General features: G+C 44.2%; 4 protein-coding genes and 1 long non-coding RNA gene across 7 annotated transcripts in view; 2 read left to right on the forward strand and 3 right to left on the reverse strand.

Annotated features, from left to right (window-relative positions):
- LOC137666813 (uncharacterized) overlaps positions 1–2,153 on the reverse strand; it is a 6,090-nt gene extending 3,937 nt beyond the window's left edge. Inside the window, exons 1-2 of one of the 2 annotated variants that reach the window (XR_011048702.1) lie at positions 1,040–2,153; positions 225–364 (exon numbers count right to left, since the gene is read on the reverse strand). This is a non-coding gene — a long non-coding RNA (uncharacterized lncRNA). Of the gene's footprint in view, positions 1–224 lie in introns of both variants that reach the window. The other variant, XR_011048701.1, reaches the window with a different exon arrangement.
- Positions 2,154–6,236: 4,083 nt separating this feature from the next.
- Positions 6,237–30,950, reverse strand: MOGAT1 (monoacylglycerol O-acyltransferase 1). Its single transcript, XM_068405967.1, has 6 exons — positions 30,752–30,950; positions 20,941–21,119; positions 20,315–20,516; positions 17,437–17,611; positions 13,761–13,960; positions 6,237–10,643 (listed from the first exon to the last, which is right to left on the reverse strand). Exons 1-6 carry the CDS (start codon positions 30,843–30,845, stop codon positions 10,489–10,491), a joined length of 1,005 nt encoding a protein of 334 aa, XP_068262068.1. The 5' UTR covers positions 30,846–30,950; the 3' UTR covers positions 6,237–10,488.
- Positions 30,951–32,069: 1,119 nt separating this feature from the next.
- Positions 32,070–73,577, forward strand: FARSB (phenylalanyl-tRNA synthetase subunit beta). 2 transcript variants are annotated; one of them, XR_011048647.1, is made up of 17 exons: positions 32,070–32,142; positions 33,363–33,418; positions 34,589–34,743; positions 35,276–35,348; positions 35,838–35,953; positions 36,405–36,555; positions 37,765–37,873; positions 40,227–40,297; positions 41,621–41,682; positions 41,769–41,820; positions 43,419–43,480; positions 43,910–44,117; positions 44,542–44,622; positions 47,566–47,658; positions 49,348–49,420; positions 49,828–49,945; positions 56,609–56,697. XR_011048647.1 is itself a non-coding variant. In XM_068406426.1 (17 exons), exons 1-17 carry the CDS (start codon positions 32,085–32,087, stop codon positions 73,034–73,036), a joined length of 1,770 nt encoding a protein of 589 aa, XP_068262527.1. In that variant the 5' UTR covers positions 32,070–32,084; the 3' UTR covers positions 73,037–73,577. The 2 variants fall into 2 exon arrangements, 1 of the variants encoding a protein (XP_068262527.1); XM_068406426.1 differs by lacking the exon at positions 49,348–49,420 and adding an exon at positions 72,885–73,577 and having other exon boundaries at positions 56,609–56,761.
- A 6,067-nt stretch (positions 73,578–79,644) lies between these two features.
- On the reverse strand, positions 79,645–111,737 carry SGPP2 (sphingosine-1-phosphate phosphatase 2). The gene is made up of 5 exons (XM_068407026.1): positions 111,525–111,737; positions 96,860–97,018; positions 87,674–87,853; positions 84,999–85,088; positions 79,645–80,190 (listed from the first exon to the last, which is right to left on the reverse strand). Exons 1-5 carry the CDS (start codon positions 111,735–111,737, stop codon positions 79,645–79,647), a joined length of 1,188 nt encoding a protein of 395 aa, XP_068263127.1.
- A 17,930-nt stretch (positions 111,738–129,667) lies between these two features.
- Positions 129,668–130,598, forward strand: RNF228 (ring finger protein 228). The gene has a single exon (XM_068407043.1). It carries the CDS (start codon positions 129,726–129,728, stop codon positions 130,557–130,559), a length of 834 nt encoding a protein of 277 aa, XP_068263144.1. The 5' UTR covers positions 129,668–129,725; the 3' UTR covers positions 130,560–130,598.
- Positions 130,599–143,620: the final 13,022 nt, after the last annotated feature.

The raw sequence follows: 143,620 nt of genomic DNA on the forward strand, positions 1-143,620 counted from the left end.
GAGAAGCCAGCAGAAGATCAATTTTCCCATTTGAATTTGGTTTTAAACGCACGAGGGAAGTTATTGCACCGTCAGTACCTATAAGTAGAATCCTCTTGAGCTGATTATCCATTGGCGCAAGTAACTTCTCCCAAGGTTACTACGAGTTTTTAAGACTGAATTAGGACTCTCTGAAGTGCTTCATTCCTATAGGGTTTGTGGCATAGCGCTGAAGTCCATCATACCTGAGGATTTTGCTTACTTCAGCAGTACACATTTTCTCAACGGTTCCTAAGACATCTGGAGTCGTATGGGACTATCTGGGCAATGAGAAAACTTCAAAGTGCTTTGCTCTGAAATGTCCAGTCTCCGAAGACAGCACTTCCTGAAAGGCAAAAAGGTCTTGAGAACACATTGCTGCAAGGGTTGCAAGGGGGCCCCGGGTCTGAAAGCCAAACAAACAAGAAACCCACATGGCCTACAAGGCAGACTGGATCAGCCTGTTTTCCTCGAGCCCTACAAATCTCAGATGACCTGCTCCTGACTCCCAGCTTCTGCCTCATGTAAAACTGAAATAAGCCTCACACGTAAGACCCAGGATAACATGGTCTCTACTGGGGGAGTGAAATCTTCTTAAGTTTTCCTGCTGACTTCAAGACCTTTCCCCTGGCACTGTATGTTTTCAGAGAAAGAGAAAATGCTACAGGCAAATGCATTTCAGCCTTCCCTGCTGCTCGCCTGATTCAAAGCAGATCTCAATTAGCTGCATCAGATATATTTAAGAGTTGCCATACACCAGTGAAAAGACATGTTGCTTTGGACTTACTTCTGTAGTGCTTCTCGGGATGGATGCCTTAGAGGTCACTGAGCAGAATCCAGAACCTGAGAACAGCGGCTGGGGGAAATTATTGACATATCTACATTTTAGTTCAGCTTAGGGATGCACGTCTGTACTGAATCTCCCAAGCATAGCAGTAAGAATTAGTTAAAGGTATGTTTGTGATGAGTAAACACTATAAAACTGAAGGAGTAAATTCCTAGGTGCAGCTTCACTTCTCACCTGAGAATAATTAACATAGGAAATGGAACCATTTCTTCCACAGTAGTTTGGATCCGGCGAGAGCTGTGTGCCCATACGGCCTTTTCAACACACCTGTAAGACATTCAGCATACCTTGACCCCTCAAAAAATGACAACAGCTATTTCGGCTTGGCTGTGGGTGCTTTCTCTTTCCCCCTCACTGTTTGCAGCTGAAATTTCAGCTTCGTTTTCTTTTCCCCAGCTTCCCACCGTGCTGTCCCCACCTCACAGAGGCTCTGCACCGCGATATACAGGACACGCTGCAATCCAAAGGCCAAAAGTTGCTAAAGCGCTTATGCAAGTTAATTACTGTGCCTGTTTAATCCCACGTAATGCAGATTAGCGCTGTCAGCTACTGTTCGAAGAGCAGCTGACGTAACCATCCGGCCCGTCAGCAGGGAAACCGCTCTCTTCAGAGTGGCACAGTCGCTTAAAGTGAGGAGATGCTGGCCAGCACCGGGAGCAGAGCCCGCTCGTGCTGTTCCCCGGTTGCTGTCAGGTTGTAGGAGGCGGACACAAAAGCAAGATATGACAAACATTCAAGAGAAAAAGTGCAGTGGATTGTCAGTTTTGACCCCGTGCCCCGCTTCTGCGTGTCCAGATGAAAAACGTACAAGTTTCAGAGAACAGTCCCACGAAAGACGCCCTTACGTCAAGACACGAGCCAGAGTGGAATCAAGCCACTAGCCACTATTTTCATATCAAACTAAAAAAACCTAACGCATGTTTCCATCAAAACGAATACTGATAGGCCAAAGAAAGCCGTCCAGTTTGAACAGCAAGTCATCGCTACGGGAAGGAGAAGGTGGAAAGGCGGAGGGCTTCCTGGGAACCTCAGCTTCTCACAGCTTGAGTCCAACCTAACTGGATTAATTTACAGTCGTTACCCAGGTAAAATACCATTTGGCATCAACATGTGTTGATAGGGCCCGCTTATTCCCCAAAAGACTGCAAATACAATGTGTTCAGATGGGTAATTCCAGAAATTAACGGCATGTAATATTTCAGGATTTCCAACAATGCTTTTCCTGTTCTGGAGGGGTAAATAATACCAGTTATCTTGATTTGTAAGTGGTAGCCAGGACTACAGCACTTCATACGACACCACTGGTAACCAAGCTACAGCAATAACGCCCATTTCCTCCACCCATGCATTATATGACAGGTAAGCAAATATTTTCCACCTCAGGAGATTTTATGGTCAAATTACAGACTTTTCTCTCACTGGTTCACAGGTGACAGAACTTTGATGGAGGTAATGATGACAGAATATGCGATAAGGCTGTCTACCGCTGGCTGAGAATCAAGGCACAGGATACGGAATTTCCACATTTTTAAAAGCCTTTCTTATTCCACATGACTTATAGATGCAGTAAAATTGACTCTTTATATTAAAAAGGACAATTAAATATAAATCACATCAGTATTTTTTACATGAGAAATCTAAGTCTTTTGTATTCTAATAAATGAGATTTTGCACGCAAAAGAATCACAGGATGAAAAGGTAAATGAGTGTCTAGAAATTTTTAACCTCACACTCAGCGTGCTTCAGCTGTTGGCTGCAGTGCCTGAGGACAGACAAAATTTTCTCTTAAACCTGCAGCCATCTACTTCAAGGTGAAGCTGGTTCCCTTAAAATCTGCCTGCTGGGACCCCCATGTGTGGCATCACAGGGATGCTCTCCCAGGATGATGCTCACAGGTGAGCACCCACCAGTCTTGGCGGCAGGCAGAGATGCTCCTGCCTGCATCTGCCTCTTCCTCGTGCCTCTGCCAGCTCCTGCCAGCCTGAGGTAAGATGCCAGGCTGAGATGTGGACACGCATCTTGTCCTACCAGCTCTGCTGAGGGCATGCTGACGCCCATCAGGGAGATGGGGCGGGTAGCAGAGCGGTGACGTCTCAGCCACCATGGCAAGACCTGCAGCAGCTCAGGTACGGGACACCCACCTCTCTCTGCCCGTCCTGACTTCACAAGAAGGGAAGGCAGGCAAACGTATCGGTCAACCATTAGCGAAGCCACTCAATTCACACAGCACTGGAACAGAAAGCTGCAAACAAGGAAGGCAAAAGCATCCCGCAGAGGCAATGTGGCAAGTACAGGCCAGCAGAGTTGGGCTTGGGAGAGGCTCAACAGGATGAACTCATCGAAAAATAAACGCTGCTAAAGCATAAACAAATTTCCAATTTGAGAATATTACATTTTTTTTTCATAGGGTCTTGTTTTGGTTTTGCTGAAGATCAAAAAATGATGATATATTTCAAATAGCTTCCAGAGCAGCAACAGTTATGTCATTTTTTCTTTGCCTGCCTTCCACCTCCCAGCCTCAGAAAAAAAATGTCAAGCTACAAAGGCATATATAGAGGGGAATTTTTCAGCAAAACACTGAACCAGAAGGAAAAAAAAGGTGAAAGAAGATGAGATAGTAGCAGGGAATTAAGGCATTTGAGCAGCAGCACCTCCCTCAGCACAGGAACACAAACACGCGAAGCCCCCAGCACTCGGGAGGCAAAGTCTGTGCATCCAGCTCCATCCAGCCTGAGCAAGCACCAGCCCCGCAGATCCCCCAAGCAGGAGCAGCGAGACAAATTTGCCTCCTGCGCTGGTCCCTTATCCCCCTGCCCTGGCTTCCTCATCCCGAGGTGAGGGGCACAGGGAGGCACTCGGCACCCACGCACCGCAGCCCGCACGCGTGCGGCGCGGCAGGGAACCTGCCTGGGCACCGCCGCGTCCCGCCATAGGAGTGTGGGCAAGTACGTGCCCACACCTTGGTACCCAGGGACAGAAACTCACGAGTATCCCACCCTCTCCTGTCCCTTGGCACTGGGGACTGGCCGTTGGCTGTTCTCAGCACCCCAGAATATTTACTTGTGCCTCTGGTGACCAGGTTAAAACCAAAATTCAGCACCATTTTGAAATTTTTTTCATTGATCTTAGAAAAGCCACAAAGCCGGGCTCTTAAGGAAAGCCTCACTTCCAGGTCTTAATTTTTACAGGCTCTGAGGAGTCACGCTTTATATCGGCCTGGATGCCCGCTGCAGGCTGTTAGAGGCACCGGCCTGCGAACCCCGAGCGTTCCTGGGGTGCTCCCCGCGACGAGACCGCGACCGCGGGACCACGGGCTCCGCGCTCTGACCGGCCGCCAGCGGCGGGGCGGCACCGCCAGCACACCCCGCGCAGCCGGAGGAGCCGCGGGCAGCGCGCCTGAGCCCCCGGCCGCCCCCGGAGGGGGCTGCCAGCCCCCGCAGCGCGCTGCCGGCCCCCCGCGCCCCCCGCCGCGCGCTGCCGGCCCCCCGCAGCTCCCCCGCAACCGGGCGCGGCGCGGCGGCGCCACCTGGCGGCGCGGCGGGGCCCGGCTCGCGGTGCCCGGCGGCGGGGGCTGCGGTGTCGCTTCCTTAGAGCCTTGGGCCTTCGTTTATCAAAACACGTTAATTTATGAGGCGGGGTGCGGGGCGAGACTCACCACGCGCCAGCCAGGAAGCCGAGCCCTGTCCTGCAGCCAAAGCCCGCCCGGCACCCACCTGCTCCGACACCGCGGCCGCCGGCGTCCCCGCAGGGTCCAGCCCCCGGGGTAGTGAGTAACGTCCGCACCTGAAACGTGTTTTTCCAGAGCGGAACAAGGTCACGCGTAAGTAACTACCGCTGGTAAGTGATGCTCTGCCAAAGCGAACAGGCACGGTGCAGCCCAGCCGGTCTCATCTTCTGCAAGAACTGCAGCGGTGCAGAGTGCGCAGGCTGCCCTGTTTTAACCGGACTCTTGTTTAAACAGGCCTCTACTGGGCAGCAGTAATTTGGGAAAAATCGTGAAAAAATGCTTGCTTAAGTAGAAAAATTAGGTTTCACTTTGTACATATGCAGCAAACAAATTTAGAGAAACAGCACAAATTTTAGCAACAAATAAAACACCTAGGTTCTGTTTTAATGTGGACTCTTTCTTCAATGCATTTTAAAGCACATATTCGTCCTTATTATTATGTCTAAGAATTAGTCCTAACCAATTTCCCCAGGAAAAACACTATAATTCATGTCTTTACAGGACAGTCTCTGCTCTACAGAGAATGCCAGTTTTCCAGTCAACAAACTGGACCACTGTTGATTCACATCAGCCAAGAAATGCTCACAGCCAACGTGCTGAGCTCTTCCTTGGTCTGTTAAATTCCATCACGGCCGTTCCAAAAGCAGCGGGGCTCCCTTCATGTCACTAGGAAATATAACTGAAAATAAACTGCATGAACAGAAGGTGTAACTTGGCCAACAGCTGTAATCGTTACTACTGTGCAAGACGGAAAAGAACCCGGGTTAGATGTTGGCCAAACCGAGCGTACAAAGGCAGTGAGTATTTCTCGATCACAGCAGGCTCTGAGGGAACCTTTTCCTCTTTGCACTGCAAAAGGCTCTTCCCGACCTGCACTATTTGTGAAACTTATTTGTGGGAGGCAACCATGAAGGGCAAGGGGCCTCACCTTCTTTTAGTTACTTTTTTAGATGGCTGTGTTTCTCCAGCACACAACTACATTAAGTAAACAAATTTCCTCCTTTTTCTCTTCTTCTCTTCCTTTTCTACAGCTCTATTCAGTCTGTTGAACTGAGAAAAGATGAGGGACTGCTGGGGTCTGCAATACAGGCAGTGCTCCAGCAGTTCAGCTGACATGAAATTGATATCAACCTTAAAAAACATCAGCTGAAACACTGACTACGTCCTTCAGGCCACCCGACTGCCTTCAGAGTCAGCTCCTTGGGTACAGACATCACTTACCTCTCACAAGCAGTTGTGATCAGGATTAGTGTTGCTGCAGCACTTCAAGAAGCATGACAGGTCAGTTGCTCTCCTCGTTTTTGTGTTTCTTGCTTTACAGGCATAACTTGCTTCTTTTTAGTGTATCAGCAAAATCAGGATGTGATGCTGATCCATTGATAAACCATGACACACCTCCCATATCCATACACGTGGGTATAATGAGACTACTTCAAAGCAACCTGAAGCCACTTCCCTTTTTATCCATTTTTCCCCTTTATAGTATACAGAGATCATTCCATAAAGTGGGATCATTCCATAAAGTATTAAAACAATAACAAAACCCAGTTAGCCTTTCCCAGGCTTGGGAATTCATACCTGTCAGTGCAGCTGGTAGGATAAACATTGCCATACATTGAAAAAAAAAACCAAAAAACCAACAGCTAAAATACATCAGTGTTTTAATGTGGCTGGTTTTCCGCTTCCCATCAGACAAACGCAACACTCTGTTTATGCCAAGCAGCTATTTAGTCGCCCAGTTCCTAGAGTTAAGCAGAGCCCCTGCAGGGTTTGCTCTTCCTTCTAGGGTACAGATACCAAGACTTTGACTCTTTGATGTGAGTTTAACTTAAAATTCAAACTTATCCTTAAACTTAAGCTGAATTCAACTCCAAAACCTGTTGTTTCACCCGTTCCTCAGAGGAGTTGCCCATCCTCCTGTGCTCCTGCTTCCCCACTGCATCCCCTTGGCACCGTGCTCCTGGTGTGAGCTGCTGCAGCCCAGCCCTTCCCTGCCATGGATCACCTCTTCCTCAGACCCCTTGGGACTGCCAGCAGGAGCCTGGCTTCAGGTGAGCCCTCAGGAGACTTTAGCGAGCAATCGCTCCATCTTCGCTGCCCCCCCCTCATTCCTCAGCATGTTATGACCACAGCCTTCTAGCTAGTCTCATAGGGCCTCCTGAGTTCAATCAGGCTCCAAAGGTCCCTCACCCAACGGCAGTTATGCGTATTTGAATTCCAGTCAGCACATGCACACTTTGGTACAAACCTTTATTATCTCACACCTCCTTACCACAGCTATCATTGAAACAACTGACGTTCATATTTTACAGGTACCATAAAAAGTTAAAAAGCTTAAAATACGCTTTGTAGTTCACAAAGTCAGAATTCTTGAGGATTGATGCGTAAAGACTTTCTGTAAACAGAATTTGGCAAAGAGATGTTCGCCCACAAGGGAACAGGCAGGCACTGTCAGCCTGAGCACACTGCAGAGGCAGCGTTTGCATGGCATAGAGGTGGAGGAGCTATCTTGTTGATAGATGACTAGCATCCCTGGGATTACCAGTGTCATTAAAAGGCACAAAGAGAAACGCACCACAAAGCAGGTCCCAGTAATTGTGGACATCCCACCAGCAATCTGAGCACCACCTGATCCTTCTAATCACGGTTTGGGCAGAGGGAGTGTCACCATTCCCTACTACCTGCCTGCTCTTGCTTTGTGAAACATGAACTTCAACTGAGGACTGTGTGGATACTGACTCTACCAAGCACGGGCAGCCTCCTCGTGGCTGCAGCAACGGTAGGATTGATGCCTACACTAGCCACAACGGGTCTACCTCTTCCAGGGCTCTGGTCTTTAAGCTCAGTATGGCAGGGCTGTTTTACAAACCCACACACTAAGGCAGAGGTAAATATTTTAGATGACCCAGAGCCTATCAGGTTTAGAGACTGCTATTCTATTTTAAAATAGTCCGAGATACACTAGACAATTTGTTACTAAAAGGTAGTTTGGACGGACCATCATAAGCAATATGCAACATTTATTGAGCAACAATATATATTTAAATAGCTTGGAGATCTTGTTTTCTTTTTTTCTCTGTCTTCCTGTGTTGCAAAGCAATGAAAATGTCAGTAGTCACAGTGACGTAATCTTTACTTGTTCTAACTGTGCCAGTTACAGACGGTATTCAGGGCCCACAAACAATTTTCTCATGGAATTCAGAGGTCAGCCTGTTCGGAGGGTACCCTCTGGACCAGGTATTGCCTCAAAATCAGTAGCCGCATATTCTCTGGAAGTTTTGGCTGATTTGATCAACAACAATCCATTGTTACTTCCCATCCTCAACCAACGCTAATGCTTTTAAATTTACATCCTGAGCTTCTCTATCATTAAGGTAAACAGCAGACTGAGAATGAGAGGAAATATCTCATTAGAGCAGATGATGTAGGAGAGAACAGTCTGACATAGACTCCAAATTCTTCTTTCATGAATACATCAGCACTACTCATAAGAGCAGGCAGCAAACTAACAAATCCAAAGGAAATTTCTCACAGCTGGCTAAGCAAAATGACTACTTGGGGCTCATCAACTACTACAGTCCTCAGGACCCTAGAGATCTCTTCCCAGGTATCAAACCTGCCATGTTTGACCTCCCTAGATGCCCTTCCAAGAGCTAAAGCAGTCCTGATCTTAAGCTTGCGTTAAACACGTACAGTCACAGTGCTTCCTCTTCTCAGACCCTGCTCCTAAAACGCATTTCTGCTGAACGATAAGCTGCCACTCAATATTTTGTACACATAGAGCATCCTTCAGAGATCTTAACCCAGGGAAAGATGGACAGAGAGCGAGGAAGTAAGATGTCTACACCACAGTGATCATCAAGCAGCAGAAGTGTGGGAAGGAAGGGCAAGCATATGTGGTGCCAAGAAAGCTCAAGAAGAGCAGAGGTGAATTGCAGGCACATGGACAGCAGTCTGTCAGGGAAGAGGGGGCTGCTACTTCAGGCATCGCGGATTCTAGCCCTGGCTCACAGAAAGACATCTGTCGTCCTAGAGAAAGCGAGAGCAGGATTCACCGGCTCAGTGCTGGTCACCTCTGAATGAGAGGCACTAGAAGGCACAGTTCTCCTAAGAAAACCAACCTGTTGCTGGAGGTTTTTCTGGAGCACGTCAGACCAACATACATCCACTCTGTCTGGCAAATACTGACTCAGCTTTGGTTCATTAGGAGTCCACTCCATAGGAGCAGAGATACTTCCTCTTTTCTTTAAAGACCTTCATCTTGCTAAGATCTTTTCTTTCCAGAGTTTTAACTTTTTCCCCAAAGTCCCAACTTCTTCTAAGGAGACTCCAGCCCAGCAAGCACACAATGTGTCCACTGCCTTTGTGGAGCCAATGCTGCTATTCCTGGAGCACACCAGTCCTGAACTGACCCAGCTGCAGAGGCCCCAGGCTGACTAACAAACCCGTTCATGTCCTGTCAGAGCACCTAACTGATGTAATATTCAGGCATCAAAACTGCTTAAAGCAAACCAAACACTTCAATAAAACCAGATCTGCAAAGTCCATGTGCAGACAGAAAGCATTTACAAATACAAGGATTTATCTCACAGAAAATTCAGTAGTATACTATAATTCTCTTCACACACCATCATCTCCAAGACTAGGCATTTCAACTGAAAAGAGTTGGCTAAGAGCTCTCTTCTCTTCTCTTCTCTTCTCTTCTCTTCTCTTCTCTTCTCTTCTCTTCTCTTCTCTTCTCTTCTCTTCTCTTCTCTTCTCTTCTCTTCTCTTCTCTTCTCTTCTCTCTTAAATGGATATCCACATTTAGGATAAACCTTCTCTCAAATTAGGCACCTGGTTTGTATACAAAGCATCCTCTTAACCTGCTGCACCCTAGAGCTGTGCTCACACTGCCTTGGCCAGTACAGCTGTGTCACACTGCGGCACAGCTTTCCACATACTTCCCCACATCTATCAGTGGGGAAGAAAAAGGCACATATCAAGTACACTTTCCTTGGTGAAGTTTCAGAACTAGACTGAATAAACTGGGCTCCCGTTCCTTCTGTGGAAGTTCTTGGCATATAATAATTTTTAATTTGCACAAGATGTAAAGTTCACACGATTGCCCCACTCACTTCCTCGGTACACTTCTGTCCGGTGCCCGCCATCTCCCTCTGAGGCTGGAACTACCAAACAAAGCTGCTTCATCTTCCAAACTGACAATCCAAAGCACAGGTTGTCCAAAAAAAGTCACATCATTCAGTGCTTCCCACTGCCCAGCATATACATGCACACAGAAAACTTAACACACTGTTCTCCTCCAAAGGGTTTGCTCTGCTCTGTGACCTGGACAAACCACTTTTGCCGATATCCTATTCAGGGCAGAAAGCTCCTATTTATTCTTGAATTCACATGTTAATAGCTTATAGTAGCCATCTGCTGAAAACATACACCTTCACTTCTATGGAAGAGCAGCAGGGTTTTCTGATATTCAGAGAACAACCCGATGTCATGTTTGATAGATGCCAGTAAGTCTCTCAACTTCTAATGACAGACTTCTCGGTTTTTACTTTTCCTGCTCGTGATCTCCTGCTGGGGCAATTTCCTCTGCTCAAGCTATGGTTAGGTACCGTGGTGGCAAGAACATCCATGTGGAGTCTCTCACTAGCATTTCTGGTACAGATGAACCTAAAAGGACAACTCAAAACAGTACTGGCTTCAAGGTTCACACCCTAAGGATTTTTTTTTTCCTCCCAAGAGTAAGATAAAAATCAATAAATCATCTAATAATCCCCTCTTAAAATTATTCCTTACACAAGGATAATTACAGATTGCAAAATACAGATTGCAAGAAAGACATCTTTCCGCACACACTGTTTTTTCCGTGAGATTTGGAATTACAAATTGTAATTTGCTACTCAAAGATGAGAGATTTATGCTCAGGGATCCCATAATTTCTTTTGTGTTCTTCAAATAATTTTCTTAGTTTCTGTAGGTACAATGCATGTAGCTGTTCAATCTCTTCAGTGGTGGGGTTCAAGTTCTGTTTTACAGGGATGGGGCTTCCCACTGTAAATCAAACACAACAGCAGCATTAGCTTAATTGAAGTCTCTTTTTAAGTAGAACTGCTCTCCCTCCTGTAACAGCTTCACCACAGCTCCCAACAAGGTCGCAGAATCACAGCACAATTCTCTTGCCCTGGGGCCTGATCCTACCTTTCACAAACCTCAGCCCTGGGTCTGGTTCTCTGCTTCCTTTTGCTCAAGTTCTGATAAAATGAATTTAAAACCCCCATCATTTCAGTTTGGCAGCAAAAGAGCAAATGAGGAGGGGAATTAAGCTCTAACTTGAAGGAGCAGTTTACACTTCAACATACAATCCCACAGGCTACGTGCTGTCTTGCCATCAGGGTAGTATGGCACAAGTTCAAAGTAGCATTTAAAAAACGTACCTTCTCACCATCTTCTGTTTTGAATACTAAAGGTATGGCATGTGAGGGACGTGCCTAAGAGGACAGTGGTGCCCTCAGCCATGCAGCCACATGAACAAGACTGAAGGAAATACAGGTATCTTCTGATTTATTCAAAACAGGTATCACTGCACCAGCGCCAGAAATGTTGTTGGCTACCTCAGCCTAGGGAGCGGTAGCATGTAAAACCCTCAAACCCTGTAAGGTGTCTCTGAACCACCCATTGCCCACAAATATTCCAACCAAAATGTTCTCCAGGCACTGCACAAAGCCTGCTACCTGCTCTGTCGGAGTGAGAGCAAGAGGGAGCATGGGAGGTAATTACACAGAAGTCCAGAGGGCAGCCTCCTCCTCCATAAAAAGCTATGGCTAAAAATCCTGCGATATGCTAAGAGAAGCTTCCCATAACCTCAGTCTTCCTCGTGTTGTTCAATCACTACAGATTTTGACAGCTGTTCTTGCACTGGAGGCACCGACAGCTTAATAGACCCGACCAAGATTACAGAGGAAGTCTGTAGAAAAGCAGAGTTAAAAGCACCCCCCAGGAGTGTACGGAGGTACTCGAATATCCCTTTCAACAGATGTTGCCACGTCAGATTGGATGGTGTTGACTAAAGGGAAGGGAAGTCTAGCCAGTACGACAAAGGGGCTGATTCTGCATTTTCCTGCTGCAGCGTCAGCTGCCAACAGCTTTTGGGCCCTACACGATGCTGAAATTCAGACTTCACGTGCCTAGGGGTGGGAACCCAGCCCTGCGTTGAGCAATACCTTGGCGGGGTGAAATCAATATACATCCAATACAGGATTTCCAGAAGCATGACTGGAAACACCAAACCACCTCCAAGCCCTTCTGCAGCAGTGTCCTCCTAAGAGTGGAGATTTCTTGTGAAACTGGAAACTACACTTGTCTCTCTAATTTTCTGTGCAGCTTTAAGCAACTTGCTTAACTTGATACTTTAGAGTTGATTCTATTTCTGAAAAGCAGTAATAATTTTCAGGAAAAACAAAAGTACTTCACTCATCAAACCCAAAACACTCAGACTTCATGGACCTTGGTTTTGCTGAATTGCATCTCCTTGCTTTAGGAACCACGGCTTCTGAACTAGGAGGAAACTCGCCGATACCCGGCCACGTTGTCAACAAGGCTAACTGGCTCGGGTGGAGCTCAACGTGACTCTGCAGCTTTCAGGGGCTGAGCTAACACTTTCAAAGCCGTGTTGAGCCATACTGAGACCCCCCCCCCCACAAGAATGCAGGGACATGGTGATAGTTTTTAAACATGAGGAAACAGAGACACCAAAGGTAAGGGATTTCTTGAGATCATACAACAAATTCTATCGCAAGACTCTGGTCTTGCTGATTTGAAGGACTCCTGTGCTTTATCCATGGACCACCTCTGTCCTTGCAATAACTATTACAATGATGAAGATTTGCCTCAAAGTAAAAGACATTCAGAACAGCCTCGATGTCATCAGCCCAAGGAAAAACTGCAGAAAATACATTGTTCTCATTCCAATGCTTTGAAAACTTTTTGGCTTTAAACTAGGTGACATTTTTACCCTGCCTGTGCACAATGTGGGCTTTAAAAATTAAATCTTTTCTAAAACATTTAGCTACATGCTCTGGTAAGATACAGAGCTGCATGAAGTTTAACATAAAAAGAGCTACACTTTTGTCTTAAACATACTAAAATCAAATCATCCCTCCATTAATGGGAGGGCCTTCTTAAACGTCCCTTGTGGAATACCAGAAAAGCTCAATTTACTTTTCTGTAGAAATAGGCTTCATTAGTTCACTCAGCTCAGAACTTAAAAATGATTTATCCAAAACACACAGACAGACAGCTATTCCCTCCACATGATGCGCCGCACAACTCTTTTTAAAGGTGTGGTTGTCAATAGCACTAGTTAAAGCCATTAAAAATCAAAAGACATTCAGTCCTACACTCCAGTGACAGTAGACAACCAGGGATGAAAGCTTTTGGAGAAAAAACTCTCTTCCAAACTGCCTGTCGACATGGTATGCATGCTCTCAATTAAACATGAATGGATCTTTCCACAGAAAAAAAAAAACCACAAAAACAAAAGGGAAGGAACCACCCTAGGGAGCTGCAATGCCATCTAAGCAGCAGCCTGCTAAGGGCTGCGGCAGAGCTGCCGCAAGGCACCCTCTCCCTTCCCTCCTCTGTCTCTCCCCTGTCCTGATAAGCACCGCGTCAGGACTGCACCAGCTCCTTCCCCTAACCTTGCTCTGGAGCACCGCTGCAGTGGCCATGCACCAGCTGAACCACCCAACTGCTGCTTCTGTGCAGGGCTAAGAAATGAAGGTGCTGGGCATCTTACAAAATCACTGCAGCATCCAGAATCCGCAGCAAGAGCTGCAGAGCTGTGGCAGCCCTCTGGTATGGACTGGACAACCCCTTGGGTTTCCTTGAGGATTGCTGAGGGTAGAAGCCTGTGAATAACTGTGAATTAAGAATAAGATTTGGCCTGGGACAGAAAGGGGAAAGGAAGAAAAGAATCCCCTCTTTTAATTGGCGGAGGAAAGGAATTAAAAAAAAGAAAAGGAAATATTTATTTTAAACCTCACATACTTGGCTTTAGATGCACAGTAACCAATTGTTTCTGTTAGAACAGATTTATAAATTCACACAGATATTAGTAACACACGTTTTTAAACATTCGCAAAAGCATTAGAAAAGGCACAGGGAACTTACCAACAGTATGAATAGGTTGCCTGTAAGGTACTAAGCCAAAACTGTATTGAAATACTCCTCTAGCATGAAACAGCGGTAAAGCAAAGCCCATTATCTTTTGCAACTTCTCCTGTACATTTCTGAGCCATGAACCTTTGGGGTTTGCAACTTGCTTGAATAGTTCATTTTCACCAAAGGAAAACACTGGGACCAGATGAGCCCTGTAAAACAATGAACATACTGAGAATCCCACGTCAGCCTGCACCTGCACTGCAGTTCACATCAGCAGCGTGGAAACGGTATCACAACAACCAGCACAGAAAGCTTTGGCAGCTCTAGACTTCATCAGCAACAGGCATTCAACTCTCCTGATATGCAGCTGCTTTGGGTTTTTTGGGTTTAAAAAAAAAAAAAAGTGGTGATTGGTATATAACTAGCAACTAGCTTCTGGGCAGTATTTAGCTGCTTGCTACTCATGACAACTTTTTATGACTGTTCATAATCATAAAAAATAATAATTATATATATCATAATTATGATTATCATCCATCACTATTTCAGCAAGTCCACCCTTGTTCCACTGTATTTTCTCCTTTGGCAAGCAAAGAAGCCTCATAGCTAACCTTATAATGCTCCCAGCTGGGTGGCGTCAAAACCAGATCTCGGCCTTCCTCTGCCTTTTGACCGGAGTAACGCACGCACTTCATTTCAGCACAAAAACGTGATAAAAACCAGACATCCTTACAGACAGGAGTGCAGCGCCAAGTTCCTCTGCTGTCCAATTCCCAGTGAAATCCTGCTTCCTCCAGACTTCTTCGAAAACACTAGCCTTAACCCATTATTACCAGAGGTCAAATCCTACCCACAGAAATTATACTAACTCACTTTGGCTCCTGCACAGCCTAATGAATTCTCATTTAGTTGATGAACTGGCTTAGGAGCAAGGGCACTGACTAGCTCCTGGACAAACTACTTAGGCTGATGGAATCAGTGCAGTTGTCTCCAACAGGCAAAAACACCACTATATTTAAAACTTTGACTGCAGCATGCTTTTTGATTAATGCTTAGTTTCATTATAGTATCCTACACAGTTTAAAGAAAAAAGAGCAGGGTAATCCTAAGCAGTCTCTGAAGGATACAGAGGTATTTTATTTGCTTTAAGTCTTCGCTTCTATATCTTAGCTCCATTCAGCCCATACTATCTTTGAGAAAAACCTTACTGTAAAATAACAGCATTGCTATAATATTGTTGGGATCAATTACTGCAGAGCTCTGAACACCTGAGGAGGATTCACTGAGGACAGAGCTAGCTGGAAAGTACTGTGGACAATCAAAACCCACCTGTATGGGAAAAACAACTGCTTCTACAGCTTGTCAAGCCTGAGGACCTCCAAAGACTGTCATTGCCACTCACTGTTCTGACTGGTGTCTGCTCAGAGGTCCTTTCTCAAACAGAACATATATCACTCAGCCACCTGTAAAGGAAGTATCAGAAAGCCTGGTACATACTGTGGCTGTGTAAATACGCCACTTTTTACTACAACACTAAGACAAACAGGAACATCTTGTGGTGCAATAAGCACCCTGAGACTGTGGGATTTGTTTTAACCTGGTAAAGACTTTTGCAAGATGCTCTGTAGGAGGTTGAGACAGAGAAATAAGTAACTTACAATTGTGAAACTAAAGATAAGTTAGCTGATTCATCATTTGTTTCATGTCTTTAGGATTTCTTCATATCAGATATCTCTACTACCTCAGACCAAAATGTCTCTTCCAAAGCACAGAGGACTTTTGCTGACATACTCAGAGCACATTTGTCAAGTTCCTAGCCAAGGAAGCACAGCTTCTCTGTGCTGGCAGTACAGGAGCCAGGGCCAGAGAGCACAGGTCTCTGCATTGTCCCTTCCTCTCTCGGTATTTGATGCTGCAGATCAAAAGCACCAGAAAAATATGCAGGCACTGTTGGCAGGTGGTCCTTCTCATCCACCTCTCGCAAGCCTCCCTCGCCCTTTTATTTCCACATGAGTTGGAAGCTTGTTTCACTGGATGCAAAGTCTTTGGACAAGAGCTCAGGACTGCCGACAGTGCTGCAAGAGCTGTAACGGCTAGAGTCATACTGCCCTAATGTCCCACAGCCCCACTGTACAAAAATGAAGTCAGGATTCCTACACTTCATGTAGAAGCAGTTTTTCTTGCCGGTGCTCAGACCCAGAATGACTTGTAGCCTCGTGGTTAAGGTGACCATGTGTGAGGTGTAGGTTTCAAGTCACTTGGGCAGAGACAGGCATTACCACCCTACTGGAGGGCTCTAGACGACTAAGCCTCTTTCTTAAAGAGGAGGGCCATCATTTGAAACAAAGGACTTCATAAGGAAGGAGGGGGCCATTCCTGTGTTTTGTGAGTGTCCCGATCTTGTTGTTGTGTGTTGCGGATGCTTTTGAAATCAAGGCCACAAGAGGCACAGGTGTATCTAGTTTCCCAATCCAAATCAGTGTAGACGAAAGATAAACACCAACCTTTGCGATCTGACAGATCAGACATTTATGGACACGCTCAAAAAAAAAAGCACTTAAATATTATTCTAAACTTTATGGTTAAAAAAATAAAAGCTACTGATAACGTTTAGGATACCACTGGACTAAAGACTCATTTAGGCACTGAAGTCCTAATTTAAATGCACAAGTGTTGTTTCTGGGTACAAATTAGACTAAAATGTTACTTTATCGGAGAACAGGTCCTTTATGAGACTCCTAGTGATATGTATAAGAAACCCTCTTAGAATTTTGGCATAGAATAGTTTCCAGGAAAAATGGACCTTAGCATTCTGTGTGAAAACAGAGAGCTCTCCTTCTCAGAGACCACCTTTTTTCCAGTTAATAGCTTAAAAAACTGTTACAGATTTCTCAAGATTAGTATTTTTTTCTCATTGCTTCGCATGTCAATATATAATCCTGGGAACTGTTCAGAAAGCTTAGCAGGAACAAGTCACTGGTTTCAATATTTCTAGTATACAAGACATCTAGACCATTCCAGCACAAACACAATAGCTTATACTGTGTACATCACTCAGCAGGTATTAATAACATCTCTGTTTAGTTACACACTGGTGGCTGTTTGGTAGTAAAAAGCAAGGTAGTTTTTCTTGAGATTTTCACCAAAAATTCCCAGAAACTTACTTTTGCAAATAACAATCTTCAAAAGAAAGTCTTTAGAATAAAGGTGAAAACAAATCTTCCTAGACCACAATTTTCAGTGATGTAATAAAACAGGGCCTAGCTTTCTAATATTTTTTTGTTGTTTCCTTAAAATGATAAGAAAATTCTATCTTAATATAACTTCCATTTACAGAACAGAAAACAGAATGTCTGCTTCACTCAGCAGTAACAGCCAAGATTTACTAATATTGTTTCATAATTCTTACTCTTTGCTAGTGCAAAAAACAACTGAAACAAAACACCCAGATATGCTAATAACACCTACTGCTTACAAATTATGAAAGTCAAAGGGAGTTTTCAACATTCCCAGATTGGATCTAGGTGGACAGACTGGCTCCTATGCCAGACATCTGCACATTCTTAGACAAGTAACTCTTTCAAATTCTAATTATATGATTTTACTGTATATAATATAAACTATATTTAAGAATCAATCTGTATTCAAAGCATACCTACTGCAGCAGCCCAGGTGAGACACCTACCCGTGTTTCAAGGCCATTTTAATAAAGCCCTTCCTTTTGAGGATGTTCAAAGTTAAACTTCCAGGATGTGCATCCAGAGCTTCCTCTGCTCCTCCGATCACAATGACAGATGCGTGGCCACCTCCTTCATTATTCAGCACGTATGAGACACTCTCCTTGGATGCGGAAACCATTCCTTCAGGAGCAAATATTTTAAGAGTGATCACTGGATCTTCGTGTACAAGTACAGTGGAATTTAAGAAATATTTTTAAAAATCTAAATTATGTTTGAAAATGATTACAGCACAGGGCAGGGTTCAAAGATTTGCGTTCAGTCCCCTTGCTCTGCAACAGATTTGGTCTTAGGTAAGTCCTTTGATTTCACACTGATAAGCTACATGCTGTTTGCCTATCACAGGAGTTTTGAGATCTTCAGGGAAGAGTGTGCTCTTCTGCCAACTTAACTCCCCCTCAGAGAGATTCTGTGCCTAAGAACAGAAGAGTCGAATGGCAGCGGATACTCTTGAGAGGCAGCAGCTAAAGCCATACAGAAGGTACATATAAACACAGGCACAGAGGGTTTAACAGAATGAATAGAGAACTTGTGAACTCAAACACGGATCTACAGTGACAAGCTGATCCCCTTCGTTCTTTTCAAAGCTATAAAGCAGCAGCTCCATCCAAGGCAATGGCACGACAGCGTAGAAGAAGCAGAAAAGCCTCACTTGTACCATACCCAAAGACTGCATCAGCTCACTCTCTGGTAACCAGGGCCTGGCACCCAACAATCTATTTAGGCTAAAATAGCAGAATATATGAAGCTTTCCTGGTACTCCTAATACTTCTAATCAAAGGCACACTGCTGTACAAGCCTTTAACATCGACTTAGACCTTGCTCTGAACTCGGCACTTTGGAAAATCCCCTTTCTAACAGATATGCACCTGACCCCACCAGAGTTCCTTAGGGCCCTAAGTTTTACTTCAAAGGCTCATAGTGGTACCATTTACCCAAAAGCCACATTTAGTTACATTATGTTGAAGTAATATAGTCTAAATGACAAGCTAGAGATCAAGTCTAGTTTGTCGTGTTGTTTTTTTTTGGGGGGGGGGGGGGGAATGGTTTTTTTTTTTTGTTTGGGATTGGTTTTTTTGTTTGTTTTTTAACATGGCTAGCATCAAAGCATGCTCTTTTGGATGCCAAGCAAATACTTGATCTCCTTTTACCCACTTTCTTTTTTCCCCATGAGGGACATTAAAACATGGATTATAAAAATCTCACCAGAAAGGCAAGATGATTGTGATGTAGTTTTGAGAGTTGGCCACCAAAAGAAATAGCTTGCTACTGGAGCAAGTTCAGACCTCAGTAAAAAGCTACTTCCATTTGCCATATATGTCTTCACAGTCACTGTTACTCTGAAAAATGCAGCTGACCTGAGACTCACAAATAATTTGAGTGATGCTCATTCACCCGTCAGTATGCATTTTCTCTGGAAGAGAAGCAAGAGCCACTGTCTTTGCCCAGGACAAATTTATCTCCCTGCTGAAGCAGAGATGTCAGCCTGCATGCAGGGCACTGTTCCCCACCCACTCACACAACAGCTCGGTAATGCTGCAACTGCTCTTCCTGATGATGAAAACTCCAGTGTGACAAGCAGCAAAAGACTGGGAGACGAAACAATGTGCTAGGAGCATGGCTCTCAGTTCATGGAAGATTTTTACAAGTGTTTTATGATTTGACTGATAGCCTGTATTATACTGAAGGTCCCCTCTAGTTTATCAGCTACATACCTGTGAAAAACAAGCTACAATGCTGACTATTCTTTAGCATGCTTTTCACTCAAGTTATTTCTCATCTAGCAGGTAAACATTTGTTTCTATGGGTCAAGATGCCAAAAACACGTAAAGCTGACTTACAGGCTAGGCAATGTTCAAAACTGTCGTCTTCCACCACTGACAATCCCTTAACTTTGCAAGACCAAAAAAATCCCCTCAGAAATAACATTTGCATGGAAGGGCATTCTCTGGCATGTTGAAGTATACACGGATATGCAATTCTGATATTAATCTGAACAACATCCTAGCATGTTTCTATGAATGGAGCAGTTGAATAGCTTATCTGAAATCACAGTGTCTGTGTTGCAGTCGGAAACACGAGCTAGATCTCTGTCTCCCAAACCTAGTCTTCTGCACCAGACCGTACTTATTCAAATGCTCTAGTTTAATGAATTTAAATAAAAGAACTCCTGTATTAAACCGCTGTGGGGGAACACTAGTCCTGACTTCATTATACATTCTTCTGTTCCCCAAACTCTATTGCTTATTTTTATCTTTTATTACTGCAGTACCAGTCATGAATATCACACTCCTTTATGACACGTGCTGCTCAGAACAGAGAAAAAAAGTTCCTGTCTTTAGAGTTTACATCTCCATTAAAATGACACAAATTTATAATATGGGACCGGAGTCAGAAGTACATAATGAACTTCCGACTAGAAAGATATTTGTAATGAGTAGGACTTTATGCCTTTCAGGTAAAACATTTATCCTCAATTTGTTTACAAGTGTCTGTACAATGACTAAATAATGTTATAAATTAATATGTCCTTCTCTTCTTGTAAATAACTGGTACACAGTACTGCTGTCTTATAGTTCAAGCGAAAAACAGCAATTTTTTCAGAAAGAAAAAAATCTCAGTGATATAGTTTAACGAAATTATTAATAAAACCTTTCAAATTGTTTTGCAACAACAGTTCACCATAAAACAGAGGTTTAATTTAGCACCAATGTTGATCGTTCTGAAGTGAAATTACTTACCATTTATAGGTACAGGAATAGACCCTACATTTGAAGCAGCAGCTGTTATATGGAGCAACAGCTGAGACATTCTGCTTTTACCTACCAGCACTCATTATGTATTCCCTGAAGAAGGGACAGCCGAACCAGATGGGCATGATATGAAGATATGGAGTAAGCCCAGGAAATAAATTCGTGAAACTTCGACCGGTGCAAAAGTTTCCAAAGGCTCCAGCTACCAGGACCCCATGAGGGTGAAAGCCAAGTAAGTAGTTGTGATTTGGACTCAGATCTGAAGTTTTTACAAGCTGAAAAATAGAGACAGGGAGGACATTATAATTTACCTCAGAAGGATTCTCAAAAACAAGTATGGACATTGTACACTGACAGGTCACAGAACCGATGACAATTCATTTCCCTCTGAGTACTTCCAACTACTGTCCCACTTTACAGATGAACAAAGTTTAAATACATGTGTCTCAAGATATCATGTCTAGCATTTACTGTGCTGAGGCACTATCTTGTGGCCCAACAGTCCAAGTAGAAAATCAGCCCCTGCCCCTTTTTGTCACTAAATCTTAGACTTCCCATGTTTTAAAAGAAGTTAGGTTCACCTTGGAATAAGTATTAGAATTTTACCACAGATGAGTCTTAGACGTTTGTCCACGCTCATGGCTATTCAAGCTGTCTCTGTTCTAATGTTTACAGTTCTGTGAGAAACCTTTTACTCACGTGAATGGGAAAGTATTCCCTAAAGTACTTCCAAACAGTCCAGCTTCTGACCCACTGGGACCGTCTGCCCCCTGTGCATGGCGTTTCCCAGTCGAGGTAGAGCCACAGCAGGTACAGAACAGCAAGGAACCAGAAGTTGCTCAGGATCAGGATCACGAATAATCCACAGCAACACTCTGCTACAATAGACAAAAAAAGGAAACCATAGCAAGCATTGATCATGCCTGTTTCCTTTTAAGATCTTGAATTCCCAGCCCTGAGAATTTTATTACAGATGCTATCAACATGCATACAAATTGAAGTTAGCTTATTCCACGTAGTGTGAATGTTGTTACACTGAGGGTGAAACACCTGCAAGGGTGTATCACCTCAGTCTGTATTTCTTACTCTACTGCACAACTGGACAAATAAGCCTAAGATGATGCTGGTTTACTTTAATTTTAAAAAAGCGTAAGCTGAGAACCAACACACTTGTCTTCTCCCCATGGTGAGGGTGAACACTAATGTTTGGCAGAGAGCATCTGGTTTAGCTAGGGCAGAATAAAAGGAGACAGCAAGAGCTAACAAAGATGTGATGCTCCAGTGAGTGAGAAGAGGAGAGCTAGGGAAGGAAAGAGGGCCACAGCAAGATCTCTTTTCTAACAGGAGTGGTGTCAGGCAATCATTTTCCTTTTCTGTTTCTTAATTTCTCTACCTATAAAATAGGCACGGTAGTTCTGCTCCCTGTGAAGAGTGCTCTGTGACTGGCCAAGGAGATGCATTAGGCAAGACCAAAACATTAAGAGGTTCCATTTCAGCCTCTAAACATGTCACTGTTAAGTGGAAACTCACCTTTGCTCTGGGAAAACAACAGCAATTTTAAGTCCTGATACTTTCAGACTCAGGTTAATAAGAATTGTAACATCCTACCACAATAACAATACATAGGAAGTATATTACACACAATTCAAAAAGCCAGAAAAAGTTGTTTGATTAAACAAAATATGTTACTTTGGGGCTCAACCCTGAAATAATTATTCATGGAAACTCCCTATGGAAACATTACCTTTGTAGGACTTGCAGAATTTTGCACTCTTGCAGACACTCAAGCAGCTATGGACAGAGTCAGCTGAAGCACAGTACAGCTGTACCTGCTGCTCCCTGCCCTGTAGTACACCCTGCAGCAGCCTGCACCCTCCGATGTCTTGTGAACAAAACACATCAGGATCAGAGTAATTCAGTAGATGCTGAATTCCAGGTTTGCAAGGGAGCCAGGGCTTTAAATTCATGTATTTATACAATGGCAAGCAAAACAGGGCCCAGTCCTCACTGGAAGTCTCAACAAGCAAAGTTGTATGAAACAGGTGTTTTTCTGTGATATTTTACAAAGCAGAGGTGGTACTTTGTATGTCCCACAATTGACTGGCTTTCATGAGGGCAATATCCTGTTATGTCCTAAAAGGAGTTATACCAGTGAAACATACTGAGCTAAATACATAAGTAGAGCGGAGTAAAAAAATAACAGAAGTATATCAGGCAATAATTTGACTAACACAATGTAAATACTACCAGAACTGAAAACTAATAAGCAGATGGACCGACAGTAAAAACCACTCATCCTAGTTAAGATCAGCTTCATTCAAGAGAGAGATTACTTGGGCATTGAAAACTCACAGCAGATTCCCTATACCAAGCAGGTTTTGAGCTGCTGAAATTCAGAGCTTAACTTGGCCTATTGGCACTCTTGTGTTTCCTCCAACCTGAATCGTTATTTTTTTCCAAACTTCTGCCAACTTGCCCTCATCCTCATTTAACTGTGCCTTCAGAGTAGAAATTGATATATTGTCATGGGGTAACTGAGAACGACTGCAGAATCCAGAAGCAGACAGAGCAACCAAAGCTGCTGGCTAGATTGAGTAGGAAAGAAAGGGATGAACATTCCCATTTCTGGCAGGGAATGAGCAGGAAAGTAAGGAATTGCATTTGCTCCGAGGAAGGGAGAAGGGAACAACCATAAACAAAACGAGAAGCAGGATCAAGTCTACTGTTTTGATGGATACTCCATTCTTCAGTACCATCAGTATCGAAGCTCATTGCTTCCTGCTTAAACAGGCAACCCTGGTCTTGCACAGAGAAGCACCTCAGTAAAAGCTCTAGAAAAATACCACAGCTAACTAAGGCCCACAGACCTCCAAAGCCGATGTGGAAAACTCCCAAAAGCTGCAACGACGAGTTCTAGGGAACATCGTTAATGCAGGATGAGTAACACAGCTGAAAGATGACACTCAATTCCACTGCTCCGGAGGGAGAACTCACTGGGAATCCCACACTAGCAACACTTCAAAATAGAGCACAGAAATACTTTGAGGAAAAGTCATTACCTATTCTTTGAAGAAGAGATCCCGAAACTATAGAAATTTCTAGGAATGCTAATCTGGACAGGATGCCCAGGTTCACAGCCTAAGTTTGAATAAGTATGAGAAGTTTTTTAATTGCCATAAATCAATTAATTTCAAGTTGTTACACAAAAATTGACAAGTATTTATATTTCCTACCCTTCCTTTCATAAGGACTTTTGGCTCAGTGCAGAATCACATGGCTTTTTACTATCAGTTTCCTGATAGTAAAATAGCTGAAAGATGCTTTGGATCAAAGTATCCTTGTTGTAAGAGCTAATTAAATCAGCAGCAGTAAGTGCCAGACAGCACTGTTTAATACCATGCAGATAAACATACACGAGATCAATGAGCTCACTGCTTTGCTCTAGCTAGAACACGTTCCTATGTGCATGTAAGGTATGGGGAGACAAGTGTGTCAGCACTCCTGAGTGGAGCTCAGCATCTTGTAGGAAGAAGCTAGTTTATAATTGCATTCGCAATGAGACACACAAAGTAAATTCCTTCTACCATACCTCCTTATTATTTCAATGCATTAACAGCCTGCAAGGTGAGTTAAACACTGATGACTCAAACCCAATCAGCCTATAAACACAAAACCAGTGTTTTCTCCTTCAGAGAAGGCTGAGAGTAAATAAATGGCAACCACTTTACCTACATTCATAAACAAATTCCAGGCAAAAGGTTAATAACTTGGAATTTGGCTCTTTTCTATATCATTACCTCCTTGGATGTAGTTCCAGTGTACACTGTAAGCATAATTTTTTGCTTAAACTTGGATTAAATCTTTGAAAGTATCTCCGTGGTGTATTGGAACAGTGGGGGAAAAGGGAAACAATACAGATTAAAAGACAAATCACTGCCATGGGACTCTGAACAGCTGGTTTGCCAGCCAGCACTGGCAAGACTTTACATTCCTTTTCCTCCATTTCCCCATTTACAACATGTGGATACTCATTGACTGCAGGAAATTGATGAAAAATATTCCATATAGTGTTAGCTGGCAGCCATCCTGCCCAATGATGTTTGAACACTTGATGCTTCCTTCATTAAACAGGCTCTAAGTTTGCAGCTGTGGGCACCAAATTCATAAAATAGTTAAATACCACAGAGATAGGAAGTAGGAAACCAGCACATTGGGTGGGGAAATACAGGTAATCCCAGCAACTGGAAGCTCTAAATGCATCTGCAGTTACTAAGGAGTCAAAAATGTTTCTGTAATATCTATTGTGAGGGCCACCAAATCTAAGATTGTCCACTAAAAGAAAAGCCTCCCATTACTCTCAGACCAGTCACAGACCATGCCCGGCCAGTGCAGGAGTATCCTAGGTGGCCAGGGCGCTCGTCTCAATCCAGACAGCACTACAGGCTCTCCGTAGTACCCCACAAAGCCACGCAAACCAGCTCGCACCAAGACCTCCAGACCACTCAACAACTCAGACAGGTCTGAACTATGAGCCAGCTCTTGCTGTTTCCCACATGCCCTTAGCAAAGCTTCCTCTAAACACATTGAGCTGCTATGTCTTAAATGAGCTGGAGACTTCCAGAGGTCAGTGATTTGAACCTCATCCCACAAAGGACGTGATAAACAGGACATCTTTATCCCACTGGCATTCTAGTGAGTACACAGGTAGAGATATGATTTTTAATATTGTACTTTTCTGGGCTTTATGAGTACACGTGCATACCAATACACAAAGCAAGGTGAAAAAATCATTCCTTACATTTATGGCCACAGCGGAAAAAAAATGAAAGATGGCATATTCTTCAACAACCATGCTGATACACTTACAACAGTGTAGTGAAGGTCCTTTGTCCGTTTATTGGTCACAACTGGGAGCCCCAGTCACAAGGATATTTGAGCATTCCTACCATGGGAGCTGTATTTCAACACTACTATGATAATAAACAGAAACCCTCAGATGCCAAGGTTTGGAGGCTGGTTTAAAGGCTTATTTACTCTGGAATTTGATTCCAGTTCCCAAGCAAGCAGACCTTCCACTGGCAAATACTGATAAACTAGAGATACAGAGCATTAGGCACTATTGACTTGTAGATAGAGTGGTCTGGATACAGTAAATCCCCAGGTTACTAATTACCAAATCCTGAGACAGCATGCCAAATTTAGTCTACTTATTTCCTGTTTCTTTTATTTCTTCTTAGGCATCCACTATCAGTTATGCTCACATACAGGTTGCCAAGCCACATCCTCTGCCCTGATGCAGCACAGCCGTTTTTTCTCTTCTTATTCTCGAGAGATACAAACAAATATACATGGATACATGGTTAAACCCCCTCCCTAAGATGCAGGTGACAGAGGTCGCATTCCTAGAAATACTAGTCAGCCGAGTATCAGTAAGTACCCTGTTATTCTCTGTCATCACACATCAGTTCCTGCCCATGGGCCAGCAACAAGCTTCAGGGACAGACAAATACAGACTGACAAAAACAAGCAGCAATACCAGCCAGCTTGCCAGGAAAGGCTCATAGAGCTTAGCTGAGTTTTCTTAGGTATCAAAAGAGAGTTTTTTAAAAAAGGCTTTGAGGAAGAATGAGACCATTTTAGTTAGCCTCCTACAGCTGATTAATTAAATCAGCACCAGATAACAAAACATCATGACATGTTTGGGGAAAAGGTGGTTTTTTGCTTTAGCACATTACACTGACACCTGCTTTCCCAACACTTAAGTCACTTATTACTCCAGAAGCAATATATCACTCTGTGGCAAACGTTTCATCATTTCTATTCTTTTGGGGAAGCCAGATCCACAACTCAAAACTGTCTCCAGCCAACTTCAATTAACAGAGCACTTCATCCTACATGCTACATGCACAGAAGTTTAACCACTAGAGAACAGGATGTACTTTAATATACACCAACGTCTTTAGCATATTATTTTGTGGCTTCATGCATATTAAAGTATACCTTTTATTATGTACTGATTTTGTATTATTAAGTATTTTGCAAATAAACACAGGGGTGCATGCACAACAGTCACCCCCTAGGTCCCCAGTAAGCCAGTGTGCCACTGCTGGACCTGGGAAGTGAGCCACAGAAGATGCACCATTCTCCCCTACCACCACCTTGTCTCAAAACAAAATCCTGGTATCCTTGTTATAGGGTTAAACTCTCTCTCATTTCTCTCTCTCATTGTCTGGACCAAGACACCACCTCTCCACCCAAGCTACCTAGTTCTGCATTTTATTTTGTTCATGCTCAAATCCTACTGTGCCTTTTCACATGAAATGCACAGAAGCTGGCAGATGATAAGCTCACCAACTGACCTTCTAGCTTTATTTTCTCCAAAATGCTGTTATTTGATTTGTGTACATCAGAGAGGAAGAAATACAAAAGGCTAGAGTACCTGCAAAGCAGCACTTAAACCAAACCTCATTGATTTTTCTGTGTTTAAATTGTTTTGCCTTTAAATGAACCCTTTGATCTACCTCCTGCCTAGGTAGTGATCACCTCCCGATACAACCTGAACCAAACTCTCAGATGTGCAGTAGTGAGGCACACAACCCACCCCTGCAGCACGCTTACGTACCAAGGGTAAATCGCTGCTCAATAACTGTGTGAGAAACAGCAAACCTACACCAGTTCCTAACAGGAGGATATCAGACATACTATTAACTGCAGCAAAATAAATTCAGTCAAAGTTCTTAAGAAAAATATTTCCAAGCTTAAAAAAAAATATTTCATGCTAAACACCAGGGACATCCATTGCATTCATCGATGGTGTCAATTTCTTTTGTGTATATGTACCGTGAAACCTACAATACAAATATGGGAGTGACCTGAGCTCTCTTCTCTCACCCCTAGTCGGTCCAGCAGCACTTACAGGCTTGGAGTTTTCATTTCTCCAGGTGACTTTCTGCCTGGGGTTGGGCTGGACAATGGCACAGAGACATCACAAGCAGGTATCAGCACACAGCTTCACAGGCAGACATGATATGGGTGCTGCACGAGCTTGGAACAGGGCCAGACCTGCCCCGCAACTGTTAGCCCCTGCCCTAGCTGAGGAACATCTAACAACAGTAATTACAGGCATAAAACTGCTCCTATCAAAATTGTCTGTTTCAGCTTTTTTTCCAAAGTAGGTACTCTGAAATTGCAAAACTCCATATATTGCCTGTTTCAGCAGTGAAACACTAACGACTTGAAACTATGCTTCAGCCTGAAGCTGTTCTGGATTTCTGCTTAATACAGCAAGAAACAGCATCATTTTAGTGTTTCCTGTTTTTCAGTTTTCATAGCTTTAGTTTAGTTCTAGACTCCAGGCTGATATCACATAGACAGCCCATTTAAAACACTCTTCTTTTTCATGGAACTTTACCTAATCTGTTTTAGCCTGCTGCACGTAGAGCACGTAAGATAGGAAACCATAATGCAGTTTCAGCTGGCACAGGGTGGGAAACTGTTAGGTGGGCACTTCTCATCTAATCCAGAAGCTCTCAGATACAGATCACAGTATTATTACAGATCACAGAACTTATTTTTGTTTCTGGTGTCATGCCCCTGGATAACTAACAGAAGAACCACTGCTACAATGAGAACTTGTGTTTTCTGCTTGAGGGCGAACTTTGGCAGCTTGCAGTACAGAGCAGGAAATCACAGGAATGTACACCCGGAATTTTAAAGAGGTTCCTTTTGTACGTAATGAAATTCTGTGCACATCTGTACAGCTATTTTGAGGCAGAGGCATGTCTATTCTGCTTATGCTCTGCAGCAGATGCAATGTATCTGTAGTGCAGACCCAGCCCAAGCCAGTACGCTGTGCGAAGAAGCAGAACTTTCTTGTTTGTACCGTGCTACTGCAGCTCTTTGTTCAGTACTTGTTGACTGATTTGCTCTTTCTACAAGCGGTGATGAGTTTCCGAGTCTTCAACAACTATTGCATATATGTATTTCAGGCCAACTTGTGAGTAGCCTTTAGTCACACAAGCAAGAAGGCATTTTCAATCAGCAATTCCATGGTCTCAGAAAACCATGTAGCATTACAACAAAGCAAGCCTGGAGTGCAAGTGGCAAAGACCAACACAATGTGCTTTTTACATTAAATTCAGCTACTCTTACGTGTCTCAGCCAGGAAGATAAAACCAATGCTTGATTTTCAGAGTCTTCCATCCAAGTCACATGATGGATTCTAAGTTGTAATAGACTCACGTTCCCCTTACAGCTTACTCCGTGTGCCAAATCATGTTCTCACATGTCACTTCCCAGATTTAAAGGATATCATTACCCAACTCAGCTTTTGTCATTCAGGGCACCAATTTTTACAGTTATCTTACTTTATCTGTTAGTCCTATCAGTCCATGGCACCTCACCACATACCTAGATGGACAACTTTAGGAACTAACCAGTACAGTATTTATTCACTGCTCTGAACAGAATCCCCATATCTATAATATGAATAATCAGTTATCATACGGTGTTACCTGTTCATGTTTTCACATGCAGAGATTTTTACATAAGAAAGACTGAATCTACAGGAGATCTTGCTTGGTATAAACTAGTTCCAGCCATATACCAACCCCCAAACAACACCTACCCCTCCAACCTATCCGGGGATGAATTCACACAGTATTTCACTTGTACTGCGGCATCCCCTGCACGATTTGAAAGTGTCACTTTTGTATTCAAGAGCTTACAAACAATGTTTCCACACTCTGCCTGCTCAGCAGACCAAAAAAAAGGCTGAAAAATCCCTACATAATAGCAATTCAGAATGTAGAAACCAATCCATTTTTCACTTTTTTAAGTCATTTAGGATTCAGCCATCTGAATTTTCCTGGAGCTAAGTGAAACTTTTTGGCCAGATCACTCCAACTGTCCTGTGACTGAAAGGGTATGCCTACAAAATGACAAGGTCACCTTGGTTAGCTCTAAAGATAAACAACCCCATGAAAGCACAAGCAGATGATTATTATTAGAATCAATTTGCCCACCAAAATTCAGGCATTCTTGCAAACAGATTTTTTCATGATCATGCACTCACTATATTCAACATAACCAGCCATAAGACCACCTCCTTGTTGACTTTCCTTGATGTTTATTCCCAGGCAGCACCAGCTGCAGAAGACAGCTGCCTACTTCTCCCACTGAAGCGCAGCAAGAGTGGATTTTCTGCAGCCCCATCACTTCTAGTAAGCACAAAAGGATGTGATTTTCTGCAGCGTTGTTACCAGCCAGGCTAGGAGAAAAAATTGTTTCCTTCCGCTGCCACTGAACTTCCACTGCCTTATCGTTAGACTGGAATAATGGGATATGCCAAGATCTCATTCAATAACAGAAAATTAAAAGCACTGGCTATTTACAATGTAGCCACAAACGTGAACTGTTTATAGTCCAATCACATACAATTTAGAGGTAACATAAACCAGCCAAATGCTAAGGATAAATCTGTGAAGGTGCTTCATACCCTCCACACGTCCCTGCATAACCAAATCATTTATGTGTGGGCTAACAACCTAAAAACAATTGTCTGAAACACATCAGACCACCATCTGATTGATACTACATTTGCAAGATATACAAGGAGGATACACACACATTCCTTTTCTTGTAAGCCCTAAAGCATAGCTGATTGTAAAGCATTCCAACATTTCGAGTAACACACAGGTAGTCAGTTGCTCTGTACCTCAGAACAGTTTTGTTCCACACAGACCATTCAATAACCACTTGCCAACTTACACAATCCATGGATCTGGTCCCAGAGAGTTAAAGCTTAGCTTACCTTATCAAGTGACTCATTTTATCAAGGTCAAGATAACTACCCATGAGAATAAGATTTGCTGCTGTGAATAGATGTTTAGTGATAGGAGTCTATTAAGAAAATTCACTACAGAGAAATAATCGGTGGAAAACGTTTACCAAGTAGAATTGTTAGGAACACTTTCTTAAAGCAAGTGAGGACATTTTGCATAAAGCTATGGAAGTGGCTGCATTTAAGCCAGTTCGCTGTTGATCCTTGCTAATTTTCATCACCTAGTTAAATAAGAATTTTATTGAACTACAGTATATAGTTATTTTACAAAATCAGTAATGAAAACAGCATTAGTCATATACCAGCCTTTATGCTCATGTTCAACAAAAGTTGTTAGTTGTCAGAAACCTAGTGGGTGTCTCAGTGAGGAGCCGCGGTCACTAGTTGTTTAAGATCATTTGGAAAAGAATCCATAGAAAGAAACAGACCGCCCCAAAAGGTAAAAAGCCATCCGCAGCCTGCAGGCAAGAGAAGGCCCAAGCCCGCAAGTGCGAGGCTCCTGCCCGCCCGGGGTTGGCCGGGGAGCCGCTCACGGCCCGGCCACCTCTCCTCCCACGCGGAACCACAGGGGGACACGGGCCGATGCCCACGAGTGACACCGGTTAAGGAAAAAGCCGATTCTTTCCCTTCTGTCTCTGGGGCAGGGGCAGGAAGGAGGAAGGCTGTTACCCAGCAGGAGAAAGGAGAAGATCCACTGCAGCACGGCGACTGTCTGGATCCTTCTCTTTAGGGGGATGTTGATGGGGGCAAACTCGACCTTCATGCTGACGGCGGGAGAGCAGCGCGGGGCCGCACGGACCCGCCGGCTCCAGCCCCAGCCCGCCGCCCACCGCGGCCCCGGCCTGCGGCGCAGGGACGCGCCCCCTCCCGCCGCCGGCGCTGCCCACGGCCGCGGCGCGGCCCCAGCAGGCGGGGACGGGGAGGCGGCCGCCCTGGCACAGCCCGCCCCGGACCGCGGGCACCTGCCTCCCCCGCGTCCCGCCCCGGCCGCAGGAAACCTGATCCTGAACCGGGAGCGGGCAGTGCCCGGGCGGGGCTGAGGGCCGGGCGCGTCTCGGAACGCCGCGACACACCCCTCCCCCAGGAACGTCCCGCAGCCCCGGCTGCGGCTCCGAGCCGCCGAACGCCACCCCCGGTTCGAACAAACGGCACCAGGCAACAGGGGCAGAGGCACCCGCGGCTTTATTAGGCCGAGCTACAACCCTCAGGCCCGAGGAGCCGAGCTACAACCCTCAGGCCCGAGGAGCCGAGCTGCGCGGCGGGAACTCTCCCCACACGGACGCGCCAGAGCTACACAGTCCGGGCAGTTCCTCCTCAGAGCGGCCGACGCCGCCTCTGCCCTATCCCCAGGCACCCCTGGCGCTTCAGACCCTTACAATTAAAGACCTTATGGAAGCTGACCGAGAACTTAAAATTCCTGTGGCGCTTGGGTTTAACTCGTTCGTTTCTAATTAAACCGGCACAGGCACAACCTCCTCCCGCCCCCGGCACTTCCCCCGGGGTGGCAGTGACAGGGATCGTCAAAAAAAAATCCAGCATGAAGAAAAAACACCCCAAAACTTGCAAAAGCGCCGTCCCGGCTGCAGCCATTTCCCCGCCGGGACAGCAGACGCGCCGCAGCTCGCCGTCCCCCGCGCGCTGGTGCCGCTGCAGCCGCGCGGCCCCTTACGCCGCTCGCACCGGCCGCCGCACGCCAAAGGACGCCGCTGACAGGGCGCGGGGGCTCCCGGCCAACGGGCTGATGTCACCGCCGTAGCTGCCGGCCGCGCTGCCCGTGCTCGGCGCGCTGCCTGCCGCCTCCTTGGGCGCAAGAGGCGGGCAGACCCGCTCCACGGGGGCCTGACCGGGCTGTCCCCGCACCATGGCGCCGCGGAGCGAGTGGGGCGGCGGGCGCGGGCCGGAGGAATGGCGGGTGGCCTTCAGGCAGTGCGGCGGAAGGCGGGCGCGGCGGGGGCCTGGCGGGCGGGCGCGCAGGCGCGGTGCGGGCGAGCCGGGTAGCGCCATGCCGACTGTCAGCGTGAAGCGGGACCTGCTCTTCCAGGCGCTGGGCAGGACCTACAGTGAGTGGCGCGGGCGGGCCGGGGGCTGCGGGGCCGCGCCTCGCCTCACGCTGCCTCCCGGGCGGCCGGCCGGGCCGGGGCGTGCTCGTGGGTTGCCGGCCGAGGCGGCGCGGTGCAGCCGCCCGCAGCGCGCCTGACTGAAGTGTCCCGGGGATCCTCCGGCTGTGGTTCAGGAGGCGTCCGCGGCCCGGCCGGGCGGCTCCCTCCGGTCGCCTCCCTCCGGCCACCGCAGCCGCTGGGCTGCGATCGGCCGCGGCGCTTTCCGCCGGCCCCGCCCCGGCCTGGCCCGGGCAAAGCCCCGAGGGGCGGCGGGGATGGGCAGTCCAGCCACAGCACCGCGTCGCTCACTGCTTATTCCGTGCCCACGGAGCTGAACTAACCGTGAAGGGAAGCCCAGGCTTCAGACCGACAGTGGTGTCTGTATGAGGGGTGATCCCCAGCCGACTGCTCCGCACAAGCCCGCGGCGTGCATTCGCCCTGGACCCGTCAGCCTTCTGCCCAGATAGGTGCTGTTTGAGTCCAAAGCACTCAGTCAGAACCGTGCATTTCCAAATCGCGGTTTCCACTTGGAGTTTCCCTGTCTGTTTTAGGAACTGATGAAATCAAAAAGGAGAGGGGAGAGGTGGGAGCAGGCAAAGCAAAGAATTAATGTCGCATTTTCATTCAGTCCTTCTTCCCCGGCTCTTTAGAAATGTGACTAAAGATCTGTTTGTTTGGCTGAAAGAGCCTTTAGGGACATGCAGCAGTTCAGCTAGCCCACACTGGAGCTGGTAAGCTCTTAAGACACATGGGTGAAAATCTCCATTTTCAGATCAGGTTGTGTTACTCACATATCATAACACAGTTGATGCAACCTCTGAATGACAAGCTGACTAAAGTAGCTGTTGGCAGAAGCTGGCCAATTACTCCCTCCTGCTTTCATTGTCTGTTCAGGCCCGAGTTACTCTGGCAAGCTTGGCTGAGGAGCTGGTAGCAAAGCTAGGCTCCAAGGCTCAGAACCCCTTGCCATGACTGTAAGAATAACGTGTCAATAAATGCAATATGTACTAAAGAAACTGCTACTCGGATTCAAATATAAGCAAAATTCTTTAAATTACTTATACCCTTTTTTGAAATAGCATTTGTTATCTTGTTTGAAAACATTTAAAACAAACACAAAAAAATTACTTTAAAAGTCTGAGGTCTGCTTATTAACCAAAATGCGCCTTGTTTCTTCACAGCTGATGAAGAATTTGATGAGCTTTGCTTTCAGTTTGGTTTGGAGCTTGATGAAATTGTAAGTAACATTTTTATTTGTTACTTTTTCTGTAGATGTAGTGTACTGACAGCATTTATATTTGGTAAGAGTTTGTACTGCATTATTTCCAGAATATTCCCTGGTACAGTTGGCCAATGCCCTCTAACATGTACCAAGAAAATGTCTAGGCAGGATTTGGAGGATACCATGCCCCAGGTACCCTCCAAAAGCAGTGTGGACAAGACTTGAAGGTCCCCTTGGACCTATACAATCTTTCAGCAGTACTGCAGCAGGCTTTTCATCCTGAAACATCCTCATACATCTCCATACCACAGGGCAGAATATGTAATACATACCTTTAGGTTCTTGTTGCAAAATACTGTTGTAATAGACTGTATTAACACAGGTGTTTTGAATCTGAAAAGAAAAACAGACATTCAACAAGTACCATCTTGGAAGCAAGAAGCCCCAAGATGGCATATTGCTCTACTTCGTGGAGGTCAGCAGGCTGTACCACTTGGTCTTCGGTCTCTGGCCCCATTTTATTTAGCAGCATAAATATGGCCACAGACCATGTATTGAACATATTTTAGAGTATCTGTTTGGCTTTGTTTTGTATGCATTCTTCTGTGCAATATCCACAGAAATGTATTTGTCCTGGATATTGTCACCCAAGTTGTAACTAATTTATATTCAAAGTTTTGATTTAGATTCTATACTTGTGAAAATTTGCTGGCTCTGTTAACTGTATCCATGTAAATCTTGTTCAAGTGCATCTATTTTGGTTTTGCTTTTTAGTTTGAATTAATTGATCTTTTAATGATGTTTATCAAAAGACATCTTAGTTATGCTTTATTTTAGAATAGACTTGATATGACAAGTCATTTGCCAATCTGTTGCCAAAATTAAGGTCCCAGTTCTGTACTGGGATCTGCTAGCCTGGAGACTCTTGCTTTTATAATATCTTTTTTTAAAATACAAATTCTAATAGTGAATTTTTCTTTTGGTATACTGCATTACAAGCTCTGAGAAATATTTAGATGTTATGTTATTTCTGGTATTTGGTGTGTCCATTTGCAGTATAAATCCAAATTATACCTTTAAACTTTTTTTAATTAACACAATTTTTCCTATTATATTATCTCACTATCATACTCCTGTCAACGTTACAATATTTCAGGTTAAAAACACATTTTTGCTTAATTTCAGACATCTGAGAAAGACATTATAAGTAAAGAAAAAGGTGAAGAAAAAGCAAAGGGTGCATCCGATACTGTTCTCTATAAAATTGATGTTCCTGCCAACCGTTATGATCTTCTTTGCCTTGAAGGGCTGGTCCGAGGACTGCAGGTCTTTAAAGAACGGTAATGCGGAGTTGTGAGATTTTTGTGTGGTTTATTATTTGTTAAATATGAGTCCATTTTGGGTCAATAAACAAACTTGCCACTTGCTTGGATTTTGAGTATGATCTCGTGTAGATCAGATTCATCAGATGTTACTCTGGAGAGGATCTATTATATATTTTTAAAAGACTGGACTAGAACATTACTGGGTTTTGGATCTGTTCTAAAAATGTTTCAACTGCTGTTCCATTTGAGACATCCTCTGTGAAGAACTCCTGCAGAGGAACTTAGTTGTGCTCCTCTGTAATAAATACCAATACAAATAATTTATTTCACACTTCTGCTATGACTTTATCTTCTAGAGTCCTTTCTAGTTCAGTGATCTGTTTACCATCCTGCAGAAAACAAGTTTTAAACAGTTAGCTAATTTACATGCCAAGAAAACTTTTTAAGAAAGTTTTCTACCTGTAATTGTTGCTACATTTCTAAAGTTTTCTGCATTTTGGGAACTTTCTGTTTTTCAATTACAGACTTATTTCTGGTTTTGTTCTAGGATAAATCTCCCTAGGTACGAAAAGATAATACCAGCTCAGGGTGAAGGTCAGAGGCTGATTATCACTGAAGAGGTAAAAGTGTTTACTGCACCTTTGTAAAGTTATTGAGAGTGTCTGAACGAGCACAATAGCTATGAACTATCAGTACCAATTTTGTAAGAGCAGTGAGACTGGAAATCTTATTTGTGGACCAAGAGCTAAAGAAATTTAAATATCTTTACTCATTGTGATTTATTCTTAAGGAAGGGGAGGGGGAGGAACAATAGACAAGTTATTTTGAGTGAACCTCATAGCAGATCAAATCAAAGTTTCAGATGCTTTCATGGCATTGACCTTCTGGGCCATTACGCAGTATATTGGAAACCTCCTTGCCTCTTACCAGGCCTGGAGTGGGTTTGTTTGGGGTTTTTTTCCATGAACTGATGTCTTTCCATGAATTTTTCTCTTGATTACTACTTTACAAAAGAGGATTTTTTGAAGAAAAGTGCACATTTAATCAGTTTTAGTTTTGTATATTCTGTGTACTTGAAATTTATAATGTGTTGCTGTTGTAAATTGCAGACTGTCCAAGTCCGTCCTCATGCTGTAGCTGCAGTCCTTCGTAATATAACTTTTACCAAGGAAAGTTATGATAGTTTCATTGACCTCCAAGAAAAACTACACCAAAATATTTGCAGGTTAGTGCTTAAATTTAAAGTAGTGTATAGTGTCTACGTGTATGATTTGATCACATGTTAAGGCTGCACATCCCGATTGTAAAGAGGCATTATATTTATATTCATGCTAAGGAAAATCTTTTATAGCAGCTCTCTTGATCCTTCTCATTTCCTTACCTGTTTCTGCCTGCTCTCAATATTTTTCAACATAAATAGCTGTTACAGCTCCTACAATAGTTGAGAAAGAAGCGTTTTGCAACAGTCCCATTGGATTTGCATTTGTCTGTTATGTGTGTTGTCAACATTCGTTAAAATGTTATTAGTGAAAATAATTTCTAGGCTTCTCAAAATTGCCCTTCTACTTTTTCAGTAAATTCTATGAATGCATAAGAATGTAGAGCATCATGAGATTATCTCAAGGGAACTCCAAATATTACTAGTAAAATCATTATTTTGCCTTCTTTCTTTCTAGGAGAAGAGCGTTAGTAGCAATAGGTACCCATGACTTGGACACCATCTCTGGTCCATTTACTTATACAGCTAAAGCACCTTCTGAAATTAAATTCAAGCCCTTGAATCAATCCCAGGAGTACACAGCTTCACAAATTATGGATCTGTATAGGGTAAGTGGGATTTTTCAGACTTGTTGCACTAAATGCAGGAAGTTAAATTTCCAAGGCTTAATGTCTCATATCCTTGTTATGAAGAGTTGTTCTTACAAATAAAACACAGTTATCTTCTGTAGCTTCATTCAGTGAGCATTCCACATTTTGCTTATTCATGGCAAATGTATGGTAATACTTTACTGTCCATGAAAGATATATCATGCTGTTTTGTGGCTAAGCAAAGCATAACTCTTAAAATAGTGAGTTTGATATTAACCCGCTGATTTATTAACACGAAGACTGCTTTTCATGATGCTCTTAATAATACTGTAAAAGGGTTGTATATCTATCTACACTGGTAATATACTCAATGTACCAAACTGAAAAAAGCTTGAGGTGAATAATATCAGATTTTTAAATGTTATTTTAATTTGGCCAGTTTACTTGGGGAAGATGTTGAATTATTTACCCAACTACGTATTAGGCAAGTGTAGCTGTGTAAAAGGCTCAAGTTAAGTCTGGCACTGCTTTTGGCCCAGCACCCTGATGAAACCAGGTAAAAGCTAGGAAAAGATTCTATCAGGTCTAATTTTGTGATGTTTACGTGGGCCACTGTAAATGTCAGCATTTTTAAATGATACTATTACCACCATCATTACAATATACAGCTCTGCTGGAGCACACATACTGGTCATAGAGAGAAATAAATTCTCAAAGATCTCCGACTAAAGACGAGTAAGAGAGCTAGGAAACAAGGGATATCAGAGAGACTGAAAGTATGTTTTTGGTGCAGCATATACTTATGGAAACAGATACAAATTTTGAATCAAATTTAAGCATAAATCTATCAATATTCAGCAATTTATAATTAAAAGTAATGTGGTGCTAATTTGTATCAGTTTTAAGGAAAGTTAATATAAACTAAGGATTTGTGCCCTTGGGTTTGGCAATGAAAGGTCTGCTGTGGTGAACAAGGGCATTGTTTGGACAGCATTTCTTTAAAGAAATATTTTTTAGCGTTTCTGAAGAAAACCAAAAATCTAGTTCTCTCATTTCAAAGTTTTCTTGCTTCTAGGAGCAAACAGCTTTTGCTAGTGAAGTACCTAGCTCTAAGCCCAGTCCTGCCCTCTTTCAAAATTCCCATTGATCTCTCAGCAAGGGATTGTGGCAGTATGGAAGTTCACAAGTGAGCTAATGTGAAATTTAGGTTGTGTTTTGTTTCTCCAGACTGACAGCCATCTTCGGCACTATTTACACCTAATTGAAAACAAGCCACTTTATCCTGTCATTTATGACAGCAATGGTGTTGTTCTGTCCATGCCACCAATCATCAATGGTAAGATTACTTATCCCAATTTATACTGTTGCTGTTTTGTGTGTGAGTTAGGGTGTCTAACAGAAACATTGATGTGTAATATTCATTACTCTTTTTCTTAAAATGGTTTCATTTATAATTTCATATAGTCATCTTTCCTTTTTTTAAATGCAGACAAATTTGCTCCCCCGAGTTGCTAGTGTTCCTCTTTTCTCATCAAGAGGATGTAGAAGTCCCACTGAAAACCTCTCCGTTTAGCATCTCATACCCTTCTAGATTTGTGTGGTATAAACTCAAGAAAGGTTCCTTGTGATAGGAACCTTTGTTAGAAGAGGATTTTGTTTGCATATATGGCCATTGTTCATCAGTCATTTAGCTAAAAGAAGGGTGTAAGAAATTGTTTTGTAAACTGATAACTATTTAACAGTCTGCTTTGTACCCTATATAAAGTGGTCACAGTGGGGATCTTTTTACCTAGGTCTGAAGCCCAGTGTATTTATCAGCAGCGTGAACCAGTTCTCGTGAATCCTTTTGCTGTCACTCCAGTGACTCCAGAAGACTTTCATGGGTTAAAAAGAATAGGTCTAGACTTTTTTGCTTTGTTTCTAAACATGGCTTTCCTCTAAATACAAAAGAAACTATGGGTGATCTCTGAGAACCATGTTTACTGAAACCAATTAATGACATGGCAAGAACTACTTTAACAAAGATATTTCAGTATACCTATATATTCGGTCAAGAATCAGTAACTGTTTCCCTGCAGTGACCAATAAAATCTGCAGTGATAATCTCTTTGGATACATTTTTCCTAATTGACCTTATCCATATCTTAAACAGCTAAGCAAATCTTCTTAAAAGGCAGCTCAAACTCTGTGACAGGGACTGGTAAGAACAACTGTTCTGAATTGAAGGTGCTGCCAACCACTGATCTTTCTTCGTTAGGCTCATTCCAACTCGGGAGCGTTCCACACAGAAACATTGCATGTTGTTTACGTTTTATCAATTAAAAAGGTTGAGCTAAGTTTAACACCTGTCTCTGTTTTAAAGAACAGTATTTGAGAGAAGTTTCCAGGTTAAAGGTACTTTCTAAACAGATAATGAAATGTAAATATCTGTATTGGGTTTTTTATTATCTATAAGCACTTAAGTGAAAGATTGTATTTGCTTTGAAGTGAGTCCAGAAGAGCTGAGTACATTCCATCTGCAAAGAGGTACAGTACAGCATCCTAGAGCAGGGAACATAATATCCCTCAGTCTTAAGATCTTTAGTGCACCTGACTTTCAGTCTAGCTGTGACCTAGTTTCACAGGTAGGAAGCTAAAACACAGAAGCTAAATGACTTGCTCAGGGTCAAACAAAGGAAGCAAGAATGCCCACATGTATCCAAGTGTTTGCTTCCCTTTGCCACCTGTGGGGCACGTCTGCATTAGTGAATGGTGCAAAGAAAGGCTAGGACAGAGGTTGGATTTGACACGATCCCATCCAATTCTAAGACTGTCTGTGTCCACGCTGCATGGTTACCAGCAATGAAATTCATTCAAGGTATGCACTGCACATCCATACGTAACAGGCAATACAGCACAAATTTCTCTACAGCTGCTCTAAATTGCTTGTGGCTCACTAACAGAACCCCACTTTTGTAGGGAATCAACTACCGGGGAAATCTGCATCCAATTTGCAAGAGAGAGACTTTAGATGATGCCCCTAAGTGTATTTTCAACCTTGCTTCTTCCAGATGAGAAACAGTTTTGAGTGCTTCATTGCACACCTTGTGACTTCAAGTACAGACACAAAGCAAATTCATGCCTGAAAGGAACCCATACTAGGACCTGAATCACTAATGTAGACAAACCCATAGCGTATCAGCAGTGTCGAGAGATTGTGGTTATTCACAGAAGTAGCTATGGATATTCATCAATCTAAATCACTTTTTAAAAACTATTTTATACATTCCTGTCCAAGGCTGCTTTTTTATGCACATCACACATCAAATGCACGTGTCACTAAAGCCAGGGAAGAGGAGGTGCTCTGGAGGTGCAGAACGGCTCTGCAGCCAGCAGATGGCCGCCCTTCTGCTAGTTTGCGTCTTCAGCTGGCTACTGGTACACCTCTAGACTTGTCTGGCTTTCGATGGAAAGCATAACCCAGTCAGTAACTCTGGTCTGTCTTTTCCCTCTTTTTGATTTATAAATTTTAAAATAAAAAGAGCTGCTATTCTGGTAAGAATTGTGAATGTTGGTGCAGTAGAAACAGTGGCTTTTTAAGCCACGGAAGTTGACAGTGATCTCTCTGAACACAAAAGGAGTCAGTATCAGTGTCATTGCAAGAAAAGGAATACCATTTCTTAACATCTTTTTGTCTTTGCATATTTTAGGAGATCATACAAAAATAAGCGTAAACACCAGAAATGTGTTTATTGAATGTACAGGCACAGATATTACAAAGGTAAATTAATCTTTCCTGTTTTTGATATGCTATAACATCATTGTTTTCCCTTTGGGTGATAGGAGTCCAATACAAAGACCTAAAATAGCCAGGCATTTATTTTATGGAGCAGACCTCCCACTTCAAAAGGGCAGGATAGGTTGTGGGACTACGCAGAAATCCTTCAAGACAGTTTCAGGCTTGCTCTGTATACAGTGTTTTGTTTTCATTGGATTTTGCTTTCACTGTGTCTTTATGTTGATACTAAGTGTTCAGTTTGTACAAAGAAGTGATTTAAGTAAGTTGGGGGGGATGTTGTTGTTGAACACTTTTTCTAAATCTGAAGGGCTTCGAAAAGAGTAAAATCACTAAGACTGCCTGTTTTGCTGGAATACTCTTTATAAAGAATCATTTTGTCTCCTACTTAAAATCTGGGCTGAGGGAAAGAAGTTGACACTTTTTCTGCTTATCTTTTTCAAGCAGGGATGCTGTGCAAGTAATTGTCAAATCAAAGTCTTTCCTTGTGCAAATTCTGTAACTAGAAGCTGAAGCATGAAAGCCTAGCAGTTATAATTGACTGTTCTTGAATATAGTTTGTGTATTCATTCATAGTTTCCCTAAAGTATGTGTTTTGATGCTTAAGAGCAAAAACGCTTTTAACTTGCCCTACTACACAATGATATGTTAACGACACAAATTTGCACGTTGGGGAGCGGCTTCTAAGCAAACTAATAAATAATGGCTTCTTGCTACTGCTTGCCTTGATAGTAAGAATAAAAATAGTGCTGTTCTGTTTCCAAAAAGGAAACTATACTGTGAGGCATCAAAAAAAACCCTTGTAGACTGAGAAGTGATCTGAATCTCATTACATTGTTATACTAATGTCTTAAAATATTAACTGTAAAACAAAAGATATTGCAGATGAGGTTATTTGATAATATATTTCTAAACAACGCATAGTCCTTCAGTCCCTACATTCTCACTTGGAACATCAGTGAAATTACTAATTAGACTAAAGGGTGGGAAGACCCAGTTCAGCTGGTAATAAAGACCTGGTGTATCTTCAGAACAGAGTTTAGCAAAGATAGAAAAATGCTTCAGAACCCTGAAAACCAAAGATTCCAAGTTTTTGCATAAATGTCTTTACAGCAGAAGAAAAACTTTTTTTTAAACTCAGTCTAGTATTCTAGACTGCTAGGATTTTGGTTGTTAAGTTATTAAATAGAATGGAATGAAGAGAGTGTAAGACAAGATTTTTTTCCCCCCATTTTTTGTTAAAATATTTTGTCTACTCAACACAAGTAGATGACAGATTCCAATGTGATTATTATCTTTATTTTGTAGGCAAAAATTGTTCTTGATATTATAGTCACGATGTTTAGTGAATATTGTGAGAAGCCATTCAGGTGAGTATAAATCTCCAGTCAGAGAGATACTACATTTGGGCCATGTGTTAAAGACATTTTTACTTGTGTTTTTCTGTCTCTCTCAGTGTTGAGGCAGCAGAAGTAGTTTATCCTAATGGGAAGACCCACATCTATCCGGTAAGCATAATGATATGGTATCTCAATGTCCTTGGGAAAAGGATTTTATTTACACAAAGTCTGTTAAGAGTGACATTGTTTTTTTTCTGCAGAGGCAGTATATACAGGTTCTGAAGTATAGTGTAAAAGCTCAGCTTGGCACTATCTGTATGTCAGTGAGTCAGGGCCTTCTCTAGCCCACGAAAAATAACTCCAGCTCCACCTTCCCCTTATCTGAGAAACTTATGCTGGAGCTCTACTAATTTAAGATAAGGCTAAAAATACAGTCTCACTGACATAGCCTGATACTCCAGAAAGAAGGGTAGGGTTTAAAGTTACGAGTGGTAACCACTATTGTCGTTTAGAGTTCATGTGATATGAACTTTCTCAGGAACAAGTAAAGATTGCAATCAAAGGATTTAATCTGTGTCTAAAAGCCTTTAAAACCTACGTGTTCCAAATCAGGAAAAAAGAATGCAGGAAGAGGTCCTTCAGGCTTAAGCCAGTGGACAACTGAAATTGGCCTCGGCATAATTTACTTATCAGATCTGGAAGCTTTATTGCCCTTCAGTTAAAATAACCTTGTAACACTGGATTTTTCAGTCTTTCACTTTATAGACTCCAACTGTATGAAGGTCTATAAGGCAGGATTCTGACTTCAAGTGCCCGTTTGCCTGCATTCAAAGTCCCTGGCAGACCTCTTTGCAGTAATGGAGTCTTACTTTTTTTGTTCTCCGGATAAGTATAAACAAAGCAATTCCTCCTGTTTCCTGAAATTAACTGTAGACAAACAGAGATCTGGTTGAGTTCATAAAATCAGATGAATCAAGCAAGTACAAACTGTTCAGAGGGAGAGAAACTTATTTTTACAGATGAATCAAGCAAGTACAAACTGTTCAGAGGGAGAGAAACTTATTTTTACTGAGAGCCTTTCTAGTGGTATTTTAGCTTTTTGTTTTAGCAATGTCAGCTCTAATCAACAGAGGAAAGACCTAGAATCCTGAAGAGATATCCAACAAAACAGAAATCTCTGCAGTAACCAAAGTAGCTTCCCTAGATAAAATAGAGCAAAAAATCCCCAAAGTTTTAGATGGTTTAGAAGCACCGAAGTAAATACATACAAAATAACTTAAATATGTTGCAAACTTTCTAAGTAAAATACTGGTGGATATTTCTGTACCAATATGGAAATAGAAATGTTTCTTTCCTTTTCCTCCTAAAAGTAATTTGATCTGTACTAGACTGTGAGATCTCATGCATGACCATTCACTGCTTTAGGGCTTTGACTTAGGATGAACTGGTGACTAGAACCTTTTGGAAACTCTATTACTTGCACATATCAGAAATTATCGGAAGTTTCAATAACAGGGATTTCACGCTGCATTCAACCTTCTAGCTTAACCAAGAACAGCTTTTGCATCACGTACTATAATATGTTTTCAAGAATCCCGTTATCTTAAAATACTAAGTTTAGCCTAATATTCTACGCTTGTCTTCTGTAAATATCATTTTAGTATCATAATTAGGAGAAGCTAGATTACTAAGATGTCAAAATTGAATCCTCTTAGTTAGAAATGGCAGGCATTGTGCATGCTGAAAAGCTTTGACTTTCTTTTTAGGAACTGGCTTACCGAAAAGAGAAGGTGAAACCTGAACTCATTAACAAGAAAATAGGAATCAGGTGTGTTATTGCAAATGAAAACATAGTTTTTACTCATGAACATTAATCAGGAAAAAGGTACTAGAAAACATTGATTATTGCATTGTTTTAAAAATATTTACACTATGTGATTTTTTTTTTAATTTTATCAAAAATTCAGGGGTTATCTTGGGTAACTAGATCAACTCTGTAAGACTTCTTCCCCTATTTTCAAGGAAAGTGAGTGATTCTTTATGGCCTCACACAAATGTTACGAAGTAAAGAAAAAAGACCGTCTCAAGAGTCAGAATCTGAGCTGGTTCTGGTTGAATGCTAAGTCTATGTACATTCCATAAAGCACTTGGAGATTCTTCAGGACATAAGGCAATGCAGCAGAAACATTGATTACTTTAAAAAGCCAGTCAATATAGTGCAAGATCCATACATTACTACTCTCTTGTTTTGTTTCAGTGAAACTCCGTCAAGTCTTGCAAAGCTGCTGACTAGGATGTGTTTGAAGTCACACGTCATAGGGAACGGGAACAATATAGAGGTTGAAATCCCTCCTACCAGAGCAGACGTTATCCATGCATGTGATATCGTAGAAGATGCAGCAATAGCTTATGGTTATAACAACATTCAGATGACTATTCCGAAAACGTACACCATAGCTAATCAAGTAAGATTGCCCCTTCAAATAAACGCTCTGTTGTCAGTAAATGACTAGTGCATGCCAGAAGGGCTTTGGGGGAAAACAGAACCTAGGAATTAAATATTTTGACATGCTTTGCCTTGAGAAGTATTTACCATGGATAGGATACAAAACAGATGCCCCGCTGATTTGAATAAGTCCAAGACCAGTGGTTGCTGGTACTTTAAAAAAGACAGGGTTTAAGTAGGGAGCCCGTATTGAATCTCTAATTGGGAGATTCATTTCCTCAGGCAAGCCTAAGGGCAGCTGGCTGACGCTTTCAAAAGTTTTAAGCACACAAGTATAGTACCTCCCTAGTGAATTCACCGTAATGTAACAGGCAGAATCACCTCGGGGAAGAACAGAAAAATGTTTTTATGTGGAAGTTGAAAACTTTTTTGTTTCGTTTTAGCTCCCCCTCAATAAGCTCACAGAACTTCTGAGACTGGACTTGGCAGCTGCTGGATTCACTGAAGCACTCACTTTTGCCCTGGTATATTATATTGCTTTCATATTTTTCTTAGTTGCGTGTTGGAACAGCGATGCAGCCAAAACTGCAGAGGATGGTCTGAGGATATGTTGTTGTATAAATGTACCAATATTATCTGCTACTGTTTTGGCAAGTGATTGTTTGCTAGTGCTTTGGAACTATAGTGTAATACTTTGTGAGTTTGTAGGTCAGAGAAACTGAATGAGTCACTGTGAATGTGGCATGTAGTTCTAAGTACAGAGGTGAAAATAGCTGCTGAAGTATTGTTTTTAGCTTGACTTGATAGGATGAAGTTGTAAGACAGCAAGTCTCTCTTGAGACTTTGATCACCAGATATGAAATTCATCATAGTTTGATAATCTGGAAATCAAACATAAAAATTTAGTACTTTCTGATAAATATTACTACAGTTTAGCGATTACCCTGTTTCTATACGTCTCTTTTTAGTATTGTCACTTGCCCGTGATTCCTTGCATTAAGTACCAAGCTGATATGTAGTCACTCAGTCAGCAAGGAGTTTATTTTAAGAATACCTGTAAAAAAGTTAAAATGCACACTAAGGGGACACAAATTCCTCTGTAGATTTCACCACAGGTGGGGTGTTTTGCACAAATAAAACTATAGTAATTGTTGTTACCACTGGTTGCAGGTATTAGTCATATTGTTACAGCTATACCAATAGTCTTTTACCAAGAATTAGGACTCTGCAGCAGCATGTGCCACTCCAGTACTAACAGCTGGCGTAATTTCTAATACTGAGATTTTGCAGCAGGATTGTTTTGTTGAAATAAAATGTTCGGTAAGAAACACCATCTTTGTCATGGCCACTTGTTCATACTCCTTTGCCATAGTTGTGAAATGGATCAGAGAATCTGATCAACTATTAAAAAAAAAAAAGTTAAGTACACCCCATGCCCTCCAAATGTATATGGTAACTGTCCATGCATGAAGATTGGCATAGTCAGCTATTGAAAATACACTATACATTTTAGAAAATCCTTTCTGTTGCAAGATGTGCTCAAAGCCTTTGCCTTAAAGTGCAATTTGTGGACATTTTAGCATGTGGGGAACTACCGTCACATATTCTATTAAAAACTCTGGGGAATTTCTCAATGTTTTCCCAAACTTAAAACTTACTAGATGGCCAGAATTACACATCCCTGAAAGTACACAACCTTTTAAGAGACTGTTATCTGATCACAGATTATTTTTTGACAACTTACTCGATGATTTTAAGATACACTGATGCAGGCTCCTAAAACACTTCCACATATTTGAAAAGTTAAGGTATTGCAAGCAAAGCTGGTAATCCAAATCAATTGAGTAAAATTTTAACACCTTCAGATTTCACCGCGCTTCAAAAGCAAAATTTGCACTAATTCTAAAGTCTGAAAAATATATTCCAGTTTTAGTATTTTGTTATTAACTCATTTAAGTAACCAGGACAATAACTAGTATTACTTTCTGCAGTGCTGCTGTTTGACAAAGATATTCAGACTACCTGTGGGAGTACCATGTTGGGGAAATAATATGTATATATAAGACGGGCAAGCTTTTAGAGATTTTCCTTATTTGTTAATAAATGTAATTCCATTTTTTCAGCACTGAATAGGTAATACGCTTAAAAACATTGAATATATTATATCACTACAACTGAGTACCTTTATGAACTGCAACAGCAGAATTTTGTAAGATCATGCAGTATATCATGTTATCGCATTACATATTTGTATTTCTGCTGTGGCGTGATGAAACCCACAGTCTGCTGTGTCACCAACACTTTATTAAAACACCAATGTGAGGCCTATGGCTATGACAAATATCATTCATGCTACAACATTCTGTAGCCCAGTGTTAGGTGACAAGCACTGCTTGTGTATTTGTGCATACAATCTGTTTCTTGGTTTAAGCCCCAAATTATACTCATATACAATAACATTGCTTTCTGTGAGGAGCTCCAGTTTAGCCAAAATGCATTTAGTTAAATCACAGTAACATACCATAGTTTAGATACACATCTGAAAACTGTTTAACGCAGTTTTCTTCTCCTAAGGTCAGCATTCATTTAAGTTTTTTTTTTATTCAATAATACACTTTTTCAGATGGTATCATCTGCTCATTTTCCTCACGTTTGGTCTATCAACACACTTTTCGGAGTGCTGCCAGTGCAAGGGGAACACTTCTGGGAGACTGCAGTATACTAGCAAATCCTCAATTACATGCCTAGTCTGCTATTGGTTTCTTTAATACATTAATAAAGCTATAAATTCTGGAAATCTGTAGTGTGGATCTTATCAGTAGCATCTGTTGCTGTATGTGCACAGACATTGTCTGAGCCTGATGAAGTGCATGTGTGTTGCTTTACTGACCAGCTTAAAAATACACCTTGAGAATAAGGGCTTTAAAAATACTGCAACTCAAAAAAATGAAAACAACAATAATGACCTACGATAATGCTATGCAGCTATGAAAATTGGAGGCTTGGCCATATGACCCGTTTTTCATAGACAGTACTTTAGTTTCTGTAAGTAGCCCCCAAGGGATTGTTTTCTTTGTGAGAAAGCTCGGGTACCATTCCCTTTACAAGTGCTATTTTCAGAATAAAATACTTTACCCACTGCAAGTCAGGGGGCAGAATCTGAGCCTCTTTTTTTGAAACGGATGACAGCAATCCATGACAGAAGGCTAAATAAACACTTGCCTTTTTTTTTTAAACTAGCTTTATTTTAGTTAGTAATTAACATTTGTAGATAAATCAGTTTGCGTACTTAGTCTCAAGACTGGGGCTTAATTTTTATTATGAGTGGGTGTTGCACATGACAAAATATATTACGGGGCCTCAGAGCAAGTGCTACAATTGCATTGTTCATTCTTGATATCAAATTTCATCATTGGCTTAATAGTTTAACTCCTTGACCTTGGTTTTTTTTTGTCTCTTCCTCTCAGTGTTCTCAAGAGGACATTGCGGATAAGCTTGGCATGGATATCTCTGCAACAAAAGCAGTGCGCATAGCAAACCCCAAAACTGCAGAATTTCAGGTGAGATAATTCAGGTCAAATTTTGAGAGCAACATTGTCACAGACTCTATACTTAAAGAGGAAAGAAAGGAACCGACAGGAAATAAAATTTATAAACTATAGAGCTACTTGTTCTGTATTAAAAAGGATGTGCGTATTTATGTGCTAAACTCGCTAGCAGTCATTTTCTGTTATTCCTTCACTGAAAAATACCTTATTCAGTGTGAAATACTATGAGCTTTTCAGTAATGGAAAATACCATGCTCTGTATGACAGCATGTGGCAAAATTGAGCTGTCTTATTACAGAAAATCCCAGATGACTGATCAGCTCCCGCATTTAGAAAAGCCATTCAATATAAATGGAACTACTAGACCTGGCAATCTCTAAACTTCCTGAGCTCTGGAAAGGAAATGGTTTTTTTTGAAAGTTAATAACCATTATTACTCTTTTTTTTAAAAAAAATTCTGTATTGGTGTTTAATTATTTTAATACCCATTTCTGGATCATTTGATCTTTGCTAGAGCAGAAAGTGAGAGCTCAACCACAGTATTCTCAACAATTCTGAAAATACCTAGAAGTGTACCCATAGGTTTTGTATTTCTTTTAGAGAGTGTTTTTTTAAAAAAGCTGCTTTCTTTAGTTTATGGGGAAGGTAAATTCAGAGGCTTTTTTTTTGTTTTCTAACCTAAGAAATACAAAGGTAAACACTCTTTCTAAAGGCTTAGAAAAGTTTCAGCAGTCTGTGGGTATTACTGTTTTGTGATTTGTGGGGTTTTTTTCCCCTCAAGATCTTCTTCAGTATGCCTGATTTCTCTGAGTGTCTAAAATACCTTTCTAGATCTTATCTCTAATACTAAAAAGTCTTCTGCTGCTCTGAGATTGAGGAACAGAATTTTAGGGTACCTTCATGTATTTTCTGTTGGTACCACAAATAAGCAGCCATGCAAGACACTGTTGTAACCTGTTCAGACTATTATCGCCTGTTGATATACATCATTTGGCACGGTGATTACAACTAAGCAATATAGGATGTACCACAAACAAACAATACTGAGCATGAACAAAAAGAGAAAAAGTAGCAGCCCCTCTAGCCAGGTACAATTTCAGATTCTTATTCTTCAAAGACTGCAGGCCTCTGCAGTAGCAATGCTGCTAAGCAGTTCTATTATTGGCTGAATATTCCTGGTGGCAAAAATATCCTCAGTCTTTTAAAATCTGTAGGCTTCCCTGGAAATTGGGAAGGATTACTCTTTGTGATGCACTATAAGCTTTCAGCTTTAGATATTAACTGTGATGGGATTCTCAGGATGGCTTTTCCCCCATCCCCTATCCTTTGCCAGCAAGACAAGGGCTGGATGGTGCAAGGGACCCTCTTCCAGCTGAGTGTGCAGCTGGAACTCTTCATTGTTTAGGAAAAGTAGGATAAATAGACAGAAATGCTGCGTGACCAATGATAAGAAGTAACTGTGGCTGAGCACGAGAACTTTTAACCTGCATTGAAGCAGCAGTCACTCCCATCCCTTTTCCGTTAGATTTACTGAATCAGACTCTTTCAGTTTGGGGGGGGGGGGGGGGCGGCGCGCAAAGGTGCACTTCTAATGAAGTATTTGAATGGAGAAATATGTATGAATGTATCTGTAAAAACAGTAATATGATAATATGATTGCCTCTTGCTTGGTTCTTTGCATGTGTTTTCTATGTATTTCAGGTTGTCCGCAACTGCAATCTGAATATATCCCTTTCTGTTACTGAGGTTCTGCCTGTATCGTTGGTTGATATCAGGAAGTATCAAGATAATACTTCAGATAATACTTCAGATAGCACTTAATATTTCAAAAATAACACTTAGTATTTAGTTTTTGCATAAGTGAGGTTAAATTTCTGGGATTTTTTTTGCACATCTTTCTATATTATTTTTCTACTCTGCGCTGCAGCTCAAGCATCTGTGAAATAATACCTGTTCTTAAACTCACATATATTCTCTTTCAGAAAATGCAGTATAAAGAATGTACATTTTCAAGTTAAGTAGTTCTAAAGCAAAGATGCTTAAACATAAGAGATAAGTGCAGTATTTGCACCTGACTGTTTTTAAACTCTTGTTACAAAACAAACAAAACAAAAATTAAGAAAACTAACATCAGCTATTTTGGAAGGTATTTCACTTGCAGCATCCATGTTTGTCCTGCAGGTGGCACGTACCACCCTCCTTCCTGGCCTACTGAAAACTATTGCTGCTAACCGAAAGATGCCCTTGCCTCTCAAACTCTTTGAGATTTCTGACATTGTAGTAAAAGATCCTAATACAGGTAAGAGAAGGTTCCTCAAAATCTTTGATAATGGAAATATGTTTACATACAAAATAAAGTAAGTATAGTAAGTAAATCTGTATTTCTTTGAAAATGTAATAGTCATTACATACTACATTGGGGGGTTTTATTTATGTGCACAGTGCAAGAGTTAAGAGATTGGCATAACAGGCTAGATTTTAGAGTGGGCGGAGATATGGTTCCATTTTAAATGCTCTCTCAAAAGTGCATGTATGTTGCAAATATTTTTAGGCATCTAAATATTCCTTAAAATCTGTCAAGGATACGGCAAGAATAAATGCAAGACAATTTTGCACCAAAAAAGAACCTGCTCTAAATTGCTTATGTTGATACACCCATTTTTACTTGCTCCTAATCTAGTGCTCCTTTGTATTCTTGTCAGGGATGTAACTCATGAGAGAAACTACCTGCTGGTATTGTTTTCAAGTGGCACAAACCTTGGAAAGTAGTAAATATTGAAGGCATGCTGCTGTTACAGTACTAGAGCCTGCTTAAACTGCTGCGGTCTCAAAGATGTGTAGTGCTGTACCAACTGAAAAGCAGCATGTCTTGACCGTGGGAATAGCAGGCTGTATTTGCAGACAGATTCTATTCTGGAGAGCTGTAATTTAGAGGGAAATTTTGGGGTCAGTGTGTCTCAACATTAATCCCTTTTCCATCTTTCCATCGTCTTTAAAGAGGATTGCTGATACTTGTTCTCCAGAATTATCTTCTGGAAAACTAACAACCAATATGAAGAATTAGATTGGTAGCACAGACACAGGGTAAAGAATGGAGCAAATCTGTGTATAAAAATGTATAAATAAATAAAAAGCTCGACAGTATAAAATTTCCCCTCTCACCTATAAAAAGATTTTCCTTATCTTTCCACTTCATCCAACTATGCTAAGAAAGTGTGGCTGCCTTTGAGTTGTTCTGTAGCCTTAATTGTTTTACGTGAAACAGCCAAAGCAGCTAGTTCACTCTTCAAAAGCTTCAGTGAAATCTTTCCTGTGGCCTCTTGGCACCGATTTCACTGCACAGAAACAAAATTTCAAATAATCTTTTCATCTGGAAAAATGTATCAAAGTAAAATGAACTGTAAAAATGGATTTTTAAATGTTAAAAATTTGTCTAAAATTTACAGATTAATTTCTTTCTATATGGTATATTAGGGGAAAAGGAGTGCACAAGCTGCATCTTCTGGGAGAAGGAGCATGTACTGAGTTACAACTCTGAAGTTTTGCCTCAGTGAAAAATGCTGACATTACTTTAGATTCAGTGGCAGAAATGGTTCTGTTGTTTTGTTATCTGGTTTCAGATTTTAGTGGTTGTGTTTAAGGTATCTGGGATCTGCAAAACAAAAGTTTATATAAGGCATAAACAAAAGGGCAAGTAAATTGCTTTGGTGATGAATTTAATTTGTAGATTACTTTTTTTTTTTAAGAAAAAAAAGCCTTGCCAAGCAAAATAAGCAGTCTTAGCAAACCACGTAGACTTTTTTTTATTAAATACAGACAGTTTGGTGGTACAACTCATTCCTTGTTGGGCATGCAGTTAGCTAGAATGCAAAAAACATAGTACAGATGGCAGAACAGCATCAGCATTCTTCAGAACCAAGAGTGGGGCTATTTATCTTGGACTAAGGAATGCATTTATTCTGGCTTTATAAAATTTGCAAGTTAAATTGTTACTTTTATTTTGTGTGTGTTAATTGCACCTCTTGAAAACTTTCATTTATGTGGACGGCTGCTTAACAGTTTTTATAAAGACTGATTTTGTAGTGTACTTCATTATGATGGGAATCATTGCAACAGATGAAAGGTAAAGCCTTCTGAGGCAGCAGCTTTGTACCCTTTGCTCTTGGGCAGCCCTCTCATGAGTTGAGCACTCGCAGACTGTGAACACTGCCTGAAATTGTTTTTAATGTTATGTTTAGAATAACTACTGTCTTTCCCAAATTTACTTCCAAAATTAAACTAACAAACAGTTTGGAAGGGGAGGGGAGAAAGAAATAACTGGTAACTCTGCAAACACTGAAAAATGTAGGGTTGTCCTCTCACATATGGAATGAGATTTCCTGCAGAAGGCTTATGTCATCAGACTGACTAATTGGATTTTATTATTTCATGATTTTGGCATGCAGAATTTCCAATTAATAATTTAAACAGTATGGGCCAAAAGAGTACTGACATTAACTGCATTTGAAATGGCATCTTCTAGTCATTCATGTGTGAACGAACATAGCTCTTCTAAACACACTGGTTTTTAATAAAATACCTTCTTACACGGAACTCGTGCTAACCAAGGTGAACTGAACATATTTCTCTTCAGACATATCTGGCAGAAAGGTTTGACGTACTAAATTAGCAAAACGTGCTAGATTTAGTATAACTAAATGGAACCAAATCTGAGCAGAAATGTTTCTTCTCAAGGCAGGAGGAAATGTGCTGATTTTGAGTACGTTACACAGCATTTGTGTGGTTAACTTGTAACACTAGGTAGTCACTTCTGGTAGGATAGTTACACTAGTTCAGCTTATAAATCATCATTGTACACCACCAGTCGTAACAGAGAATACCTTTTCTCTCCCTTACCACAACGAAAGAAATTAATCCATTAGAAAAAAATCACCTCTGGCCAGTGATCTTGGAGAATCTGGCAAGCTTATGGTAGCACACATTTAGCACAATTTACATCATTTGTGAGTATAGCTGCTACCATATTTTGAAGCATTTTTCCAACTGTCTGGAAGCGTTAGTTGTATGCAGAAAATAGTTCGGGATTTTTGTGAGGCTAAGAGACAAGTTTAAATGAGCAGGTGCCTCCTTTCAGTTCACCAAGTCATTTTTCTGAAGCATCTCTAATTTGGAAGGGTGTAGCATACAAGACTGCTTTATCTTCCTCTGCACTCTTGGCTCACATATTCCTAACCAGCTGCCCATCATTTGGATTGTTTTTCAGCAGCATCCCCAGGAAGTGCTTTGAAGTCTCAGAAATATATATATATGTGTAATTTAGGCTGACATACTTGGCAGGCTCCTTTAAAAAATAGAAATGTTTCATGGCATGACACAAGAGATCTCTTAAGTGAGTTATAAAGAACTGAAGCATTTCTAACAGCCACCAGCTTTTGCCTACAGTTCGTAATTCTTTTTTTTTCTTCCTATCGCCTGTAGTGAATGAACTTCTTGTGTTGTAATATAAACCTGTAAAGGGGTAAGTTTTATAACACAGCTTTTTTGAATGCTTGAAAATGCATCCTTTCCTTTAGCAAGGATTTATACAGTTGAAAACATGAGGTATAAGAAGTGTTGTGTATGTTTATTTCTGATGGTTTAGTTAAGAATAGTGATCTGAAGACACCATTGACTATTTGAATAACAAATAAAATTAAAATTCAGATAGTTGTCACAAATTCTGCTAGCATAATGACTCACAACAAAAAAGGAAATCATTCTACTGAATGTCTAGCCCAAAGAGTGTGCTGTCTTAGTGAAGGGAAAAAACATTTTCTTCTTTTCTGTTGCTCAATACAACATGAAAATAAATTATCCACCATTCATGACTGTATTACTGATTGGTATCTTAGTAGAGCTTAGTAGAGAAACAGAGATACATATTGTGGGACCGAACAGCCAGCATGCCCAGAAATCAGATGTTGCATTTATTGATGTTTTCTCTATAGCCTTTACTTTTCCGTGTTGCTGTTTTAACTCCAGGATTGGATTCTTCAGTATTTAACACTGCAAATTATTATAATGAGAGGAAAAAGTTCCTGAGTGACAAAAAGCAGACTTACTGCTACAGTAAGTTCAGCTTTCAGTGACTGATGAGAGAACTTGCAGCTGTATTGCCAAGTTGCTGCCCTAGAAGTTTTGAATGACTTTTGGCTCAAAAAGGCTGTGCTTTCATCTTTTGTGTAGGCTCTTGCTCCTGTACTTTGCAGTCCTTTTTAATCCATGTACTTCTAGTTGTTTAGTAAATGTTTTCCTGTTTAGTTTTTGACAGATTTTTTGGTACTGAATGGTTAGTTGGAGCAAATAAACAAGATGTAAATTTAATTTTAAAATACTCTGATTTCTTATGTGGTAGATATTAACAGTTCAGGAAACACTCAATGAGCACTAAAGTTTCTGCTTATATTTAAGCTCACTGTACATCAAGCACAGATATTGGCTATAGCGGGTCAGCCCAAAGGCTCATTTAGCCCAATAACCTGTCTGTAACGCTAGCTAGAAGTGGTTGTCAAGGGAAAGGCATGAGAGCAGGTACGCATATATAATACTTCCGGAGTGCTTCTCTGTTCTCTGACCACGAGTAGCTCAGGGACTTCCCAACTCAAATGTGGTTCTTTGTCTGTAGTATGAAGTAATAGATTTATCTCCTATGAACTTCCTCTGCCTCCTCAGAGCCACGTAAACTTCTAGCATCCACAAAGTCCTGCGGGGAAGGATCTATGCTGCCTGAAGAACTCACTCCTTTTCTTGTTTTGAGCTTGGCTCCTGTCGATTTTGTTGTCCTTTATTTCTCGTATTGAATGCAGCAGCAAGCAATTGATGCCAGTAGAAAAGAACCATCTCTTGAGATCTGAGGCACTCAGTTCTGATATTTAACGTCCAGAACTATGTGGAAGTACAATTCAGACCATAAGCGCAGCTATAACTCCCACGAAATCACTAACCATGTAGGGGTTTCTAACCACACTCTTTCTATGAGCAGGATGCATCCTGGGAACACTTTAAGTCCAGCTGAGATGTTTCATGACCAGAGGCCCTGATGTGCTCAGTGTGAACACAAGTTGACTGTGTAAAGAATGTAATTCACCCTGGCATGTACTAGATTACACATGCCTTTCTTTTGGGTAATTTCTGGAAAGAAATACAAAAGTCCTACGCATACAACTATGTCACATGGTGCTGCCCTACCTTAACCTGCAGACCAGACAGACTTGCTCTTTTTACTCATTCATTCTTCATTCCTTCACTACAGAAAAAGTTCTTGTTCCCTCTCCCCTCAAACATTACAAGTAATTATAGATTAGAAGGATTTTATTTTTTTAAAGGGTATGCAATTGCTGTTAGTAAATACATTTCCTCCCTATATCTAATCACCATTAAGTGAAAGAGAAAGATGAGAATGTCCATCTAGACGTGAGCAACTAGGAGACTACAGAAGCCAGAGGACTCTCTAGGAAGGGAAGAAATCTGTGCATGAAAATCTGGCTGTAACTTGTTGCAGTATCTGTCAACATTACAAAGCAGTGCAGTACAGAAGGACATCAGGTGATGACTCGCAGTCCATGCTATATGCATGTGAGCTGTCCTTTTGACTAGCTCTAGTCTGATGATATGTGCTGAATGCCCTTGAGTGGTTGAAGTTATTCAGGTGCCCTTCTGGAACACCTGTCCTGACTGAATTGAAGCTGGAAGGAGTCTGTTTTATATGCCATAGCATTGCTTTACAGTATGAACAGAAGCAAAGTAAGTGGGAATGATCAGGAGATTTCCTTCAGAACTACAGGTCTGGTCTAAACTGAAATGCAATGCATATAGTTAAGATGCTTTCAAAGCATATGAATGTCCAGAAGAAGAGGACAGTCACATAAAGAGCCCTTCCCTGTTTCAGCAGACTTTGCCCTTGTATGTGCCAGCTTGCACATGAACACATGCTTGCACTTTAACCTTGAGAACGTAAAGACCTGAAGGCAATAAACAAGTTCACTACATTAGCCAGTATTTTGAATTTCACTGCTGCTAACTGGTAGCTGTGACAATAGATTTGTTACTCTGTTCCTAGATTGTTCCTCTCAAAAAGTGAAAACATTGAAACCCACAATGACTAAAGCTTCAAAGTAGGCCACAGTAGTCCTAGATAGTGTATATTGCAATGGGGTAGCCTAAAGGTACAAGTATAACAACACACTACTACGTACTCATTTTGAAAGTTTAAAGAAAAACATATTTTGATGAAATCAATAACGTAAGATAACTTACAGCAGGGAGAAGGCAGGGTTTTGACTTAAAGAACTGTCCGAAGTGGGAGACACTCATGTCACAGTCTTGAGTTTGTGCAATTTAGCACATTTTTCATAGTCACTTGGTTGTGGAGATGACCAAGATGATCATGAAAAGCATCAGTTGTGATTTGGAAACCTGTGTGAACTTAGATCTTTTCATAGATCGCTATGCTAATGTTACTACTCATTTCAAGTTGTGGGCTAGCTATTTTGTACTGGTAGTTATGCTGCAGCCAAGTTCTATAAATATTTAGCTTTCCTACTAGCATCACAAGTTTCTTGATGCTTACAGAGTATTTGCATTTTGGCTAGTCTGTTTTTAATTTCTTTAACACTTAACTATATGCTTGGTCCCTGTCACTGCATAGCAGATACTTATAGGTAACAACCCCGTTTCCTGCCCAAGGCATAGGATACTTTAAATCTTTCTTTACATATCTAACTGTGGGAGTCCAGTGGGTTAAAGAAATCCCATTGTTTCCTCAGATTATATGACAGGTGTGTCAGAGAAGCCATTTTACATACTCATTTCTCCTTTCAGCCACAAGTGCCTCACAGTACAGCAGAAGAAAACTGATGCAAAAGGCAAGGTTGAAAGTGTGATAAAGTTTCCCAGATAACATAATTGTTTCCTTCTTCTTCAGATGTAGGTGCAAAAAACTACAGGCATTTCTGTGCAGTTTATTACAACAAGAGCCCAGGGTTTGAGATTATCCATGGTTTGCTGGACAGAGTCATGCAGCTTCTTGAAGTACCACCAAATGAAGAGAATGGCTACACAATCAAGGCAACTGAAGGTAAGGAAGACAGAGCTGCAGTGTACAGCAGAGATTGTTCCAGAGCTCAAATGTTCCCCTACAATCTGAGGTTGATTTTTGGTTGTTCTCAGCAGTAGGCACTAAGGATTGGTAGTATTATATATGCTATCATACTGCAGTATGATGAAATGATAATGAAAATGCATTAACTGCATTCACTGATTGTAAAATGGGATTGCTGTCTTTCTGTGAGCTATTCTGGGTAGTTTTATATAAATTAGGAGTTAACAGCTTTTCAAGGAGACTTATAGTAAAGCGTATGCCATGAGCTTCATAGACTATTTATAATGAGTTGATCTGCTGATTGCAAGCATAGGTAGGAATTCACGGAATTAATGAATATGTCAGATACCCACTGTATTCTTCTTTGCTAAGTTCCTGGAAAAGGCAACTTCTTACACCTGATCTTTTAGTTTATAGCTTTGTCTGTAGTTTTTATTAATATGTACCTTTTATTTATATATTCATATGAAGATACATGCCTTATATATCTTTTATTCAAAGACTTGCTGTCTTTGAGACTGCACCTGCTGCTTAGACAAGTAGTTGTATAACAGCCCTCTTCCTTCTCCATACAGGGTGAGCTGCACATGAATTAAAAATAACATCCTTAAGTGCAAAATCTCCTCCGTGTATGTGCATATGCATGTAAGAGAGAAAGCAAGCAGGCTGACCCCATTACTTCATTGAGAGAGCATAGGTTGATGCAAGAGAGCAAGCATCAGCAACTAATTTATTCTGCTCCTCAAAATAACAGTGTAGTAAATATAGTATAGAAAAGCAAGACTGCAGGGATAGCAGCTACAATTCTACTTATATGTCACGCTTTGGTGTTCAGAGATACAAGAGACTGACTCAGACTGATCCATCTTGAAGCAGTGCCTCCATTCTGCACTTACTGGAACAAGTGGCACTGACAGGGAGTCCCTGACAGCCTGACCGAGCTTGCCTATTCATAGAACTTTCATGAAAAATTGTTGGGCACCTCCCTGATTTGCAGTGCACTGCCAAGATGCCAAACATAGCACTTCAACTAAGTGGTCTCCTAGCACTTTAATGCACATTTGTGTCATATATATTGACATTGGGTTCTTCCTCCTGTTTTTTGACAAAGTACTGTTTTCCTCAGTATCATATCATTTAGGCAGACTTTCAGAGGGTTTATTAGAATATTGCAAATAGGATTCCCAGGTTGACCAGAGGAATGTTTAAACAGTTGTACTTCTTGTTCTAATTCTACCAAGAACAGAACAGGTAATAGCAAAGCTTCTTATTCAGAAGGGGGGTGTAGTGGGGGAGTTAGAAGAGCCTCTGGGAGTTGGGTACACAGCTGTCATTGAAGTCAAACCAAACTGTTAGATTCCTTTTCAAAACTCTTCTGTAGCTCATTTTTGAATAGACATATCAAGAGTTTGCTTTAGTGCTGAAAATATTTGCAAGTGTTTTATATTCTGTATTGTAGCATGTCAGTGATGTATGGCTGGCTTCAAGAAACTGGCAAAGAGACCTCAAAAAATAATCCTAACACAGTGAAGTTATTTCTAGATACTAGTGCTGTTTAGTATTCCTGATGCTGTGGGATTTGTAATGCCCATTCAAAATCCCTGCATTCCCATGACATTACTCCACAATGCATTTAGTGTAAAGGATGGATTATGCCTTGTCATATGCAATATATTAGAAGCAGTTTGTGGCTTTTGGCTACAGACAAAAAAAAAAGTGCCTATACCTTCTGTTTCACCAGTGATTCAGAAACTCTCCTGGGATGGTATGTAGATTCCTTGCAGTTCTCCTGACATTGGAATTTAACCTTGGTAACAATGCAGATGGCTCATACTCTAGTGCCATAGTGAATGCAGTGTCACTGCACCAACTTACTTAAAAGACCTTCACTGCAGAGATGGTTGGAAGTCAAAGTAGTTTGGGGGATTTTGTTTGGTTTTGTTTTTTTGTTGTTTGGATTTGTTTGGTTTTTTTTGGTTTTGGCTTGTTTTTTTTTTTTTTTTTTTTTTTAAACTTGCTTTGCAATCTGTCAATTAAGCATGTGCAAGAGAGAAGATATCAGCAGATGACTGAGTAAGGTCAATTGCTTAGTGAAAAAAAAAACCATCTTAAGAGACTGGAGGATACTGACAGTGCAAGTTACCTCAGAGGTTTTAAATCAGGACATGACACATGGCATGGATTTTTAGATGCACCTTTATGGAGCATGCTTTTTTATTGCTTGTGCCAAATTAAAATTTGTACAGGGAGAAATGGATTTATCCAATGACTCCAATTTAGAAAGAGCCTACATGCTTTTTCTGTATGTGATCTTAAGCAAAACTTGAGATTAGTAAGCAACACAGTGTGAAGATAGGGTTTTAGTCCTGTTGTTTTTATTCCTTGTGTAACTGATTAAAATAGTTCCAGTGATTACTGGAAAACAACACAGGGAAAAAATTGTTTTTTTGTAAATGAGCAACAAAAAAATAGATAGAAGTGTATTGTGCACATATTCCCTCTTTTCCAAATTCACTTTGAAAAATGAAATGCCTGTACTATAGTCCTGTTTGGTCCATATGTGCAAATCATGGTTATTTAAGCTCCTTCTGTTCTACCAACACCTAAGTGCCCTGTGATTTGACCTTAAGGTCAGAGCCTTTTTGCCTTTATAGCAACACCTGTGAAAAAAGTACAGATGCTAGAAAATATGGGTGAAATTGTGATGTTCCCCTGGCCTTTGCACTATGCTTTGGTGTAATTTGAGCTTGGTAATAAATAGAGAAGAGCTGTTTAGAGCAGCCTTAAGGAACAGAGGGGTCTGAGTGACTGAATTCAAAGATTTCAACGTACATTTGGCACTCAATGCTTTTCAGTTTCTTAAAGATACTAATGGAACCATTTTTTCTTATTACCACTGAATATATTAAATTACCAAGTTTTAAAGACAGAACTCTGAAATGCTACCCAATGTTTTAAAATGCACCACATGGACTTTTTGATACATCAGTGAATCTTATAATTACTGGCCTAGAAAAGCATTTTGTTTTTTTCTTTGTTTTATAGCATAGTCATCCATAATGAAACATAGATTGAAAAGAGTACGATTACTGCATCGGTCCTCAAATTTGTATGTGCTCCATAATAAAAATTTTTGCATAAAACTCTTGACATTTCAGCCAGTTCCATACCATTAATAAAAATGTAAAGATCAGTATGGATGTGTATGATTAGGATGTAAACAAAGTAAAATGAAACTTTTTTAACAATAAAAATATGGGTAGAAAGAGCAAACAAATTTGGTCATATATTGTAAGGTAATTTAATAAGAATTATTTATGTTTTAGTTCACTTTCATTGGTTTCGGTTCCCTTGAATTGAAAACTAGGGCATTCTGATAATTATATTGGAAGGTATTCTTAATTTCAAGTTTAAATCTCTGCAGGAATGGGTATGTTTTCTACAACATTTTGGTCATCTTGTGCTTCTGGATGACCATCTGAGATGGCTATTTTGTTCCAGAAATCAAGACCATGATTACAGGAGGTGATTGTTAATCATGGGATTTGGGTCCTAAAAAGAATAAAAGAGGGCTTAGTAAATACTGACAGTGGATTTTGTATCGCAGCCTTCAAAGGAGGGGTGCGAAGCCTAAGGTACAATTATCCTCACTAATAATGTAACATTTAGAGTGACTGTCCCTTATTGAAGGAAAGGGACCCTACTTTTGCAGTACCTTCTGAGAGTCTCTGTACTTTGCAAATGGAAGTTAATTGGGCACAAACTGTTTGAAAAGGGAAAATAATACCCACATTTTATGAAAGTGAAGCAATTTGACAGGTTCACAGAAAATGTTAGTGGTAAATCTGTGCATCGATACTGCTTCACTGTCTGCCCCACTACCTTCCACGACAAAACTGATACTTGATGAAATAGCATTCATTCATGTGAAAACAAACAATCCCTGAACAGCATGAGCTTGTGACATGAGCTACTTTTTTGTACATTATTGATTCTTGTAAATTTCAGCTAACTCTTGCTTTGTCTGTTTTTTGGTTGGTTTTGTTTTTGTTTTTAAAGTAAATGTTCATGCCATTGATTCTTTTAGGGTAATCAACTGCTTAGTAAAGCTGGGAAGTCAGCCCATTCGTGTTCAACATAAACGTGTACTTAATACATGCATAGTAAGTCTTGCTTCCTTCAGCAATTGACAGCTGTCTTTCAAAAAAAAAAAAATTGCACTCCCTTCTTTTTACTGCCCTTATTTAATTAAATAAAAGGTGTGGTAAAGTGTAGAAAATTTTAATTCCACAGTAAATCATAGTAATAGCTTCTCATTTAGTAAGGTTTAACTGTGAAATTAGAGGTGTAATAGTTACCTCCATAGCTAAGAACATCAATAAACATTTGCTTTTATAATAATAATAATTATACAACAAACAACTTTAAAAGAAGATTTAGACTGAACCTCAATTCACAAGACAAGGGAGGGAAATCTGGGACTAAGAAATTCTGAGTTACTAATTCTGCCAGAATTGAACCCTGGCATCTATCTCTGGTGATCAGTTTAAATTGGGAGACTAATATACACAGATGTTTAGTACCCATGTTGAACTTGGCATTATTAATACCTGTTTTATTTTAAGGAACTGTAGCTTGATTGCTCTTAAAGGCAATCCTGGCCTTTCAGTTGCCTCTCTTGGCAGCCATTGCATTGTTCATGAATGTCAATAATTTGTGTATCTACCTCAGAGCTAACTAAAGGAAATGTGCCAATTTTACTATGAAGCATCCAAATACCATTTGTGACATAGTAGAAGATACCAGTCAATTCTTAATCCATTTAATTGGCATTCAAAAATAGATACTTTATAGGTGCTATTGCATCCTTATAATTGTATTTATAGTCTTTCAAATTACAAATTTGGTAGATCATGAGATGTGTTTGACATCTGTTTTCAATAAAAAAATGTATCAGCTGGTAATTGACTGTATTCAAGTCCTCTAATTTCACATTTGCCAATTCCCAAATATATTTTTTTCTCACCCAGGATCAATCTGGATCATCCACCTTGGAATACTGGCACCACATTAGTATTTTTCTACTACTACAGAATGCCCAGTATTGTTACTATAAGTTAACAGCAGCAGGCAGGATATTTGCTTTGAGAATTGCACCATAATTCTGCTGCCTAAGACTCCTAGTATCTCAGAAACATCCTAGTCCTGGTAGATGTAACCAAATATATTATTCATTTTTTTCAGTGGACTGGATGACACATTATATTCAAGAACCCTTTTTTTTTTTCCCCAGATGAAAATAAATATTTATTAAAAACTAATACACTTCTGTCTCACATAAAAAGTTCAACCAGTCTTGTTAGCAGATGAAAGTACTTTACCTACAAAGTTTCCAATATTCTTAAAAATCTTTCTAATGCTGTCTTTATTGCTAGCAGTCATTAATCTTTCCTAATTTATTCAGTTTCCTTGACAAATTTTCATCCATTGTTATTAATCACGTTTTATGAAGTGCAATTTATTTATCTCATTTTTGTCTGTAAGTAGCTTTTCTGATTTTTGACCACTTTCACTTCAGCACTAAATAGGGATAGGGTTTTAGCCAAAAGTGTTCCCAGTTTTTGTTGTGGAACTAGTACTACTCATTTATCAAATAAATTGTTCTTGAAGTTCTCCCAGTCTTCCATTCCTATTTTTCTGTTTAGTTCCCCCCCACCCCTCTATAGTCAGCCTCATGAATTAGCAACACTAAGAGGTAAGGACAGGTTTTTTTTTAAATTGGGCTGATTTTAGTACTTTTAAAAGTACTACCCTAATTCTGCAAGGGGCTTTAGGAGTTCCAGCACTGATCATTACAGTGGCTTAATTATAAGGCATCTTACAAAACTGGATGTCTGTCACTAGTTCTTGTGGCTTTTCCAGTGTTGGACACTACTTTGATATCTAATGAATTTCTAATTAATTTCTCATCCTTTTCTCTGGAGCAGTTTTTCCTGGAGCATCAAAGGATCTTAGCTACATGAAGAACTACAGCTCTAACTACTCAAAATTAAATTAAATTCTCCAATAAAGTGAGTGTGTCTGCTCACTTAATGTCCCTTTAATTGTCTATTATCTCTGCTCTTTATTTCCTTCTTGTAAATAAAAGACTTCAGATTCATAGGAACTAAATCCCTACAAATTTAGGCCAAGTTTATTTCTGTCTTATCAAGTATCTTCCCACACTAGTGCTGATGCCTCAAACTTGGTTGTAACTGGATTAACACCCAAGGAGGTACCTAGCAAAGATATGAACCAGGAGTGTTGCTTGTATTATTTAATTAGCCAAAGTGGGAGTCTAGTGTTTGGAGTTTCTTCAGATGAGCCTGGTTTGTCAAAATTTGACAGCATGCTGTACCACTGGACATCTCAGAGGTGCCTTGCTGTTGCAAGTGATGCAGTTAGGCCAAGCAACACAAAGAATTTTTGGCAAAACCCATAGTTTGGTTCTGGAAATCAGTCTCATTTCATTAGTGTTGTGTTATACAATTGATTTTTACTATGAAAAAAGAGGCTATCAGAAGTGAGTTTGAGGAAGGGTTCTTCCATTCCTATGCTCATTTCAGCTCCTCTTCTGAACATTTTTGAATGCTTCTTCCCAATACCTTTCAAGTATAATCTGTTTGCACAACCCTTATCCCCAAAAAAGGTGTACTGGTTAGAAGTGCATTATTTTAGCACAGCATGGGATAATAAAAGGTTTGACAGGCTTAGACTTCTGTCTTAAACTTTCATCATCAAATCATGTTTGACACACTTCCCCCCCCCCCCCCCCATATGAAATAAAGTTCAGTAAGAGAAGAAAATATTTGTTTCTCAAATTCAGAAGATTATTTCAGAAGAGAAACTCCTTTGAACTGACTCATTAAGAAGTATGTTTCCTGTACTATAATAGTGGGAGGAAAAATCTATGGTAACTGCAAAAATGTTCAGGGGAGGGGTGTCAAGTCAACTTGTAAAGAGACACAAGCTATTTTCTCTTTTATCTTCCTCTTTTTGCAAGTACTAACTAAAGATTACAATGTTTTTCTTCCCATTGAATTTTATTCTCACAGATCAGGGATGCCTCAGACTTCTCATTTTCTGCCAGTTTTTGTCAACTCCGAGAACCATCTAAGTCGTTGGCATTTATGTTCCTGAGCTCAAGGTGTTTCTTCTCCCTGACATTAAGTCTTTGCTCTTCTGCTGTTCCTTTACTGGGAAGGCCTCTTCAGAGTTCAATTCTTCCCACCCCCTTCCAAAGGCAACTATCTTTTTCAATCATAAATCATAACAAGTCTAACATAAAAATCTTCCTTGCATCAGGAGTTTTAAATGTCTGGCACAGCTTACATTATATAACACAGAATTAGGTCATTTCCATTTTTTGTGTCTCCTCATATTTTGAAGTAGAAAATTATTTCTTAATCAAACTATATTTTCAATGTTGCAAAGCTTTCTCTAGAAAGGAGGTGATTCATCCAAGCCAGTAGCAGAAATAGCAGCAAATTGCAGATCTCCTTTCTCAGGGAATGGGAGCAGTGATCTAAACAGTGAGGGTGAGGGTGCAGGTCTGGTTGCACCAGCTTCTCTGGTCAAGTGCTACACTTCACTGGTGCCACAGCTTGATCCTTTGATTCTGTTTTCACCTCCTGCAGAGCCTGCTACAGCTAGAGGCCAACTAAGTGTCTGTATGCTTTCATTTTCACTACAATATCAATATTAATGCTAGCAATTGTGATCATGTTGAATTTATAGCTCATAGTTAAGCAGTTCTCTGATCTAGTTTGATTTTTGAACTGTGATATGGAGGTAGAGGGGCAGTGCTTCAAATTTAATCTTACATACATTTTCTAACATTTATTTATGCAATAAAATTTTAAACAGGAGTTTGCAAAATTTTGGCTCAAACTTCAAACTTTTGAATCAACATGAATGCAGGATCCTAAGATTAGTATTTCTGTTGCCCATGGTGGAAGAATTGACTTTACCTTTGCTTGCAGTGTATGTATTAGAAAGCAGTAGATAGCAAAGAAATGCTGAACCTAGTGCACCCTCAACCTAGTACATGTGCTGGGCACAGAACTGCCTTGTTTGGGTCCAGAGGCAGAATAGCCATATTTGCTGTAGACCCAGTATTGCTTCTGCTTCTGGGCTGGCTCACACTCGGCCCATTCAAGCATTGCTGTTCCTAGCAGTGCAGCCAATTGCTTCAGCCACAAGGCATTGGTTTGCAACAGAAATCTTAGCTGCTAAAACTAAGTGATTAACAGTTGCAGTGACTGCTGAGATTCATTGTTTAATTAGGTATTATTCCATGCTAGTTTGTCAAGTCATTTTCTAAAAGGCATGAAATGTGGTGGCCGTGAAAGCATAACATCAGGTGGCTGTTATCCATCTCAGCAAGTAATGTCAAGTCATTGGGAGGGGAGGACAGCTTGGTCTAGGACATGAAGTGAATAAACAACAGACTAAAGTAGACTTGCAGACTGACTGAGTGGTGGTTTTTGTTACCCTCTAATACTTGTATGAAAGCAGAGCCTAAAAGCTAGTATCTGCTGCCTTACTGTGCATACATGGAGTATGCTATACCCCCTACCATAAAGAATATGGTTTATTATTTCCTAGTTTCTGACAAATTCTGATGTTTGCAAGGATGAATTATTCCTTTAGATATTTAAAGAGGGGTAAAAACAGTCATGGAACAGAAAGAAATGAAGTGTTTTAATATTCAAAGCTTTGTGTTCTCTAACTCAAGTGAACTATCAAGATATCTTTAAAAAAAAAAAGCTTTATTTGGGATTAGGAATTCTGTAGTTTTATAAATAGCTGTGACGCAGTATCAGCTTAGGTTTGTGACTTTTAGACAGGATGAAGTATAACATTTCAGATAAATCTGATAAAACTGGCCTAAAAAAAAAAAAAAAAAAAAGATTAGCTATGTAATGGTAACTCTACAGTGCAGCTCAACTCCAGTATAGAATTGCCCTTTCTCACAACTGCCACACAAATGCAAATTTATTGAGCTTTATACACACATACTGATTTCTAGAAAAATACACCGAATTTGATAATTTCTTTTCAGGTTTCCTACTCAAGACAAGTTTTTCTGTACACATTATTTAAGCAGCCACCCAGGTACTCCAGCACTGAATACATGAAATTCTGTTACTCAGATCAGCAACCCAAAATATCTGCTTTCCTTAGCCTTAGCATCCACCCAAATATTACCTTTATTAGGAAAAGCAGGAACATAGTGATTTTACCCAAATAATCTTAAGTGTCTGACACTACTGTAATCCCAAGAATAACACAGGTGAATGAAGAGGGGCTCCAAACTTACTACATTCTTGAACCACTTTCTGATACCCAGCTACACCAAACATCCTCTGTTAAAGCTTCTGGGGCACTCTACAGCAAGATTCAAAAATAAATCTAGCCTAAAAGTCTTGTGTTGGTCTCTGTTCTCAGGGCACATGAAAGAAAGATTGCTAGCTACACCAGTCCCCAGTCCATCACTGCAACACACTTTTAACATGACTAACAACAGCTGGCTCTGGACCCAAACAGTATTACTATTATTTCCACACTGCTTACAGTAAGTTTGTATATGTAAAACAATATCATTGATCTCCAAATAGTCTTAAATATAGTCCAATACAGAATAGCATATATTCAGTTGTAGAGTTGTGTATGAGGGTTCTTGTAAGATAGAATTAGTTTTTCCTCACACCCTCCCTGAGATACAAGTTAATAAAAATGCAGCCATTGACTTAGTTGTAACATGAGATGATGATTAATTGACTGACCACTGCACATTTGTGGATGATTCCCCATATTCCCTGGCCTCACTGTCTGCACAAGGACTCATATTCAGCTCTGGTTTTGGATATCCAGTGTACCAGTTCAGATAAATAACTGACTGTCCCTTTACCCTCTTCTTCTATGCCCTGTATGCAGAGGCTTTTGAAAAAACATAGGAAAAAAACAGAATGAAAGATGTCCTTTAGATAGAGGACATATTCATTCATATCATACAGATATTTCTTCCATTGTCTTTTCAAGTGTTAATTATTTGGGGGGGGGGGGGGGGGGGGGGGGCGGCGAATAAATCTAAGGCACTTACCTTAAATTTGATTGCAGTTATTTTAATTTCCTGACATGTCATTACAGTTAGGTGTGATCTGGGGAGCGGAAGTTGTTCTGGGATGGCTTTAGTCAGGAGTTACAAACTAGGAAACTAAAGTTAATAAATATCCCACTGGTCCCAAAGTATGGTTTTTCTGGACATGGGAGTATATGAGGGAAGAATTGCTGACAACATGCAACTTAAAAGAGCAATTGGTCTCTCAGGATGTTCCAAAAATCATGCAAGATTTGATATGTCCGATTTTAAAAAAATAGCTGAAGGTAAATCATCCTATGACAAGATAGGATTTTGAGGTTGCTGTTGCTTTGCATAAGGTTCTGGGAGCCTGACTGCACTCTGTACATGGGCAAGAAAAGGTAGTTGCCTTTTAAAATATTGACTGGTCTGATAGTGTCCTGTAACTTTGCTTTTGAGCGTATCTGCCAAAAGAAGGAATTAGTCAAAAATGTGAAGAACCTGATCCTAAAAAGAAAAACAAGATCTAGCCTTACAAAACTAAATTCCATCCAATGTAGCACAGGTAAAATACTTCACCAGGTGAGTCAGGACGAGGTAGTGAAAGGGCAGCTGGAGTGACTAAGGGGATGGAGAACTAAGATGAAAGACTTCAGAGGCCAGATGAGCTCTGCTCTATTACCTTCTTAAGCTTCAGCTTCCGATGTTCCTTCAAATTATAGGAACAAACAAGTGAGTTTGAAGGCTTAGTGCAACTGTAGGCCTATAATACTACTTTATTTCTTTTTGAAAAGGAGGGAGAGTAAGGCAGAGAAAAGAAACTGTGCAAGGTGTTTGACAACAAAGAGTGCAGGGACCTCTGAGCAATTTGAGGGTCAATTAGCCAGAAAATGTGCTAAAGACTACATGCTCTATTGGATTATTGGCCAAAGAATTACCCCAAAGCAATCAAAGTGGCCCTGTTGTCTGACTACAGAGGGGCAATTACAGACTTCGAGGACATGCTACAGAAGCTTTAATTAAAGGTATTATTTCTACATCACTGAACATTGGAAATTAAATTCTTACTTGCAGCCACAAGAAGTAGCTTTTGTCTTTCACTTCCGTGTAGTATGTCAGTGTAGGACATGGCTGGCTTTGGCATCTCTTCTTTAGAAACACATATTGTATTTCACCCCACTCCTTCTTGTAACTAGCAATTATAGCATTGACATATTAAGAGGTGGATTTCCATTACTAGACCTTCTGGCTTCCTCTGGCATTGCACAGGTCTCTGTCAGCAAGGACCATACAATCTTTGACTAGATTTCAAGGTAAAGTTTATGAAGTACTGTTTGTGTGCAGAGCAGAAAGGATTAACTATATCAAGAGTGATAAATCTGTTACCTTAAAATGGATGGTATAGTAAACTACACTTTTTAAATGAATTTGGCTCTCAATGTACTTGATGGTACAACCAACCTACAAAAGCAGCCTTTCAATATAATTGCACCAGCAGCAAACACCGTACCTTCCTAGCACACCTACTGATAATGGTGCCTCCAGGTGTGCTTTGGTGACTGCTTGACTAGTGAAAGCTTTCTTCAGGATGACCATGCTCTTCACAACCATACCGTTCTTGATGATATTCCATACACAGACAGGACAAACTCTTTTGTCAGCTTTGAACTCCTGCTCAAAAGCTGCAGGTCACAGCTGCTAACTTCTCTGGGAAAGCACCCTTTGGACTCCTTTTGGCATCAAGACTTTATTGAAGCTTAAGAGCAGGGGGCTTCAGCTTCTGGTGCTATTTATTCAAACAAGATAACAGCACATGCTTTTTTTGCTGATTCCCCACACACGCAGGAAGCATAAGCACATGTCTTTCATACAGCCTTGACTCTCACTCTAAAGTTTTACATTTTGCTTCAAGAGTTGACATGATAATCCAGTCCGTAAACACAAGCTTTGCGAGAAATCTAAAACACCATTGCTATTTACTTGATAATACAAGAAACAAGTTAGTCAGGACAAAAAAATCCTTACCTTTGTTTCCTGGTTATTTGACAAATCGTCTGATTTGCTGTCCTGCTCTGTGGGTTGCTCAGGTCCTCCCACAACCCCTGGCTTATCCTCAACCCAGTGAAGTTCTCTAACTCAGGTCTGCCTTTTATAGTTGTGGTTGGTCCCTCAGTCAAAGCACTCCCCCCAGCTGCAAAATGCTCGTTTCTCTTTTCCCCCCTTCCTGCTCAGATTTTTCACATTTCTTCTGAGTTTTGTGTTTCTTTATGTGCTTCCCTTTCAATGGCTGAATTTTTTGATCTGAAATCTACTTTTGCTTCAGATTCTGGTGCCCTGGCAGAGATAATATGAACCAACAACACCCAGTCTCAGACACGAGCCAACCTCCTTCCCTTACCTCATGTGTGGTCAAAGGGAGAGTCACTAAGATGAGGAAGACCTTAGATCCCCCATCTGTGGGATGCAGTCTGGAGGCCCTTTTGGCAGGCAGGAATACACTTTGAAGGATTCTATAGTGTGGCCAATTATCATAATAATAGTGTCATTATTAACCAGAGTTTATAAACTCTCTGTAAACCTATTCCTCAGCTCATGTTTCTTTGGTGGAAGAGCCGAGTGTTAGCTGGACAGATGGGGACCCTAAAGCTTTTAACACGTTCTTTCATTTTTATTTGCTTATTTTCTGGTCTCTTCTTCCAGACACAGAACAATACCCTGCAAGTGCCATGTCTGCAAAGCACCGGGCACGCTAGGGAGTGCACTGGGAAGTAACCAACATTTCAGGGTTAGCTTAACTAGAAATGGAGAGGTGATGTGAAGGTCCTGCTTCCTGCACTTTGGGGAGCTAAATGTTCCCCCTTGGTATTAAGTTTATGTTTACCTCTTTACTGCAAGGAAGTGCAAAGTAAAATAACTAACATCATGGTCCAGCATCGGTTGCTGCATATGAGACAGAAAACGTGGCTGAACGCCTAATGCATAGCCTGGAGCAGCACATTCAGAGCCACACTGAATGTGTGGTTTCATGGTAAAGGCCAAATCAACAGCTTGTCCAACTCTCCTCCCCTCTCCAGGTGGAGAGCCCCATCTCCCTTTTGGTGGTGGTGATCCACTGATTCAGTTCACTTGTGTTAGGAAGATGTGCTGTAAGCTCATGGTAAGAAGGGATACGTTTTATGGTGTTCAGGTTCTAGCTAAGGTAACACATCACTCCATAGAATCATTGGATCACAGAATCACAGACTGGTTTGGGTTGGAAGGGACCTTAAAGATCATCTAGTTCCGGCCCCCCCTGCCATGGGCAGGGACACTTTCCACTAGACCAGGTTCTCATGGCATAACCATTAAGTCATTTCATAGTTTTCAGTATAATGTCATGAATTGCCAACAGTTTTCAAAATTTATTTATCACAAATGCATATTGTTTAGTTAAATCAAGGGAACTTCTACAAAGGTTTGGCTAAAGAATGCCTTTGACTTTGGTCCCTGTAGTGCCCCTCTTTCAGCAAAGCAGCTGCTGCTAACACTAATTACTTGAGCAGGCTTGCTGTTATGAAGTCCAGCTGAGGGGTATGTGATGTACACAAAGTCTTTAATAGTCATGGCTGCCCAGGACTGCCCCTTGCTATAGGGGCAGTTAAGTCTCATGATACAATTGGGACTAGATGTGCAAGAAGATAAAGTAACTTTCCCAAGGCTATGGACAAGGCAGCTCAGACAAACAGACAAGTCAGACTCACAGCTTTTTAACTAACCATATTGTCAAAGCTCCTTTTTCCCTATAATTTTGTAGTGGGGTACCATGCCAACATCATTTACTTACGCTTAGTTCTTGCTCTTGTGCCAGTTTAAGCTTACAGTCGAGTTTCTAAAAGAACGTCACTGTGTGCTGCTCACATCCATGGTACAATGCCGGCTTTATTCACAAATAGGAAAGCCTTTACCACTAACTACAAGGGTGCTTTATTTTTAGGTTATGTTTTCACCCACAGTCTGCAGGGTGATCTGTATATGTGGCATTTGTTTCTTTTCTAAATTTGTTTCGTCAAGTTTTATTTTAACACTTGATTTGAATAGCGCATCTTGGCAGTGGCAAGTGTCTGTTTGGCCAGAGTCACGTGCCATTAACATCCAGGGGCTAGATAATTTCACTTTTGTACATCCAGTGTGAGCAGTTGGTTTGTGCTCATAGCTAAGACTGGAACTGGATGATTTAAAAGATACTGGTTCAGAATATTTTTGCAAACAGCCTTTAGATAATGTTACTGTGATCATTCACTACTGCTGCCGGATTTCACAAGGCAGCCAAAATTGCAGTACTCATTTAAGTTAATTTGCACTTGCAGCATGTTAGACAATGAAGAGACCTAATTGCTGTTCTTACTCTTGCAGCTGCAAGTTATGACTACAGACCTCACAGGAGAGACTTCTTAAATGAACTATTTCCATTGGGGAATTAACAAAGAATGTATCTCTGGGCTTGACCACTAGTGATCAGTGTCATGAAAATGTTCCTGAGGTTTGAGGTTAATTTGGTCCTTTATTGCCTTATTTAAATAGCTCCTTGTAAATGCAGTAAAATGTCCTGGGCCGATCCTGAACCTTAAATAGCATTTGGAGCAACCAGAGAGTAGGTTGCCGTTAGAAAATTCTTGTGATTCCTTTGCAGGATGCAGAGGATGCTGAAGGGCTGAGTGCCGTGCGGGAGCAGGCAGGGAGCAGGACTGGAAGCAGCTCCTCAGCTGTTGTCTTCATATCGGTACAGAAGCAAGTAGAGCAGGGATGTTTCTCATCCTCACTGATGCAACCTCACGCATACCCAATAACCAGCTCTTCTTGTGGAAGATGCTGTGTTGGATTTTAGGCTATTGAGAAAAAGATGCACAGCAAGGGGTGAGGGCAGGAAAGCTGACCGGTCCCCAGTGCTGTCCCTGCCAACTGGTTTAACTTCTTAGTGGAAATCTAGTAAAGGGCCCTTCCCTCTCGACAAGGGCACTACCATTAAAAACACAGCGGAGGCAGCTTTGTATGGGAGCGTTGGTAGGGTTCATGCTCTCCCCTTTCCTCCTTTGAGTTCACAGCATCATCTGCAGTGCTACTCGCTGGAGGTCCCGCACACTGTGCCTTGCTTCCACACACTTGTTGTGAGACAGGTGGCTTCAGAAGGAGCAGCTTGCTGGTTTGGTTTTGTCTTTTGAAGGGCTATCAGGTGAAAATGCCACTCACCTCAAGACAGAGACAAATGCAAGCGTAGCTGCTATAGACAAGCTTGAATGTATTGCTGGTGTAGCCACCACGCGCAGGTAAGCCCCCAGGTAGGAAGGGCTTTTTCACTGAAAGTCTGCACAGCTCTTCCAAGTTCTTCATGGACAATTCAACTACTTTTATTTTTTTAAATCCCAAATAACATTTAAAACTTGGGACTTGGTTTGAGGTAAGAGGAAGATGATCTTCGACTTCCTTTGGATTACTCATTGTTACACAGTTTTACAGCGTATATGTAACTGCTTAAAAGCTCTTCTGCAGATGAGGAATGTAGGTTGTTTCTAATTATGTGACATGTAATCACGCATGACATGCCTCCTCACCCCTTAGATGACAGCAAGCTTTATTTCCTTAAACAGAGTAAGGTGGGAAACGTTCAAGTTTTAGAGCCTAAAGCCTGCAAAAGTTCTTCATTTCAGTATCCCTCTGACTTGACTGATCTGTCCTAATTTCTATTACAGGTGTATCTTAGTCAAAACAACTGGAGTGTGAAAAACGCCCATGCTTTGGGCTTCATGTTTTATTTTTAACTCAAAGTGTTTCCTCATTCTCTCTCAATCATGACAACTGTTAATACAAGAAAGTGAGAGCCCCTTCTTAGCATCTCAGCAGAGAGAAGGGTTTAATACTGAGAGCTTTGTTCTCTGTGTTAAATGCCTAGGACTTCTTTGGCCCAGAGAAATATTGATTTTTCTCTCACTTTCCTTCCAGGCTCTGCTTTCTTTCCTGGTCGCTGTGCTGAGATCTTTGCCAAAGGTCAAAGCATTGGGAAACTTGGAGTCCTACACCCCGATGTTATCACCAAGTTTGAGCTCACCATGCCCTGCTCTGCCCTAGAGATCAATATTGAACCCTTCATGTGAAGACGGGACTTTCATCCTCCTCCAGCCGTCCACTGTCACATGCAGCATCCTCTGCTCTCTTGTCTTTCTCTGCGGGGAACATCTGCTTATGCTTTTATATTCCAATAAACTAGAAAAACAGAGCCTGGCTCCCTGGGTAAATATGTTCCTTACAGTGCAATATGGCTAGCTTTGCAGGGTAAGGATGTGGCATCGCGGACTAGACCGTGCCCTCGATATTTTTAAAGGTTGTGGGGGGGTGAGGGCAGAGAAGGAAGTTGGGTAAAAGCCCAGTGTTTTACAAGAGAAATGTAATGGCGGAGCACATGATTAGTTTTCAAAATCAGAAATGTTCCACAGACACAGCTTCATACTGTAACTGATTATGGCTGCATAACAGGAATCTCATTCTTTTCTTATTGCATGAAATAAGATAATTGATTAGAGCAAATGTTGAGTGAATGTGAGCAGAACTAAGGAGTTGAGCTTTTATTCTGTACGGTTGTCATGTGCTCATCAATGGCTGGGGGGAGGAAAATAAACTTGTTTCATGAAAACCAGAGCTATTTTGTAAGCAAGATACGTATAATATCTGCTTCCCAACTCCAGACATAACTGTTGATCCTTTATCATCCTAAATTCAGAAAGGGGAGCGGGTGGAATTACATTTTTTCATGGTTGATGTAAGCCTAGTGGTTTTTGAAGCTCCAAACCAAATTGGGGAAATGCATTTAAGAGCATATGCCAGTGGACTTCTGCATGAAGAGCTGAAAAAAATATCAAAGCCTTTGCCCGACTGAGGCTGGCATATTTGTCTGCAGGAGTTAGTGTGGTCCCGCTGCACTCACATAGCCCCACCAGTGGCTTTCTGAGCCCCAGCTGCACAGCAGGGAGCACGCGGCTCCCGGACAGTTTTACTTTGCATGCAGTTTTGCCCCTGACAGACAATATATGAAAACCTCTCACAGGCCAAGCTTTTCCTCGCAGGCTTTCTGGCAGCAGCTATGCTACAGGCATGTTGTGCCTCTGCTCTCTGGGAGGCTGAGAAGCTCCACTCAGCATGGCAATGCCCGATACATCCCTCCTGGTGTAATGTCACGGAGTGGGTGGCCAGCTCAGTACGCTGAAGCACGCTCTTCACTGGCTTGCCAGTGAAGCTGGCTATCGCTCATTTGCAATATTATAACCATTGCTAATGTTGCAGGCCAACAATAGTGAGTATTTTGCATTAGGCCAATACTTTGTGGCTCGTTGTGAGAGCCAGATAGCCCCTGATCCCAGGAGGGGACCATCCGAGGGTGGACATCTGGGTGATGCTGGAGAAGGGTGTTACAATGACTGGCTCAACAAGAAGAGCTACACAATGGCGAGGTTAAGGTAAGCTCATAGCTTTATGAGCTGCGTGTCTGCGCAGTTCCCTGTCGCTGGACCCACGATGGCTTTTCAATGGCAGCCCTGTTGGTAATCTTAACAGGTGGGAGGGCAACAGGCAAGGCTTTTTGGTGCAAGTGTTAATCCAGTATGAAAAACGCACTACAGTTACCCATCTGGAAACCCTACAGTTCCCCTCAGATGGAAGTGTAGATTTTAATTATCTCTGCATGACAGACGTGAAATGAGAATATAGCTATTGCCATACGTTGCACGACTGACTCTGGTGCCCACGGAGAGTGAGAAAATTGCAGCTCACATTTTAAAGTCTCCCAAAGGATTAGCCAACTTGTCGTTTGCGGGATCTATCTCTCCGTGATGCCTACACAACTGTAACCAAGCAAGCTCACAGTGTGGGAAGCAATCTGTAACGCAGATGGTAAGTATTAAACCCCCCTGTTTATTAGTGTGTCATGCATGGGGATTAGGATGACAATAAGGCAGATTTGCATTTCAGCAGAGTACAGGCATATTTGCGTGCACTAAGTATATTTCTCTACACAAGATTTTTTTGACTCTTTGGGTGTCCCAATTCTGTGAATTTACGGTCCTTTGAGCGTAAAGACCAGATTAGGCTGGGACTAAGGGCTTGAGCTGCAGTGGTATGTGCTGCGAGGCTTTTAGGGATCACTTCGTCTCCTTTTTCACACCATTTGCCCGTGTGTCAGTAGCTTAGTGCTCCCCAAGCAGGGCATTAGCCCTGTCCCAGGGAAGTAGCATTACTTGCTAGAAGTAAAGGAAGAGAATCGAGAGAAAGGTTAAAAAGCCTCTGCAGAGCCACCGACCCCTCTCACAGCTAGACACGGTGCCAGCAGCCTTGCAGGGGCTGCTGTGGCTCTGAAATTCAAGCTTTGCTGTAGTGCTGTGGTCAGGATTAGCTGTGAATCCTGACGAGTGGGACACTTCACACGACACTAGCATATTTATTGCAGGGCTTTGTCTTCCGTAGCCCCAAACCAATTATCTGATATTTACAGCTTGCTTATAGCTGTATTCAATAGTCAATGTACCTAACACACAGCTTTGTGCTTGAGAGAGCCACCATGAGCATTACACTTTTGCTTTTGCCCTTTGGTGTAGCTATGGTCTCTGGCAAAGGAAACGTTGCTGACCGTGGTGACTTGTGAGCAATTTTTGAACATTCTTTGAGAGTTGAGTATTTCTTTAAGGCAGAGTTAGAAGTTGGATCTTTTCACTTGTGGTCCCCAATTATGAATTACTTTTGGCCTGCTCCTGCTGGCTGTGGGCACTGGGTCATCGCTCGGGATCTGAACACGAGCACAAAAGGCTGGAGAAGGGGTGACAGAGAGGTCAAAGCCCATTTTATGTGCTCTCTGGGCGAGTGCTGCATTCATTTCAGCCGGACACGAGTCCTGACTTTTGGGTTTGTCCTTGCTGTGCTTCAGTCCCGCGAAGGGGCTTTTCCAGCCAGCCGAACCCCTGAGGCAGCCTGGCTCCCGCTCCCAGCCACAGGGCTCTGCGTTTTCAGGTCACTGGTGCTATTGCCCCTGAGTGTTTACGTAAAGGCAATCCTTGGGACTGTTCCCATCTCCGGGCTGGTAGCGCGCTTGCTTGTAATTTAAATCATCCTCGGTTTGGCAGGTGAATATGGAATAGGCTGAGGAAAAGCAACGGGTGCTGCCAGGAGGCTGCCATGGGATCAACACGCGACACCTCTCACCGCCCGGCGACCTTGAAACCCAGCCCGGCGCGAGGGACGCGAGCGGGTGGCAGCGGGGCCGGCCATGGGCACGGCGGGGCGGTGAGGGGGGTCCCCGGCAGGCAGCGGGGAGTGATGCGCTCTGACAGGAGCAGGAGCCCAGGGGCAGCAAGTGAGGGTCGCATTTAAAGACCCCACCTGCTGCTGAGCCGCACTCCCACCCTGTTCAGAGCTGTACCCCTATTTCCTAACTTCTACTTGCAGCAGGTAATGGAAAGGTTAACACTGAAACTGAGACTATTTTCTTTTTTTCCATCCCCTAAATCAAATCACCTGTATCCAGAAAAGCAGCCTGCAAGCCTGCCTGCAGTTTCACCCAGAGGCTTGGAAGGATGAGGAGGCTGGGGTCATGACAAGTTACTGCAGGAAAATTAAACCAGGTAAATCCAGGTTTTTAATCCCTGCCGAGCGGTGCGGTAACATTTGGCCGCTGCCTCGAGTAGCGGATTCTGTGCTGGGTGACTGGCACACAGAGATGTTCTGCGACAGGAGGAAGCCTGGATCGGCACCGCACACCCAGAAAGTGGTTTGCAGAGCGAGCACGTCAGGAGGCGGGACAGAGGGCAACAAACGATGGGTGAGATGCCCGCTACACCCCTCTTGACAGCGTAACAAAGGACATTTAGAAAAAGATTGGCTTGGCACTGCCCCTCCAGCTGAAGAAGGATGCGGGACGCAGAGCTGGAGTGCTGCACTGGGACGTACAGGACAGTACTCAGAAGTCAACAGCCCAGGCTCCAAGGCTGATGGTCCATATCTGGAAGTTATCTCCTACCCCATTGACATCAAAGGCAGTGTTTTACTCTAAAAACCAAGCATGCCCACTCTAGAGGATTCAGCTGATGCCTTTGTGTTACTGAGCACAGGACATGACCAGCAAACCAGCCACAAAAACCTCATTTTCTGTCATCACACTGGAGATGCAGGGGCACCCGAATGGTGGGGATGAAGAGGTGGGGAGCATTTCCAAAGACAGCAAAGACCTGGCACTTCAGGTTAATGAAATATAGGAAGAGTGACGTGTCTTACCTTGTCAGAGGACTTGCCTCTCTGAGCCTGGCCCTGCAGGAACGGCTGCAGTCCCGTGAGTGCCCTGTGAGCACAGCCTCAGCCTGGAGCCCAGCTGGAAGCCTTGCCTGGTCCCGGCAGCCCAGAGATGCTGCAGCAATCAGGGCTCACCCCCATCAGCTGTGGGCACTTGTGGGTCCATGGGCACACCACTTCCAGGCAGGACGTGATGCTGAGGGGAAGACACAGCCCTACCCGGTTTCAAATACACATCCTTGACAACAAAACCTTGTTAGGCTCCTCAATGAACATGAAATATTCTGCGGTTTATGGAATGTCATGCTATAATTGCATATATTAATTTAAAATCAAATTTGGCTTCCAATTAACAGTTTAGTCTATTAGAGGTAAATATTGCAGGTGAAGGAGATTCCAGGTGCCCCAGCATCCCCCATCACTAACAACAGCAACTCACGCGTTTCCATTTGCAAAGGGCATAACAAATAGTTGTGAGTAAAGCAGTAGTCTTTTTTTTTAATGTGCTAAAAAAAAAAAGGAGGATGTTGCTGCCGAGCCCAGAGGAGCTGAAGCTCAAAGCTAGACTGAGCAGGAGAGGAGGGGACACAAGCAGGACAGCTTGGGAAGAGAGCTGGGTGGTTGCATTTGGGAAGCTTTTTAAACTGTGACTCATTCCCCTTATATCAATCATTTACAAGTAGCCAGAGGACACCAAATGAACAGAGAAACACCAAATTTTGCAAAATAGGTATATTTTAAAATTTGAACCAAGTACAGTTTGCATCTATTGCATGAATCACATGCAGGTAAATACTATAAAAGATAAAAATACCTGTGCCCATACTTTATAAATCCAAGCATTTATAATTTATAAAATTTTCAGAGCATAAAATAGCTGTGATTCAAAACAGAAATTTTACACATAAAACTGCATGAAAAGCACCTCCTTTACATTCTTCAGGTTAATTTTTCTTGCAGCCAGGAAGGCAAGCGCCGTGGTTAAAAAGCTGGCTTGTATGTACGTTCTGCCAGGAAAGGCACAGGGGCCATGCTTGAAGCTCCGCGGCCACAGCGTGTTACATTTTTCCAGCCAAGCAGACCACATTCACCGCTGTATTTCTCAACAGCTCATTGGTCCAACAGCAGATATATATTTTTTTAAACAAGCAGCCTGAGTCAGAGCGACAACCCTCCTATGAGCACTCCTCAGCTGCTATTCTACAAGCGTATACACGGTATTGCAAGACACACGGAAGACCAGCTGCAATGCTGCACAGCACCAGAAAACGATGGCATCTTATCATCGCCCCGCGTTGTAGTCACCCGAGTCACCGCTCGGCTCCTTCCACAACACGGTTTAAGGACACTACATGTCACCGAGCCCCTGCACGATAGGAAGGCTTTGTCCCATCTCCTAGACGCGGAAGCTACATCAGAGTTAAACAGTTTGAACACAAGCCTCAACACTGTGGTAACAACTCTGCTCAGCTGTATGTAGGCAAAGGATCTTTTAGTGGAGCCTTTCTTATTACTATTCAAGATGAATTTGTTATCAATCACTCAAATGTTTTGTGTTGGATTTTTCTTTCTTCTGTTTTACTTGTTTGGTTTTTTTTTAAAAGGATTGCAGTGGGTAAAACCATATCCACAGAACTAGCCAGGTCTGGCAGCGCTGCCAGAAGACACTATGACAAGCTACAAGTACAATAATCACCAGATTTCTTTAGGGAAATGCACAGCCGTACCCAAGTGTGGCCACCTGATCTCTGCTGACGCTGGTTGCTGAAGAAACCTGTCGTCTTGACCAGCAGGATGCTCCCACCAAAGCCCGACAGCAGGACGGTGCCAGCGCTTGAAGAGCCTCCACCTCCATCCACCTCCACATCATCTTCCCATCCTCAGCCAGTCTTCCTTTGCCCCCGGTCCCCAGAGGCAGCAGGGCTCAGAGCTCTGCACACCTGAAGGATGACACTTTCGGCTGGTTGTCCTTCCCTCACCCCACCAGCTACTCACTCCCCCCAGGCCCCAGATGCGAGCCCTTCCTTGGCTTGCTCTCCTGCTTCAGCAGGAGCAACCCCGCGGCCAGGCAGGCAGTTTTGCAGCCCATGGAGCCATGGGGCCGGTGTCCCACTGGCACAGCCACGCTTCCTAGTGCCCACAACCCCATGGCAAATGAGCTGCTGCTCCAGCAGGAGTTTTGGCTTTGTACTCTGTGCTTGTCATTTTTAGTCATCTGGGCAAGGGATCACTAATTATGGGACACAGTGCAGTCAGTGGTCTCTAGCCCAAAGTTATTTCTGTACAGCGATTCCCGTGACTCTTCCAAATCAGGTATTCTAGGCCAGTGCAGAAAGGCACAAAACACTTTTTGGTCAAGTTACCAGCCTTGAACGACTCACCGCATCTCTGACATGGTGGTGCCACGCATTACTTTGTAAGGAAGGTGCTGCACTCACATCAATCCCAACAGCTTGTGCAGCAGCGGCACAAGCACGGTAGCGCAGAAGCCAACTGAGGAGTACGTTACAAATTTATACGGCACTTCGACTTCCAGTCGTCTTCGGGCTTCCAGGTCGCCAACGGAAAACTTGTACCGATAACGCAGCACGCCAAGGACCACACTCTTCATGAGCTGGCGTGTCAGTAGAACAACAAAGATCCCTACGAAGAACCTGGCTAGCACGAACACCACTATTTTACCAGTCATGAGAGGAAATCCAAGCTGAAAATTTTCACTGGTGTAGGCTGGTGCAGCATATTGGTTATTTAACCAAAATCCCACAGTTGCTCCAGCTCCTGCTCCTAAGATGGTAGTGGTGTCTGCCCTGGTAGGGCTGTAATAGTCTAGTTTGGGGTAGTTGTAACATAAGACAAGAGGCACAACTATAGACAGCAGTGGACAGAAGGGACTGGTTAACAGCAAGTGATCTATCATGTCCCACGCAGGATACAAGAGCACGAGCAGCACAGCTGAAATCAGCGCTCCACCGATCACGTCCTGCAAAGAGATCACGTTTAAAAGCTTTGTGAGACCTGGAAGGCAAAACAGAAATTCTCAGGTGACCAGCATCTGCATTCACGAGCACGCAGCAGGAGAGGAACACCCTGAGTTCACAGCGATGGTTTGGTCCACACACAGCGACAACCCAAAGCCTGTGCTAAACAAAACATGACAATCTGTGAACGCAGCCTTAGCCTTGTCCTTGTGAATACATCTATTGACTCCCATTTTCCCCTGAACAAGTGAAGTCCTTCCCCTCACGTGCTTTCATGTTTTAAGGGGACTCTCCACCTGCGACCTCAGTGGAAAAGGCACAGGCACAACTGCATCTCAGGGACGACATCACGGTAAGATGCCGTCATACAAACCCTTCGTCTCCCATAGCCCCACAAGTCATTTCATCGTATCAGTAGGATTGTCGCTTCCTTTCTTTGCATGAATAGGAAGATGCTGTCTTTTGTCAGAGACAAGCACCCAGTGCAGGAACACAGGCTCTGGGGGAGTAAAGTACGGGGCTGCAGGACGTGGTGCGTGTGCCGTGATCCCTGATCCCGTGATCGCCCCGACCGTGGCGAGGGAGGCACCGCCGGGCAGGAATACAGCCTGGAGAAATCTGCTGCCCAAGCCTCTGAAATCCAGCTTGTCGTTGAGCGCCCCAGGCAAGCACTTAGTTAAAACCTAATTTATTAACAGGGGCAAATAAGGTGTTTTGAGAACTTTGTCAACCGCAAGGCTGGGAAGGGAGAAAAGAGGTAACCCCTAACAAAAGCTGTCTGTATGAGAGCAGCCAGATAAAAAGCAATATACCAAGTTTCCCTGGGCTGGTCTCCCCACGTCCCTCAAGAGGCAGCAGAATTTGTGCTCTGACCATGAAACGCCCTGCAAAAGCCAGAGTTAATCACAAGCAGAAATGTCCTCTTCTCAAGATCGTATCTTTTTCACCGAGTCACGACAGTTGACTACTACCATGCTTGGTCACAGTCTAAAATGAATTATTTATAAGAACTTCACTTATAATTAGGAAGGAATGAGGGGACTTTTTCACAACAGAAATATTTAATGACTTTCTAGTAAATGCATTACTCCAGTATGGCTGAACTTCAGCTGTTTACAACTTCCAGGCAACAGACTCACAGCACATTTGGTTTTAAGCAACTCCCAGAGCCATTTTGCATATTCCTAATACAAAAATTTACATTTATTAATTACATTTATTCCCTCATCCATGACATGAGGATAGCCATGGAAATACACAAAGTTCTTCACAGGTGTCTAATATGTAAAATACTATTAGGTGTCAACATTTCACAATAATCTACCTTTTGATACCCATTTTTAGATGATAACACAAGGGCATGTTTCGGCCCAACACTAAGTAACTGCATCAATACGAGAGAGCTGGGGGTTGCTCCCAGCACCAATGCTCAGAAATCCCATCACCACTGTGTACCTCCATCTCCCACACCACTATTTGTCCACCTCATATTAGAAGAAAAAGCCCTGACATCTCAACACCCACTCCGTGTGTGAGGAGTGAAACTCAAAAGCTGTTCACATGCTTTTCTGTTCCAGTTAAAGACTTTTAACCAAAACAAACATTAACACTCCCCTAACAAATGCTTTGCTCAGATTTACCCAGCACAGTAACATGGCTCATGCAGTTTTCAAATAGGACCCAGATAACCAGCTCTGCTCCCGACCGGGGGCTTATACCAGTGGTCTCCAACATGGGTGTGCAAGGCCACCCATCGGCTGCAGGAAGAAAATACTTTTTGCTCCACTAGTAAGTAAAATAAAAAAATATATATTTTAATAGTAGTGCTTATTTCATCCTTATCTCATCCTTTTTTTATATTTTTGTGTATGTTTTATAATGTATGTATCATTACAGTAGTACATGTATATAATTCATAAGTAAATATACACATATTGGGGGTGCATGCTCAAAAATTTTTAATGATAGGGTTTCACAATCAAAAAAGTTTGCAGACCAGTGGTTTACTGTGGTTTTCCCCCATCCACCAATATATGGGCTTCTTGTTTTGGAGACTCCTTACTAGAAGCTGCTGGAGAGCGTGGGACATACCCGGCCGTGGCCATCAGCAGCAACTGCCTTCGGTTCTGGTACACATGGGCAGAGGTTTGGTTTTCTGAACTCCCAGAAGAGGTGGGCGAGTTGAAGACCAACACTTTACAAAGACATTTAGCGATGCATAATTAATTATTTCCCCCCGCCTCCAGCCGGTTAAACTAAGGAGAAGATGGGAAGAGGAGGGATTGCTCTGATTTCTATGAGAAAAACTGCTTTTCTGGACTCTCTCCCTACTGTACACCCCAAAGCAGGACCTTAGCTTTTCCTGGCAGTAGAGATGCTGTTAGTGCTCCCAGGAAGCACATACTTGCCCGTCTCCCTGTGTAAACAGATTAGCCTCTCGCCAAACCTACAATTATAAAGGAATTTTTAAAAACAACCCCTAAAATGTTACAGGTTCTCTGCTTCAAAATGTGTCCAAATTTTCGCTTTGCCCTTTCCAGGTAACTCCAGATTCCCTCTTTGCCAGCTCCTCAGACTCCGTCATTGAAGACCCAAGAGGAAGGACCCTGCCTTTCCCCTGCTTCTCCACAAACGTGGGATATTCTCGTGTCGCGGTGGCAAAGGTGGGTTGTTGTAACTAAATCCTCTCTCAGCAGTGCAGGTGCGCTGCTTCCATCCCTCTCTCTGGGTAACAGCCCAGGCAATGGGTGTTTATTGCCTTTTCCCTAACCACAGTATTCACTCAGATATGGCTGATGATGCAGATAGCTGTCATACCAGCTCAGGGCACCTCCAGAAGGGCTCTAATTGTAACATGTCTTCTACTGACATGCGTGTGCTTTTTGAGGCCGCTCCTGATCCAAAAGCAACACCAGCAATGCTGAAATACAGACCGATTTTTAGAGCTGAGATTACAGAAGATGAACCCCTGCACCGGAGCTTCAGCTACAGCTGTATCAAACCACGGACCAACCACCTTGCCGCTCCTTCTCTGGTTCCTCAAATGGGAAAAAATCAGTTGTATTAATTTGGTGGATATATTTTACCTGTTCATTTGCTTTACTAAAAAATTATGATCACTTAATACATAATTATACCCTATTGGTATTCACTTTCTATTAAGATCTCAGTTAAAAATCCATCAGGCGGAGGCTGTTGGGCTGGTGGCTGGGCTGAGCGGCCGCTGTGCCTCGGCCCCGCAGCATCTCGGGTCCCCACGCAACTGGTGGGCGGGGCGGCAGTCGCTCTGGCAGCTCAGGGTGGGACCCGGCCCTTGAAGTGGGGCAAATGGCTCTGAACGGCACTTCTTCCCCGAGAAGAACTTGTCACTGCAGGTGGGATGGACAGCACCGCAGAGAGAGGGGTTGGATTTGGGCAGTTGTGATGGTCAGACGTTTCCCCAGCTCCGTCCCCATCCTTGGCACGCATGGGATGAAGACCCCGCCGAAGTACGTTTGCCCTTTTGCAAGGCAGCAGCGCTCACAGACTAAGGAGCTTTTTTTTTTTATTTTAAAGCCCTTTTTTATCTTGTCAAATGCACAAAGGAGTTTTTCTCCTTCACCCTAAAACCCATCTAAATTTAGAGGAGTCTTTCATTACAATGGACTAGCAAGGGAAGTATGTGAAGAATTTTTCCCGATTGACTTAAGGTCACTAGCCCAGAAAGGGTGTCTCCTGCTTCCATTTAAGATATTGTTTTGATCCACTAGGCCTGGAAGGGAAGGTCAAGCTATATTTTATAGATAACCTTAATCTCATAAGGGCTCCCTTTCTTACAGTCATCAAGCCTCCTCTATTACAACAAACATAATTATTACTTAGTAAAAAAATACAATTATTTATGCATTGATTATTTATGCATTGCTGTGATTTATGCATATGCAACCAACAAACAATGTATATCACATTCCCGTGGGGAAGTAGCTGGGAGTTTTTATCCACACTTGGGAAGCTGGACCACCCCTCTGACCATTATATGTGACAAAACAATAATGCTTCCTCTCATCAGAAAGGAACCAGCTACTGCCTAACCAAAGTCACACTGAAATCTGTTCTTCAAGCAGGGATGACATCTCTAAACAACTGTGCCCAACAAGTCTGTCACATAAAGTCACCAATAGTTTATGATTATTTTTGGATGAATTATTTGTGCATCTCAGTTCTTTGAGAATGCATTTGCTACCAGCTGGAAATGAGAAGCTTGCCATAATATTTTTTTAAGTGCCACGTCCCTGACGGGTCACACAAGACTTGCTGTTGCCCGTCCCCCAGCAGCAGAGCTCACTGGTCACGTTTTACCCTCCTCCCCTCACCCTGGCTGCCAGCGTGACTCACCGACCTGCTATTCCTTCCCTGGCACTCCCAGGCTAAACCAGCCCGGAATATTGCTCGCTGACAACAGTGATACTATTGCACAAAAGCCTCAGCTAAGGAGCACCGTCAGTTGCCCACGTGCATTCCTGGCAATTAAAATTTCAAAACAGAGAACTACCGTTCAGCTGCCACACCAACCTCACCCGGCTCCTCAACCCACGTGCGCTGCTGCTTCCCGACCAGCACAAATAATACCCCTGCAGACTGAAATAGCACTAGCCTGAGGGTTTCCTCACAGCCGCCGTTGAATGTACAGCCTGAAATTTAGTGGTGTGACTCCTGTAGTACTCCTGCAGTGGCACAGCCAAGGCAGGATGCACATCGCTTGAAGGGCGGGCGATGGGAATCGCTGTAGGTAAGCGGAGCTAGAGGCACGACGGGTGCGGGGCATCCTTACCAGAACAGTGTGCATCCCCGTGTAGAGCCTGCTCAGACACACCAACATCGAAAACACAAACGCTGCTGCCAGGCCTAGTTCGAATGGATACTGTGAAAAGGAGAAAAAAAAATAAAAATACATGGAGTTATCCACATCAGTATATATCTGAAATAAAACATCCAAGCAGCAGACTGACATAAGGATCTTGCGTTGGGAAGCAGCTCCTGAGCTGTACCTTCCCAAAGAGATTAACGTGTCCCAGACAAGCCCTCCCATCGGCCAACGTGCCATCCTGCTGCAAGGGCAGTTCCCTATCTGTGGTGCCCACTTTGGCGAAGTCTTAGCATGGAGAAACCTGGGAAACAGATGGTATTTGCAGAGTTTTTCCCAACATCCACCTGCAAAATCCATGTTAGTGCTAAAGACCTTAAGGAAAAAAGGCACAGTGTGTTGTAGGAGCGATGCCCAAGATGGAACTGCAGCTTCAGACCACCCGAGGGGAGCGTGGGAGCCGCAGAGCCCGACCAGGGCGTGATCAATAGTCCTCGACCAGCAGCGGGGAGGGGAAAATCAATGGCTGGGCTGAAACCGCAGCCCAGCTATTACAGCAGTCAGGACCGCTCTTCCCTGTGACGCTTAAGGTTTAATCATCTGCTTATGAAGCTAGTTTCGCTTAATTCCCTCTCTGAGTTGCCTACAAACAGGGACAGAAGTGTTGAAATAAGTCAACTTTTAAAAAGGAAAAAAACACCACACATTTGGTGAAGAATAAGCTTAACTTATTAGCCCTTAATCCACTCATTCAAATCCTGAAACCAAGTGAGCTGGTGGGCTCCTCTCAGTTCCATAAAGGATATTTTTTCTGAAAAAAAATAACCCTATCCAAAATATAAATAAATGAAATTAATTCACCCGATTTGACACAACGTCTCCATCTACTGCCGCGAGGCTGACGGCTGGCCAGGGTGGCCATAGGTCAGCGCAAAAATGCTGCTGTGGAAATTTTAAGCATAACTCGCTTCTGACCCCTTCCCCCAGCATACTCCAGCCCCCAAAACAAAGAACTCAGACTCAGCTGCAGATGTCACTCCCAGTTCATAAAACGCTATTTCTCCCTCCCTTCCCTGAGCCATCGGAGAATTTACGCCCACTTTATTCCCCCCTCTGCAGGCAGCCTGGGAGCTAGTCCAGATCAGTAATTGATGACTCGGGCAGCTTTAGAAGACAGCAGCATAATGTACTGGTAGATATTTCCTTCTTAATAGAGGCAATTAAATCATTTAATTATTTTATAGCAGCTTTATTGTTTCATGGCAGTTTCCAAGAAGTACAAGACAGCCCCTGAAGAGCTGCGTGTCCCACTGGCAGCTTATCGATCGAGGAGGAGAAAGTGCAGCTGACCACAACGTTTTGGCAGATCTGATGCATGGGACGGGTCTGGCCTTCCAGGGCTGACAAACATCCCAACTTATGGCTCCTCCTCCCCGTCCCCATCCCACTGCCAAGCGCTCCGACCAGTTACCGTACAATTACCAGGGAGCAGGAGGCTGGTGGCGCAGCTTTGGGCACCACTGACCTGCTCACCCATCCCTGGGCAGGAGCAAAGCCCACTGCTTCACAGCTGGGACCGGATCACTCTGGAAGTTAAATTAATTCAGAGATCTCAGTGTAATTCAGAGATCTAGATGATCTTTCGAGGTCCCTTCCAATCCCTAACATTCTGTGAATCTTTGTTTCTATGAGCCCCAGGACACAGCACCGTCCATCAAACAGGTGATAAAGGGACCTTTTGTCCCTGCTCACATGCTGGCACCATGGGGAGGACACCCAGGGACACTCTGACAGCGAGACCCCCCTGGCCATAATGCCAGCCTTCTTGGTTACATGGGTTTATCTTCAATATACACTTGAGAAGGCTGAGAAACACACTTAAATACAATACAGCCAGGAAGTTACTATTGCTAGAGTACAGGAAACACATGTTTGGATTCATAAAATGAAACTAAAATAATCATCGTGGAGAAACGAGTTTCCAGGAAATAAATCTTTTAGAAAGATAAAAGGCTGAAGGTTTGGTGAAAATAACTACGAGATGTCCCCAAGCAGCCTACAGCTCCAGTGCAGTGAAACTGCTGTTACTTCTCTGACAAACAGGCTCCCGAGTCGTGTTGTACGCTGTTAGTCTAACACAGGGCAGAGCCGGGGCATTTCCAAGGATGCTTTTCCTGCATCATACAAAAACCAGGCGACACAGAGCGCCTTTGGCTTCCCTGGGAGCCGGCGCTTCCCAACGTGCAGCGTTGGCTTGGCAGGTAAGGGGCGGGCACGGGGCGAGCACCGGGCATCTTCCGCAGCAGCACCGCGGCTCCCTCCGGTCACCCCGCGTGCGAAAGCACAGCGAGCCCACCCCACCCCGGCAGGGCAGCACAGCCCGCCCGCGGCTCCGAGCCGGGGTCGGGCTAAAGGAAGGAGATTTCTGCTAAACTTCTTGTGTCTATTATCAGCCAGCTACGGGTAACATCAGGGAAAAACACACGCCTGTGAAAAGAAATACAGAGCTCCTCCGGAAGGGGCAACAGTTTAGGATTTGCTAGTTGTCTGTAGCTTGCTGGAAGCAGACACATGCTTTTCTTTTGGGTTTTTTTTTTGTTTTTTTTTGTTTGTTTGTTTTGTTTTCTTTTTGTACCCCTTACCTTGTACTGGTTCACTGTTGCAATGAGAAAGGAGAAGGAGATGGCGGTAGCTGCCATGGCGTGGGTGGAAGGCATCCCGTACTCGGCATCCGTCCTCATTTCCAGCTTGACGACAGGTGGTGAGAGGGGCCGAGGCCACTTCAGGATGTCCTTGGAGACCTGGCCTATGTACATCACGATCTGGGGAGAGGAGAGGCCACAGGGCTGTCAGTCACCACGGGCAACCCCCACTCAGCCCACTCGAGAACCACCTCTATTTCTGTGTTTTTTCCTGCAAAATCCACCACCCCAAGCACAGGATTTATCCCCTGAATTATTAAAGGGGTTTCCATTATCCCCATCGGCAAAGGAAGCAGCGGTTTTGCTGCACCGTGTTGTAACCTGATCACAAGTGGGACCAAAAGGAGGGTTTGCTGAGGAGATGCAGCAATACGGGATGGTGCGAGATGGACAGCTGCCTCCCACCCCACGCTAGAGAAGTTTAAGTTTCCTTCCTACCCCTCACAACCCCTCTGCTGCAAAGCAAACAGGTATAAGAGAAATTTTTCTACCACCACCTTCCAATCACCGCCTTGCCCAGCCGCGTCCCTCCCGGCGCCAGGCAGCTCTCCGAGAGCAGCACCAGCTCCCCTGTTCCCAGCAGCTCCCGCTCCACCCACCACACGAGGTGCTGCAGGAGCCCACCACCATCACAGTTACCAAATAACAACCTTGGCATCCCTGGGGAGCCAGCAGAGAGAAAACTGGACAAGCAACGTGAAGTACCAGTTCTCCTGCCTAACTCCGCCACAACAAAGGGCTTTTGTGCCCTGCTTGGGGCACCTGAGGTTTAAGCAAGGGCTCCATTAATTAGCTACCTGAGCACTGCGATGCAATGATTTTTGGGGGAAGATGTTGTATTCCCAGGTCACTGCAAGCGTAGCACTGGGAAGCAGAGGCAAGAGGCAGAGCTGGCCAGCATCCCTGAGAGGTGCAGCCCATCCAGCAGCGCTCAGGACACCTACCGTGCTGACATCCTCTGCTCCCCAGCACCCCCTTCCCAAAGGCAAGGGGCTCTCAGCATCCACAGTGAGAAGGACGTGAACAAAAGTCACCGAGGCTGTCCCTGGAGAATGTATTTGCTTTCTATTGCCCCTATCCTTCCTTTGGATAGTGCAGACAGACACACGCAAAACACGCTGTACAAACCAAACCTTTTTTTTTTTAAATACAAAAATCAGGTTAACTGACATCTGCCATGAAAGCTCAGCTGCTGTGTGTGACGGCTGGCTGTTCTGCTTCTCACACTTCCACTAGCAAAGGAGGGGTCTTAAAATAACATCCTCCCCGTGCTGGTGTGAGCCATATGCCAGAACAGCAACACGATCATCCGCTGCCACAGTTGCCACCAGCCCCATTGCACCCCTCTCTCTCCCACCAGCCATTTAAAAAATGGTTCACATTAAAAGACAGACGTCAGGATTCGGGATTCACAGATCAGAACCAGGAAAAAGCCAAAAACGTGTCGTTCCTTCATCCCCCTCACTACAGAAAAGGGCATGCCGTGGGGAGTGCTAGGCTTACAGCCAGCACCGGAGCCCGGAAAAGTGACTGCTGGTGCCTTTGCATCCTTCATCCCACGAATCACATCGCTGCCTTGTTATCAGCCCAACCTGCAGCACGCCTGGCTGCTCCTGCTTCACGCTGATATACAGGGCATAGGGCAGCCGGCAAGCACCCTGCCCTGACTGCTCACAGCAAACAAAGGCTCCAGGAACAAGCATCCTAAAGGAACTACTGCATGAGTTTATTTGGGTAATGCCACCAGTTTCCATATGGATGCAGGCACGTCTTTGGAAGTTAATTAAATTCCAGGTTTGAAAGCAAAACTACTCTCTCCAACAGAAGATAAAACATTGAGGCTACCATTTGTGATACCATCTGACAGGCAAGGTAGGATGAGCCAGTTTATCAGCAGTCCTCTATAATAATGACTTCCACTTGTAGCAGTATTATTAGCAGTAGTACGTAAGAGCATTGCAGAAAGGGAAATGAGTCACCTTTGAAATGAAGGCTATGCTGGGACTCCTCTGACAGTGAAAAACAGGCTGAATGCTGGAGGTGCTACGGGTAAGCAAAAATACCAGGCATCCTCACAACATCTTCCTTCCAGATTAAATTCTGACCCTTATATTTTTTAAAACCACATATTGTATAGACATGTACAGTAATGAGAAGTGAGACAACCTCCATAAAATATCTAGGGGAGCCCAGAACACGTTCAGACTAGGCACTGCCCTCTGAAGCACCAACCTTTGCCTTCAGCTTATCTGGGTGCTGTGCACGTGGTTTTATGGAGGGCAATACCCCTGCAAGTGTACCAGGCACAAACTGGTAAGGGTGATACCCCGGGGTTCACCCAGCTCCACTTGCTTCACAAGGGCTGGGAAGACATAGGGAGGAAGGAGGGGCTACGCTCAAACCATACTCACCTAAGACTTAAATAAAACTCATTCCCAAAGTCTTCACATGGTCATGGAGAGAAGAGGGGACAGGCCCTTGAACACTGAGAGAGCAGACACCATATGCTGGCTTGGAGGTATGGCAAAGAAGAGAAACCTTGAAGCAAGTAATTTCTTCTTACTTTATTGTTCTGTTTGCTTTTTTCCTATGTTGCTGACATTTTTTGCCTACCTAGAGTGCTCTGTTATGGCTCTTGATGCTGCTGTTCTGCATTTGTCCCAACATCTGCGGTAGTTCCCTCTGGGGTGAGGGGCTGCTCCCCTCCCTGTGGGCATCAGAGTCCCATAAAGTGATTTGGCTCCTTGACACTTGCATAACTCCAGTATTGCTTCAGTAATTTAAGGAGTGGTTTTGCTCACGTGCATGTGTGGCCTAGCACTTCCAATGGCTTCCCCCCACTACTCTTGCTGTCTCTGTAGGCAGCTCTTCTGTTGCAGGAAGCAAGAGAGCTCCACATGGATTTACCACCACGGTGCAGACACATACGAAGGCACACAGACAAACACAGCCGAGCCAGCTCTCTGTGCAGAGGCACAGGACTGGTGCCTCAAGGTGCCGTTTCCCCTCTGGAACATTTCCCCAGCAGCTGCCCAGACCCTGAGTCTGGCAGGTTTTAGGAAGCAGGACCAGTGCTGCAGGTGTGCTGCATGTGGCACATCCTCCATCATCCCTCCTCTGCCACAACCTCTGCACAGGGATGGACACACTCAACCGTCCCACGGGCATGTGAAGGTCAGGAGGAGCAATTCTTTTTGCACTATGTAATATTTCAGCTAACAAAGGTGAACCAGAACATATTTATTTTCAGCTTCTGATTTTGCAGCGCTCGTATCTGCGCTATTGATCTACTAAAAGGACAAGATGAAATTCTAGAGAAGACATGGGGTCAAATAGCACTGTCAACTTCTTCCCTGAGACACACAGTGTGGCAGCCTGACTTTGAATCTGCTGTTTTGGCTCCAAAATAGAAATTCTATAACCTGGCTCTAGAAATCCTGGACTGCAATAGTATTTGTCATCTTCCCAGAAAGGAAATTTACAGTTTGAAAATTATGTTGCTTTTTTTTTTATCATAACCACTGGGACAGAGTGACAGGGCACATCGGGAACACTGGAAAGAGGGGAAAAAATAAGGATGCACTATTAATAAACTGGCATTTGCAGGAGATTAGTCAAGCAGAAGCAAAGACTATTCATGGTTGTCAAGGCAGACGTGACTTTGATTCACCAAACAGAATTTAAACCAAGCATCCAGTCTGCCCTGTCCACAGCTTCTGCTCTCAGCATCCCCTGACTAAGGCTTATGTGAGCAGATAAACACTGCAGCAGATAACAGCTGCGACTGTGCCCCTCGAGCATCACTTGGCTCACAGAGAAAGAGGAGCAGGGCGAGGAAGAGTATGTTCTCCTGGAGATACGCCTGCTGCCCCCAAGTCGATGACAAGAACTAAGGTTTGGCTTCAGGAAAACATACCACGAAAGCTGCTGAGCAGCACTGCTGGCCTTCTGCCCCAGCAGAAGCCCAGGTGGAGGAAGCCCCGCCAAGCAGAGGAGCCCCAGGCACCCCCAGCCCGGGGGCCCTAAGCCACTCCCTGACTGCATCCTGCTCCCCATCGCCTCCCCGAGCCACCTGGAAGCCAACAGGGACCACGAGGCTGGGCACCCCCCCTGGGGCACCCACACCTCACGAGAGGGGGTGGCTGGCTAGGAAAGCCCGAGGACCTGCCATCTCCAGAGTGGTTTTTGTTCTCCAGAAAACACATCAATCTTGTGTTAGCTGTGCAGGAACTTTACACAGTATTTGTCGAGGATTCGGTCAGGTGCAATGGGATGTTCAAGGTTGCACTGAGCTGGCGGGATGCTCAAACACTTATTTGAGTTGTCCCACCCATGACGTGAGCAGCACATCCACGAGGCCAGGCTCCAGCCCAGCACGAGCAGTGCCACGCTGAGGGGCGAGTGGCAGCACAGCATGCATGTCATGGCAAGGTGCAGCAGGGAACAGGAGGGAGGGGACAGCATAGACAGCTTCTTAAAAAAAAAAAATATATATATAGGAGGGAGGACTTTGGCTGTCTCAAGCCAGACTTCAGAAAAACAAAACCAGAACAAGACCAAGAGAGCCTCATGCCTCCAGAAGTATAACTGACCAACATCCTAGGACCTCCACTCTGTCTTTAAAAGAAGCCTTCAGCCAAAACTCTAAGATGTGGTGGGTTTAAATAAGATAAATTTGCAGGCACAGTCTCCTGGTAGCAGGAAAAACTACTGTCACATTGATCTGGTTTATCATCTAACACCTAAAACTGGGAAGCTGTTACCACTTGTAGTTGTAGTGAAATACAAAATGCTTCCGATTCAAACTTCACCTTAAATTATTCTGACTGAAATTCAGCAGTCTTGAACTGACATCAGATACACAGGGTTTACCTTAATTCAGTGTCTCAGTTATGAGAGCTTCACTGGCACTTTTTCTTCAAGGGTAGAGTGCAGCTACCAGCACGTACAAAATCCTCTTTCGATAAACACTTTATCATCTTACACATGGAATTTTCTTTTATGGACCATTTCTTTTTGTATTCTGGCATCTTGTAGTTACTTACACGCCTGAATATAGTCTTCCACGTTCTTACGCAGAGTAATACATTGTGCTTCAGAGTTTGACTTTTGAGTGACTGTGTTTGTCAGCTGTTCCAAGTTTGTTTTGATGAAATGTTGCAAAAGCACAAAAATGTTTTGGTGAATTGTTGCAAATGCACAAAAATGTTTGGGTGAAATGTTGCAAACGCACAAAACCTAACAAACAGAAGAATCACTAAACCCAAAGCTCGCTGCAAAGCGAGTTTTCAAAGCAGCATCCAGGGATGCAATCACAGCACAGCAATGGCATCGTGACTGCAGGTAAATTCCTGTGGGTTATTAAACTCCTGGTTACCCGACAGCCAGAGCTCAATTCCCAAGTAACCAACTGCCGACAGCCCTGGGAAGGCTGTTCCTCTGAAAAGCAAGGTGGGAAACTAAATTGCCACGGAGTCAGACCCAAGGACCTTCTCAGCCTGGCCGAGGATGCCGGTGCCCAGCACCGCTCGGGGGGCCTGGGGGACACCCGCAGCCTGCCTGACGCCTGCCCGGCACCACCAGTCACCCCAACTCTGCCTTCCTTCGGGGATGCTGCCGTCACTTGAGTCAGCAGCTTATCGCTCTCACACACCGGCAGCTTCCACACCTGCCCCGACGAAGTCCACGCTGGCCAGCTCTTATTTATATTGCACAAATTAAAGTTTTACAGGCTTAAAAGAGATGTGGGTACATTTTACATCCACGCACCCTGAAAAAAATAACAAAAAGTTTCCAAGCGTGCTGAATGGCAAGCAAAAACTGTTAACTATTTTTTTCCAGGCTGAAATTCCACACCAAAATAAAGCTTTCAACCCCGAAGGGATGCAGAGATTAAAAAAAACAAACTGAACTTTCACTTCTCGAGCCAAGATGTGCAGTAAATTTAAAGTACACTTGGGGGCTGGGTCATGTGAAGTTATTTTTCATCTCTGCACTTCCTGGTTGAAGTAGCAAGTCACAGGCATCAAAGCCTCGTCTGTGCAGAATCAAGAGCGTTTACTTCAAAGAGCTGAAGAAGGGACGCAAAGACACCGGGGTACCTTCAGCACTGACCCAGCATCTTGCTCGGTTTCAGGCAGTTATTTCCCTCGTCTATCTGTAAACGGAAAGGCAAAGCCTACATCAATACTGTGAATCTTTGAAGGAAAGGCACCATGGAAGAACAATGTGCTGTTTTAAGCTCCCAAAGCATCTGGATGTGGCTACAGCCAGGGTTTCCCAGAGCCATACAGCTAAACAGAAAAACATGAGCAGCCGGTTTTGGGGACCGAGGACTGGAGAAGACATCCCAGGGCACCAAGACCACTCCTCTGCTGCTGCTGAAATAAACTCTCTTCATAATTTTTCTTCCTGCCCTTCTCCCTCTCTAAAGCTATTTCACAACCTTTGGCTTCAACTTAGCTTATTTAAGACTGTCTTATGCACATTTCTTCTCATGACTATACTTTTATTTTAAGCAGCTCCTTCCTTCCCCTGGTGTTTACAGCCAGCTCCATTCTCTCCAGCTTCATTTTGTCAGGGACTTATCTAAGCTTTCAGACTCTGCTCAGAAAATAGCATGTTCCCTGATCATCCCTGGCCCTGCTCCAGTTCGAATGTATCTTTCTCAAATGTGGGTGACTGGCTCTGCGTAAGCTGTTACAGATAAGATGGCAGGAAGGCCTTGTAAACAGCATTAATACTGCTTTAATTTTTAAGGGAGGAAGCTGCCCTGATTCATCCTGGGACACCAACTCTGTCATTTCCAACTTGCAGCAGAAACTCACGGGTTTAAGTACCCAATAGCACAAAACAAAGCACCACACTTCTGTTTCTCCACTGCCCAAGGGCAAGCCCACTCCTCCCATACTGACCCCCTCATCACAACCATCCCTGCTGCCCATGTTCCACCAGCGTGTGTTCCCAGCATACCCATGTGCTTTGCACCAGGCTCAAAAAAGGCCAATGCTGGTCCACTGACTCTCTCCCTGCTGAACAGCTTCACTACAAGCTCTCCTCATCCCAAACGATGTTACAAGGGAACTACCACTTCCTTCTCCTTAGGACTTTCCATTCGATACCAACTCCCTTCCCCCCAGCTGGATAACAGCCTTCTGCAGACCGTGCCTGGGTGCTGTGCTTGCCCCTTAGTGCTCTTCCCAGCCTTCTACTGGCAGCTGTTGTCCGAGACTCTCGGGCTACCTGGAATTTTACTTTTATCTAACACGGCTGTTCTCAGCCCCACATCGTCACCCATGCAGAAGCATTTCTTTAAACTCTGAATGGCAGGTAGCCCGCAGATCAGCACTGCTGCTCCCCACCACATCACCAGACGGGCATCCGTCCTTCCAGTGCTACCACCAAAAACCTTCCCGTAAGTTAAAAGCACCGCTTTGTCCCATTGAGCACCTTGGCATCTCCCACGCAGCCAAGCCGATTCTGCTGTTGTGTACATGACCGAGGTGTCTAGGACAGACCGACACCCCTTATAGCACCATGAACGCCGATCCCTGTTCACAGCCCGCTTGCAGCCCATGAGCCACCCAGCTGAGCGCCGTGACAGTAACACATAGCCTGCACAGACATTTTTAGCCATTTCACAATTACATGTAATTAAAATGTTTTTAAAACTACAGATTGTCACAAGTCTCTGTATTTAAAACAGCATCTCCTTTTCCCCTTTTCCATATAAAATGCAACTCCACAACTCCCTCAGTAACTGGAAAAAAGATAATAATCATAATATCACATGCTTGAATACTCTAATTAAGTCAGCCTGGATCTGGCCAGTACTCAGATAGACTCCGTGCAAGACAAAGGCAAGGCAAGTCTGCAGAAAAGCATCTGAGGAGCTCTAAAGAGTCATTTTTTGAGAAATATGCAAAACCAGAAGGCAGTGACTACCAATTAGCATCTTCTGTGGCACATTTCCAGAAGCAGTAGGTGTACTCCTGGCCAAAACCCAGCTCTAATTATACAGTTCCCACCCACTTCTAAAGTTCATCTGCAAGTTATTTTTCATGTTCTCTTTATAAAATGTATTGACTGGGGTTACTGGCACAGAACAACCGATGCCTTCTGCCCAAGACCGGGTGCATTTGAAGGGTATAACCCAATTCAAATTGTTGTTATTATTTCTCATCATATTATTTGGATGAAAGACAGAATATTATTAACCAGAATTGACTAAGTCAAGGAGAAGCTTCACTGTAAAGAAACAAAGCTAGATATCACACCCAAGTTTTTACCAAGCTTCAATTTCTTAAATCAATGTAGATTGACAGCTAAAGCCCCAGGGCCTGTCATCTGCCAGAGATGCTTCCTGCCTCCCTCCTTTGTTCTACAATGGTCTTATTTGGGCAGCAAAGATCTGATCGATACCAAGATGAGCAATGGCAGCTGCAAAACAACCCAGGTTAAAGTGCATGGTTATCTACTGGCTTTCAGTGCCAGAATGGAAATATATAATTTTGTGAAGGCTGAAGTGATGCTGAAGACTGTTAATTTGAGAATGCTGTGGTATTAACAAAAATCAATGCTTTTAAGTCGTAACCTTCAACAGAGAATCTGATTTTTTTTTTCCCTTCAAGTGACTGCAGAAGCACCCTGTTTATTCAACTGACACCTGCGCATCCCCTTCCTATTTGATTTATACTGATTTCACCTGAGCCAGAACTACATGAACAGGTTATGCAGAAGAAATTGAGGTGAGAGAAAGATTTACTGAAGTAGAAAAATGATCCTTAAAATACCATGACACATCAGGAAGGAAGTGTGTTCCCAACCGTTCTGTGCAAACCCTATCAGGAGCTCAATCAGTTATTGAGCTGAAAAAAGTAAGTCAGTGCAAGACGTAACGGAGATGAACAGACACCCTGCGTCAGCTAATGCCTCTCACCTCCTCTCTCAAACATCGCAATGCCTCTGCTTCCTCAACACGTGAGTTACACACATAAATAACGTTGGCTTTTTTTTTGTTTGAAGGTATTTTGTTTGTTTGAAGGGTTATTCTTACTCTTAAATACTCATTTGCTACCATTACAGAATTAACAAGTGCAGGTTTAAATAAGTCACAGAAATACTTACAGACCAAATAATTACCATCCTTCTAGACACAGAGTGATCTATGTTCCAGTAGGTAAACGGAAGGAAAGTGATATAAAAAATCTCTTCTCCCAAAGCAGCTGAAAACTTGAACAAGTAGTAGTAGAAGTAGTTCTTCACAATATACTTCTGTGTGCAACCCTGAAAATGAAAGGATTTTAGAAAGTTTTAGTGAATTAGCAAATTATATAAAACACTTAAGACGTTTTAACTGTTACAGTTAAACAGCTGGGGTCCCAGCCCTTAAACCAAATAATTTGTTGGAACAAGCGTCAAGTAATGAAGTTCAATTTTTATATTAAAATGAAGACTATAGTGATAGCTACATTTCCTGCAGATCTATTCAAACTAATTAAGGGTAGCAGTCACATTGACAAAGATTTTCAAGAGATCGGATCAGTCTTTCCTCCAGAGAAATCAAGTATATTTAATAAAAGGGTACCGATGCGTTAATTTTGAAGTTTCTACATCTGTAGATAAAAAGAGCCACCATTGCTTTCACTGGAAACGTGTTTTGAGATAAAAAAAGTAAACTGCAATTACCGAACCATTTCATTTAAAACTTGCCTCATTACAGCAGGCAAAGTTTACCCTGCTAGTCCCTGCTGCTGCTGGCAGCAGCATCCCCTGCACCGCCCTCACTCCGGGCTCTTCCCACAGCAGGATGCTCATGGCACTGCACCACCATGAGTGCCGTGCCACTCGGACAGGGACAGCTCTTCTCTCTGCCCACTCGCAGCCTCGTTTCCCCCGGATCAGCTCATGCAGCTCTGAGAGCGGAGCCAGATCGCATGCACTGATCTGGGGGAAACGAGGCCGCGAGCGGGCAGAGAGAAGAGCTGTCCGTGTCACCACCAAATACTCGCTCCAGTATCTTCTAGGTAACAACCACCAGGTTGTCTCCTTGAATGTTACCAGCAGATATATTGCAAACAGTACCAGGTGACACTGCTTAGACCTTTATTTATTAATTTTATTAAGCTACAGACTTCACTGTTCTCTGGATTTGGCAGCTAGATGATTTGATTAGATGCACTCCACCTAATCTACTCTGCCCTGGTGAGGCCGCATCTGGAATACTGTGTCCAGTTCTGGGCCCCTCAGTTCAAGAAGGACAGGGAACTGCTAGAGAGAGTCCAGCGCAGAGCCACGAAGATGATTAAGGGCGTGGAACATCTCCCTTATGCGGAGAGGCTGAGGGAGCTGGGTCTCTTTAGCTTAGAGGAGACTGGGGGGTGACCTCATTAATGTTTATAAATATGTAAAGGGCAAGTGTCAAGAGGATGGAGCCAGGCTCTTCTCAGTGACATCCCTTGACAGGACAAGGGGCAATGGGTGCAAGCTGGAACACAGGAGGTTCCACATAAATATGAGGAAAAACTTCTTTACAGTGAGGGTAACTGAACACTGGAACAGGCTGCCCAGAGAGGTTGTGGAGTCTCCTTCTCTGGAGACATTCAAAACCCGCCTGGGCGTGTTCCTGTGTGATATGGTCTAGGTAATCCTGCTCCGGCAGGGGGATTGGACTAGATGATCTTTCGAGGTCCCTTCCAATCCCTAACATTCTGTGATTCTGTAATACATTTGTTTTCTCTCTTCTAAAAGGCTGCACCACAGCTGGGAAGCCACACAACAGCGTATATTGTTATGTCCATGACTTCGGTCACCTGTGGCAAGGTTTGCTGTTGCTGGCATTTGGGACTAGTACACCAGTATGAAGCCTCCCACCCTGTTACCAGCAGCAACATGCAACTGAAGCACGTTTTATACAAATACCCGTACACTTCAGAAAAAAGGAGATATACATGAAGAGGATTTTTGATTTGAGGGCAGGAGCAAGGGAGCCTATCTAGTCTCTCTCCACCTCCCCAAAAAGAAAAAAATATGGAAGTTGGCCGTGTAATATGAGATGAAAGAAATTCCTAAAGATGAGAGCTGAGAAGGGATCATGAAGGTTTCAGCACAGACACACTAAGATATAGGTTCAATATAAGCTCCTAAAACTCTTCTGAGAGGAAAACTATTATGCTTGAACTTGACTGTGTAACTAATCCAGAGACAAATTCTCATCCTATGTGCTAGTGAGAAAGTGTAAAAATCTTCTAAAGAGTCTCAACATGCAACTGTGACTCATTGTAAAAGCCATTAGAAGTTCCAGTCCCTTAATCTGCTTCCAGTATGGAGATGAGGCAAACTGCATGAAGACAACAAAAGCAAGATGGAAAGAAGCTGCAGCCATTCACCTATCACAGAAAAAAACCCCAACAACTTATTTAAATTGATTTTTGCATCAATAATCAGAAAAGATGAGTCAACGCTTTTGAAACACTGGGGTCACAGGAGCATTCCCCCATGTATTAGTAACAGAGGTCACAGATCAGTTACTGGCATCCCTCTAAGGTAATCCAGCAGTGCCGTGGCTGGCCGAAGGACAGAGCAATCAGGCTAAGTGTCTCGAGTCTCACACGCCACTTAGAAAACACCCCCAAAGCCATTAGCAACTCTGATGCTTCTGGCTGAGATCCTGAAACCCTATTTGGTCACACTTGCGTGGCCCCAAAGAAAGCTCTCTTCTGGCATCGCTAATTCCTCAATTAAGCAACAATCTCCAGTGTATTAGGAATTATGTGCTCATGCACCTTAGATCAAAAATGATCAGACATATCCCTAAGGTAAGTCTTTTATAATTGGAACCTTGTGGGATGCGGGTTAAAACTCCCTAATTCCAGTAATCTATTTTGTAAGGAAAAAAAATAATTTTTCAAGTTCTAAAAAAAATCTGGACTCAAAAAATATTTCCAGGCAGAAGGCAGGGCCAAGTCCTTTCATGAGATTTCTGAAGTCTTTTTCTTGCTTTCCTTTTTTATCAGAAATCACTCCCTACTTGTTTGTTTTTTTTGGTTGGTTGGTTTTCTAAACTTTTTTTTTTTAAACATTACACCAGCAGTTGTGGACAGCCCAACGTGTGAGGCAGGGGGCAAGCAGGTCACGCCTGTGACACACGATGGTAACAGCCACACGTTAGGCATGCCAGATATCACAGAATCGCTCCACCTGATTTTAGGCAGCGTATGGTAATAAAAAAGGCAATGTTTTCCATCACTGTGATCTTCAAGCATTGTAAGTACAGAAAGTCCACTCCGTGCACCTTCGCACCCTGGCCCGTGAGCGGTCCACATTCGGTTCCAGCAGTGCCCGTGCCCAGGAATTAGCTCACCTTTACTATTTAGATCCATTATTTCTGCAGAAAGCAAAGACTAGTGTGCTTTGTCAAGTGCCTTCCCTTCTCATTCTCATTCTAACCCCCGTGCAGGAAAAAGCCATTTCAATTATTTGCTTGAATATTTAGTGTCTCCTAACACTCTCAGAAGTTTATCCATTCTCTACTTTTAAGTAACTCTGATCTTTCGACTTGTTTATATTTAATGTACTGAAGTGACCTGATGCCTTCCACAACCTCTGAAGCACTTTCAGTGAGTCATCCCCTCCATCCCTCTCCATTCGCTCTCGATCAGAGAGGTTTCAATGGGCAGTAATTAAGGCTGCAGAGAAAGTCAGAATTTTAACAACATTTCAGAAGGAAGGTGTAATAAACCACGACATTCGCAGACACAGAAGACGGGTAATTTCACACAAAGGACTCTTACCATCAACTATAAAATATCTACTTTGAAAAAACTTAACTGCTCAAATTACAAGAGACTCACACATCCCATAAATTAACTACTTGCCTGAAGTACTGGCACAGAAAATGGCTATTGTAGGTCATCCTCATTCCGCAGTCTCCGCACACGGGTCATGGGTGGGTCGCCCACCCCAGGCGCCCACACCAGGGTCCGAGCGCAGCCCCCACAGCGCCCACCCAGCCTCCCCCGGCATGTGGGAGCACCCCCAAAGCCTCCCCACGGAGCAGCACAGCCCACAACACAGAGCACATCAAACCACCACTGTGGTGACTCCTGGGAGACACTCACACAATGACACAGCACACCAGGAATCCATACTCTTAGAAAGTACATACACAAAGAATGTTTAGCCTTTATAGCTGAAATAAAGGAACAGCAGCTGAGCCATTAATGTAATGGATTTAAAATGTATTTTTAGGCAGAGCTATACCCCCCCAAGACAAAAAAAAACCTGTGTAAAAAGATACCGCCCATTCCAGTTCCTGTAGGATCTCTCTCTTGTCAGAGCACTAAATAGGCACCAGCTTTTCCTGCCCTGTCTCTAGAGACAAGCTTTGCAGCATCAGACTTCTAAGTCTCAGAGCCCGACCCAGAGATACCATTAACTCACATTTTGTTCTCAGCTCTCAATTACTTTGGATCTTTTAGAAGACGTGCATGTTTAATTAACGTTTTTGAAGTCCCTTGCTTCCCTTGCAACAGAATTGCCTTGCAAAAGATCAGGAATTTCCCTCCCAAAGTCCCTACTCAATGCAGTGCAATACTTATCACTTAGGGATTTTTAATGCTGAAAAAAGGCACAAAATTTAGAGAAGCCACCAAAGACCAGGCACAAGAAAAAAAGCCAAAAATTCCCATCTATATGCTGCTGTACACAGAGACAATGGAAATCAGACAATTCAGTCTCATAGGTCAATACTGTGTGGAGCATAACCAGTGGGGAAAAAACCTTCTGTACTGCAGTGTTCTGCATAAGCAGTCAGTTTTAATGTCACCTTCTATATTTATTAACTGTACCCAGTTAATAAAAGAACCTATCAAGACACAACAAAAAAATCAGATGTTGGTGATCAGGTTTTGGAAAATAAGAAAAAGGAAAAACCACGATATCAAAGGCTTCAGCTCTCCCATCCATCTGCACAGCTAAATGTCAAACAACTTCAGAGTTTTCTGAAGCTCCAACATGCAGCTGAGAGCAGTAACATCTCCAGCACCTACGCATTCACCTTCCCTGGGAGCACCGACACTAGAAACTCACCACTCCAAGATGAAAGAAGAGGGTGGCCAGGAAAAGGGGGCTATGCCCCACTGGGAGATCCCGGTGTGGCCGCAAGCCCCTCGCAGGGAGGCATTGGAGGCACAGGACTGGTGTTAAGGTGATGGAGGTGGTGGCAAAGGAGGGATACAGACATAAGGAAGAAATGGCAGAGAGGTCAGAAAGACAGCAGAGAGGAGGGCAGTAGCACACAGCCCACACAACATGCACACAAGGAGCCTCAAGGCATGAAAAACTCACCTAACCAAACCCACATATATGTGCAGCTTCCTGCTCTGCTCAGGTGCTTTTAACCAAGTAAATCTTTTTTACCCTCTCCGGAATGTGACGCAGCCAGTTAACAAGAGTTGTCCAGCTTTACGTAGTGACCTTGTTGTTGGAGAGGCACCCAGAGCTAACTGAAACCTGAGAGATGTGGGGATGGAGACAGAGCTCACGAGAAAACCCTCCTTAAATGCTACAAGGTTCTGGCCAGCTCTGCTATTAGCAGGAAGGGCTTGTCGACTACGACACAAACAGGCAACGTCCAACTCGCAGCTGCTGTGCACGTGTTTACAGTGGTGTGCACTAATGGCATGAGGAGTAGGGACATGGCCTTGAATTGATGCAGAAGCAAGACAGTCTGTGCATGAGAAGTGACAACATGCGAGCTTCAAGCCAGACAATCGTAATGCTTTCAACAGCCAAAGAACAAGCAGGGAGTCTAAAAGTCAGGCAGGCTTCTGGCAGCATTTCAGTAGTTTCTTAATTCATTCAAAGCACAAAAAAGGCCATGATGTAAAGCTCTCAGCAAGGTACTTCAACAGAGCAGTGCTGCATGGCCAGCGGCACCGGGGATGCCTGGAAGCTGTCAGGCTGAAATGGGCCAGGCTTTGCAGGACCGAAGGCTGAGGCCAGTCAAGTGGGAAACAGTAAACGTGTCCAGTACTCCCACCAGCACTGCCATGCTGGGCACAGTCCTCGCCCAGTCAGTATCTCGCACCATTCGTCACATCTTACATCAGTACATCTTCATCCAAAGCTTCCTCTTCAGACTGGAAAGGATGGTCAGCTGAGACAGGCACTCACACCTGCACCATCAACATGGGCTCAGTGTGCCCAGCACACCACAGCCAGGAGGCGTCTAGGACACAGTTAAGACACCCCAGTTAATTCCTGAAGATTTCAATTTTTTTTAATCTTCAGACTATTTTCCCTTCCACTCTGATTAGTACTCAGAAGGCAGACTGAATTATAGGTTATATTTCTGTATATTGCTCTTGAAATAACATAATTAGGCCTCCTTCCTTCTGTTGAAAGAACACAGGTAGATGTAACAGAATCTGCCAAGTCATTTAAATACAAAATGGAATAAAACTAGAGTTGACAGAGCACTTGTTTAGGCAATTAATAGGAAGAATCAATGAATGAAAAAATTGATTATGTAATCTTCCTGAAAGAAAGCCTTCTTAATTATAAAAAGAGAAAAGAAAAGCCTGTAAGACTCCCAGAGACACAGGGGAACAGCTGCTAACAAGACTGAGATTGCTTGTGAAGGACTATGCCTGCAGTCAGCTGGAAGGACAGCCTCGTGTTTCCTGAAAGACAGCCTAACCGAAATCTAGCCCAGCTTGTCCACCAAGGACGGACCGTTTACACTCCCATCACTCTGACAGAAGTTTGAGTAACCTGTCCTTACCAGTGCTGGTGATGAAGGCTCCACTGCTTGCTCCAGGCAATCTTCAAGTGCTTTGCTCTCCTGCCACCTAGCCTGAAACTTTCATACTGGAATTTAAACCTATGACTATTTTCTTACCTACTGCGGGAAAGGAACAAATTGTTTCCTTCCTCTGAAGACTGACAGAGGCGAAGCTTGTTACAAGGGTTCAAGAAGGACATAACTGTCCTGTCTTCCACTGCTTAATCATCTGGTATTTCTTACAGAAGATATTTAGCGTTTTCCAGACACAGCACTTAACATGCCTGTCCTGAATTACAGTGCCCAAAGATCAGACACGACATAGTAATGCTGAAGGAATGGTCCTGCACAATTTCATTCATTTTGCAAGCTCTTCTCAGAATAGCATGCCACCATTGAACGATGCTCAACCTGTGATCTCCTCTAACCACTTTTTCCCCTCCATGAAAGCACTACCAAGTCTATTGTTTGCCATTCTGCAGTTGAGTATTTATTAGACCTGCTGTTCAATAGGTATCTGCACCCATTGAACAGAAGTCAATTTTAAACCGTATCCTCAGCTTGACAAGACTATTTGATTTCTGTTCTTGTCCTCCAGCCTACCTGCAGCTCCTCTTAAATTCATCTCACAGGCTGCATGCCTCACACCTAAATTTCCAGCTAGTTACTTCCACACGACTATGAAACCTATTCTGAAGGGCCTCTGTACTCATCACTTTCCATCAAAAGGTGCTCCTCACAGCACTCAAACTCATAGGCCATTCAACTTCATATATTCCTTTCTTAGCAGATGCCTGGAGAGCTGACATCCGTGATTCCTACCAGCTCATATGCTTTGCAGCTTGTGCTAATTGCTAACAAAAAGGCAAGATCATCTGATCTTCTCCACACAGTGGTCTCATGGTATCAGAATGATGTTTCAGCCCTTTTCTTCCAATATCACTCAGATAAATACAAAGAGGTCTACTTTCCACCACGGTTTTCAGACTTGTGAGCAAACACCTATATACACATCCCTGACACAGAGTGTAATGCCTTTGTCTTTATTTCCTTGCACACTCTTGATGGAAAGTTGTTCCTCTCATGGCCATTCCAGTTGCCCCAGTAACTCCTCAGACATCCAGTTCTTACGCTTTTGTTTTTAATCACTGATGAGTGTTAACAGCAGCCTCCTGCCAAGAAAGCTGCACAACACCAGCGTAAGTAGGGCTGCGTGCATCTGCTTCTTGATGAACACAATGAAGGTGTGCTTCAGCATCCTCCTACGTTCCAGGAAGAACTTGCTGATTTGTGCAACAGGGCAAGAGAGAGGCAGGAGAGGGAAGGGCAGAAGGAAAAGGCTCCCTTCCTCCCTGTTTTACAGTGGAAGAACAGGTTTGTTTAATTGCATTTTAATTTGCAAGAATTAGATTGCAATTTTGTGATGTGCACCATGGAGAGCCTATGCCTGAAAGTGTCTGAGGAAGTCACTTCAAGAGTTAGGTAGCTACAATGTCTGTGGACAGAGGGAGGAAAAAAACATAAGTTAAGAACAAGAGAAAGCAAATTACAGACAGTTCAGAAGGACAGGGACTCCAGCTTTGAAACACAGAACAAAAATTCCTCTGAAACTCAACTGTACTTCATATCTCCAAAGGTTGAGTGTTCCTAAAAGCGTTTTTGGATAGAAGGAGGATGCATCACACAACAACAGTTTTCAAACTGTGCAGCACTAGATGGCCAGCCTGCCCACACGTTAGCTCCCTGCAAGAATCACCACCTCTTATTTTTGACTTCCTGCCAAAACACGAGTCAGAGCGTTACTAGGACCTGCGTGGCTGCTAGATACCCAAGCTGCTCTCCAGAGATCCAGAGAAGGAGGAGTGGGAAGCCCCTCAATTCACTTCTCCCCCAGCACACCAAGTTTGAGGAGCTCCCAGCTGATGGGAGCTCCTCAACAGAAGCATGCGGGAATGGCCAAATGACCACAGAGAACCAGGACTTCACTGTTATGTTTATTTTCAGAGCAAAAAAGCTTGTTCTCTTCTTAAGACTTGGTTTTAGAAATGAACTACAGCCTGCAAATTTGACACAATAGATTAGTCGTGTATTTCCACCCAGCAGCATCATGAATCCAGTCAGCTTGCTTTTGCACACAGATCGGTTCCACTGCAGAGGTCTATTTTGAGAGGCACAGAGCAGAAAGGCTTCTGGAAGATAAATGGGCAGAGTAATACCACACCATTTTCAGACAACTAAATTATTATCTTTTTTAGTCTGTTATAATCAGGCACCATCACAGGGAGACGTGAGTGTTTCCCCAGCAGATAGTTCCAGGATCCAAGTCAAAGAACAGTTTTCTAAGGTAGCATTGAATAAGGCTTCAGGTTAAGTATCATTGCAAATATGCCAGTCCCAGGCAGATGTGCTCCTGGAAGGCAGAGACCATGGTAAACGCGAAGGGACACGGTGTTCAAATTGCAGCCGTGACTGCAGAGGCATGCTGGAGGGCACCTCAGCAGCCAGCCAGCCCCTGGGGATGAGCGCCATAGGTAAGGTGTTCTCAGCTCACTTGGTGCCTCGTTATTAGTCACAATTAGTGCAGGCTATGCCAATGTCAGCTCCGTTTGTGATGGGGAAGCACACAAGAAGAGCAACATGTAACCTGACGTTGCCAACAAGCACTGCTTCAAGGGTCTCTTCTGCTGCTTCAAGGCCAGGACCTCCTACACCGCTGAACAAGTGACTCTGTGGATGAAGCCCCCTGGCACCCCAGCACTGCTCGGCACAGCACGGCTGGCATGGCTCGGCGGGTGCTTGCAAGGTTTAACACCTCGGTCTGTGCCAGTTCACTGCTCACCCTGGCACCTCACAGCTACGGGTGACACTGGCACCACAGCTGCCCTGCCGTACATGCCCCCTTCTCCTCCCTAGACCCCTCTTACAGCGTTTTGCTTATTCTGTCCTCTGCTTTGTGCCATACATCCTGGTCCACGGGCCTTATATTTGTCAGGGAACAGGTTCCTCACTGCTAATGCCTATGAGCCCTTTCCTGTACAAACACTCTGTCTCGGCTCTCTTGTGGCACGACTGAGGTGTCTGACGTTGTCTTCTCCTGGAAAATGCAGTATCTCAACACTCTCCCTTTGCACAGAGAAACGTCAATAGGGAACACTGAAGGCAATACACCTAATTAAACTGCTTAGCATAAGCAGAGGTTATAGTTGCGTCAAGTCGAGCTAGCTGCAAAGGGGATAACAACAACCAGGTCTGCTGTTACAGAACAGCTACACAGCTTCACGCGTACCAGAACCAGAAGTTCAGGGAACTCATTAGCAGTAGTTTGCAACAGCAAGTTGTCTTCAAAAGGAAGGATTAACATAGGTGTTTTTTTATATCTAGTAATAAATATTCACAAATATAGCAACACAATAAAATAGTAATAAATTACAAAGTAACACCATGTTAAAGCATTCACGTACCTCTAAATCTAGACCAATAGTGGTTTACCTTGGAAAAATAAGTTACAGGTGCTAACTATACTGAACCAATAAGAAGCCCTATAAAGCAGGAACATGAGTGGCCATTTTAAATAAAAATCTCATGGTTTAGACAACACTACCTGTGCATTCTAGTCCTTGGATTTACTTGCCATAGCAGTCAACAGTCACCTGCCATTGCCCAGATGACCTATAAATATTCCCTGTAGAGCACAGACATGAGGTAGAATAAAAGAACTGGCTGTCCAAAGGAATTTTCCAGGGAGAATAGATTTTTCCTGGCTCCTTGCTCATTAAACCTATCCCTGTACTCCAGAGACCCAAAGGAGAAAAACAATAGCAGAGGAGCTTTTATTTTTCTGGCTGATATCTGAACTAATGGCTTAAGACATTCAGCAGAGTTATAAAACAGTGAGTGGCTCACCTCCAAGGACTGGCATTAATCCTCAGATCCTGACAGCTCATCACAAGGTCCAGCAGCCTCCAGAAGGATGACCCAGGCTGTGAGCTGGGAAGTGCTGAGTCACAAAGCACCTCACCATCAGTGTGAGGGCTGGGGCTCCTGGCACAGGCCCTCGCAGACCCCCTGCACACCACCCACCTCGCTTCAAAAGGACCATCACTCATAGGGCTGGCCAAAACTATCTGATGAAACTATCTCATTCACACAGGCTAACAAGTCCCTTATCAGCTGCTTTCCATGGGAACCTTGAAACAAAAATTGGACACGTGCAAGACAGGCAAGCTCCCTCGGCCGCCACACCAGGTAGGGGAGAGCTGAACACGAAGTACCAGAGCAGCGGGCACAACGCTGAGGAACATGAGCCTCGCCCTCAGCCCATCGAAATAAGAAACTGGATCTTACATTTCTCCAGCTGCAGCTCCAAACAGAGGAAAGTCCAAAAGTTCAGCTATATTCTACAGGAGAACAAAGCATTGGTACTCGAGACAGAAACACCTTGCTGCCAGCTCTCCTAACTGTGCTCGTGGGCTTTTCTCACAAAGGTTTGTCTCATCTGCTGAACCCACCTCAGCTACTGTCAACTTTCTGCTGCATAGTAAAGGGAAATAATGTGAAACTGAGTAAGCCAGTAATATGATTAAGAAAGGAAAAGCAAGGCGCTGAAGCTGATGCAAAAGTCTGATGCGAGGGAACACTACAGAAGAGAGACCTTGACTCAAGCTTTAGGGCAAGTCTGCTTCAAATTACCAGATATCCCATCATAGCAAAAGCAGTGATGGGATATCTGGCAACGGTTTCATCCATGTGTTGCCAATAATTAACTACATTTTTGGGGACTGCAATACATCTGAGACGGATGTGCAGTTTTTACCTACCTTCTCCATTTCTGTTACCACCACCTTGCTGTTATCCTGGTTATTAGCCTCCTCACCTAAGGCAGAAGCAAGAACTATACAATCACTAAACGTGATCAGGCAGTTTGTAAACATTACACCAGTCCGGAGCAGTTCTGACAGTTAAGGTATAACTAAAGAGTAAATACGAACTGTACTCTTTCAAAGTCAGGAAGACAGATCTCAAGAGGTGATAAAGCACCTGGGAAGAGTGGAGAAAAAATAAACAAATCTCTACAGACAACTTTGAATAAGAGATTTTTTTTTTTTCTTTGTGACCTTTAATTCTGGCTATCAATTTCAGGAGCAAAAGTCCATCAGGAGGTTACAGATAAGCAGAGCTCCACTTCTTAAATATACACAACATTTATTTGGCCGCTCACTAAAACACTGGACAAGTCTTCAGAAAGTTAGATAGTATTTTTAAGTGTGCAACATGAGGACTTTACACAGAGCATCAGGAAAAGTTATCTTCCAAGCAGTTTCAGAAATAAATTCCCTGCAAAACAAACTAATACTAGAGAGGAGTGTAGAAAACAAAGAAGTATCAGCTAGAGACAGGATAATTATACGAAGTTACTGTCTTGTCTTCCATAGTAATAAAACCCAAAAGTTCCCTCACCAAAAGCCCATGGGTTCAATATTAACTCCAAGCCAGGGCATAAATCCAGCCAGTGTGTTGGACTAGCACCATTTTGTATTATCCTCAGACACCTGAGTTTTCACTTGAAGTATTAAGAAGTGTTTCTAACTGATCTGGTAACCAAGGGAACATCACGAACATGGGCTAGGCAACTGATTCAGTATTTAAGAAACACACCCAGCCCTCGCTGTCACATCTAAGCTTTTCATTCCTTGTCTCGTCATCTCAGGGCAGCTCATGTGGGGCAGACGGGACTGAATTACAAAGGGTCAGCAATACAGCCAGTCATTGTGCTGCTGACCACTGTAATGAGGCCTTGCTGACTTCTTTTTTTAAACACATAAAATCTGTGGATTATACATAAAAGACAGCACTGATACATAGCAAGCAGCACTGCTTGCAACAAATGCATGCAGATAATTAAAAGCCTCCTTCTCCCAGATGAAGAGCTGTTCTGTCTCGTTACCCTCCTGAGGGATCCCCCCTTCTCTCCCTGAAGTATGACACCCATCCCTACCAGGTGTGTCCATCCTCACCCAAACCACCACCAGCTGGTATCCCTCAGCTCCCCTTCCCCAGAGTCCCTCCAGCTGGGCTACCTCAGCACACTATCCAGCCCACATCAGACACAGAGGCCTGAGAGCTGGCACCGAAGAAAGGTAGAATGTCCTGGAGAGGTGGAGCTGTGGCAGCCTCAGCATCTGGCCAACTGTTCACATCTTCTTCGCTCAAGCATGCAATTATATACTCCGTTTTCACAGGTAAAACCTACTGATTGTCCAAGAACTTATGCAGGAGATCCGGAAAACCTCTAAGACTACCGCATTGTTGCAGTAAAGACAAAGTAACATGAAAGTTACTACCTCACAGAAACCTGTCCTGATAATAGGGACTTTGAAACTCATAGGCTTCAGGAAGGGATGCTCAAGGCACAGAGCCATCCAAGGTCACCAGGTGTGAGATGCAAGTGCAGTGCTTAAGCACCTTTCTGCAAACACCTGGAGCTAAGAGCAAGAAAATACCACTGTCCATAGAGAGTTTATGGCTGAGGACTTTGCTATGTGTATTAGACTCCTAAACCCACTAGGCTCCTAAATCCACTTTACAGATACACCAGGGCAACCCCAGTTCATTTAGCAACAGAGCAGTATGGGTTTTGGCATAAGGAAGATCCAAATTCAAATTCACTTCCTGCATCTCCTGGCAGGCTGCAGAAGACTCTCTTTGTAAAAATGGATTTTCACAGGAGCAGAGAGAATCTTTGGATTTGAACCCAACTTTCACATGTTTCAGAAGTGAGTGTCCAAGTTATGTGGAAACAAACCCTTCTGCTTTTATCTCCAAGTCTCATGGAGTCTCACCCTGGACACAGTCACCCTGCAGTAAAGGCAGTTGTGTCTTTGTCAAACCCGAAACAATTGCTCCAGCTGAAGTGAACAGCTCTATTCGTGGAGCATGAACTTCGATAGGATTTTAGTATGAGCACTGTTACATTAACCATATCACTGTTCAAAAGCAAGTAGTGAAAACAAAACTTTTCGTTCATTATCTGCATAATTTTCTTAAAATAGTTTACTGCTGTTCGTTCAGAAGTGAACACACTGAAGGGCTACCCCAGTTTTCCTCATCTTCTAATTGAGAGTCAGGCTGATGAAGAATTTTGGATGCTTGAAGCAGCAACCCAAGCTCTAGATGTAGAACAGGGAAGAGTGAAACAGTACGAGAGGGGAGGAGCGGCAGAGCTGTGGCGTTCACGCCTGGCCCGTGTTTATTTTGCGGGTAGAGTTCGGAAGCCCATTCCCACATCTCCTCTCAGAAGGCACCACAAAGTGATCTGCTAATGAATTCAAGTCATTGCGGGAACAGAAAAAGCAGGTCATCCAACCCGTCCGCGTGGGTTGCGCCATGCCCTCCCCGCTCCCTGCACACACACCAGCCCGCGCACGGGGCGCCGGGCCCGGCCTGCCCGCGGGGGCGCGGGGAGCGCAGCCCGGCGCCGGCTGCGGGAGGCTGAGCGGAACCCGCGCAGGCCCGGCGGCACAGCCACGGGCAGAGCCCCCCGCCCCTGGGACAGCAGCGAGAAGCCGCGGGTCCGCGAGGCAGCCCCCCACGGGCACCCCCGCAGGGAGGGAGACCCGCGGCCAGCAGAACTGCCTCCGCAGCCGCGGGGAGACCTGCGCCCCGCGGGGCGGCAGCGCTGCTGCACAGCTTCCCCAGGCACCGCGACAGGCAGAGCCCCGTCACACCCGTTACCTCATTTCGGGGGCGCCAGCGATGGCGGGGGGAAGCGGAGAACCCCAGAAACCCCTCCCCGGCGGGGCCGGGATGACGCCGAGCCGCGGCCCCGCGCATCGTCCCCGGCCCCGGCGCTCCCGCGCAGCCCGGACCCTCCATCCCTCCTCCCGCTCCCCCGCCCGGGCAGGCGGCGGGATGCGGGGAGACCCCCCCCGGGGAGCCCCGGCGCACACGGCCGCGGGGGGAGGCTCTGCTGAGTCACAGCCGGGCCCGGCCGCCCCCCGCGGCACTCACCTGCGGGCCGTGGCCGCTCCGCACCCCGTTGGGGGGGCCGCAGCCTACGGCTGCCGGGCAGTGCAGCGCACCCGCACCATTGCAGGCGCCGCGGTCCCAGGCCCCCTCCGCGGGGTCGCCGCCGCCCTCCTCACCGGCAGGGAAGAGCCCGCAGCAGCGCTGGAAGCGCGCCACGGGCTGGGAGCTGCGCAGGGTGCCTAGCAGGCGGGCCATGCTGCCGGCAGCCTCCGCGCCGCGCAGCCCCGAACCCGCGCAGGGGCCGCGGGGCCGCGGGCAGGTGCGTCCCGCCCCGCCCCGCCCCGGCTGGTGCTCCCGCCCCGCCCGCACAGGTGCGGTACCCCGCCCGCACAGGTGCGGTGCCCCGTCCGGGAGCGCCCCCTGCCGGCCGGGCCGCGCGCGCCCCCCCCCCGGTGCTCCTCCCGCCCGGCTGCGGGAGCCCCCAGCCCCTCGGGGCCGGGCCGGGCCGGGCCGGGCCGGGGCCGGGGCCGGGGCGCGGCGGTGCCCCTCCCGACGGCAGGGGGGAACTCAGCAACTTCCTCTTTTTTGTCATTTTTCCTCCCATGCCTACCCCGGTAAAGAAAAGAATATCATCCACCTTGGGGTAAACGCAGCCCGCTTGCTTAACCTGAAGATAAAACGCCCCGAATCTCACCAGGAGCTTCGGGATTTCCTTGGAAAACCCTTAAACATGGATGCCATGGAAAGGCAGTCGAGGAGGATGGCAGGCGAGAGCCTCTGCCCTTCCCTGGGCAAGCCCTCACACCACCGCTCCTCTGCGTGGAAGGGCTGCGTGGGCTCGTCTCCCACCAGTTCCCCTCTTGCATGTAACGCACACTCTGGGCTGGCCCTGCTTTTGTTTTGTCCCATCTTGGAGCCAGCATTTATTTTTTCTCCTGAATATTTACACAGATATATTGTATACATACACATGTACACATACACATATAAGCACCTGGCTCCAAGTATTTTCTCCCCTAAATACAGGTATGGAGTTTCCCATAGAAAGAACTTATCACAAGCCCTGGGGCTGCAAAACTTGCTGTGGATGGTACTTGCTGATTTCTGCTCTTGAAACATTAAGGACCTTAATTTTGTTGGTGCATTTGGATTTTTAGAACAGCCCATTTCTATCCCCAGAAATACATTTTGTACAAAGACTGCAAAATCATCGTTCACTCAATGCAAGCTCATTGCAAATTTGTTACTTTTTTTTTTCCCCTCTCAAATACCCCAAATTATCCAGGATTGCATCAAGGCTTTTTCTTCCCAAGGCCCTTGAAAACCAAAGCCATGCTCCTTTGCTTTTTAGAAAGTCGGTTTATCCCTGTGCCATTGCTTGTGCTGGCTGTGGGAGACGCTCACCCAGCCTCTGCGAGTGCCAGCGCTCTCAAGGTGGCAGGGTCCCCTCCTCACCCAGCCCCAGCTCGGGCCAGGCCAGCTCCACAACCACGGGCAGCGTGGCCTCCGTGCGGAACTACGGGGACGGGTCTCCTTCGCTCCCATCCAGACTCTGGAGCAGACTCCATAGGTCCCATCTAATTGTTTCATGTGATTCGTTTTCTTTTACCTTCTCAAAATGTAATCTTCCATCATCCGAGGTTTGCCCAACCACAGCTCCGGGTGACATCATGTTTCCAGTGCTTTCCTCATGGCTGTGGCCACGATGCCAGGGTTGCATCTCGCTTGTTGGCAGAACCAGTTCACGCGGGCTGAGGAGGGAGGCTGCCCGTTCCAGCTTGGTTATATGTTTATATTGTTTACTTGCAGGAATTATTCATTGTTTGCTTCTGGTTTTGTTTTTTAATGGCTGTAGAATACATTAGGTGCACTCATAAGTATCTGGGAAGCTTTTCTGTTCTTTTTCCTGTTTCTTAGATATGCAAAACATCCCCAAGTGTGGAATTTCAATTAAAAATTGTATTTTTATTGCTTAATTCCTTCTACACAGACTGACTTCAGTAAAGCTGGATGAGAGATGAGTTCGGTCCATAGTTCCTTCACGGTTATTTTCATTGTCTTATAGAAAGAGTCTTCAAACCGATTTCATTCTTGTTTGATCAACCTGTATGACAATGCGTACGAGAGTTTTTAACATGGTAGTTTATAGAGTAAAATTACAGCCCTGCCGGTGCGGCCAGGAGTTTTGCTGCTGATGCCAGTAGATAGGATCTAATCCAGAGACACGGCATAAAGCAGGAACGAAAGTGCATGGCTGGGGCCAGCACTCCACAGGTATTTTAAAACATCTCTTCATTAACCACAAGTCAATATTTATCTGATCTGCCTACATACTTGTGTCTCCCCATTTCATACTTCCCAAGTATTGAAATAGAACTAACAATTTGTAGCTGGCTTCTACCTAATTCTTCTTCAAGGAAACACGGGTTAGTGGGAGTGTACCTCAGTGAGGAGGTCAGGATCCAGCTGGTAAGAATTCAGGATGACTGAGATTTCTTTTCCAAACTTACTTTAAACCTAACAGAGCCAAAAAAAAAAAAAAAAGGGGGGGGGGGGGGGCATGTGGATTTCTACCTATTGTTAATTTTAATTTGCCTTGTCCATGTCTTTGAGCGCTCCAGCTCTTGGTTTGTTGTTATTCACTAAGGCTTCCGAGAAAGCCAAAGAGGGTGTGGGAGGAATCTGCTCTTAAGGATTTACCATTTTCTTGGCATTAGCTTAATACAGCTGTGACTTTAGATTGGGTTAGCAGCTTATTTTAGCAGCGGGCATTCTCACAGAACAACTGCATGCACTTTTACCCCCATATTTCCTTACGCTGGCTTGAGTAGCAAAGCATTAGACAAAAGCAGGCCTAAGAGATGTTCCTGCTGCTACAAGGAGTGGGGAACACCAGCCTAAGCAAGCCCTCTCACCTTACAGGGGAATCGGCATGTAGAAACGAACCACTGGGGAACGGGAGAAAAGGCAAGGCCAGAATTGCAGTGTCATTGAAAAAAAAGCAAACCAGGTTTGAAGCGTGCCAGGTCTGAAGGAATTTTAAACATCCCTTCCGTCGAGACTGCCATGACCCTTTGTCTCCGCAAAACAAGGCTGCGTGTGGAAAGGATGCTGCCTGTCATTTCTAGCTTAGAAATGAGCTGACCCTAATGAGACTGGAGGTGCGGGGGCATTTGACAAAGGTGCATGGGGGCCCAGGGGTGCAAATGTCCAGCAAAAGGGATTTGTGGGAACCCCTGGAGAGGCAAGATGCCCAACACTCATTGACCCAGCACGAGCGATTCTAAGTGGTACATAAACTGATGATGGAAGTCTGTGACCCCTTTTTTGCGAAGGAAAGTGAAGGGAGTTGTGGAAGTTATGCTCCTAATACAGACTGATTTCTGGAATGAAAGAAACGTTTCAGGTTCAGTTTAGGACACAAAGACAACTCATTGATGGATTTGGGACATTTGCTTAGGAAGATAATGATCAATCTGATCAGTCTGCCTCTGCACCTCCCCTCAACCAATTTTTGAACCATCTGGCAAATTTAAACAACGTTCATCATGGGAGCAGAGGTTTCCTCAGACTTGCACTCCTGTGGTTTTAGGGAGAAACAGCAGTGGAATAGCAGACAGAGGCACAATTTGGGCTGCCCAATGGCCCCGCTCAGGACACGCTTATTTCCAGGCGTGCTGCTGGCAATTCCACCTCTTGCCTACCTGGTACCTGACAGATATGGGCACGGCTGCAGGATACAGCAGCGTGCGTTTGGGGGACCGGGAAGAGGGAAATAGAGGCACTTCCAGGATGGAACAGAGGATCGCAGGAAGGCCCGTCGCACATCAGCGGGAGGCGTTTGGGCCACAAAGAGGATGGAGGATTTGAGGAGAGAACCGAGGGCAGAAGACTGACTATTGCAGTGGAAAGTGCCTAGTAACGTGGAATAAAAATCTATAGGAAGCTAGTTTTATCATTCGCACTGCTCATGGAACAACTTGTTTATTCTTGCTCAAAGCAAGAGTATGAATCATTCCTCTTCTATTCCTCTTATAGAACAATGTTCTAACTGCCTTTTCCTGAGACCTACCTCACATTACCTCTGATGGCTAAGAAAAATACTCAGGATTTGGCTCCTTCAAACATTTGCTTTAGAAAAAAAAAAAAAAACACAAAACAAAATGAAACAAATAAAAAATTCAAGAACTGTCCCACGCTTTGTGTGGCCCATACAGATTTTCTGATATTTAGAAAGGCAGTTTTCTGTAAAACCAGTGGAAGCAACATCACTGCAAAGGACTAGATGAGTAGCATTCTGAGAGGGTTTAAAAGAAGCTATTTATAAGCTATCCAGCTGCAAAGAACATTTTTAAAGCTTTAACTGATAAAACTACCTCATCTAGGGCCAAAATATCGCACTAATTGCTGGTCAACATTCAGCTACATTTTCACAAGGGAAGAAAATCACCTCTGGGCTGAGGATAAGCATGAAAGATGAGAATGCAAAGGATAACTTTTGAGAAAGCTGAAAATAGTGCCTGGCGCTGAAAGCATTTCCTTAACAACAACGGGTGTCACTGTCATGACAGTGGATAATTTTGCCTCCAGCATCAACAACGCAAGAGTGAAGTACAAATTCCACGACTGGGGGTGGATAATGATGCTAGGAGAACACAGCTCAGTTTTTGGATGCCAGTGTGAGTTTGCAACCCTGACAGCCAGGCAAGTCTTGTTTTGACTCATAAGCCAAGAGAAGGGGTCTGAAGGGGCAAATACGAGCATAACTTTTACAGTCGCTCTACAGACAACAACTATGTTTCACTGCAGAGGATTGTACTTAGTGTTACTTCAGCTGATAGCCCTTTCAGGTGGCGGTGCATTATTATACACACAAATGTCAGAACTGCAATTTTCCAAACAAAAAAACGCTGAGATGACGTGAACATGGACAAACTGAAGCCTCCGCTGAAACTGCTGTAGAGTAGGCACAGAGCCACTGCATTGTGAGTCATCTCTGGTACCAGGGGAAAAGGACTTACTAATACCTTTAATACTTGGAGGGGTGATCAAGATTTAACAAAGTAGAGCTGTAAACACCAGCACGCTGTGACCAGGGACCCACAGAGCGTGACGGTGGGATGTGGGCTGTGCCAGAGGGAGGGGTGGGACTCAACTTACTGTTTTGCCATGATCCCTCTTCTTCACCATTTGAAGACACTTAGGGCTAGACACAGAAATCCTCTGGCCATGTAGTGAAGACAGAAATCCCACCAACTCATTGGTATCATGGCACATTCTATTTAAACAGGCTTTGCACAAATTTTCTTTCCCAGCTTCATCCCACATGTTTTTTTAATATCCTCAGTCATTTTCTCAAAGTACTTAAGAGCCCAACTCTTACCTTCATCTTCCTTCACCATTTTTTGGAAATTTGCATTTTTCACTGTTTATATTGCAAAAGAAACTATTAAAATTTGTATGTTTTTAATACCAGAAGTTCTGAGTACTCTTTTTATAAGATTCTTGCATTGTCATTTCATTTAGTTGACACATTACTAAACACATTATTTTGGATCTGAGACTTTTGTACTGAATGTCAGATTCAACCACCCGCTAACCTCACAGGGAACAAAAAGGAGCTTTCTCAGCTTAGCTGGAAGAACTGAAGGTTTTGAAGTAAGGTAAAGAGATGGCAAAGTTCTGTAGAAGGTGCCCTTTGAAACCAACGCATGAGAGACTATGGTTTTCACAGCACCCGAATCTTTTGCTTCTGATTTAATGCATGTCAAAGTTCAAATAAAATCCATGCTGAAGAAATTTTCTTAGGAAAAAATCTTTTGCGACATAGATCAATAAAGAAAGAATCACACTTTCACCAGGCTTTGCTCTGCAACAGTAGGAATGGTCTTGTATCTGCAATGTAAAGCCATGGATAGGTACAATTCTCACTGAATCTCTCCCAGATTTGATGTCCGTTTGAGACCAAACAACATAAACCAGCTTGAATTTGCACAACAGGAGTCCACACAGCTGTAATGGGTCTCAAGCCTGCATGTTTTGTATGCCTTGTCTATGAGAAAATGTTTTCTAGGCAAATATCTTCTTTAGTTTAACTGAGCAGTATAGCAAGGTTGGAACATATTTCTGTAATAACTCAGCAGCCTTCAATGCACTGAACACACAGCCGATTGTCTTTGCACAGATGGTTTTAGAAATGTGAAGCTCCAGCACACAGCATGTGCTAAATATATCAATCCTTTAAGGTCCTAACTGCTCATCAACTCCCATAGCTTTAGGCAAGGAAAAAATGGAATTGTAGACCCATGTTTTTATAATTCTCACATAATTTTATTATAAAATCCTTATTTTATATATATGGTCATATTTTCAGTTTTAGAGAATGTAAATATGAAAGCAAAATGAATTTTAGAACTTGGAAAGATGAAAGCATCTCCAAAAACTGTGAGAAAGAGAATGTGCTGAAGCTGCAGCTGCTGTCTTATGTAGGAATAATTAACTTTTCTGTTTGCAGTGTAAGTAACCAGATAATGCTATGTAATTGCTTATGATTTGCATTGCTTGAAATGGGATTGCTAATTTCCAGTGATGATTAGCATATCATTTAAACAATTATTCTGCACCGTATCATTTGGACACTTCAATTGCATGCACATCTACTGTGAAATTCTTAGAGGTGTTCTCAACATTTTGAGTTATTTGTAGGCTATACCATACCTTGGCTGTTTTGGTGTTTTGGGAAATAACAGCAGAAGAGAAATTAATAATGCTGTGTTTAAATATCAAACTTAACCCCTAAGAATTTTTAAAAGCTTGACTATCCTAAGAGTTGACCTGTCTGATTTTATTTACGATACCACATACTAGCCCTCTGGAAAAAAATTCTGATTGCCTCAAAGCAGTCTAGGCTTAAAATGGTGAAAACTTCTCTTTCCCTGGGTTGACTTTTGCCTTGATGTACTTGAAACCGTGGAAAGGGTTTCTAGCATTTTCTTTACGGCAGCTCCCATGCTGCTGTCTGGTGCATCTCTGCTTATAGCAGTCAGTGCCTGGACCGAAGGGATGGCACAAAGACAAGGGAATTCAGCAGCCGCTGTAAATCACCCCTGTAAAAGCATCTGGGAGGGTCTTTGCTAGTGGTGACCAGCCCCTAGATTGTTATAACCAGCTCCCCTGGAAATGGTCACTGATCACACACCTTTGCCACAGAGACGCGGTCGCTGCTGGAAGGGCTCAGCTGAACAAACAACCTTTCTCTTTGCTTGTTTTATTCTGAGACATCTCCTGGCATGCTCTCTTGAATAAATCCTCATTCAGCATCTGAAAAAATGGTGACAACGTGACAGTTCTCAAGTAATTATTATCACATACAGTGTAACACCCTACTTTTAAAATGTCCTTGTCTTTCAAGCAAGCTATTATTCTAGAAAGGTCGGTTTTGCTCTGAGCCCACGTGCGCAGAAGGAAGCCTGAACATGGTGTGTTGTCTTTGAGCAGCCAGCTGCTAATGGGCAGCTCACACCCAGCATGTACAAAACGGAGCAAAAACTGTTGGAAAGGAGCTGCTGATTTTAATCACATACCTTTTCTGGAGGAAAACTAATTGATACTCACTAGTGCTGGGGAGCAGCAGTTTATCTTGCCCTGGCAGAGACCACTTCCAAATGCCCTCTGTGCACTGTGTGTTTTTCCATGGTTTTTCATCCTGTTCAGAGCAGAGGATGGATTTGAAAGCTGGGAACCATCCTGCCCCTTGATAGCTTCTCCTTAATGGCACCTTACCTATAAGAAATTTCCTGCTATCACTTTTGAAGCTGCAGCATTATGTTTTCTAAATGGTTATTGCTGTGGCATGAGTCACTGCTGTCCAACACTTCTTAGGAACACAACAGATGGAGGGTATTTTTCTTTCCTCTAAACTCTGTTTATTTGTGGTATGGAGCTGGGCATTGCCAGTGCAGGTTAACCTGGCAATCAGAAATGGTTCAGTCCCTGCAGAGACTCAGCCAACGCAAAGCATCCTGACAAGGGCAACAGTGGCTTTTGCTGGGAGCTGCTAGCTTGTTAAAATTAATTTTTTTCAGGTCATTTATGAGTTTCAACCAAAAGCCTGTTTGGGAGTTAATAGTCCAGAGAAGGAAGAAGGGTAGAAGTGGAAAATGAGCAATGAAATGCATTCAGGCTAGTCCAGCCAGTTCATAGATTTACTTTAGCTTATAGATTTGTTTGTATGCATGAACTTTGGGTAACTAACTCTTTTTAAAACACTAAAAAATACATGCTCAGTCAATTCATTCAACTATGAAAAACCTTGAAATTCTCTACTTTTCATTCTACTGCCACCCACATTACAGATGTCATCCTAAAACCATAAATAGCTCTTGTTTTTTTTGCTTTATTTCTACTATTTACATGACAAACCTTAATGTCATTGATCCTATTTTAAAGACAGCAAAAAATCCCACACCCATATGTCAACGTTTTAACATTGATTGACTGGCAGTAAACCAAGAAGGATACATATGTACTTTTTTTATGGTATAGTAGATAGAAACAATCATTAAGAGGTCTGACAGCATTCGCCTTGATTCATCAGAAGTAATGTAAGTCATCCACTTCAAACACTGGAAGCCTTGAGATTAACTGTGCAGGGCAATAAGAAAAACACCTTTTATATTCTGGGTATTTGCCCTGATTCTAGCAATTAATACTCAGGTACTGATGAAGCAAGGGTACTGCCATTCTTATGTATGTGTAAGGGGAGTTGAGATTACCGTTTGTTCCAGGTATGACCAGTGTCTTTCCAGATCCCCAGGCTGCCCTGGCCTTCTGAAACAGTTTGCAACCCTTTAAAAATGTGACCATCTTCAGACTGGGATAAGGAAGGAAGGAAAAGGGAGCCATAAGGAAGACTGAAATATAGGGCTACCCTGCACTTACAGACCTGTTTGTGGAGGTATCACTGAATTCAGACGCAGGCAGACTGAGGAGACGGCTTGCCTGGGCAGCTCCCTCTTCCCTCTTCAGAATGGAGTCATCATTGATCCTTCACCTCTAATAACTCATAGTAGGAGTGATTTTCTACTATGCCTCACTGTCAGAGCAAACATTTTGCTGTTGAAAAGTATTTAAATATCACCCAATAGCTGGCATTTTCAATATTTTTTTGCAGGAGAGAAACATGGCCATACCTGTCATCTCCCTTTAATACAAACTCTATCAACTGTCTGTATGGCTATTTTAATAATCCTTATTTTAAACTATTTTATCAAAAATACTTCCTCTGCATCAAATTGTTGAATAGCAGATGTCATCCGAGAGGTGACGGATCACACCTGACAGGAGCTGCTGCACCTTCTGACTGAGAGGGTGCATGTTACCGCACATTTACAGTGCTACAGCCTGAACTGTGGCCCTTGCACGGACACTGTGCAAGTCAACAAAACTTGAGACATCCATTGATAGTTTCAGAGAAGACATCCATGCCCACTCTTATCTCTATTTATTTGTGTTTATTTGGGGAATATGCATTCTTTTGAAAGACAATGGCAGCACCTACAGAGCTTTTAACTAGGATTGTTCACCACCCACCAAGGATCATCCATCTGGTTGGCAGCTTTCCTGGCTATGGCTGAAGAGAAAATCTTGTTTTAACTCCCTTCCTTAGCAGTTACAAGGTCTCTAGCAGCGCAAGAGTTGAGAGAAGATGCATTCCTTGGGTGCTTTCTTGCATTAGAGTCTACAAATCCGAACCACAGCTATAACTCAATGTCCATGCTTCTCGCAGAATTAATATAGAAACTTTGGATGAGCTTCCGAAATCTTATTTGAAGCCTCAGTCAAAGAGACAAGACTATAGAAATAAATGAAGCAAAAATATTGATCTAAATACATTGGGTAAAAATATTTCTCTGAGATTATAGGATGAGGTTTTTGACAGCAGAAGTGCTTCCAGAGACCTGAAGTGGCCCTAAGAAATTTTCTCCCAAATGTGGTATTTTTCTCTCTACACAAAAAACAGTCAGTATAGATCACATCCCCCAAAATGAGATATATGATGATTTCTAGCATGAAGAATTAATTGCCTCTTCTGCTGTTGATAAAATCATCCAGAGGTCTCTTTTAAAGTAACTGCCAAACCAAGCTTGTTTTTCACTGATTTTATGATCTGCATATGAAAGACTTGATCTGGAATGGGACCTCAGCCTAACTCCCAATTATATTCCCTCAGGTCTAAAAGTGGAAAAATTATGCATACGGGGCCCGATTCTGTACTCGCTCAGGAAGGTGCAAGTAGGGCAACTGCAATGAATCAGGTGGAATTCTTCCAAATTGGCATTCACCAGTGGGAGTACAAATTTAGTCCACATTTTTGTGGGGAAAACAATTGTGAACAAAAAAGATGGAAACTGAATCCATTTTCAATTATTCCTACTCATACAACTCAGGAACCATATACTCTTCAATTAAAGTAATTTAGATTTCAAATTAGGATGAAGGAATCTCTCTCTTGACTCAGCGAGAACCACATTTTTAGCTAATTGGAGAGTTTTCTCTCCAAATGTAACATCCGGAGTTCTCACACCCATCAGAAAGACATCCCAGTTGTTAGTTGGTTTTGTTCCAAAATATTTAATATCTAATCAACCCATTAGAAACAAGCTTCTCATCTTCCTTTCCAATATTATGAAAATTAGTGGGCCAGCAGAACAGACTATACAGCAGGAGTATGCCAAGTAACAAATCAGATATCCCTTTCCTTCTAGAGTTACAGTCACCCTTGGCAGGGCGAGTTTAGAAGTTGGCAGCATCCCTTCTGGCAGTCTCCATCCCCTTGTAATGCTGGAGATCCGCTCACTGTGTCTGAGTCACTCGGCTTGTTCGGCAGAGTCAATTACACCATTATTGTATCCCCTCTCAGCCGCCTCTCCCGGAGGTTGCAGAGTCCTGGTCTGTTGGGTTTCCTTCTTAAGGAAGCTCTTCCCAATCCCTGGAACTTCTTGCTCTTCCCCGAACACCTTCCTTCCTAGTTTGGCTTCCTAGAGAAGAGGCACCAGAAGCACATACAGTGCTCAGGACATGTTGGATTCAGCAGCAAAACAATGTTTTAATTGTTCCTAGTTTACCCCTAACACTTGGTTTGCTTTTCTGACTGATATCCCTCGTAAAAGCAGAGGCTGGGCTCCTCCAGGGTTGCAGAGATCCAGGTAGGGAATGCAGAGGCTTCCAAGAGGTGGGGAGAGCAGGGGGTGGCAAGGGTGGCACGCAGCCCTGCCACTCAGGAGACAACCCAGTTTCTATGATGTCCCCTTACAGCTACCTTAGCTCAGGTGAAGCTTATGAAGTTTCTTCTCCCCTACATAGGCATTTCTTGAGCACAAAGCTGAAATACATTCACAATAGAAAATAATACTATTTGAAACTAACCTTGAGCCCAGAGAAACTGACAGAAACGGTCCCTTAGGGTTTCAGCTACCTATAGATCAGGTTTTAAGTTCACGGCAAGTGATTTTTGTTATTTGTTATTTCTTGTGAGATGTTAAAGTTTGTCTAAAAAACCAAGAAACTCCCATGTGCTGACTTCAGCTCAAAACAAAAAAATTACCATTTTAATAGCTGAATATACGCAATAGTATGAATGGAAGACTCCCCAAACCCTTCATCTGTTTCTCATTCTGAATAAAATTGATTTAAGCACATATACATAATACTGTGGTCTGAGCAATAGCAGTTGTTTCCAAGCTGTCTTAAAAAAAATATATCCCTGTCATTATCAAGGATAAAAACTTGTCCCCTTTGAAGCTGATGAAAAAATTCTTACCAGGTTCACTGAATCAGGATTTTACTTCAGAGATAACCAGCCCTATTTTAACTCAATGTTACCAAGGATATGCTGTAATAAAAGCAGTAACTTAAATGTGTACTGTGTATTTTAAACAGAGCTCCCAAAGCACTAAATAATCTTTTAAAGTGATTCCATATAGAAACAGCTTTTCTTTCTCAGTACAACACAAGGACAATTTGGGTAGCAGAAAGTAGCTACCCAAGAGCAAACAGCCATGCTGGTATTCACCAATTACTGTAATCACCATTATTAGTAATTATTAATTTTGGCTATGTTTTCCCACAAAGCTGCTTTAATGTGGCCAGCACAGGCGTAATGCTTAGCTAATTTTAAGCCCCAAGGTGCCACGCAAGTCACAGCGGTCCCACATCCCGAAATGCCCTGCTCTGCAGAGATCTGTCTCCTTGCCGAGGCTGCTGAGGCAGCATGCAGCACCAAGCAAGCCCAAACAGGCTCTGCCAGCCCCACACTGCCACCTAAATCAGCATCCAGTGTCAAATTCAATTTTCACTATTACTGTGACATACAGAAAACACAGTGCTGGCCAAAACAAAGAACTTCTCTGAGGTTTTCTCTCTTTTTCTCTTTTTACCTTGGTCCTTTTTGAAAAAACAACAGTTAAATCAGTGCAATTCCTGGATTCTTTATCAATTATATCATCAGCAAAGGGTTTGAAGAAGTGAAGTTGCTTGGTAGAAGGTAAATTTTATAAAAATATATTTGTTCCTAAAGCTGCAACCAACCTGGAAGACTGCACCAATTTAAATACTGTTTCCTATGAGATTAATTATATCCCTGCAAACACCCAGGGCAGATCTGCCCTAACACAGAAACACAGTTCCTGCTTCAGGGAGCCGTACACGCCATAAAGCGCCATACAGGAGAGAGATGCGGGCTCCTTTGGCTGCGCCTCGCTGTGCCGCACAGCCCGAGGGACCCAAGGGGCACAGGGCTCTGGAGCCCCAGCTATTGATCTTGATACTCCTGTTAGCTAGATTAAACATCGGTCTGCATGGGTAATACTGCAGTCACCTCTGCCTGAACTGCAGAGTTAGCCCACGTCTGCCATCAGCTTAAATAACATTTCTGAGATGGGTTTGCTCTGGAGAGAAAGGCTGTGGTGATGCCCCTTGTTGCTGTTAAAACTTGGCTATTTGAGAAGGATATATTGCACGAAGAGACATAACCTCATAATTTTAAATGGTTCCTCATCTTTTCTTAACCAAAGCTCATAATGCAGTTATGTGCTGAAAACACAGGATTATGGAAAATGAACGGATGGGAATAATCAGAAATTATTCCCATCAGAGATGATGTAGTCATCTCAGGCTTTAAGCCCACATCCCTCACCCTCACCAATAAACTCACAGGTTTATTGCCAATAAACCTGTTGCACAATTTGGCATGAGACTGGTGCCAACGAGGGTGTGTCTGTGCTCGGGGCTTCAGGACAACACTGGGCGAGGAAAAGAAGCTTAAAGCTTAACCTAGAAGAAAAGAGACAGCAGAGAGGAGGACCATATTTAGCAGCTACAACACAATAAAGTGTATTTTTGGGGGAGAGGGGTGTCAAATACGGTACTTCTGCATCTTTACCTCTGCATCTTTCCTATTACATGCATTAAGAGAACAACACATTTCATATATGGCCGTGACTGACCTGGAATTGCACATAATTGTAATCCGCCTTCTCTCCTTTTTCATCTCCCTGAAATGGCTTGCAAGTAGTACTGAAAATTAACATTCCTTTCTGTACTGAACGCAATAGATCGTGCATGCAATAGCTTTTACGGTAGTTCCAAGACAGAAAAGGTTGAAAAGCACTTTAATTATAAATTATTCAGAAATACATTATATGAAATAAAATGTTAACATGAAGAAAGCAGATGATGTAGCAGCACCCTACAATACAATGATAGGGCATAAAAATAATGCACAGCTTTTGCTACCCCTCAAAAGTGAGTGGAAATGGGGCTGGAGGAGGAAACTTGTGTAAATTAATTTGAGTGGAAGGATGAAAAGCAAGAGAGTTCTCTTTTTCTAAATATTTACCAAATGAGCTCTAGACTTAGTTACTTAATGCACTCTAGAAAGTCAGACAATAAGTAGACTTTTATAAAAGTAAAAAACTCCTGATATTAAAGTATTGTCTAAAAGCCTCTGATGTCAACAATAATAGTATATTAAACCACAAGGACTTATCTGAAGAGCTGTCTGACTTCAATTACCTTTGCATCAGTCCTAAAGAAGCTATTTAATCATTGAAATATTTAGAAAACATAAGCATAAAAAAGGGGGTCTTAACTTTTTTACCGTGAATGGGCTGGCATCCTATCCATTCCTGTCCTGCGCATCCACCAGAGAGAACTTTCTTCCTACCTGTAAATAAAACCCAAGACGTCAAATCTCATTAAACAAACCTATTGTTCCGCAACACAGAAATTCTGCATAATTAAACCAGCTAAACAAGACGTTATTGCTGCAGGGATGTATGGCAGCGAGTCCCTTGTGAAAAACGGGAGGATTCTTCTACGAGGTTTTGGGCTGGGCTCATCAGTGAGTTCATTTTACACTGGTACAGCTCGTCTTAGATTGAGTCTTACACCAGCATAAAACTGGCACGCTGCACTGGGTAAATCAGGCCCAGTATTTAAAATGCTAAAAATCAATTCCTACCAGCTGCAGGATGATTATTTAAGTGGAAAAATGTGTATTTCGTAAGGGTGGTTTGCCACTTTTGCTCAGAATTCATAACACAACTTCTGCTGAATAACATCCAAAGTTTCAGATAGTGGTTCAGCCAAAAGTCAGCCCTCAGAATCGGCTCAGTTGCATTTCAGGGTTCTTTTTACAATAACTAATATGTCTTTCCCACTAAAGAACAGTCCCTATAAGCTGACAATCCAAAGAACAAATGCTCATTGTAATTAAAGTGACTAAAAGATCTAGATCTTCACAAGTACGGTAACTCTTCCAAAATCTGACGAAATTTCTCTTCTCTTCAATCCCAGCCTAGGAAGCCTTTAAATGCCACATGAAGATGTTTTCCAGCACTCATGGTCCAACTCCTCCGCTTGTGTAGAATCACAGATTCAGTTGCCAGAGGAATCCAGCCAAGAAGCCACCTTCAACTCCAGGCCAGGCGCTTGGCTGGTCCGAGTGACCAAGGAGCCAGGGTAGCACCACATCGCAGGGAGCAGAAGAGTGTGTTCCACAGATGCACACCCTGCCTGGTGAATCTGCAAACCCCCAGAGAGCTACAGCTGGGCACTGTCCTACAGCCCTACCCCCAGATAAGGCTGCCAGGGGGTACAAGAACACAGCTTATTCTTTGGGCTGTCAAAGCAGGCTTTCGAGCTTTGCTCTGGACTTTAATATCCCATCAGACATATGACACGATGCTGGACTAAGACAGAAGGGCTGAAATCATTAGTGGCTTTGTTCCATAGTAAGGTAAGTGTACATAAATCACCGTCGCTGTGGTCCCAGCCTCATTTCCTCTCCTGACCACATTTTTCCTTGCACTGGCTCTGGACCTCATGCACCCAGGAAGCGACCTGTTTCGCTGAGCTGTTCCAGCAGAAAAACTAATTAAAAAGTAAACAGCGTTCAGTTGGATCGTCTCTGTGAGCTGGCTTGCTGCATAATCACAGGAGTTCCTGTGCTAGCAAAAGGGTCAGAGCCCACAAATGCCACCAGATACAGAAAGAGGTAAACAGGAGTTCCACCCTTCCATAGAAAAAAGCAGCACCTCACCAGGCATGGGGACAACATGGCTTACATGTTCTATTAAATAATGGTCTCCAGGGACTGCACGGCACAAGAGAACCTTGCTTGTGCAGGATCTATACAGAATTGGGTTCACAGGGGCAATTATGAGCAAAAAAGTTTCTGTGACTATACACTATTTTTTCTAATTCTCAATTTTATCAAAAAATGTGAATTTCATCCTAGTTTTACATTTAGCATTATTATTATTATTATTATTATTCAGTTATGCTCAACTTTACCATCTGTGTTGTTTTCATGCCAGAATTACAGGAAGATTTCCTAATGCTGACTTTCACATACTTACTAGGCAGAGTTTCAGTTGTCCTCAGGGCAGATACATGTCAGATAAGAAAACTCAGAACACAAAAGACAGGGGCAAAGCAGTTTGAACCAGAAATGCAGCTGATGTATCTGGACCTTATTAAAGCATTTGATACAGTGCCTCAATAAATTTTACTTGAAAAATTAATTCAGATTTGCTTCGATCTAAGAACTTCCATGTGTGTTGAAAATTAATTGGAATTCGTAGAGTTATGCAAGTGGCAATAATATTAAGTGGAAGGGTGGTGCCTGGGACAATTTGACATTCGTCTTTTAACAATGAACTAATTAAATGGGAAGATGACGCTAAACTGGGAAACAGTAGCAAGAAAAAAACAACAAAAAAAGGCAAAACAAAACAAACACCAGAAACATACTTTTAAGAATTTAAAAAGACCTGTGTAAATAAGATGAGATTTAGTGTAAAAAATGGAAGATACAAGAGTTAGATGAAAACAGTCCAAATTCATCAGGGATGATACGCAGCACCAGGAAAACAGTAACACTGAAAAAGTCCTCCAAGTGACGGGGTAGATTAGCTCTGAGGTTGCAAACCAGTGTGGGCTTTTAAAAAGGGGTGATTTTTGACTCCACACGCCGAAGTAGCTGTGCATTATGGACAGTGACAGCAAAAGTAATTTTCTTTCTTCTTTTCAGAGACTGAACCTAGATTTTTAACTGACTTTAAATCATCTGCTAGGATAAATTACAAAAAGGATCTGGCTCCCTGTACAGAAAATGCTAAGCTGAAAAACTTTAAGGAAGTTCCCTCTTTTGCTAGCTTTATTGTTCAAGGACTCATGGACAATCTTCAGATCTGTCACTACAACTTAGCATTATGTGTCTTTGCATCTCTCCAACAAGTCAGTCTTTCTAAACAACTGTTTCCCCATTTTGTTTGTCTCTTCAAGAATGCTCAGGGCTCAAGGACAAAGTGTGTCCTAGCACAGACAGCTAGAAGAGTCCAATACTGAGGAAGCGAAGGAGCTTCCCCTAGCATTTGCAGCGAAGCACGCCTGACACAGCATGTCACACGGCAGAGGAGAGGGGAAGATGTCTGAGCTGAGAGAGCTCTCAGTCCAGAGCTGACTTTCCCAAGCTGCAGCTTCAGCAACACGGCGGGGCAATGCGGTGTGCCTGAAACACGGGCCTTACTTGCCTAGAGCTATCCCTGCCTGTAAGCGCATTTTCAGAACTACAAAGAGAAATAATTACTCTTATGGCCTGTGCTACACCTGAAGATAACGGAGTTACTCCAGACTTGCCTGATGTGACAGAGCAGAATTTGATTTAGTGAAACCTATCAAGCTGTTTAACAGTATGACATTGGAGGCTATGAATGCTTTATCGTTTGGATTGTTTTTAATTAAAAAGGTCAAAAGCTCTCAATCTTATAACTCAGTGTCACGATGTAAAGTAGCTCCTTCCGCCTCTGGTTTCCAGAATAAAATAGCTTTCATTTTCACTACGCATCATGAAGGAAATCATAGTGCACAAAAGGTTCTTCCCAAAGAGAAGCAAAATGTATGTTAGCCTGCAAGAGGCAATATATTGAACAGATGTGAACCTGCCACTGTACGGGCCTTCCCGTATTAACCCTTGATGAGCGGTGTTCGCTGCCTAACGAACGTTAATCGTAACTGCTGGTCCTAATACATGATCACACTGGGGAATCCTCATAAACTGTTAAAATCAATAGAACTAACAAAAAAAAAAATGCAATTCAGGGCTAAAAAGCTACCAGCATTTTCCACCTATGAGCGTTTCCCAGAGCCAGCGCAGCAGCTGGGGCGGCGGTGGGCTGCGGGGGAACACCCGGCCCCGACAGCCCGCCCGGCCCTCGCAGAGGCGGGCCCGCCGCCGGGGCGCAGCCAGACCCGAGGCCCTGCGGACCCGGACCCCGGCTGCGCCGCCCGCCTCTCCAGCGGCCTCGGGGCGCGGGGGCCGGCCCGAGCCCGCACCGCTCCGTGCCGCACGCCAGGCGGGCCGGGAGAAGGGCCCCGCTGCCGCCCCGGCCGGGCCACGCTCGCCCTGTCTCGCACCGGCGGACGCTCCCGGGGGCGGGCGGCGCCGATCCCGCCCCTCGCCCGCGGCAGCCGTCAGCAGCCCCCAGCAGCCTCCTGCGCGGCGGGCGGGCGGCGCAGGCAGGCAGCCGCCGGCCCTCCCTCCCTGCCGGGCCCCGCCGCAGCCCGCGGGCGCGGCCAGGAGGCGGCGGGGCCGCGGCTCCCCGGCCGCCTCCCAGGCGCGGCGCGGCCCGGGACTCTCCGCCTTTCCGCGGCTCTCCGTCCCCCCTCCGGCGAGATGTTATGGCCGAGCCGGCGCAGGAGGGCGGCATAGGGCAGGGCGGGCGGCGGGAGGATGAGGTGGCGGCGGCCGCCGCCCCCAGCTACGAGGACTACGAGTGCAAGATCTGCTACAACTACTTCGACCTGGAGCGGCGGGCGCCCAAGCTGCTGGAGTGCCTGCACACCTTCTGCCAGGAGTGCCTGAGCCAGCTGCACCTGCGGGCCGCCCAGCAGCCCTCCGCCGCCGAGCCGGGGCCCGGCCGCCCGGCCGGCGGCTCCCTGGCCTGCCCGCTCTGCCGCCACCGCACGGCGCTGCCCGACCACCGCGTCCACGGCCTCCCCGTCAACACCAAGCTGGCCGCCGCCTGCCCGCCGCAGCTGCGGGCCCGCGACCCGCTGCCCCAGGACAGCCTGCCGCCGCTGCCGCCCCGCCGCCCGCCCCGCGCCCGGGAGGCGGCGGCCGCCCTCGCCCCGCCGCCCGCCGCCCCCGCCGGCCGGGTCGGGCCGCGCTCCTCGGGCGGCGGCTACGAGAGCTGCCAGAGCTGCAAGCGGGCGGCGCTGAGCGCCGGCTGCGTGTGCGTCGTCGTCTCCTTCCTCTCCATGGTGGTGCTGCTCTTCACCGGCCTCATCTTCGTCAACCAGTACAGCGGCGACGCGGGGCCCGGCGCCTCGGCCTCGCCGTCTCCGGTGGGGCCCATCTGCCTCTCGGTGGCCAGCATCCTCGCCCTCTTCTCCGTCGTCGTCACATGGCTCATCTGCTGGCTCAAGTACCGGCCCGAGGCGGCGACCGGCGGGGCTACCGCCAACGGCACCCCGCGGGGCAGGGCGGCGGCCGCCCGCAGGAGCGACACGTAGCGCCGGGGGAGCGGAGCGGGGCCGGGCGCTGAGAGGCTGAGCCGGGCTGGGCAGGGCGGGAGGCGCGGAGCGGGCTGCGAGGGGACCCGGCCGCCGCGCCCGCGCGCGCCGCTGTGAGGGGAGAGCGCGGCCGCGGCCCCGGCTCGCAGGTACCGCTCCTTTGGGGGGTGTTATCCCCGACCCGGCCGAGAGGAGGGTGAGCAGCGGCGGGGGGAGGACACGGGCGAGGCCGTGGCTCTCCTGGGTGTAACGGGCCCGCCGGCTCTGGGTCTGGGGCCTGCCGTGGTGGCGAGGGGGCGGCAGGGCCCAGGCCCGCCATGGTGACAGGGCCCAGGCCCAGGCGTCGGCCCTGGCACGGTGGGCCCAGTAGCCAGGCCGGCCCCGCGGCCCTGGCACGGTCCGAGGCGGCGGGGATGGTCTGCGGGGTGACCAGGCGAGGGGGCGCGGGGGGTCCGGCCGCTCTGGAGGGAGGGCAGGACGCGTCTCTCTGGCAAAGATGGCTCGAAGGGCCTCCCTGGGGAGCTGGGGCTCTGGGCTCGGGGTACGCCTCTGTCGGGAGCGTGCCCTGGGTTCTGTGCTCCCTAATGCGGGAGGACACCATCTCGATTAAGGAAAACTGGCTTACTGTTGCCCCCACCTGGAAGATAATCGGAGAGATTCACTGTGGTTGGGAGCAGAACAGGATCACGATGTTAAATGCGTTTTGTGTTTTCCCTTTTATGAAGTTAACAAGTACATATAGAAGAAGCTTGAACAGAAATGTATTATCTTAAAGAGACTGAGCCAAAGTTTCCCTGCAATGTATTGAGTACGGTTTTGTTATAATTTTATTAGAAGGCCATTGGGCCCTCTGTTGGTTGCTTAAAATAAGCTTTATTATTTAATTCTTTGAAATTCTCATTTAATGTGGGAGACTGAAACACTACATTGCGCACTTAAAACAATTTATGAAAGATGATTTAATTAATGGAGCTCTAAGATAGAGCTAAGAGACTCCTGTGGTAAAGGGTAATATTTCACTTTTTACGCAGTGAGAGAAGCCCACATTAAAATACGGACTTTCAGCATCACTGTAAAAGTGGAATGCAGTAGCATAATTTGTGTATTGAACATTTACCTTCAGTCGAGGTAGCTATAAGAGGATGGTGGTTTTCCCTCTTGCTAAGTTTCTCTTCTGTGTTATGAGTTTCTGTAAAGGCCAGTAGAAAATGTTTTTGTTCTGTGAGGTTGGAACATCAAAGATGTCTTTGAAATGTGATGAGATGCTCAGAATAGGAAATGGGAAAACATTGCCATACAGCTGGTTTTGTAGTATATTAAGGAGAGCACTCTATATAGATACTGTTCTGTGTTGCAGGATAATTCATTTGGTGCCTGAATTTTTTTAACTTAATTAGTTGTTATAATCTATTCTATTGGGAATAAGATAATGCTGCTTATTCCGTGTTTCTACACAGTACTGTAATGGAATGAGGTAATTATTTTCGTGCTTAACAATTCAAGAAATTTAAAAGTGATCTTTTAGTATGTGTATTTTGCAAGCTGTCTGCATGATATTCTGACAAGTATCCTCTTAATAGACCTTTACTTGACCACTTCTATTTATCACAAGTGCAAACAAATTTACTATGTAGAAATGTAAAGACAGCAGGTGAAGATGTGTGATGTGTTTTATGACTGCACAAGCACTGTGTACTGTGTCTTGATTATCACAAATCTGTGAAAAACAACCCCCTGACACCCAAAAACCCCCATAAACCCAAGCAGTATTTATACAGACTCTGTTACGATGGACACAGTTTGTGGAAACAGTGTATGATTTTTGTGTCACTTAGGTCTATTCAAAAAGATCTGCACCAGCCTTTTAAAGTCGTATGTCATAATATCAAGGCCCTGAGGAGATAAATTACTGGGATCGACTGTGGCTCTGACTGTGGTTCGTGTATTTAGAGCAGTGTTTTCAAACCTGGAGTTGCTCATTAGCTGTGTAAAAGGTGTATGCCTCCTAAAATCAGGCCTGACCATTAGCCCCTGTTGACTTCAGCAGTAGTTGTGGATGTTATGCACCAAAGAAAATCACGAGACTTTTATTTAAGCATCTAAATGAGAATTTAGATGGTTGACTTCAGGTACAAACGTTTGAAAATTTTGGCCTTAACCTCTCTGTTCTTCAGTTAATGCATCTGTAAAGTTTGATAATAGCGTTGACTTACCTCACAGGCAAGATGTGAGGCTTTATTTATTACAGTTTTTAAGCAATTGGATATCCTTGAAGAGGAGGTGCTATAGAAGTGAAAGTATTATTATAAATGATACTGTAGTAAGAATAAATATATGTAAATTAATGGACATAAACAGCAGCAATGTTTTCTAAGAAAAATAAATATATAAAATATGTACATGTGTACATGATATGCACCAATATATGATTTACCTGTTTGTGCTTCTACTGCAAATGCAGCATGCCTGTCCGCATTTCTATTCAATCAGGTAAGCTCCAGTACCTTGCAGTTCAGATGAGCCCAGACAACAGTCACTACTATAACTCCACTTCGTGTAGACATGCCGAAGCTAGCGCTGAGTGCTCGTGAAGCTCGGCTGGAGCTCGCTGCGTAGTTCTTACTTTGCTCTGCTCCTGTGGGCTCTCTGGCTGCAGTGAGCCCCTTGGATATCGCAGATGCGCTGTGGCACTGCCTGGGCGAGCTGGTGAGCTCACACCAGCTTGGGCATGTTTACAGGAGCTGCAGTCATAACAGAAGCTGTCGCGTAGCTATGCCTTGAAATACTGATTACAGTAAGAAATACATGCTCCATCTTTTTCTTTTTTTTCCACATCGTAGTTTTATTCTTGCCTTTTCTCTGTAAACAGTATTTGCCATTTTGACTAAACCAATGGTTTAAACTGGGATCCATGGACTACTTCTAAAGGATCTGCGAAAGGTAAGTAAGAAAAGCAAATCGATCATCAGAAACTTAAATTTGTTATGTGAGGGTCAACTTAAAATGTTTAGAGATTGGCGCGTTACAAAAAGTTGAAGATCACAGGCCTAAACAGGATTTTCAGGCTTATTCACAATTGAATGATCATATTACAGATCAGGTTCCTACCCATATATTTAAAATATTTCAGAGCCAAATTAAAATGGACAGTCTGACCATATGCCAAGTCCTGCTATCTGCTTATGCAATTTTGGGAAACTCCACTGGTTTCAGGAGCGTTAGTCTGGATCCACATCACAGTACCAGTCAGAAAAAATCACGCATTGTATACATCTCTGGCTACTGTAGAATCCCAGTATTATATTTGTATTTTGGGTTCCTTTGAGTGTACAGACTGCTTGTCCAAAGCCAAACATTGCTCAAGTTTCACTAAAAAAAAAGTAAAATACAAAAAGAGAAAATCTGTGTGGCTGGTGGTGTCTTACTATTCTAACTATTTCAGTCAGAACACTTGTGTTTTCCAGTTGTTTAAAAATGCCCAGGGATGTGCAGCTGAAGGGGTATGCATCAGTTACACTATCCACACAACTTACAGAGAACAACGGTGCTCTGGGGCACTCTGTGGGAAAGCAGAGAAGGCGGTGTGTACCGCAGCACCACGGGGAAAATTGTCGGAAATACAAGCTGCTAGCTTTTTTTTTTTTCCCTTGTGCTCAGTTGGGTTTTTTTTGGTTGTTTTTTTTGCTGTGCAACACTTCTCTGTGTTATACAGTCTGGGGTACAAGCAGCTACAGACAAGAAATGGAAGCACCAGGAAAGTAAACAAAGGCCTAAAGCTTTGTCAGGAGTTTTTTAACCTCTGCGAGATCACAGGCTGCGTGAATAGTTTCCAGTCATGCCAAAAGATCTTAAATTCTGTGTAGCAGTAATCCCCTGTTCCTCTACGTGAGTGGATCATACAGGACTCCAGGCTGGAAGGTTAGATTGAGTGTTAAGTTCATGATTTGGAATCGACTGCCAGCCATCAGTGGTATTAGTCCAAGAGAGGGAGAAAAAGGCAGATAGGAGGGCAGAACCCAGATTACCAACCCAGAAGGTGGGTGGGTAGTCACGTACTGTAATCTGTCCTTTTTTCCATCTTGGCTGGGCCAGGTGACTACCATCTGTGCCTGAGGAAAGTTCTCCCTGGAGCTGACTGCAGCCACAGGACAAAGCTCCGTCTATGCTATAGGCAGGGAGCTTCTGCCATTTATGGTGTGTGGGGTTGCGTTAGGACAATCACTACTGCATTACAACTTCTTTCATGTTGCCCTTCTTAATAACTTGTGCTCAAGAATTCAATTTTTTAAAGCACCGTGATGTTTTTAACACATATCACGTACCTTCAGTGCCACACCGTAGAATTTTTTACTTTTGCTCTCTCCTTTGAAGGTGTTTCTGGTGCAGGGAAGAAATTATATTCCTTTCTGCATCGCTAGCCCACAAGTAGTAAATAATCGTACAGTGTTAATTTACATAACAGCAGGTATTGATCTTTTGAAAGGCAGGTTTGACAGAAAAACACCTGACTATTTCATAAATGCATGGAAGGAATAAAACCCTCAATTATCTACTTGGATCGGTTAAAAGGCCTGCATACAGAGATACTTTTGTATTCTCTTATCTTGCAAAAAGCAACATAGCCGTTACTTTCATATTCACAATCATTAGATATGTACCACAGAGCCAAATAATAAAAAAGTAGCTAACAGCAGTGGGCACTGTGTCGTACATCCCTGCAAGTTAGAGCAGTGACCTGAATTTCCTAAAGTGACTGGTAGTTTGTGTCCGATCTATTTTTGTCTGGGTTGAGACAGCATTTTGGAAGCACATTTTGAAAATCAGGCTTAATAATACTATTGTGGGCTGAGAACCCCAAAAGACCATCTTGCTCTGAAAAGTGAGTTTCTGTCTGCATTTGTACTTTAAAGAACAGAAAAGAATAAACGTCCATTATTTTTTCCTTGCACTGTAAAAATACATTATTAAAATATGGTGGTCACAGCTGCATATGGAAATACTGTTGCTTCTTACCTTAATGCTCTTCTTTTGTAGCTCCAATTACAGGGATTCAGGTTTGCTTTCAAGGCTTACGTCCCAAAGTAGCGTGTTGCGTATAACACTGTGTATAAAATGTCTCTTGCGAACGATGGAAGAGTGAGTTACCTTCAGGCAGGCAGTTACCACAGACTGAAGAATACAGGTGTAGTTACAGGGTTAATGTGGATTTTCAGTTGAAATCCTCCTTCAGTGAGCAATTTCACTGGAGCAGGCAAGCTGCTCCGACTGGCCAAGACTGCTGGTTGTGCAAACAGACAAAATTCCACTGTGTGGGAATTTTAGGGGTGTGTGAACTACAAGTTTCTCTGGAAAACGGTGTGCAATCGTGTATTCGGACCTGGTGCTGAAAACCTTTACTTAGGGGAATGGTTGTGAATCCCAAGGAGAAGCACTGTTGCAGCTCTCGCTCCTGTTCACGCCTGGCACAGTCCAGTCTCTTTCCCATGTGAGTGTGGTCTGTGTATCAGTGAAAATGTAACAGCTGCTGAAGACGACTATTTAAATTTGAATGTGTACATCATTCAGAAGAATGGTTGTTAATCATCTCCGACCTGCAGGCTCGAGCATAAACAGTGCATTCCATATTAATACGGTGCGAGACATGTTTATGGACACAACACCGAGTGCCTGGCGTTCATTGGAAAGAAAAGTGTAGGATAATTGTTTGCCTTTGTCAGAGCTCTCGGTGTGCACTTACATCCTCCTGAGCTCAGTGGTCCTTTTCCCTGTGTTACCGAAGCTTGTAGATAGAATGTCCCTGTCTGTTCTGCTGGTCTAGAGAATATGCTTTATCTCACTGGAAGTTAGTTTTGTTAGCATATTATGTTGCCAAACATTAATCTTTCTATTAGCCTCTGCTCATTTAAACCAGATCAGAGGCAGCTCCCTGTCAGTTGCCCATTGGTGCAAGATCTTCACACAAACATTAGAGATGTTCCCTTCATGTTACAGAGGGGTCAAGGAAGCAGGCTGTGCAGCAGGTCTCTCATGGCTACAATTTCTGGTGTTTCTGAAGGGCATTTAAAATTGGTGGCTCACTTCTATTAAAGCTAGAAAACCCTGCAACTTATCCTGCTTCTACATTTTATCTGGATGCATGTAGAAATGGAGATATTGAAAAGAAACTCCACAACTGTGTTAACAAAATGTGCTTTATGTCGTGGGGGCCTACATATATTCATACTAGACGTATTCAACTACATTGATCTTTGATCAATGCTAGAATACTTTTGCTTGTGTTACGGGGAAGAAGCAATACTGGCCCTCTGATTGGCATGTATCATCTCCTCTTACTAAAACCACCCAGGTCTGAAACTGGCCCCGCAGCTCTTACAGATAGCTTCAGTTGAGAAATATCTCAGCTATTTTAAGGAGATTTTTAAAGTAAACAAATATTGTGAGGTTGATTTGTCGCATTGGATCATGAAATTTGGGAGGAATAGCTTGAAAGTTTTTAACTTTTTAAAAAAATTATTAATATTATTATTATTTGTCCCCCAAACCTACTCCTGATTTGTCAAGGAAATCTAAATGTTAATACTTCAGCTCATTGCAGGTCCAGATGTAAGCAACATTTCGCCACCCTCTCTCTAGGTTGTTTAGCTATTTAGCAAAATCTAACAAATCCATTTCAGTTATTGTTTGTTGTCTTTTGATTAATAGCAAACAGCAATAAGAACGCTTGGTGGGAGGGGGGTAATGACTGAAACTTGAGAAATATGCTTGCGATATAAATCAAAATTTTCTTTCCTTTAAAATGGGAAGAATGAGACTTTTTATGACTTAGAAAATGTGGTGGTGAGCAATAATTCCAGTTTGACTTCCACGTTGTAAATAAGGTCTTGTTACTCAGCCAGGTAATATTAGGAGAGAGAAAAATATTATTCTGTCAAAAAAAACATAACTATTGCAGACTCTGAAGTAAATTAAATGAAACCATAAAAATAAAATAGAAACCACACTTTCTTCTGGTCAGGTAGTAAACGTTTCTCTCTGAGAATAAATTTAGATCTCTATTATTTATCAAAATCGTATGGAAAATACGTGGCATTCGAGTTGTTCTGGAAGTTACTTCTGCTTTCTTTCTGAAGGAGAGGGAAGAGTCTGTCTTCGGTTACGATCACTAAAAGTATTCTTCCAGATATTAATTGGGTCATGTTGCTCCCCCCCACCCCCCCAAAAAAACCAACAAAATAATTTCTTTATTTTCTGTGGGCAGTTGTTTTGCCTTTTGCCCAAGGCAAACCATGGGATCGGGGCACAAGCTCTCCTCACCCGGGGCCGTTGTGCTGCCGATGGTGCCCGCGGTGGGGGGGCAGGGGCCGGCCAGACCCGGGGGAGCTGGTTCCTCCCCCGGAACCACCTTACAGCTCGCCCCGAAGGGTACCCACGGGCCTGGGGTGAAAGGGCCAAAATTCCCCCAAATCCTGCGCTGTGTTTGTTCCCGTTCTGTTTCACTTAACGCAGCAGTGCCCTGGCGTTGGAAATGAGCGCCTGGCGCTGACAGCCGCGGGGCTCGGCGGCTGGGGAGCAGGATCCTTTCATTTTAGCGCGGATGGGACGGCGGGAAGGAGACGGCAGGAGAGCAGCGGCATCAGCCCGCTCCCGGCCCGCTCTGGGGGTGGGCGGCCCGGGGGTACCGGCTGCGGGGAAGCAGGGGACGGAGCTGGACCCTCCCGCCCGCCGCCGGCCCTCCTGTGCTGCCCCTGGCCCGGGGCTTCGCCCGCTGGAGCAGGGGAGGGCGATCCCCGCCCGGCCCCGCGGGCCCCGCTGCGACACTGCCAGCCCCAGCCGGAGGAGCCCCCGGCCCGGCCCGGGCATCGCAGCGGCCGGAGCCGCCCCCGGCAGCAGCCTCGCCGGGCAGGCACCGAGCGGGGCGCCGGCCCTCCTCGGCCTGCGTTCCTCTCTTCCTTCTTGCCTCTTCCCCCCTCTTTTGTTTTCTTGTTTGATTTCTTTTGCTTTCTTGTTGTCCTTCCTTCCGTCCTTCTTGCTCTTTCTTTTTCTTTCTTTCTTTCTTTCTTTCTTTCTTTCTTTCTTTCTTTCTTTCTCGTGCTCTTTCTTTCGTTCTTTCTTTCTCTCTTTGTTTTTCTGTCTTTTTCTCCTCTCATTCTTTCTCTCTTTCGGTTTCTCTCTTCACAGATTTTAATCCAGTTCATCTTTAAAATAATAAGTGGTGAAATCATATAGCTGCGGGCGAAATACCGATCAATGAATTCAATGTCTGTGCTAGTATGGCCGCTTTCCCCTTACTATCGTTAATTCCTGGCTCTGTGTTGTTGGATGGAGGGCAGGGAGGGAGGGATGTCCCGGGTGACGCTTGGGGACCGAGGGCCAGCTGCTTGCCGGTGCCCCGATACCTGTTGGCAGCCCCGAGGTGCGTCGCGCAGGGCCCCACGCGTTCCTCGTCCCCCCGCGCTGCGGTGAAAACCCGGGGTCCGAAGGCGAATGTACGTGAGCGGTCCCAGCCCTGGGTCCGTAAAGCCCTCGCGGCCTCTTTGCTGCAGTAAAACTCCCGGTGGAAATCTACGGTGATACTGCTGGAATTAATCGTCACTGGTGTTTTTACAAGTAATTAACGAGGATTAGACGCTTCGTTTTGAAATGCGGCTGTTAACTACGGGGGAGGTGGGGAAGGGAGATGCGAATTTCCCCTCCCGTGGGTGAGACTTGCCGGTGGGCGCGGGGGAGCCGGCCCAGCCCTCCCCCTCGGGGGGAGCGCGGCGGGGTATTACCTCCCCTCTCCGAGATGAATCCGAAATTCGATTGAAACCTTTTAAATCACAAACAAATTTGTAACACACGCCTTTTCCCCCGTCTCTTTGCAGGAGAGGACCAGCCCGCTGGAAGGAGCCCCCCGGGCTCTGCCGAGCCGGGGGCCGGCGGCGGGGGCGGGGGGGGGCGCTCGGAGCGCACACGCCGCCGCTCCCCCCTGCCCCGAGACTGCGGATGCATCTCTGTCCTCGTCCCAGCAGGCGTGTGTTAGGATGGAGTGGCAGCTGTAGTATCGCTTACTGGAGGATCTGGTAGTAATCAGAAAGGTGAGGAGTTAGTGAAATACATGTTGTACTTATTGCCATTTTACAGGGAGAGTGAGGGCGGCCGGTGCCGCAAAGGGAGACATTTGTAGGGTTAAGTGTTTCAGCCTTGTCCCACGGGCGGCCTCGCCGGCCTACGGGGCACTGGGTTTCGCCCTTCCCGGGGACCACCTCCCAGCCCGGGGCACGGCCGGCCCCTGGGCCGCGGGCAGGTGCCCCCGAAGGCCAGACCCGTCGGGCAGCGGAGGGGGCTCCCCTGGGTGTTTGCTCCCTCTCACGGCTCCCTCGGGGCTCCGGTGGCGGGAGCTACCTCGGATCTATCCACCCACGGAAGTGCTTTGCCTTCACCCTCCAGATTTCCCTTTCCTCCGCAGTCCTGGCAAAGGCGATCCCCGCGGACCTACCCTCGGCAGAAAACTCCTCCTTACGAGGGGCAGCGGCAAAGCCCACTCCTTTGCCCTCGACCCGGACTGCGGGACTCCGGAGTGGTCCCCGGGCTCGCCTCAGGGGTGCCTGGGGTGCTTAGGGGCATCCGGGGTGTCCTGTCCCTGTCCTTACACAGAACCTCCTCCAGTACCGAGCCGCCCCGCACCGAGCCCTTCTCGGGCTGCCAGACGCGCTGTGGCTGTAAATTAATGAAAACGTAACAACTCCAACGGGGGAAAAAAAAAAATTAAGACGGTTCTGAGAAGTGCGGATGGGACATGAAAGCGATGGAAAAAGGTTCAAAGCTTTCGGTGATGACTTTTCAACCTTTATTTATGTGCCTATTAATGCAATATCCATCATGGAGATATGCATCTTTATCCTTTCAACTGATATGCTGGGAATCAATTGGATATGCAGATTACATTTCATAAGTTTCCAAATGTTAATCTTCCCGGCCCTTTGCTGGTAATTTCTTGTTTCGCCAAATAGTATTATGTTTCTGCCACCAAAAAAAAAAAAAAAAAAAAAAAAAGAATGAAAAAGCCCCTTAAAACAATTAATCTTAAGGCTACTTGTCTCGGAATACTTGCTAAGGCTCGGGCCCAGGAGCCGGGCGGAGGCTCCTGCCCGCTGGCTCCTGCCCGCTCCGCCGCCGGTCGGGGCCTTCCCTGGGCTCCGCCGGGGCGGAGGCGCCTGCGGGCCGGGCGCGGGGGCAGCCCCTGCGCCCCGCGGTGCGGAGCTTGGGGAAGCCGGCGGCGGTGTGTCCGAGCAGGTATTTTTCTCTCTAAACCTGGAGGTGGGACGGGGTCTGGCTTCCCCCCGGCGCTGGAGCACGACCTGCCCCGCGGCGGGGGGAGCGGCCCGGCCGGGAGCCGGGCGAGCCCCGCACGTCCCACGGCCGCGTCCCACCGCCGGGGCCGTGCTTCCCGGCCGGCTGCCCCGGGCCGCGGCGGCGGGGCTCCCTCACACCTCCCGGCTCGACAGGTAGTGTCCCGGGACACCTCTGGGACCGTAAACGGGAAGGGAGTGATATGCAAAAATACGTCCCGGAGAGGCTGTCCCTGGGATGGCTCCATTCGTGGAGCTTATTTCTAAGAGGGAAACGGGGCCGTACGGGGCTGTCTGTCGCTGTAACCGGTCACTTGTCTAGTGTCGCCGCCCGCGGGATGCCATCACGTACCGCCTCCCTCCCTGCCCCGCTCCGCCGCCCCGCCACCATCGCGTCCCCTGCTGAAAGCCGAGGATTTGCTAACCGTTCGTGTTACTCTAAACCCCAAATTACTAGAACAATGTTGAAGTTTCTCTTCTGTGGCATTTTACAACTCGCTGTCGCGCTCAGGTCACTCTCGTCCGAAAAAGCCGATACCGGTTTGATTTAGCACGCCTCCGCTCCGCGCCGGGCTCGCATCCCCCCACGTCTCGCTTGCGGCGGGGACGGACCCTCTTAACGCCGAGCACACGCTCGGGATGGGGCAGCGGTCGCTGGGACCCCCGGAGCCCCCGCACCGCAGCCCCCAGCTCGCCCTCCCGCCGGGCACACGCTCCTCCGCAGCACCCTCTGCCCCGCACCGCCGGGCAGCGGCTCTCGGCCTCTGCCCTGCCCCACCGGCCGTGCCCGGGCGGTGCGGGATCCTCGGCGCAGAAACCCGCTCGCTCTCTAGGAGAGGGAGAAGGAGGGAAACCGTGTAAAGAGAGATAACTTGGGCAGCGGGTGAAACGGAACCGGCCAGCCCCGAGGCAGCCCGCGTCCAGGGACCCCAGGCCAGAGGTGTTGGGAGGTGTTCGTGGCAAGGGCAGCGTGGGGCACGAACCAGAAGTCATAGGCGCCCACACACGCTGGTTATGCCAGTCTGTCTTTTTCTTTCTTTTTCTTTCTTCTTTCTTTCTCTCTTTCTCTCTTTCTCTCTTTCTTCCTTCTCTCATTTTCTCTTTCTCTTTCTCTTTCTCTTTCTCTTTCTCTTTCTCTTTCTCTTTCTCTTTCTCTTTCTCTTTCTCTTTCTTTTTCTTTCCTTCTCTTTCTCTGTCTTTCAATCTTTCTCGCTCTCTTTCTTAATTCTTTCTCTTTCTTTCTTTCTTTCTTTCTTCTCTCATTCTCTCTTTCTCTCCCCCCTCTTTCCTTTTCCTCTTTCTTTCTTTCTTTCTTTCTTTCTTTCTTTCTCCTTTTCCTTTCTCGTTCTTTCTTTCATTCTCTCATTCTTTCTCTCTCTTCCCCTTCTTTCTTTTTCCTTTATCTTTCTTTTTCCTTTTTCTCTCCCCTCCTCTCCTCTCAAGTACACGTTTCTATTTACGAAGCTGTACTCTCCTCTCCCCCTCACCTCCCCTGGAAATCGCTAGGCGGAGAATTCCCTCCGAAATCCTTATGAGAAATTAATGTATGCGCGCAAACCCGGAAACAGTATAATTGATTTATTTCTAATAGAGGAGAAACCAGCAATGTTATCGTTCAGAAATGATTGCCTGCGTTCTTAATAGCTCTAATTTTCACTGTCCATTTGATGTGCTGCAGGTTTAATATAGAGCACTTACTAATCCAATTAAAAGTGCACCTGGCCTGGAAGAGCTCTGTAATTAGCAGGAGCGTTTTTAGCTATTTCCACTGGAAAACCGTGAAATCATCTCTGCTGGCCTGAAGGACTGTAATATGGGGGTGGGGGCGAGGAGGGGAGGGAGGAGCGGGACCTGGAATTCGTGCCTAATCTTTTTCCCTTGAATTTTTAACAGTTCCCGTGCGGGAGAACGCGGCCGGTTCACCTCGGCGCACTCGGTGTCTGGTAGCGCAGGACGAGACGAGGTGGGTTTCACACCGCTTTCCCCTCCCGCCCCCACGAGCGCGGCCCAGGAGCCTGTCCCGGGGAGCGGGGCGCCAGATTTGGGGCTCCGGCTGGGGGGGGGACGCTGGGGAGGCGGGGTCCCCTGCGAGCCCCACGGGCGGGGAGCGGAGCAGGGAACCGGGAGATGCTGCGGGAACCGCGGCAGCAGAGCGGAGCCGCCGGCCCGGGGGCGAGGGGCTCCGCTCCCCCTCCTGCGCGGAAGAGGGGTCGAGGCAGTCCTCGTTCGCGGCCCCTCCTCACGGGGCCGTGGGTTACGGCCCGAGGCTCGCCACGGCACCCCCCGCCGCGGGTGTGAAGGGTTTCTCTCCCACGCTGGGGCCGCGGCGGGACCGGCGGGGGCGGGGGGGCAGGGGGATGCTGTTCGCGCCGTGTGCGCGCCCCTGCTCCCCGCCGCGGGTTTCCCCAGCATGAACTAAATCTTAAATAGCTCCGTCCTTTTTCAAAATAACACTTCCCCCGTCGAGTAAAGTATGCGTGGCAAACAGCGCGGTACCTTCGGGACGTTTCCGCGGGCGGTGTGAGCCGACAGAGCTGCGGCTGGCCGAGCCCGCCGGGGCGGCCGTCCCCCGCGCTCCCCGGCCCGGCTCTGCCCGGGGTTTCACGGGGCTGGGGCTCACGGAGCTCGCTAGCCGTTTTCTCAAAGCTTCCGTCAGCGGGGTGCGTTGTAAAACACAAACGCTGTGTAAAATATACACGGGCTTTTACTGTCGTGCGAACTTTTCTTGCC

This window comes from Nyctibius grandis, chromosome 8, assembly GCF_013368605.1.
Source record: "Nyctibius grandis isolate bNycGra1 chromosome 8, bNycGra1.pri, whole genome shotgun sequence".
In the NCBI taxonomy this organism is placed as follows: domain Eukaryota; kingdom Metazoa; phylum Chordata; class Aves; order Nyctibiiformes; family Nyctibiidae; genus Nyctibius; species Nyctibius grandis.

Excerpts from the sequence above, each read along its gene's own strand:
- FARSB (XM_068406426.1), top strand. The coding sequence starts at position 32,085 with ATGCCGACTGTCAGCGTGAAGCGGGACCTGCTCTTCCAGGCGCTGGGC. Across the intron at positions 35,349-35,837 it reads GGCTGATTATCACTGAAGAG|ACTGTCCAAGTCCGTCCTCA; the intron begins GTAAAAGTGTTT and ends TGTAAATTGCAG. Across the intron at positions 44,623-47,565 it reads AAGCACTCACTTTTGCCCTG|TGTTCTCAAGAGGACATTGC; the intron begins GTATATTATATT and ends TCTTCCTCTCAG.
- MOGAT1 (XM_068405967.1), bottom strand. The coding sequence starts at position 30,845 with ATGAAGGTCGAGTTTGCCCCCATCAACATCCCCCTAAAGAGAAGGATC. Across the intron at positions 21,120-30,751 it reads CTTCTCCTTTCTCCTGCTGG|CAGAGTGTTGCTGTGGATTA; the intron begins GTAACAGCCTTC and ends TGTCTATTGTAG. Across the intron at positions 13,961-17,436 it reads AAAATGGCCTTGAAACACGG|GGCTCATCTGGTCCCAGTGT; the intron begins GTAGGTGTCTCA and ends ATTGTTTTACAG.
- SGPP2 (XM_068407026.1), bottom strand. The coding sequence starts at position 111,737 with ATGGCCCGCCTGCTAGGCACCCTGCGCAGCTCCCAGCCCGTGGCGCGC. Across the intron at positions 87,854-96,859 it reads GGATGGTAATTATTTGGTCT|ATCGTGATGTACATAGGCCA; the intron begins GTAAGTATTTCT and ends TCCTCTCCCCAG. Across the intron at positions 85,089-87,673 it reads CAACAGTGAACCAGTACAAG|TATCCATTCGAACTAGGCCT; the intron begins GTAAGGGGTACA and ends TCCTTTTCACAG.
- RNF228 (XM_068407043.1), top strand. The coding sequence starts at position 129,726 with ATGGCCGAGCCGGCGCAGGAGGGCGGCATAGGGCAGGGCGGGCGGCGG.